A 128,233-nucleotide genomic window follows, 5' to 3' on the forward strand; every position below is an offset into this window, starting at 1 on the left:
AATCAATATCTGCATTAGTTTTGGAGATAGTAACTTGCATGTAAAACTTTAACCAAAATTTTCTAAGTCCAAAAGGGGGCATAATTTGCTCAAAATACATGTCAGAGTTATGGGACTTGACCCAGAGAGGTTGGTAATTGACCTAGAAAAAGAAAAATAAGTTTCAAAGCTATATGCCTTTAACTGATGGCTGTATGTACTTGCATGCAAAAACTTAACCAAGGTGTGACGCCGACGCCAGGGTGAGTAGAATAGCTAGACTATTCTTCGAATAGTCGAGCTAAAAAAGAACTATTTCTGGTATTTTACAGAACATTTATTTCACGCTAATTACACTTTCAACAAATCAATGTGTCTTCTAACGTATATTTTCAAGAAAGAAATGGATCATATATAATATATATTACAATGTTAAAACATGCACACATCGAAATTCCAGTCATAAAGTCCAGTCACAAGGTAGTGCACCCATAATAACATTCAGCAATATCCTTTTTATTATGTGCTCCCTGTATAGGATTTCGGCATTTTTTGTTCCAGTATGAAAACCCATGTACTTGTAACGTTTGAAGAATACCGACAAACCAGAACACATATATACATGGAAATTGTCAATCGCCATTAAAGTTACACTACCATAATTCTATTTATATGACTACTACACATTATTGCAGCAAAAATTCTAACAGATTACTTATAACCACTTTATAAATATTGAGGACTGGGTGACGATATGTTTAAGCGTTAACTTCTGACAACCATGTAACACCAGCCTTTATACCTTATCTTTTACCAATTCTGACAAGCAAAATTCATGGAAATTTTTTAAGATCTCACTAGCAGGTCAAGAATGTGTACGACCATAAAATATAGTTACACAACCTAAACAAACCGACTTGTTGTCTTCTACCTAAGTATTTTCTTCAAGATTATGGGTTTATATCACAAACTTCCTCCATGCAGCTGTAACAAAATAACACACTTCTAAAGAACTTTCCCTAACCCTTTATCTAAAAAGAATACCACTACCAATACAGAATGATAGTTATACTGTAACTTTCTATACTAGACAGGATAATTATCTATGCATGATAATGATGCTACAAGAAAGAACTACATTGTATTAACTTCAGAAGTCTAGCTGAGATTTTCCCCTTATTTGGATTGGCCCTGTAAAATTGTTTGTTTGTTTTAGGTTAATGCCATTTTTCAACAGTATTTCAGTCATGTAACGGCAGGCAGTTAACCTAACCAGTTTTCCTGGATTCTGTACCAGTACAAACCTTTTCTCCGCAAGTAACTGCCAACTTCCCCACATGAATCAGTGGAGGACTAATGATTTCAGACACAATGTCTTTTATCAAATAGTCATGAAGAACATATGCCCCGCCCGAGGATCGAACTCGCGACCCCGCGATCCGTAGACATAGCTCTTACCTACGGAGCTAAGTGGGCTGGACTTGGCCCTGTAAAAGGTCCTTTTCCAAATGCAAAAGTCCTAATCTGTATAAAGTTGAAATATACTGATCAAAAAGGCTAACACACCACTCTTAATATTTGCGTTTTTTTTGCTTATAAAATAAAAAAAGACATATTATTTTCCCTCAAAATTAAGATTTTTTTCATGAAACTTTGCATTTCCTTTCCGGCGAAAAACAAAACAAAACCTATGAATATTTTGCCCCAAAAAGTTCACAATTACTAGATGTAATTACATCATTTATGACATCACACAATTGTTCAAGTTATAACTAGAGTGTTTTGGCTCTTTTGATCAGTGTATTTAGAACATTTCGGTAAAAGACAAACCGAGCAAACTGCTTCAGACAAAACGTGTCACAGAACTTTTTTGACCATTAGGTTAATAGGATATTCCCTTGTGCTTAGGGTAGTTATGTAACAGAAGAAAATCTTCATACATACTAAATAGACATTGCAAATACTAAATAATAACTCGACCTGATAGAATAAATGCAGATACACTTACAAGTGACCAGAATTAAGACAGAAACGTTGACTTCAAACACACAGCGCTCTTAATATAGTATATACAATAAACGTAACCCTTTATAATGTATACATCATATTTACATAAATAAATTCATAATTAATGAAACACTGAGGGGTAGAACTCCTCAATTTGGTCAATAATAAATAGTTTGTTTCTTTCTTTCATGCATACATAAAAATAAGCAATATAACAATATAATAATATAAATAATGAGATAACAATGCCAGTATTCTGTTGAATCTACAGGAGGTCAAAAAAGGTTCCTAATACTCACCTAAGAAACTTTAAATAGAAAACAATTGTGGAGCTTTCTGTCAATTTTTCACAAATTGTGAGTGAAAAAACGTAAGAAAGTAAAAAGCCATTAAAGCATTTTTTGTTTGTTTTATAACAATTTTGCACAAAAATAGGTTAATGCTATTTAATATCAGACATCCTGCTGACATTTGAGAATATCAAATAATACCATTAAACTGATCAAGGTTTTCACAATGACAATATTTTATAACTCTGTTAAAATGTTCTTAGCGCACAGAGGTTTGTCAAAGTTTACAAGACTCACCTGTTAAGACTGAGAAAATTGTCAATATTTTTATCAAGTTTAACATACATTCAGAAACAAAGTAGTTCTTTTATTTTGCTTTGTTACAAGATAACAACTTCAACAGCTAAAAATCATTCTAACTCGAACCATATTTTCCACTAACATGCAAGTTATATACAATCTATTAAAAATGCCTAGTCACTATCAAAATTTTAATTTCAGAAAAGCAAAAATGCCAAAATCTCACAGTTCAATCAGCATCAAACCTATACTGGATCATGTTTCCAATACTGTCTTCACAGCATACGTATAATGAACCTAACTTTGTTTTGGGTTTAACACAATTTTTTAACAGTATTTCAGTTATGTTACGGCATGCAGTTAACCTAACCAGTCTTCCTGGATTCTGTACCAGTACAAACCTGTTCTCCACAAGTAACTACCAACTCCACCACATGAATTAGAGGTGGAAGACGAATGACTTCAGAGACAATGTCTTTTATCAAATCGTCACAAGGAACATAGGGCCCACCAGAGGATCTAACTCATGACCCGGCGATCCACGCTCTCCCTAAGCGGGAATCTAACTCTATCAGAAATTAAACTATCAAATACATTTTGTACTAAAATTTTGACAGACCAAAATACTTGATTGGCAACAGAAAACATCACAGAATAAAGTTATGAGTGATCGATTTGATGAAAAAAAAATCTAAATAAATCAAAACTGCAACAATACGCCAGGTAATTTTGCCACAAATCTGCCAGGATTGATGATTCTGTTCAATGAAAATTCAAGAAAAATGATACAATTAGTTTTCATGCCTTCTCTTCCTATATACAGTATGTGTTTCAACCTTCTAAACATGTATTGTCATGTTAATCTTTAACCTGCTGGCAGCAATGGTCTATGCAACCAGTCCAGACCAAGATCATCTATGTAGGCCAATTATGGTCTACACTGTTCGCTGTTCAGTCAGTAAATTTTCAGTGAACATCCCTTCCAGTAATTAATGTTATTGCCTAAACTGACTGATGGACAAGTCCATTTTAGAAATTTAGCAGGCTAAAGGTTAAAAGGAGCCATCCAGTCAAATGATATTTTTACAGCTAAGCAAGAATTAACTTAGTTTATATTCCCATTTGGATTTCCTCTTTCACTTTACTCAAATACGAACAAATTATATATTCTAAATATGTATACTAGTCAGAATTTTCTAAAAGCAAAAATGGGAATTTCCGGACAGCATGTCATTCTACCAGATGGTCAGTTCTCAACAATGCATAAGTTACCAGATTTTGTCAAGTTGTCTGTTTACCAAGTTATTTAATTGTTTCTCTCTATTAAGTGTACCTTTGTCTTCACAACAAATATAAGAAGCAGATTATAATAATTAGTCAAAAAAGCTATATAACTTCTTAAAGGGGCACCCCTCAACAATATAAACAAATATAAAAAAAAAAAGTTTTAAAACTTCTGCAAAGTCTGTCCAATACTGAAAACCATTAAGTCAACATAATTTAGGCTGAACTGTTACACTGCTAAATTCCTTCTATTTTTACATCAAATATCTAATGTTGGACTAAAACTGTATGACAAATGTCCCACATAACTTTATAAACAACTAGTCCTTTTTTTTTTTTTTTTTAAATAATGCCTGAAATACAATAAATAGATTTGTTTTTAGTATTCATAATTAATTACCAAAAAATAAAAAGGACTTCCTGCATTACAAAATATTCGTAGAAATCTTGCGACGTGCCCCCTTTAAAGCATATAACCAAATAAACACAACCGAGTGATAAAACAAAAGATGCTATATTCAGCATTAAAGATAATTTATCAACAAGTCACACTAAGAGACTAACACAAAGAATCTAAGAGTCTAGTTACACTTTAAAGACATTAACATTTTTTAAACATAAATCATGCATAATGAAGCCAATTTTATTACATTTCATATCATGGAACACCCCATACATGAAACACTGGTATACTAAACATCATGTTGCAAACTGGTTCCAGTATTTCACAGAACAGGCTGTATGCACTTTTACCTCTCAATACAAAATGTTTTTAACAAACAATGTTAAAATGCACTGTAGCTTATGTCATGTTCATGTTACAATAAACTGCTTTTAATAAAATCATGTTACAATGCAATGCTTGTGTTATATTACATGACAAGTTGCTTGCAACATTATCAAGTTGTGCACTCCTGGTAGTATATCATGTAGCAAATAGCATGCATTACATCATGTTAAACATTGATTGGAAGAACTCTTGTAATAAAAAGCTTTTATTATATCCTGTTATTACATGATGTCATGAACTGTAAATGGTACATCATGTTACAAACTGCTTGTAGTACATCAAATACCAAATAACTTTTACCACATCATGTTACAAACTGCTTGTAGTACCACAAAAATTAATACCAAATAACTGTGACCACATCATGTTACAAACTGCTTGTAGTACATCAAATACCAAATAACTTTTACCACATCATGTTACAAACTGCTTGTAGCACATCAAATACCAAATAACTTTTACCACATAATGTTACAAACTGCTTGTAGTACCACAAAAATTAATACCAAATAACTGTGACCACATCATGTTACAAAATGCTCAAGTACATCATGTAATAAACTAAAAATGGTACATTATGTTACAAACAGCTGATAGTACATCACATACTAAAGGGTTTACACATCTTATGATTACACCCAGCATGTCATACAATGATATACCCCATCAAACTGGAATGATCAAAGTATTAAATCAGACATTTTCCTATTACATGTATACATAATAGAGAGGAGTGTCAAACAGTCAATAAACTAGAAATCTTCAGGCATTAATTTGTTTAAAACTGTTACACCCAAATCTTTGGGTTACCTGGTATGTCTTCCCATACATGCCCCTTGACACTAAAACCTGGGTTTTGTGCATGAAACTTTTTGGGTTGCTGTGTTTAAAGGTCCATTACTAAGGGAAAGTGAGTTGGCAATTTTTTTCATAGCCAGTGCACAGACTTCTGCAAGACACTAAATAATGAAGATTGGCAGGTCAAAATTTACAGAATGTCTTTGGAACTCAAAGAAATGTACGTGTATTATGTTGAAATTTCAATGAATCGACAGAATGACCACCCAGGTCTTTTTAACTTTCTTAATACTTCATAGAAAAATAATTGTACATATACTGTGATTTATTTCGAATTTCTACATACCAACTTTCATTTTCCAATAAAATGAAATAGTTTATGTGCTTTTTAAAAGAAATTAAAATGTTCACTTTCCTTAGTATTGGACCTTTAAAGGTGAATTTTCATTTGAAAGTACCATTTCATTTCACAAATTCTGAAAATTACAAAGAACTGCCTTTTTTAAGAGAAAAAAACTTATTTTGCTCACTTCATTATTACTGATGGGTAATAAAATTTGTCTACGATTAACAAAATCACTTACAGATGCTAAAAACATGTTACAAGCATATGATTTATAAAGCGTCACATATTTGTACTTTTAATCTTTTTTGGCGACATTTTCTACATTTTATGGAATGTAAGCAGAACTCTGGAGAAATTTACAAAAAGGCTCAATATGCATAAAAATATCAACTTTAACAACAAATGAAGCAAGTAGCCACATATTATTTGGTCAAATCAGAAGATGTTACTAATTAACAGGTATAAATGCAAACAAAAGTAGACTATTGATCTATTCTCACTTACACTAAAATTTACGTTAAACAAAATATTTACTCAAATGAAGTGCTCACAATTCTCAACTTGCATGCTTACATGTTCATTCTAGAATTTCAAACATCTTAAAAATGTACATGGATTGAATGAGGAATGGTACGATTGAAAACATGAATTCGGTGAAACAGAACAACATGGGATGGTGGGGAGAGGGTGGAGGGAGGGAGGTCTACCATGTCTCCCTATTTTGGTACATCGTATATAATATGTAACTGGTTATACTCGTTCTATAACACACAACATAAACGATAAACTACAATGTTTATCGGCATATTTTTTCCCCTTTAACTGAAGTAAAATAGTTCCTTTCCACATACTTTTTTCATAATCTGAATAAAATTCTTAAATAACAATATCAAAAAGCACAGAAAAAATGGAAGTAACAAAAATAATTTTTTCAAATCAAAGAAAAGCTTTTAACTAACAATAAATAAGAGATAAACTTATTTTGATACTCCATTTTCAAGAAAGTCATAGATAAAAGGAACAAAATTTCTCAAAAAAATTGTTCGTATAACCAATATTATCACATTAAATAATATCCTAAAGCATTTCCAACTTTGAGATTCCATCAGAACAACATCGGCAATTGGCCGATTAAATCAATAAAATGCTCATCCAACTTTTTATCGGCATTTATCATCAACAAACCATACACGAAATGTGAAAATAGAGAAAAATTGAAAAACTGAAACACAGTTATTTACGATCCTATTTGGAATTCTGTACCAACGGTGAACGTGACCTATATTGCTAAAAATAAAATCAAGGAGTGACGCCGCTGCTGGGTAAAGGTTTAACTGTAGTTGCTGCAGGCTTCAAATTTTCACTCCCCCCACTCTGGCTTGTCGCTACCCAAACTGAAAATAAAATAAGAAAACTTGTAATTTTAATGTAAATGCAAGCATACTGCAGAAGAACCTGTATTACTGAAGTTAAATATGCTTGATAAGTGATCTAAAGTGTCTTACTTATGTAACTTATTCTTCAGCAATAATATTCTGTTACATTTAAAATTGGGGAAATATTAATCTTAAATACAGTCATATGTTTTCAAGAATTTTCAAAATACACTGACAAATCTTGCATCACATTCATTTGAATATAAGCATGAATTTCATCTTGAAAATACTGTTGCAATAGGCATGTCATTAACAAAAATGAAGAAATTTCAAGTATTTTATTTGATAAATATATAATTAACAAATTTCATTCAAAATGTCCAAAATATCTAAGCAATTGCAACAAAATTACAACTTCCTCATATAAAACATTGCTAGAAACTGCAATCAATTTTAACAAGAGCTGTCCGTAAGACAGCCAAGCTCGACTATTCGAAATATTGTCACAGAAGCAGGAAATTATTACCCAAAATGTTAAATATCAAAAGAGTTTTAAGTTCGAAAGGGGACATAATTTGACCAAAATACATATCAGAGTTATGGGACTTGATGTTATCAACTAGTTTTATAACCCCGAAGAAACATGTTAAGTTTCAATTCAATATCTGCATTAGTTTTGGGGATAGTAACTTGCATGTTAAACTTTAACCACAATTTTCTAAGTCCAAAAGGGGGCATAATTTGCTCAAAATACATGTTAAGAGTTATGGAACTTGACCCAGCGAGGTTGGTTATTGACCTTGAAAAAGAATAAATAAGTTTCAAAGCTATATGCCTTTTGGTAATAGCTGTATGTACTTGCACGCAAAACTTTAACCAGGATTTTCTAAGTCCAAAAGGGGGCATAATTTGGCCAAAATACATGTCAGAGTTATGGGACTTGGTGCTATCAACTAGTTTTATAACCCCGAAGACACATGTGAAGTTTCAATTTAATATCTGTAGTAGTTTTGGAGATAGTTACTTGCATGTAAAACTTTAACCAGAATTTTCTAAGTCCAAAAGGGGGTATAATTTGCCCAAAATACGTGTCAGAGTTATGGGACTTGACCCAGTGAGGTAGGTAATTGATCTAGAAAAAGAAAAAATAAGTTTCAAATCTATATGCCTTTTAGTAATAGCTGTATGTACTTGCACGCAAAACTTTAACCAGAATTTTCTAAGTCCAAAAGGGGGCATAATTTGGCCAAAATGAAGGTCAGAGTTATGGGACTTGGTGCTATCAACTAGTTTTATAACCCCGAAGACACATGTGAAGTTTCAATTCAATATCTGCATTAGTTTTGGAGATAGTAACTTGCATGTAAAACTTTAACCAGAATTTTCTAAGTCCAAAAGGGGGCATAATTTGCTCAAAATACATGTCAGAGTTATGGGACTTGACCCAGTGAGGTAGGTAATTGATCTAGAAAAAGAAAAAATAAGTTTCAAATCTATATGCCTTTTAGTAATAGCTGTATGTACTTGCACGCAAAACTTTAACCAGAATTTCCTAAGTCAAAAAGGGGGCATAATTTGACCAAAATGAAGGTCAGAGTTATGGGACTTGGTGCTATCAACTAGTTTTATAACCCCGAAGACACATGTGAAGTTTCAATTCAATATCTGCATTAGTTTTGGAGATAGTAACTTGCATGTAAAACTTTAACCAAAATTTTCTAAGTCCAAAAGGGGGCATAATTTGCTCAAAATACATGTCAGAGTTATGGGACTTGACCCAGAGAGGTTGGTAATTGACCTAGAAAAAGAATAAATAAGTTTCAAAGCTATATGCCTTTAAATGATAGCTGTATGTACTTGCATGCAAAAACTTAACCAAGGTGTGACGCCGACGCCGACGCCGACGCCGACGCCAGGGTGAGTAGAATAGCTAGACTATTCTTCGAATAGTCGAGCTAAAAATCATGGAAACGGTATAAAGCTTATTACCCAAAACCTCACCAAGGTGGTTGTCTGACGAAGTTAAGCTCCACATGCATTTGTTAACTAGGTTTTATGCAGTTTTTAAACACTATTTAAATTTATTTCTATTTTTCAGATGATATCTGCAAGTGATCAGTAGTTAGCAAACGATAACCTCTCCATGCAATAAAGAGGTGCACAGCGAAATAATTCTAGCCCAATTCTCTTGTTCATCTCTGCAAAAACTTAAATTTATGGATTTATTTACTCAACGTTTGATAACTGTGTATTGCCCCCCACCCCACAAAAAAATCACACACCAAAGAACTACAAAGAACTATGTTTTACACAACAGCCATGTATTACAGTCTTACTAACCCTTACCTTGCAAAATTTCTGTAATGAACGTGTCAATCTTTCAATTTGGACAGTACCATTAACTGTTGAAAGGGGTGATTACCAAAAATATACTGAATTTATAGCAAGCATGGATGTGCAGGCTGATCATGATCTACACTGGTCGCGAAGGCAGACTTAGTCGAGTACAGCATGATAAGGGTTAAAAACTTTTTAGCCACGCAAATATATACGACTTTGCAGTTATTCTGATCATTTCCACAGAACATGAAAAAGCATGAAATGAGGTCATGAAAACAGACTGACCTTATGACAAATGTAACTTAGCCATGCCCCCATATTGTATTCGCCCAACTTAAATCATCAAATCATCTAAATAAATTCTACATGGTGCTGCCTGTTGGACATAAATGAACTTTTACAAAGAAGGGTTATATCAATATTCCCAAGTTAGTAAATCGGCATAAAGTCAATTTCAAATGCTAAAAAACACTTTCTTAATAACACTGCTGATACCTAGTTGTATTACCTTATGGAAAGAAAAAAAACAACTTACAAACCCTTTCAGCTAAAGGTCAGAAGATATTTAGTCATCTATAAATTGCTAAAGAAATTTAAATGGCCAACTGGCAAGTATCAAATATCTTTATCAGTTCAGTTCAGTTCAGTTTATTTGGCAAATCTGCAAAAAATATTGCCTTTGGCCATCTAACAAAGTGTAAAGAGAATATGGCAATCGGCATTAAGTTTCACATGGTACAACTACTGGATAGTTTTAACACACATTTACAGAAAACTCATGCAGAAATATTTCTGAACAATATTTTTAACAAAATGATATTACAGAATGAAAGAAAGAAACTAAACCAAAATTCACAAAATAATTTCATCCACCGGAGGAATGCTGAAAAGAACTACCATTCTGCATCTTTTTTTAAAAACAGTCGAGACAGAAAAATCTATTAAAAAAAAAAAAAAAAAATCTGTACCGAAATTATTTCTGGTTAAGTGATAAGCAAATTCAACAGTCAATGTTTGCTATAAAATATTAAAAAAATTCTGAACAATGACCTTGCAAAATTATTTTTTTTTTTTTCTATTTAAGGCACCTCAGGTAATGTTAAATTGCTAGTTTGCTAGTTTATCAAAGAAAACAAAGACAATATCCAGCAGAAACCAGCAAACTCAATGAAATGGTATCCCTCGTCAAACAGTATATTTATGTTCAACATCTGGTTAACAATTTTCTATCATTACCCAGCAACCAGGTATACAGCATTTACTGCATATCCAAAGGAGGCAGTAAACAGTTTTCAGCTGTTATGTGTCGTATTGGCCAGGGTCAAATTTACAAATAAGAGGCAATTTACCAATTGAAGTGGATATTTGAAGTTTAAAATAATAATAATTGCTAGGATTGAAGTTTCAGCGGCTAGAAAGGATTGAAGTTTCAGCGGCTAGAATTTTCACTTATTTAAAGAAAATCAGTTGAGTAGCCTTGATCTTGATAGTATGATGTAATGACTTGCAGGTGCGTATACATGCTTCCTCTTAAAGTGGGGTTGTCATTTTAGCAGGGGTCTCAGGAAAACTGGAATAGGGAAAAAATGGTACGGATGGCACATATATTTGAGCTTATTTTCAGATTTTACAGTATTACCGGAGTATGGAACAGTGTAGCAGCTGGGGCTATCATTTGCAGGGACTTTTCTACAGCGATTTGAAAATTGGCAAATTTAGCTTTTTTCGTCATTAGTTTCCGCGACCAGGAGAGCACAAAATTCCAGTCTTGTAAACAGAAAACTAGATATTAGGGATGTATTGCAGATAGTTTGTAACGATAGACATACAATGATGTTAATGTTGCAATATCTTTATTTCAGGTGTGTGGTTACAGACTTTTGTGTGAGGTTTTGAAAGTTGGGTGGGCGACTCCAGGCCGAGAAGCTCAGAAAACTGTTTACTGCCTCAAAAGCAGAATATAATCTCTATCAAAATGGATGTTGGTTTGTTCCAAACATTTCACTCACAACTGACATTATTTAGCTAGCTAGACAGGGTTTAAAAGTACCTCTTTTGTAACTGAAGATAATAAGAGAAAACCATCTTATATTTCTAGAATGATTTTTTGGCTGTCCAACCTTGACCTAAATGCTAACAAAAATGGCCTCTGATGAGTTAACAAGTTGAAATATAGTTATTTTGGTAAATTCAGGGATGAGCAGCCTGCACCTTTATTTATCATCCCCGGACCATGCATATTTCAAATCTAAGTAAGGTGATGAAAAGAAAGTGTCTAATTTTCAAAAATGAAGTATGTAATTCCATGAACATCTGCTGAATGATCGATGTATTAAGTGTAAGACCACCTACCATTATAAAATGTCAGCATTGCCAAGGTATAATAGTTGATACCATGAGCATTTGATGAAGGATAGATTTATTACTTGCAAGTCAACTTGGCGTTATACAATCTCATCTCAGTACTGCCAAGGTAAGATCTATTAGGTGCAAGACAACCTTCCTGCCATTATAAAATCTCATCTCAGTATTGCCAAGGTATACACCATGAGAACTTGATGAATAATAGACATATTAGGTGCAAGACAAACTGGCATTATAAAATCTTATCTCAGTTATTGCCAAGGTAAGATCTATTATGCGCAAGACAACCTTCCTGCCATTATAAAATCTCATCTCAGTATTGCCAAGATATACACCATGAGAACTTGATGAATAAAAGACCTATTAGGTGCAAGACAACCTGGCATTATAAAATCTTATCTCAGTACTGCCAAGGTAAGATCTATTCGGTGCTAGACAACCTTCCTGCCATTATAAAATCTTAGCATTGCCAATGTATACACCATGGGCATTTGAGGAAGGATATATCTAATAGGTGCAAGACAACCTTCCTGCCATTAAAAAATCTCATCTCAGTATTGCCAAGGTATACACCATCAGAATTCGATGAAGGATAGATCTATTAGGTGCAAGACAACCTGGCGTTATAAAATCTTTTCTCAGTACTGCCAAGGTAAGATCTATTAGGTGCAAGACAACCTTCCTGCCATTATAAAATCTCAGCATTGCCAAGGTATACACCATGGGCATTTGACAAAGTATATATCTAATAGGTGCAAGAAAACCGATTATAAAATCTTTAGCATTGCCAAGTTATAATACCATGAGCATTTGATGAAGGAGAGATCTATTAGGTGCAAGAAAACCTATTGTAAAATCTCAGCATTGCCAAGGTATAATTCCATGAGACTTTGATGAAGGATAGATCTATTAGGTGCAAGAAAACCTATTATAAAATCTCAGCATTGCCAAGGTATAATTCCATGAGCATTTGATGAAAGATAGATCTATTAGGTGCAAGAAACCTATTATAAAATCTCAGCATTGCCAAGGTATAATTCCATGAGCATTTGATGAAAGATAGATCTATTAGGGGCAAGAAAACCTATTATAAAATCTCAGTATTGCCAAGGTATAATTCCATGAGCATTTGATGAAAGATAGATCTATTAGGTGCAAAAAAACCTATTATAAAATCTCAGCATTGCCAAGGTATAATTCCATGAGCATTTGATGAAGGATAGATCTATTAGGTGCAAGAAAACCTATTATAAAACCTACCAAGGTATAATACCATGAGCATTTGATGAAGGATAGATCTATTAGATGCAAGAAAACCCGACATTACAAAATCTCATCTCAGTATTGCCAAGGTACAATTCCATGAGCATTTGATGAAGGATAGATCTTCTATGAAGTGCAAAATCAACCTGACATTACAAAAGCTCATCTCAGTATTGCCAAGGTCCAAAGAAAATGACTACAAGACATTTTCTCAAACTGAAGATGGTCTGGTTATGCTGTTACTTTTATTTTTAAGACTGAAACAAAGTCAGTATTCTTCAGCAAATTATTTGGCAGTTGTCCTACATCTAGGTACACCTATAATATATCAATCCCCTCGCTGATAGCTTAACTTAGCAATACAACAGCCATTGAGCCAGCAAGGCAAATATTTCTATGTTGTCCAAGCAAAAACCTTCTGATCACTATCAATCGTCTTCCACCTGTTTAATCGCACGAAAACATTAATTTGCACCTATTGGATGTACCCACATACTGAGCCTATAATGTACTGACTAAAGGTTAGTGTTAGGTTTAATCGGTTTAATAGAGTACATTCAATGCGTGTGTACATTCGATGTGTGAGAATTAATGCTGACCTCTGTTTCATATGAGGAAGTAATCTTACAGCAGTGATTACCTCCCCTTCCACTGTATTAATCCCTCCCGTCACAAATACCACATGACCATTGAAAAGAAATTCAAATATCGTTATCTCATTTTGGGATTTTTTTATTTTATTACCCACATTAGCCTTAAAAATGTATCAAAACAATTTAATCAGATTCTAAAATTAAAAGATGAAAACAAAATCTTGATGAGTATGTTAGTGATGGCAGAGGTCTCTTTACTGTTAGGGAATACCACTGCATAGGAGGTCAGCGAACTCATTAATGTTCATGTTGACTATTTTTTGTGGATTTCGTGGTTTCGTCAATCTGCAAAATCAAACTCTCACGTACGAGCTAAGCGCCCATCCTTTTATTTCGGTAAGGATTTATATCCCTATAAAACAGCAATCTGGGGCAAAATCACAAAAATTTATACACAAGAAACAGTTCTGATTTCACAGTACTTGAGAAAAACAAATTTAAGCTGGACTAATATATTTGACAGTTGTGTTAAATGTACACATATCTCGTGGCGCATGCCATGTTTTCTAACATGTCTCTTTAAGCTGGCACTCCTTAATAGATATCTTCATCAAAATGTATAGCCAGTGCAAAATAAAGAATTTTCTTGTGTCTAAAAATATATCACATTGTTAACCTTAACCTTCTTAAAGCATAGTTTACCTTTCTAATACTTGTACAGTTAACCTTTCTAATGCACTGTTAACCTTCCTTCTAACGCACAGTTAACCTCTTAAACACACTGTTAGTGTTCTCTAATGCACTTTTAACCTTCTCTCTAAACTACTGTTAACCTTCTTTCTAATGCAGTAAACCTTTCTATTGCACTGTTTACTTCTCTAACACATAATTATGCACCATTAACTTTCCATCTAACAAACACCTTCCATCTAACACACACAGTCAATCTCTTTAACACACTATTAACCTTCTCTCTATCACACTTTTAAACTTCTCTCTAATACACTGTTAACCCTATTTTATCATTGCAATAACAAATACTTGTGCAAGTGCTGTTATTTATATAAAGAGCCGTATGTTTCACAAGATGGCCTTAACTCGCAAATATTCTATATTGCCAACTGATAGCTTCACAAAAATATATGATTTAGCAGTGATAGGCAGTTTGTATGAACAAACTGGATGGAATATGCCATAGCTTAAGGTGTAGAACCTAGTGCATATACAGCACAATCTAATATGGTTCCATTTGAATCCATACACCAAGTAGGCTTGAAGTTTTACAGGTTAAAGAAATTCTAAAACAAATTTTATCATGTACAGTAAGGACAGACAACTCTGACATTTTTACCATCAATTTCTAGAATAACAAAGTTATTTCAGACAAACAACTATGTACAAACATGCTTTACCGATGTCAATCATAACACAAGTAGATACAACCAACTAGTCACTGACAAGAAGATGAAATGAGCACAGCTATGCGTAATCAAAAATTAGGTCTTTGCGACCACCAAAGATCCAGATCAGAGCACATTCATACTGTTTGTTTAACCCCACATCAATACTTAAGCCTTTGTTTGCAACTGGTAACACTTCATAGATGTGCAGGCTGATCTGGATCCATACCAGGTTGGCAAACCTATATGACTTTAGGGTATTGTACACATGGGAAAACGTCCCGACTTAGGTAGCATTTTGTCTATATTTTCATAATTACTTGAATTTTCATAAGATAAAAGAGTTGAAAGCAGAAAAACGAGTCCTTTCCTCCACACAAAATTTCTACAATCAGTTCTTCGTACTTTTCTCTAACACTGCGCCCAAATGAAATTGCCTGGTATCTACATAGTTTATGCACGAAAAGCAGTTGGGCTGAGAAGTACTGAGAACTGATGACAGATGCTCTGTGCAAAGGAAAGCACTCATTTAGCTATTTCTGACCCACTTTATTTCATGAAATTTGTCAAGTACGAGAGATGATCCACAAGTAATGTCACTGGAGCCATAAAATTATGTATAATGAAAAGAAAAGAACAACAATATCTACCTTAATCTGTTTGCAATATTCCTTTTTTTAAATATAAAAAACTGCCGCTTACTTATTGAGATATCGACATGCACAGGAAGCATGGTAATGAAGGCAAGTCCATGACGTTATTGACGTCAGAAATTGATGTTTGTCGATAAGCAATAATAAAATTTTGTAGTAAGTAAAAAAAATTAATTTGTCAGGATGCCACTATAGTTTTCACAGCTGACTACTAAAAGCCGTTTCTAGACATCCTTATAATTTCATATAAATAGATGTGTTGTTTTGATGTCAAATGGTGATTGTCTTTGGTTGTTTTTTCCTAATAAAGAAAGAAATGCCATTTTTGTGTGCTAGAAATGTTGTCAGGGGTGAACTTTAAAATTCAAAGAGAAACAACCCTAGAGAATACTAACTCTTTATCCATGTAATCATAACTGAATTTGCCTACATTTTTATTTTATTTCTGTAATAATATAATGATGAATAAATGTGCAATGAACGAAGTGACATTACTTCTGGATCATAATAATGAAAATATAGACAAAACGTTACCTGAATCGAGACATTTTCTCAGCATGTATGGTCAAATGTCACGTGGGTTGGCCACCCTGATGCTGGTCTATAAGCCCAAACATTGCTGTTTACACAGCTGTGCTCAAACTGTCTTAAACAAATGTAGCAGAGAGCAAGAATTACATAAATTAAATGACTGACACTAAATAAAGTTTTTAACCTGAAGAATACAATTGAATTGCACAGAAAAAAATATTTGAAACCATAAAAAATTTCTACCACAACAAAAAAACCAACTGAAAACAAAGAATATTTTGTCATAAGTGCTCTTTCTAATTTTAAATATAAAATATTACCCTAGCTGTATTTAGACGCAACCCAGGCTGGATTGAGAGATAGATGGAAAAGAAAAATACAGATTATGTAACAAGCAATGTGAAAGCTGTTGGTGAAGCGTTAATTTGTAGTGTCATAATGCAGAGCCTTCATAACAATATAAATTATATGAATATTTGCTTCACTTCCGTACGTCTTTCAAACCTAGGTATGATACCGGAAACGAAGTTCATTACTTCATACTGCGAAAACACAGTTTAATCATTCAAAAAAATTCCCGCTTTTTTATCGTGTGACATAGATTCTTGACTGTGTGAACACCTCAAAAATATTGTAACAATTTAAACTAGTTCTTCACAAAGATATACATGTTAACAAAGACCAAATCTAGTAAAATGTAAGTTGCTAGGTAACACAACAGAAGCACAGGCATTATGTCTACAAAAGGTTTCCAGCAATTTATCATACACCAAAGTCTGTGACTTTTTCCTGACAGAACAGTTTCTCCCCAACAATTCTAGTGTGTCTTACATAAATAATTAATACCCTTTTCTTGCATAATACAAAATTAAAAGCCAGAGAAAATGACTTCAAGACATTTTCTTAAACAGAGGGTGGTCTGATTATGCTGAAACTTTAATCTTTTTTTAAGACTGTAAACCAAGTCAGTATTCTTCAACAAAAAATTTTGGCAGAGGTCCTACATCTATACTTTAGTCAGCTCTTTAGAAAACTTATCATTGGTGGCCAGATGAAATAGAATTCCCTGATATTTTCCATATTTCAATACCTTCAGACATTCCAAATTCCCCAATTTATATACATATTTTTTAAATTTTTGTATTTTCCTAACTTTTCCCTGAATTACAGTTTGATTATCATTCTTTGCATTTGAATGCTTATTGGGAAATTGACTACCAGGTGCCGGACTGACAAGTTTTAAAACATTCAATGAAACTTAAATTAATGGAATGTATTTTAACCTGACCTCTTTTCTAAATGAATGCCACACCTTTCAAAGCCATTACATTGTTCTGACATAGTATCTTCAGTAATATCTTACTGTTTTCTTTTGATGAAATCAATTTAACCCATCTTTTCAACAATACTTTGTAATTTAATGGCAGTCAGCTAATTTTAGTAGTGTTTTAGGAATGTGTGCCTATCCTGATCTCATCTATGCCCAGACCTGGGGTAAATAAAAATGTAATTGTAATTAATTACAATTAAATTACATTTCCTAAGTAATTGAGTGTAATTTGTAATTGGGTCATTTATCAATTACATGTAATTGTAATTTAATTAATTACAGAGCAGTTTTGGGATGTAATTGACAATTACATTTCAATTACTTTCCAATTACATGGCACATGCTAATCCAGTTTGTTGTGCAAATAGTATATATAAGTTTATTACCAGTGACACTCCACTTTAACATGCTAATTTGCATTTCATAGCTGCGAAAAATAATAACAGAATATTATGGTAGGTGTTAATCCCTTGGACATAGCTCCTTTGTTCTGATATAATTGTCTCATCAGAACCAACTGGTAATCTTTGATGATGTTTGTCACTATGTTTTTGGAGAAAATGATCAAATTATGATTTGAAATTGTTATTTGCATCATTATTATTTAGATTTTTATCAGAGCAAAAACTGAAATGCTTAGCATATCATTTTTTATCTGTGATAAAATTTGTTGTATTAAATGATACAAACAACATAGCATTTGACATCACAGTTCTAACAAGATAAAAAATATAATTATTATTGTAGACATTATGAGTAATCTACAGTTTTAATGACACAGTTATTCTAGGATTGCTTATGAATGTTTTACAACTTATTTTCAATGTGGTCTTTGGATAACATGTAGTGTCAAGAATAAAAAAATTAAATATATGTTTAAAATGTAAATGATTAAATACTGAAGTATACTAGTTAAATTAGAAACATATTGCAGAACCATGATATCATATAAACTTCAGAGAGATTCAGACCTCAGAGAAATACCTGACTTTACATGCATCATTCTTCTCTAACCGAATTCTGCTTGACAATGTATTAACTATTAATTTGGGCTGACTTTTAGCTCCTTTTGCAATAATATTAAAGACTGAGTGATGATTTCCCGCAAACACACATTTTACTTTGAGCTTAAATTCAATTTTGAAACAAGCAAATTCGATGAATTGGAATCCCCCGCCGAAATGGTCAGAGTTGAGGAACGGCAAAAAAATATATCCTGCAAAAAGTTAAGAATGTTACCAAGAAGCAAATAATTTCATTAGTCATATTCAAATCAAATTAAAAGTTGATTATAAATATTGGTAGAAAACGAAAAATGAAAAAAAAAAAAAAAAAAAAAAAAAATGGGGGGGGGGGGGGGGGGGGGGGGGGGGGGGGGGTGTGTGTGTGTGTGTGTGTGTGTGTGTGTGTCTGTGAGAGGGAGGGGGGTGACCAATGTAAGGTGGTGACCAGGTGTAGGTACACAACATCACATGTTTATAATAAATGTGCATGGAAAAGAATGGAAGAAGTTTAATGAAATTCTTCCAATTGGTTGGTTTGTTATGTACAGATCTGTGGATTTTTAAACAATTAAAGGGCAATAACTAAATGGAAAATTGACCAACCGAAAAAAAACTTGAAGGGCATTGTCGCAGTATCTTGGTTCATGTCTATTTCAAGTTTGATGAAATTCTACCTGCTAGTATCTGAGAAATGGCTGCAGACGGACATTTTTCATTAAATCAAGGACAATAACTCTGAGGGAAATTGACCTATCAAAAAAAAAAACTTGATGGGCATCAGCGCAGTATCTTGGTTCATGTCTATTTCAAATTTGATGAAATTCTACCTGTTAGTTACTGAGAAATGGCTGCAGACAGACATTTTTTATTAAATCAAGGGCAATAACTCTGAGGGAAATTGACCAATCAAAAAAAAAACTTGACGGGCATCATCGCAGTATGTTGGTTAATGTTTATTTCAAGTTTCATGAAATTCTACCAAGTAGTTACTGAGAAATGGCTGCGGACGGACGGACGGACGGACTGACTGACGGACGGACAACGCCATTTCAATTACCCCCTCCCGATTTCATCGGCGGGGGATAATAATTGAAACCAGTTTACAGGTGAATTATTATGTATATGTAGTACAAAGTAAAAGAACTTTGCTACAGTGTTCATGTAAGAAGTACCACATTTGGTATTGTAATTTAATGTAATTAATTACAATTTGCTATGTAATTGTAATTTAATTAATTACATTGTTAAATTTGATATAACGGTAATTGTAATTTAATTGGACATTTCTCAATGTAATTGTAATTTAATTAATTACATTTTAAAGTAATTGACCCCAGGTCTGTCTATGCCAGTTACATTAATGGGATTATATTCATCAACATCATTCTATAGTCTCAAACTTAGAGCTTTTAAATGGCATATGTTCAAGCTGCTATAACTTTATTTTTAGTACTTTTAAAGTTATAAAAAAAAAATCAACTCTGTGAGTAGCAAAATGCACATTCCTACATTTCATTATTTTTAAAGAATATAAAATGTATTTATTTGTGGTGGATGAATTTTGTTTGGGTATCTTCTGACAATTTTACCTGATTACTTAGTAAACGTTGCACTTCAGTATTTTTGAAGAGAACTTCATATGAGCCGCACCATGAGAAAACTAACAAGCAAATTCGATGAATTGGTATCCCCCGCCGAAAGGGCTTGTGGTGAGAAATGGCAAAAAGATATATCCGGCAAAAAGTGCAAGGATGTTAATAAGAAGCAAATAATTTCATTAGTCAAAATCAATTTAACAGAAAACAAATGTTTAATTAAAGAGTATATAATAAATGTATGATACTTTGACCCTGACTAAAGAATTTATTTTGAATGGGATATGCTTACTGTAATAAGCTTAGCTTTTAAAATTAAATGCAGTTAATTGAAATGTGAGCTTGAAGTTTAACTGGAACGAAATATTGTCTTCGAGTGGTTTGGCACCAGGTGTTGCTGTTTAACATGTACATTTGAACTTTAAAGGACAGTTGTCCTTAAGAGAACACAGGTAAGATATCTTGAACATGACTGAGGGCAAGGTTTGTGCAGTCACAACTTAACATGTTGAAGGTTTGAACATTTAAAAAAAAAAAAAAAAAAGGAATGGAAATATATATATGTATATATTTATTTTTTTAGGGGGTGGGGTGCAGGGGAATGGGAGAGGAAACAAAATTTCACATGCTGATTATGAATATTGATTGAAAATTAAACATCAAAAAAAAAAAAAAAGGGTAAAAGGGTGAAGTTGGTGGTGGGGGGAGGGGGCAGAGGATGTGAGGTGGGGGAATGGTACAACTTGGAAGGTTTGAAAAAAATCTAAAATAAGAAATCAAAAATTTTTTTTTTTTTTTTTTGTGTGTGTGTGTGGGGGGGGGGGGGGGGGGGGGGTGTGACCAAGGCAAGTGGGTGACAGGTGTGGGTGCGCAACTTCACATGTTTATAATAAATGTTCACATAAAAGAATGAAAGAAATTTAATGAAATTCTGCCAAATGGTAAGTTTGTTATGTACAAATATGTGGATTTTTAGACAATTAAAGGGCAATAACTCTGAAGTTACAAAAGAAATCCGTAAAAAATTGTCTGTGCACAACCACATTGTAGTGCTCTAAATTCTGTTAAAGTTTCATAGTTCTAGGTCAAATATATCAAAAGTTACGATGCAGAAATTGCCATATCTATAGATCTATAGTACCCTATATAGTTAACACTAGAAACTTCTAAAGGGCCATAACTCTTGTGTTACTTGGGCAATCTGTCTGAAACTTGATGGGCCCCATAACCTCATAGTGGTGAACATGTATATGAAGATTGTTTGAAAAAAATCTAAAATAAGGATTTTTTTTTTTTTTTTTTTTTTTTTGGGGGGGGGGGGGGGGGAGGTGTCGGGGGGAGGTGTGTGATCAAGGTAAGGGGGTGACCAGGTGTGGGTACATAACTTCACATGTTTACAATAAATGTTCATGGAAAAGAATGAAAGAAATTTAATGAAATTCTACCAAATGGTAAGTTTGTTATGAACAAATATGTGGATTTTTATACAATTAAAGGGCAATAACTCTTAATTTACAAAATAAATCCGAATGAAATTGTGTGTACACAACCATATTATGGTGATCTAAATTCTGTTTAAGTTTCATAGTTCTAAGTCAAATATATCAAAAGTTATGATGCAGAAATTGCCATATTTATAGTACCCTATATAGTTAATACTAAAAACTTCTAAGGGCCATAACTCTGGTATTACTTGGGCAATCTGACTGAAACTTGACGGGCCGCAAGAACTCATAGTGGTGAACATGTATATGAAGTTTTAAATAAATATTCCCAACCATTTCCTAGATATGGTTCCGGACGGACGGACGGAAAGACGGAAGGACGGACGGACGGACGGACGGACAACGCCAAAACTATATCCCTCCGACTTTCGTCGGGGGATAACAAAGTGCGTTTGCGACCAGCATGGATCAGCCTGCGAATCCGTGCAGTCTGGTAAGGGATCCATGCTGGTCGCTTTCAAAGCCTATTGCAATTATAGAAACTGTTAGCGTCTGGATCCATGCTGGTCGCAAAGCCACTATGTTGGTTTTCTCATGGCGCGGCTCATATATCTGGAGCTCAGCAAGGTGTTTATTTTCTTTTGCTATTTATTTGAGCTAACTGAACAATGACAGAGCCAACATGGAGCTAGGTTTTCAAACACAAAATCATGCCCTCCATTTTAAGATCAAAGATGTTGTTTTCTGAGGTTTTCAGTTTAAAGGAGAAGACCAAATGAAGGTCTAGGATCTATCTACCGGTAGGCAATACCTTTCTAATAAAAGAAGGCAGATCTTAACATTACACTTCTTTCATGTCTATGAAATCAGTCTAAATGTAACTATGAATGGTGGACATATGAAAGCATTTGTCCCCATTTATTCAATTTCAGTATTCATTTGGTATCAGAATTTTGTTTTTGATAGGCTTTGACTCACATCCACAGTTTTAGGTCCCATGGTGATTTTCTAGTTTTGATTATGAAGGAAAACCCCAGGTGCCCCATGAAATAAAATTCAGGCATGGAGTGCACCTTGGTCGAACCATCAACCATCAGTAAGACGGTTGAACGGCATCCTCACATGAAATAATTCTAAACCCGAAGTTAATTTCCAAAGCAACATGGGCGAAAGGCAACTGATTAGATGTTGGTGACATAAACAATTGGCCACAGAAGTCCCTTTGAAATGTTTTGACAGTATGTGGTTTGAAGGCAGCGATGGAGGACAAAACAACTCCCAAGGTAAAATACAGGAACCAAGAAGACATTTTCTATTATTACGTCTGTTAGTGACATTCCACGAAAATATACGAGGCCTTAGCAATAAATAGGGGTCAAGGCATTATGTGAGTGCCCACATTTATCATACTGACCCCATATGTTTACTGTTAGGGTCACTAACAAACCCAGTTATTGATTTTTTTATCAACACCACATATTTTTTTACCCAACACAGACATGAAAATCCACTGACCTTTCACAGAAATAGAGCGAGCCACAATGTGACCTACTTTTAACCAATAAAATTGCTTTAATTTTGCGGGAGATAAGACAACAATTATTAAACCAGAAGTTATACACAGGATCACTCAATCCCTTGTTAGGCAATTTTAGTACCCCTGTTTTAACTATGCCTATCACTGTTGAATTAATCAAATCACTTTTTAGTTAATCAAAGATACAAATTAAATTAATTTCAGCAGCTATATTAATACTTTATAAGCAGTCTACAAAATATGGTTAGTAACTGTCCTTATACCACAGCAAAATTTGTTAGTTCTAACAAAAGCAATGTATTTTTACAAGGTACTAGCAAGCATTTTTCTACTACTATATACAATAAGGTTTAATATGGGAACACAAGAGTTACTGCCCCTTTATACAATGAGGTTAAAAACAGGAATCAAAAGTTAATGCCCATGTATACTATTCTACGGGAAAAGAGTTACTGCCCCTGTATACTATACAGTTAATTAAGGAAATAAATTAAATCCCCTGTATGCAATCAGTTTAAATATTGGAAACAAGAGTTACTGCCCCTGCCTGTTTAACTTACCAATGATTATCACAATGATTACAACAACAATTCCTATAAGGATTAACCACATCTGAAAAACATAATATGGTGCACAATATAACATAATCAAAGATGTGACGTGAAAACAACAACAACAACAGAAATAAACTAAAAACTGAAGTGTTGTGTTACAACAACAGAGTAAACTGATATGGCACAGTTTCTGATTCTAGTAAAAACATACAGCAAAACTATGATCGCTCAAGGTCGAAGGGTGATGTGCAAAATTCTTGATTTATCCTGGGTTTCCAGCGATTCAAACAGAGACAATATTAGAAAATCAGACGAGGACCATATGATATGCTTGAGCAAGTATGGTTGCTCAAGCTGCAGAAAAATTCAGCTCATAAGGCAAGTCTCACCAATGAGAACAAAACATAATGGCCAAGTCAGTTTACACAAACTATACTTACCTGCCTCAAAAGAATTCATTGGTTTTAAGATGGTTTATTTACTTATTAAAGCCCTGTATGGCATCAATGTGAAAAGAAATCTTATGTCATTTTATGATTATGGTAAATCCGCCCTGGTATCTTTTTTCTTCCAGTATTACTCCAGCCAATAGTTTAATGATAACTGTGGCATGTAATTTCTACAGTGTGTTATAAAATGCCATCTACCATACAGAAATACAGAAATTCAAAACCAGTTATATGAAAGGAAGTTAGACTAAAGTTGTCATAATAGTATAAATGATCTTTTTTATCTAAAAGAATATGTGTAATACAAAACTGCAACTAAATAACTGATTTCGCAATGACTTTACTCTTGACAGACAAACAGATGGACAGACAGGATTTCTATGTACGACATTCCTCCTTACACAACATTACTCACTAATCATCTTAAAACCAATGAATTAACGTTATAATATAATGTATAACAGCTACAACACAATACAGTATTAAAATAAACTGTGCATGTCTAAATAACGAATCATCAACAACTGAAATATTGTAGTTCACGATACGGACTATGCCACCTTACCTATGATAATCACTACTATAACTCCAACAATACCTCCCATTATTAACATCATCTAAAATTTACAATTCCAAAATGTTATCACATCAATAAGAATAATTTATTATGATTGTTATTTTAACTAGTATTTACTGTGATTTATTCATTTTCGTGGGGGACAAACTTTCGTGGATTTTTTGTTGTTTTAACAATCCAACAAATAAAATCCCAACAAAAAATAAAATTCCTTTTCATTAATCATTTAATCTTCAAAAGTTGAAATCCATGAATTTATATCTGCAAAAATTCTGCAGGCATACAAATCCATTGATTTCAAATTTTTAACAAGATATAAACAGTAAATTTACTTTTTTGTTACAATTCAACACAAAATCCAGAAAATTTAATCCCCCATAATTTAACAGTACGAATTCAATAATGATGAGCCATTTAAGTCTAAGTTTTAGCAGTTTAATTACTTAAATAGCAATGTTTTAAACTTTGCTTTCAATATGATGCCTTCTCTGGCATCAGGAGTTTGATCATGAAAACAAACGTAAGTTCAGAGACTATGGGCAAAACCTATCACCAATATACTAAAAGAACAGTCCTAGTGTTACATCCCTTTGAGCAAAAGTAGATGATACTGGTTGCAAGAAGGAACATACCTTGCAATTTTTCCACCAAAATTTTCGTTTCAGTTTTCCAGCACTGGCCTCAAACTGTGAAGCACCGGCTTGTAATGCATCTGAAAAAACAAACAAATATCGCCAATAAATTTATCAGTCAAATATAATTGAGCTGCGCCATGAGAAAACCAACATAGTGGCTTTGCGCAGTCTGGTCAGGATCCATGCTGTTCGCTTTCAAAGCCTATTGCAATTAAAGAAACTGTTAGCGAACAGCATGTACGCGCAGGCTGGTCTGGATCCATGCTGGTCGCATACCCACTATGTTGATTTTCTCATGGCACGGCTCATATGTTAAGTTTCAACTACATTTAGACCTTTTCTATCTATAAACAACATTATACCTAACCAGGATCTAACATTTTAACCCATTATTTTTAAAGTCTTCTTAATGCCAATAGCATTTCTCACCTCTCAAGCAGCCCCAGCGGGGCCTACACAAACCATTTTTAAACTGACTTCACTTTTACTCCGAACTGTAAGCGATATACTTTCAGCGTAACAATGACCCTCAAAAATTCCCTTAAGCACCACTGTCATTAATTAAACAGATTCTTTAATCTCACCTGCTCTGTCATCGAGTTCTGATATTTTCTGATCTCTTTCTAGAACTTTGTCAACATTTACCCGCATGATATCCACAACCTACAAATATAGAAATAAGAAATTTATCCTGCGATTGCAAGGTAGAAGTTTTGAGTGTAATTTTTATTAGAGCAAATATCAACTGTTTGACTTGTCATCACAAGTTAAAGCTGTGGCTGGACAGACAGACACCACAAAACTATATCCCTTTGCTTCCAGCATCAGATAATGAAACAAGGACCATACAAATTTGACAAACCTGAAACTTGTCACTTGTTTCAGTGACAAGAATCCAGCATCACTTAATTAATTAATATTTGACTGTTTTAGGGAAGTCAGATGAGAAATTTTCTCTCTTTTCTCATGAAATTTGTTGATGGTCCTGACACAATAACAAAATTTTCTTAATATCTCAAATTAGCCACCTACAGACCAATTTTAATTTATTTGTTAGTCAAACCTAATTTCGGAGAGGATGAATTTTAAAAGGCATTAGGCAGGTTTGCTTTCAGGTCACATGGTAATAACTTCATAACAGCTGTTTTCTCATGCTGACAATGTTAATTATTGGGTTTGTTTGTAACTCTCCAAGGAAACACGTGGGGTGAGTATGATAATTGGAAGGCATTAGCCGAGTCTCCGTTTTTATAATACTGACCCAATATATTTCCGTGGATGGTCACTAACAAACCTTGTAACTGACCGACGGTTTTATCAACCACTTATTTATAGCCTATCTACTGACTCTCCACAATTAAACACGGGTTCCTGAAATGACCGCCTTTTTTTTTACCAATGAAAATTCTAGAATCTTGTAGGAGGTAAAAGAACGTAAGAACATTATGTTGTTACAAGAGTTACGCAAAAATCTTCCTTGCTGTTAACCCTTATCATGCTGGACACAACTGTTTCTGTCTATGCGACAAGTGCAGATCTTGATCAGCCTACACATCCATGCAGTCCGATCATGATCTGCACTGTTCGCCATTCAGTCAGTATCATTTTTGTATGCACTCCTTTTAACAGTTAATGGTACTGTCCAAATTGAGAGATGGACAAGTTCATTACAGAAATTTAACAGGGTAAGAGTTTAGTACAGAAACTGCTGACAGATTAAAAATGGTCTTTAGTATTTTGCCCTTGGGTAAACTTATAATGAGAAAGTTAGTGCACATTAATTAGTTATTAATTTGAGACATTTATTATGCATGAAAACATCTGTTACTCAACTAATTGTTAACCTACAAGACCTATGAGAAACAGTGGTACGGTATTTCACACAAACTGGCACAGCTTAATCTCTAATTTATCATGTAAAATTGTAATGCAAATTTGTTCCAGTCATTTAATGACTCTCACACACTTTTCACCAAAATATATAAACCAATCTGTCAAAATTTTGTATTTAGTATGAACCAGTTTGTCTACTGTCTCTGTGCCTCCTTCTGCAAAAACAGGCCTTAAATTCATTCAAAAACTGGGTAACAGGCAATAACAGTGTAAACATGTTTTACATAGTGATTTCATGGAGACAAATATTCTGACCAATTTTCATTAAGACTGGACCAAAAAACGTGGCCTCTTGAGTGTAAACAAGCTAATTCTTTGATTCGACCTGGTGACCCAGATAAAAATTCATCTAACATTTCATGCACTCAAACTTTCTGACCAAGCTTCATGCACACCAAATGAACAAGAATGTTAACAAGCTTTTCCTTTGATTTGACAGGGTGACCTAGTTTTTGACTCGAAATGACCCAGTTTGTGGCCTCTGGGTTGTTAACAAGCTTTTCCTTTGATTTGACCTGATGACCTAGTTTTTGACTCGAAATGACCCAGTTTCGATCCAGGCCTAGAAATCATCAAGATAATCAGTCTGTGCAAAATCAAAGCATAAATGAAACCTCTATATGGCTGAAAGGGCCAAACTAGAAAATTTTGCCCCTGAACTCCAGAACCCATGATCGAATATGGCCGGTTTTCGAAAGGAACTGAGATCTTACTGTGACTTAAGTTCTGTTTAAGTATAGTTAAAATCAAATACAAAATGTCACTTCTATCATGTTCACAAGGTACAAATTAACAAATTTTGACTCTTTCATGGGTCAATCAGGGGCTGTAACTTCGGAACATATGACTTGATCTGACAGATTTATCATGGAATCCAAGATTCATTGTTGTTGAAGACATTTTGCAAGTTTGTATCAAATCAAACCATATATGAAGTCTCTATATGGCTGCAAAAGCCAAAATAGCAAATTTTGGCCCTTAAAGGGCCATAACTCTTGAACCCATGATGGGATCTGGCTAGTTTTTGAAAAGAACTGTGATTTTATGCCACTACAAGTAGTGTGCAAGTTGGATTAAAGTTGATTGCAAAATGTGGTCTCTTTCGTGCCCACAAGCCAAAAATAGCAAATTTTGGCCTTTTTAGGGTCCATAACTCTGGAACCCATGATGAGGTCTGGTCAGTTTTCGAAAGGAACTGAGATAGTATGCCAATACAAGTTGTGTGCAAGTTGATTGCAAATGTGGCCTCTATCGTGTTCACAAGAAATTGTGAACCGAAGACACATGGATGAAGGACAAAATGCAATCACAAAAGCTCATCCTGTCACTATGTGACAGATGAACTAAAAACCTGAAAATCTACATTCTTAAGCCTGAAATGTTCTTTTTAATAGATTTATACAGCAATATTCTGGCAGTCAAAAGCCTGATTTCAGAACTACCCAAGCCTGACAAAATATCTCTCTTCAGAAAACGTAATAATTATAACTGATCTTTATAAATTTTAAATATTTAACCTTAAACCTGCTGGTGGCAAGTGATTCTGCCCTTGCGACCAGTGCAGACTAAGATTAAGTTTCAACACAATAGATTTGATGGTAACAGTTATCTGACTATCTAAAACTTTAACCAATGGTGATACCTACGCCATGGTGAGTGCAGTAGCTCTACTTTTTCTTTCAATGTGATTATTTTCATGTAATATTCAATATCTGCTCTTTTCTTTGACATCAGTCTGTGCCAAAACTACTTGCAGAACGGTTGGACTATTAAAGTTTGATTCAGATCAGTGAAAATAGCTGAACCACTAGTCATTTTATATTTCATGAACTGACTTAATATTTACTTATACAATTTCCTTGGCAAAGTGAGACACAAACCAAACTGTTCAAACACATGTACAATTTCACCATGTTTGAACCAAGTTTGCAAGTGGTATATTTTTATCATTTATGATTAATTCATGAATGGTAGGGCTATTATGGTAGTGACGCTTCATTTCTGAAATTCTGACTGGTTCCAAACTTTTTTTATATATTTACCTCATCAACTTGTGCCTGCGTCTGCTGCAAGCGCTTGCTGCCAACATCACGCTGTGCACCGGGACCACCCTCCGACCTGAAATATTCAAAAAATTCTTATTATACTTATTAACAGTAACATGTTATCAGCACTGTCAATTAAACGGAAACTTATAATTGATAATATATCAAATCTACTGATGGATATCAGTACTACATCAATAAGATCACCTGACCCTAAACCTGCAAAATTAAAGGGGTTATAAAAATTCAAAATTAGCCAGGCACTGTAAATCTAAGACGCTTTAAATATTAGCATTGAGATGCAGACATTAGACATATATACAAAGTATAACAATACACAATTAATACATAAATCAATGGAAAAAAAGGTATATAGTTGTTCTTTGTTTTTAACCAAACAAATGGTATTATCATATCAATTCGAAACTATAAAATGATGGATGCTGGCAGTCAATTGACTTTGTTAAGCATAAAATACACTTTGGGGGTAACATCAGTATCAACATCAATATAAATCAATCAATGGAAGTTGTTTAGATTCTTGCATTTCATACAATGGCACTGCCAGTCAAAGAAATCCTAATAGGACATGCCCTCAAACAAACATCAAAGTTTCAAATACTTTGAAATAAATAGCAACTGACTCTAAACAAATTGAAAATAATACACCAGTATTCAAGTGATAAAGTCCATTTTATATCAGACACAACATTTTGAAACATTTCTAGATATTATACTTTCTTCCTTGTTGTTTTAATGATGAAAATATCAAAAATGCACAAGATCTTCATTCCTTCTTTTACTTCAGTTACTCACAAAAATATCTCTAAAATTTTGGGGAAAAAATCTGGAAATACACCCCTTTAAAACAAAAGATCATCTGATCATATGTTAACAGTGCCTTATGCTATGACTAATAAAAAGAATTGAAAATAAGTATCATATCTGTAAACCAGAAGGATTTTTTCCTTGGCCTATGATACAAGAAACTACACTGTCCTTAAAATGCACACGAAAAGTAAATTGTTTCAAAAAGTACTTGATCAACTTAAATGTAACAAAAGTATTTTAAACTAATTCATCTCACTCAATTGCAATTTGCAAACAATGAACATAATTCACTGTCAAGGTAATAAGTGTAGAAAAAAAAGAAATATATATATATAATGAAGTAAAATAGTGTAAAGTTGCAGTATCATGAAAAAACTTCAATATAAAGGTGCATGAAATTGCAAGACTATAAAAGTTCATTTCTGAAAGCATTTCTGTAATTTAATCTTTAACTTGCTTTCTTTTAAAATGTAATTAAAACAAAAACTCGTAGAACATGAAATGCCCCCCGCCCCTCTAGATGCATTCAGTATTTGCACAAGAAACAACGATTATTTGCTCACTGTAAACAGAAGTTCTACTGTTCTGGTTCAATTGTGACCTTGACATTTGCCCTACTGCTAATCAACAGGGTCATTGCTGGCAACCATTACTTTGTGATCCTAGGCCCAAGCGTTCTCAAGTATTGTGTCAATGGATTATTTACCAGTTTTGGCCTATGCCTCAACTTAAACTATTAAATGGATTATTCGTCCTGGGCCATGAACCAATCTCCCTATCAAGTTTCATGATCGCTCAAGTGTTATTATCGTCTGGGAACAATTTAACTGTTCTGGGTCACTGTACCCTTGACCTTTGACCTGCAGACCACAAAATCCATAGAGGTCATCTGCTGGTCATGATTAATCTCTCTATCAACTTTCATGATCCTTGACCCAAGCGTTCTTGAGTTATTGTCTGGAAACTGTTCAACTGTTCCTGGCCAAAGTGAACCGGAACTTTGACCTAATGACCTCAAAATCAATATGGGTCATCTGCTCGTCATGACCAACCTCCCTATCAATTTTCCTGATCCTAGGCCCAAGTGTTTTTGAAATATCATCAGGAAACTTTTTACAGTTCCTTGTCACTGTGACCTTGACTTTCGACCTACTGATCTCAAAATCAACAAGGGTCATCTACTGGTGATGAACAACCTCCTTATCAACTTTTACGATCCTATGCCCAAGTATTCTAGATTTATCATCCGGAAACCATTTTACTGTTTCGGGTCACTGTGACCTTGATCCTTGACCTACTGACCTCAAAATCAATAGGGGTCATCTGCTGATCATGACCAACCTCCTATCATCTTTCATGATCCTAGGCCCAAGCATTATTGAGTTATTATCCAGAAACTGTTTAACTGTTCCGGGTCACTGTGACCTTGACCTTTGACATACTGATCTCAAATTCAATAGTGGTCATCTGCTGTTCATGACCAACCTCCCTATCATCTTTCATGATCCTAGGCCCAAGCATTATTGAGTTATTATCCGGAAACGAATTGGTCTACATACCGACCGACAGCTGCAAAACAATACACCCCTCCTTCTTTGAAGGGGGGCATAAATATATATAAAGTGAGTATGTGCTACAGTGATAACAATTCATGTACAAATCCTTTGCATTATAAGTATATGTGTGTTAAGGTCTATGTGTGTTGTTACCACTTCCACTCAATAAACTCAATTAAAGGGAGGTAATAAGCCCTTTAAATTTTATAAACTTAACTGACACAACCTCAGCTACCTGGTGAATTGCCAGCTTTAAATGGTGGGCAAAACCCTAAGAAGTCACTCTAGGCATTATTTTTAAGCCTTGGCTTGTACCTGGTAGAACCATCCAACTTTCTGCAAGTATTTTATGGCATCCTCACAATGACAAAAGCAGGACTTGAACCCATAAAAGTGACAGACAAGTGATTTCAAGTCAAAGGCCTTAACCACTTGACTACAAAGGCCCAACTACAAAGCCTTGATTAATTAATGAACAGGAAGCTGCGTATAAATTCAATGTATAAAAATTTATGAAAATAAACATACAATTGTGTGATAATAAAATTTTCAACCAACATCTATATACATGCAAAATGTTACTTACTCCATACCAGCTGCATTGTCCCCATTTTGTGCCCTAACAGATGCATTAATGTATAAAACATCAAGAAGTTTTACTAGAGCAAGGTAATAATTTCACAATTTCAATTACAGGTCTTTAACTGTGCTTGATGCTGCAGGTCCTTGTAAAAATGCATTTATTTTTATACGAGTTGGTTTCTCAATCAATGGCGCACTCCTTCAGAAAGAATTTTGTTATTCAATGTTTCGGAAACAGAGCAAGATAAAGAGGTCACTCCAGTATCAAATCTGCCCGCAAGGTGAAATGCAAACAAACACTGGACTTTATCTGAAAAGCTGAGACTTGCACTCACAGCCTCTGGTCTTGCAGTCCGGTATTTCACCAATAGATCATAGCTCTTCCAAGTATATAGCAGATTGGTGCATTTTGAAAGTAATGTAGCATAAAATGTATGCTGTTCTAACATGCATAATGCACAAATGAGCCACGCCATGAGAAAACCAACATAGTGGCTTTGCGACCAGCATAGATCCAAACTAGCCTGCGTATCTGCGCAGTCTGGTCAGAATCCATGCTGTTCACTAAAGGTTTCTTTAATTGCAATAGGCTTTAAAAGCAAACAGCATGGATCCTAGATAATGACTTCATGAAACTGACGGAGCCACACACAGAGAAGAAAAATGCAAGTAGCTGAAATTAACTGATGAGGCCTACATTAAACTGTTCTAGTTCAGAAGAAATTTAATATTTATTTCAATTTTTTCTGTTACAAATCTTTCTTATCTGTTGAGGGGAGGGTTGCATTATGGATACACCAGATATTAAAAGGCAGCATTATTCAAACATTGTGATAACTATGAAATACTTACATCTTTCTTTTATTTATTCCTTCAAACTATCACAGAATCTTATAAACTAATACTGCTATCACAGCTATTTTTTAACACTACTCGTCAATGACAGCTTTGTGACTAATAGCCAAGGTAAAATGAATCATGCTATATCACAGTTATACACTGAAAATCAATCCATTGAAAGATGTATACAAATATCTAACAGCCTTGCACAAAATATAATTTTCAGCTTAATTTTTTCTCAGGATAATGTTACACCATATTTATACATAAATAAATCAAATATTGAAATGAACAGTTTCTGAGGCATATTTAACCCCTGTTTGTCCTAAGTGGTGCAAACTGTTTCAGGAACCATCCAGTATCCTCCAAGATCCATAAAATGAATTGTTAAAATCGCCACACTGGCACCAGCAGACGTGCAAGCATGAAATGTGTGTCACCGCTAGCGTGGGAGGTCTCCCCGAGACAGCCAATTTTGTCACTTGGATTATCACAGCCTCATTATCATATTCACATTAATATCTCCACCAACGCACAGACAACGGCTAAGATCTTGTTGCTATAGCAACGTGGCTAAAAATAGACATTCAATGTCCTACATAGCTGAGAAAAGACTGGGTCTATTGATCAGGAATGGCAAGCTTACCAATACTGTACTGCATTCAGCCTAGCGAGGGATCAATAAACCAATACCACCACTTAACAGATTTCCTATATTTTCCTTACATAGCACAAATCTTTATCCATTTATTAAAGGAGATTGCAGCTACCTAATGATATCACTGCTATTGTCTAAATGAGCAATGGGCCAGGCTTGTACTGTTCAAAACTTTCGATAAGTAAGAAGAGAAGTTACACTGACACTAAGGAGCAGTGGAGAAATTATTCTCTGTCCAAAGAGAAGTGCTGAAATGTGGACCATTAAAATTTTACTGGGTGAAGAGACTGACCTGAGATCAAACAATCCCTACTTGACCTTTAATCTGAACATGCAACCTTGACCTTGTACCAACATGACTGAAAGTCACATCTTTCTGCATGTCACCTTGTCATGGAACCTATTCTAAGTTTCTGGCAAGTAGTCTGAAAATCCTAGCAAAACTGAAATGGTCATTTTCTGACTTTTGATCTTATCATGCAACCCCGGCATGACCAAAGGTACATTTTGCATACATGTCCTCTCAATATCACCAGCTGCAGCAATGTGTCAGAAAATCCTTCCAAGAAGGTATACAGACACTGAGGTGACATAAAATGTGACTTGACCTTAAACCAGTATAACCAAAACTTGAACTTTGCATGTTGTCTCCTTATGGCAACATTTGTGACAAAATGCTTCCTGACGATTTACTATCCAATCTATTATTTCACTGAGTAACCTTGACCTTGAACTGATATGACTGAAAGCTACATACTGCATGACACTGTCAACTCAGTTAAAATATGCAGCAATTTCTCTGAAAATCCTTATGGGAATTTGGAAGAGCTGACAGACAGGTGGAAAACCTGACCAAAAAAACCTGTCATAGGGGACAGCCTACTTGACTATTTTGATGCTGGTTTTTATTTTGAAAGATATTTCATTTCCAGGAATACACAAGTTATGTACTAAAGAACCATGCAATGGTTTGCTGGTTGCCTAGTTTTTACAAATCAAGTGGAAAATCTTTGCTGTGTATTTATATTAAATTTCATGAAGATCCATCAATAGATTACTACAGAATGTGGGAATTACTGAGTAATATAAATTACTGTAAAATCATTTAATTTCATGGTTTTGTTCCAAATGGCAATTTCGTGGGGATATAAATTCATGGATTTCAACTTTTAAATGTACAATGAATGGGATTTTTACTTGTTCAACTTGGGATTAAATTTTGTGGATTGTCTCAACCACGAAATCCATGAAAATTAGTCCCCCACGAATATCAATGATTTCACAGTAAATAGAAGATGCTTTTGTAGAGAAGTGCATGTCTCCCCCAATGCATAGTCGCATAAGCAAGAAGTCAACAGGGGACAGGAACCGAAGTCAAAGAGACACTGATGGTTGGCTACAATAAGGATCATCTACTTGGCATGTCCAATTCACTGGAAACTGTTTTCTATGTTCAGCCCCTGTGATCTTGACCTTTGATTGAGTGACCCCAAAATGAGTAGGGGTCATCTGCTCTGCATGTCCAGTCATCCTATTAAGTTTCAACCTTCTGGGTCAAGTGGTTCTCAAGTTACTGATTGGAAAGTGTTTTCGACTGTCAGCCCCATTTGACCTTGACCTTTCATGGAGTGACCCAAAAAATAATTGGGGTCATCTACTCTGTATGTCCTATCATCCTATGAAGTTTTACGCTTCTAGGTCAAATGGTTCTCAAGTCATTGACCGGAAATGGATTTCCACGTTCTGTCTGCTGCGACCTTGAACTTCTGTCTGCTGCGACCTTGACCTTCAATAATGTGATCTCAAAATCAATAGGGGTCATCTACTCTGCATGTCCAATCATCCTATGAAGTTTCAACTGAATCAACATCCTGGGTCAGGTTGTTCTCAAGTTACTGACCGCAAGTGGTTTTCCATGTTTGTGCCCCTGTGACCTTGACCTTTAATAGAGTGACCCCAAAATCAATAGGGGTCATAGATCTGCTATGCATGTACAATCAAACTATCAAGTTTCAACATTATGGGCCAAGTGGTTATCAAGTTATTGATCAGAAATGATTTTCCATGATCAGGCCCCTGTGACCTTGACCTTTAACAGAGCTATCCTAAAATCATAGGGGTCATCTACTCTGCATGGCCAATCATCATACGAAGTTTCAACATTCTGGGTCAGATGGGTTCTGGAAATGGTTTTCCATGTTTGGGCCCCTGTGACCTTGACCTTCCACCAAGTGACCCCAAAATAGATAGAGGTCATCTACTGTGCATGTCCAATCATCCTATGAAGTTTCAACATTGTGGGTCAAGTAGTACTCAAGTTATTGATTGGAAATAGTTTTTCATGTTCAGGCGCCTGTGACTTTGACCTTTAACAGAATGACCCCAAAATCAATAAAGGTCATCTATGCTGCATGACCAATCATCTGATGAAGTTTCTACATTCTGGGTCAGGTGGTTCTTAAGTTCTTGATTTGAAATGGTTTTCCATGATCAGGCCCCTGTGACCTTGACCTTTGATGGAGTGGACCAAAAAACAATAGGGTTTTCTACCCCATAAGACTTGCCACACTATGAAATTTGATAGTTCTAGGTCAAATGGTTCACAAGTCATTGATCGGAAATGAAGGGTGACGTACGGACGGACAGGGCAATAAACAATATGTCGTTTCTTTGAGGGGCATAATTAAAGGGTAACAAGAGTGCCAGAATGTCACAATATACGCCCGTCACAGCAAATTTCTTTACACTAGCACCTGTATTTGCAAATGGAATTTTAACTTTCTAGTTGTTTACGATGTTTGTTTTTTTTTTTTTAGAAATTACTGTAATTCTTTTATTTTTTTAAGTCCACAAAAAAAATCCTTACCAGGTAGAGATACCTTAAAATACACCCAAAATTTGAAAGTAACATCAATGTTGTACCACAGAAAAGTGGTCTTGGTTTTTCCCTACGGTCAATTATAAAAAAGTTACAATGTAAGTTATTTATAGTAATAACTAAGGGAAGTAAATCTTTAAAGAGAAAAAAAAAAAAAAAAATCCAAAAAAAAAAAAATTACAAGTCCATACAAAAATCCTTACCAGGAAGAGATAGCTCAAAATACACCTCAGAATTGGATGTAACATGCATGTTGTACTACAGAAAAGTGGTCTCGATTTTTCCCTACGACTTGTAATGAAAAAGTTACAATATAAGCTATTTACAGTAACAGCAAAGGGAAGTAATTCAAAAGAAGGGACCAGTGCATGACACTCCGTCTCATGATAGCATGATAGTGTACAATTGTGCCAAGTTACATCAAAATCCCTCCATGCATGAAGAAGACTCTGGACAAAGTCATTCTTGTATCTGACCTTTGGCCTCTAAGTGTGACCTTGACCTTAGACCCAGGGACCTGGTTCTTGCGCAAGACACTCCGTCTCATGCTTGTGAACATTTGTGCCAAGTTGTATCAAAATCCCTCAATGCATGAAGAAGAAATGCTCTGGACAAAGTTTTCATTCTTGTATCCTTGACCTCTAAGTGTGACCTTGACCTTACCCCTAGGGACCTGGTTCTTGCGCATGACACTCCATCTCATGATGGTAAACAATTGTGCCAAGCTACATCAAAGTCCTTTCATGCATAAAGAAGATATGCTCCGGACAAAGTTTTCAGTCTTGTATCCTTTGACCTCTAAGTGTGACCTTGACCTTAGACCTAGGGACCTGGTTCTTGCGCATGACACTCCTTCTCATTATGGTGAACAACAGTGCCAAGCTACATCAAAATCCTTCCATGCATGAAGAAGATATGCTCCGGACAAAGTCATTCTTGAATTTTTCATTCTTGTAGCCTTTTGCCTCTAAGTGTGACCTTGACCTTAGACCTAGGGACCTGGTTTTTGCACATGACACTCCGTCTCATGGTGATGAACAATTGTGCCAACTTTCATCAAAATCCCTCCATGCATGAAGAAGATATGCTCCGGACAAAGTCATTCTTGAATTTGACCTTTGACCTCTAAGTGTGACCTTGACCTTAGACCTGGTATTTGCGCAATACACTCCGTCTCATGATGGTGAACAACTGTGCCAAGTTTCATCAAAATCCCTCCATGCATGTAGAAGATATGCTCCAGAAAAGGTCTGTGGACGCTGCCTGCCCGCCCGCCCGCCAGGGGCGTTCCAAAAACGTGATGTAATGGACTGGTACTAAAACCCGATAATGCAGTATCGGTAATGCATGAAAATTATTCACCTTTGCAGTACACAGTCAACCACGTGATTTTGACGTCATATGTTTTGTCTGCAATGAAATGGCTGTGCAGAGAAAAAATTCTGACATGTTTATAACTGCGTGTGGTGGCGATGGGCAACATTCATCCAAACAGCCAGAACAGCATGAAACTGACAAACCCCTCCCCAGCCCTGTTCCCACTGCCCAAGGGTGTAAAGCATCCAAGAAACCACTGCTATATAGACCAGAATGGGCAACAGAATTTTCCTGGCTGCAAGAGCATGCCTGCTATCAAAATCTTAAGTTGTGAAATGACCTCTCTTTCATCAAAGTATGGTCAGTGATTTAAAACACTCATTACACAATGACAATGACATTATTTTAATAAAGAACAAATAATTAGAAATTTTTTTATTTTTCTTATTTGATCACTTTACTTTTGTCAGCCCCACTTTTCATGTTTCACCCCAATTTTTGTTTGGCTGGAGGTGAAAACACCCCTGGCCAAAAAATGTAGTGGGAACACTGGATATCTTATAGTTTTCATCCCTCTAAGCCTCAAGTTACCTGAATCTGTATTTTACTCAATTTACAGGGTTTTTTCTAGCTAATTTGAGATTGAGAACATAGCCTATACCCCATAATTGGGAATTTGATGCGTAAATGTTCTAAATTGGGAAATAGTTAGTCCCATAGGATATAGTAAGGATGTGTTGAAGCACTTTCTCATACACTTGTTTCACATTGTACAACCTCTTTAACATACTTCCATTACAAAATTGTCCATAATTTGGTCAATGTTTGTGCAATTTTGATGAAATTTCTTTCAGAATGCAGATTGGGAATTTTGGCACTAATTTTGGGAAAAATACATTTTTGGCATTGGGAATATATATAACGGAATAAGGGCTATAAAAATAGCCAAAAAAAACCCCCTGATTTACTATTAGGAAAACATAAATATTAAGAAGATATCTACCCCATAATACACAGCAGACGGCTGACAACACTAAATTGCAGAAACAAAACAGAAAATATGCATTCAAAAATGTCAGTATCAACATAAATCCATTATGAAATCTGAGACGTTATCATTACAAATACTTTGTACTTGTAGCAGAAAAAGTTCCCAAAGGAAGTCATTGGGGATTTCCTAACAGAAATATGTAGAATAAGTTTGTACACGACAGTCAAAAGTTATCACGCTGTCCTGAAACATCCTATTATTAGGACTACTGAATGGCTAGAACAGAGGATAGGGGCCAAGCAACTTGACACATTGCAACTGCTTCCTTTCTGATGAATCCCAAATCATTTATAGCCAAGTAATGTGTATAGGAGTGATCGCCCTGACGTCACGCATCAACACCTGTTTACCTGGTGGTGGGTAAAACAAAATATTTTTACATTGTTTGTGTATGGGATCGGAATTTTCAATTTTTAACAACTTCTTCGTTCATTTATGGATTTTAAAAATTCAAAAAGTTTTGCAATGCTTATGATTTTCATATTTTCTTATTCAAATATCTTTTGAAAATGAATAACCGTTTTAAATGACATATGATTTTAGGCAGTGGCTAGTGAACCGTCACCGGTGCAGCAGACCTGAGGTCTAGTGCACCGTCACCAGTGCAGCAGACCTGAGGTCTAGTGCACCGTCATTTTTGTTATATATAAAATATAGTCTTTATGTAAAGTTTAATCAAAAGATATTTTCACCAGTAAAATGCAAGAGCATTTTATAACTAAAAGAATGAAGTAAGATAAACCTCGACTTATCTGCATGTTAATTTACCGTTTTACCTTAAAGCGCTGATCTCCGTTCTTCGGCAACAGTGGTATCCATCATTTACTAATGACATAATGAATTTCATTGATCCTTTCTTTTAATCATTGTCTGCATTTGGATATATATATGTATGTATATCAAAACTGAAATTCGATCTTAATTTCAGATGTATTATGTCAGTGAAATTGACAATTAACTCTTTATAAAATATGAAATTCGGAAATGTTGACATCTTGCAAGCAAATATTTTATAATGTACATTTATGGTGAAAATTGTTATGATTTCAATAGTTGTTATTATTATTAATTAAAAAAGCTACATCTTACGAAATCTATGATAAAAACTGTGAAAAACAATAAAGATTAGGGTTGGATATCGTTAAGGACGAAGCGGTCCGATACCGATACCAACGAAACGATACGGTATTTTTAACGATACCTATACCGATACCGATACCAAGCTTTGAAGTACATCACATAAGTGATGATTTAGTTAGTATTAAATACACCCTTTTAAGTAGTTATGCAGGAAAATCTGCTTTGATATATAAAACATTTTAAGTCTGTTAATTTGATGTTGTACTAAAACTATGAGAGAGTAAAAAAAATAAACATATCTAACAACTAGTTTTCCAAAAAAAACAACAACAAAAAAACAGAGTAGATACGTCGCTCACTATGCAATTTAAATCTAGGACTCACTGGCTGTGGTAATGTTTGCTCAGCACTGACGAGAACTGTTAAATTCAACACTTACTAGCCTTCAAATTAACCCATTTAACAAGTCAGACTCATTGTCACTCATGATAAATCTTCAGCCAGATTAACTAGTAATGTATTTAAAGTGCAACTTTTTCTTCAACACAATTTTCATTGACAAATAACCCTCAAAACACTTTAAACAACCAACAATAACGTATTTCTATTAGTTCGCGAAAACCGATGACTTGTTTACGTAGGTTACAGCTTAGTTTCGTAACTTTTTATTCAAATCATTTTTGTTTTCATTTGTTTTGATAGAATATGACAAAGAGCAAAAAAATGTCGTATATTTTGCAATTAAGTATGATTTACATAGTTTAAAACAACGGGAAAAGATGTTTTTATAATAATATTTAGCATGCGAAATTATTCGCAAGGCCAGCTCTCCATGTTATTCGGAGCGGTGTCACAGTAAACAATGTCGATCGCGTTATTGCTGTATTTCAAATACTATTTGCTTATTTTCTGCTTTCTTTTGCCGCGGATTTGGTACTTATTTTGATTATTTACTTTTATGGAAATACCGAAATCGGAACCGGTTCTTTATGAAACGGTATATACCGGTACTTTTCGAAGTGATTATTTGGTATGGTACCGATACCGGGAACCGGTATCCAACCCTAAATTAAAGATTGAATTAAAACAATAAGGGGAGGTCTACAAATGTAGGCTTTGTTGGTAGCTTGTTAAAGTTATTTAATTATTAGCTTGGGCGTGTTTGTCTTTTGTATCGGCAGCTCTGATCATGAGTTAGTGAATCTAAAATTAAGTTCGGATTTCAATTTTGATGTATCCAGATACAGACAATAACTATTCTTAAATGGACATAAATATACTAGTATCTATTTATGAAAATTAAAAAATAATTATTTCTTTCAATAAAACTCATTCTGTCATTTATAACTGAACGTTCTACTTAAGAATCATTCCGCCATAATAAACTTTCTATTAACAGACCATATCGGACAGTGGCACAATGTTTTTAATCGGTATATCGGTAAATTAAAAGGTAAGTTAAGGTTTATTTAAATTAGAATCATCTTACTTAATTCTTCTAATAATGATCACACATATAACTGGTGACAATAAGTTATAATCATAATTCAAAGAAAAACTATATTTTATATATAACAAAAATGTCGAGGTTTATCTTACTTCATTCTTTTAGTTATGCTCGTGCATTTTACTGGTGAAAATATCTTTTGATTAAACTTTACATAAAGACTATATTTTATATATAACAAAAATGACGTTGCGCTAGACCGCAGGTCTGCTGCACCGGTGACGGTGCACTAGACCTCGGGTATATTTTAATAGCGGCGTAGCGATGCTCCAAACTTTTAGAAAAAACACTGTAAGTTAAGCGTTCATAATTAATCCATTTTATTTCGAAATAATGATTAAAAGTTATCATTAAATTGCTTGTTTTATATCCTTTCCATTGATCAAAAAATTATTGATATTATTTGTATTTTAAGAAAGTTTAAGTTGTTAGAAAAACATCACTGTTAACAAAAAAAACATGGACGCTCGGCGTCTGCCCAGTGTTCGAAATTCACGGTAGTCCGACAGCCCGTGGCTACCAAATTTCAGCTCGGGCTACCGATTTTCCACAGGTACAAGCCCGACTGGGCTACCGAATTTTCCTCATTTGTTTAAAAAAAACATGCTAATTAATCGAGTACTGCATCGTGATTTTCCAGACTGAGAAACGCTTATGGAATTATTGGTTTTTGCACTCTTACATGTTGACAATCAAACACAGTGTCAAAGACGTAACCGCAGCTCTAATTGGCTGAACACAATCACCTCTAGCGTAACGGATAATTTGATTAGCTTTCACACTTCTCGCGAAAATCTCACAAGTACCTGCAGTAGGTGGAGCTTAAATTATGCTATCAGCGTGTGTGTAATGTGTATTCAGCACTCCGTATTACATCTTCCAAATTGTCAACAGTCCGAGTTGCAGTAATTGGCGAGTGCGGATCCTAAAAAATCGGGCATAACAGTTTAGATTTCGTTTTGGCAAGGAGTGTCATGTCCGATGCTTTTGGATTCTGACGATGCTGATCTGGACTGGAGTATTTCGAGTTAAAATTTTTCAAAAACATGGCAAACATATACTGTATGTCTTTTTTATTACTTCAAACATGCATAGAGATGTCTGTAAAACAAAATGTTATATGGTGCAAAAATTATGTATTTTAAGGTGTTAAAGTTCGGGCTAGTGAAATTGGTGTTGGGCTTGGAAATTTTTTAATCTGGTAGCCCGAACGGGCTATTGGATTCAAATCTGAATTTCGTACACTGTCTGCCCACCCGATCTTTGTCTTATCAGTTCTAAAAATAGAATATACAACGGATTTGTGTACAAACACGATCTCTCCTATGGGAGTGGTAGATCTAAATCCAACAAGTAATTTCTAAAAATATACCAAACTTTTTATTTTGATACTATTTTCTTTTCAAATATTGTTTGCCCACTTGACTTACTAAAATCTATAATATTGTAGCAACAGTGTACTTTTGAGCAACTTCAGCAAGCCCAAGTAATTGTTTTCTTAGACCAGGTTTTGCCGTATCCGAAAATTATACAAGTTTAGAAAAAAATCAATAATATTTGCAATTATATTTAACAAAAATTAGGCTGTAGATAGCACACTATTTACCTTGACCTTGACTTTTAAACAAAGTACATTAGAACTGCAAGTACAACATAAAAAGAGACTTTCGTAGAGCGAAACAGCACGCATTTTTTAATCAACGGAACTGTGAAACTGACAATTAAAATTATGATGAATGTCATTCGGCGCACTTAAACAATACAGCCCTTTGGTTTAGTTTTCATTGAACAGATGTTTACTGTTATCAAAATCCCTCAATTTACTTACATGGTTCTGTCTTTCTTTCAAGGGATCTGCGAGAACCAAAGATCAATACTTTCAGGCTGCGATATTTCCGCAAAATGGCTGCCTATGCAAATGACATCATCATCCGGGAAACATAGACAACTGAGATAAATTCCAATATACGTCCCACAGGTGGATTTTCACAAAAAGGGATGTGCGTGATTGCAGTATACAATTTTTACAGAATAGCCAATCGTAATATACCCACGTTTTACTGACAATATCATTTTAAGCTAGAATATTTACATTTTGACCTACATTCTTTTTGTAACATAGCGATACGAATATAATTTAATTCTAAAGACGTTCCTAGTATTATAAACAAATTGATTTAATACCGGACGCCTAGAAAACCCGAAGAGGAAAAACTAGGCGTCCGGGTACTGGATTATTTTCAAATAGAAAAACTGAGGTTATGATCAAGGACTAAGAAACCCTGTAAGAATTCTGGACCGGAAGCCTGTCATGTGGTTTTGATACTGTGTATTTTAAATGTCATGTGATACTCTAATGGTTATGTTTTGTTCAATACCTTGTCCTTAAATTAATATTCCGAAGATCTCTTGGTAAAGGTAAAGGTAAGCTTTCTTTCACGTCGCATATAATCAACATACAACACGAACTACAAAGCGCTTGTCCGACAAACTAGGTATTAGGGCCCGTCCTGGCCAATCATTGGTGTAGCCAAATAGAGAAAACGCTTTTAATTAAATCATACAAAAATATGTCTAAAATTGCAAAATGGACCATCAAATTTGTAGCCAAATTGAAAAAATCGTAGCCAATTTGTTGGTTACAATGGCAAATGGCAGAGCGGGCCCTGAGGTATCCAAAACCAGATACTTACCTGTGTTTATCTTACCTCCTGGTACAACCCTTTCAATGCTGAGTGCCAAGCAAGCGAGCTACCAGTACCATTTTTCACGTCTTTGGTATGATGCGGCCGGGATCCAACGCCAGACCTCCCGCACTCAAAGCAGACACTTTACCACTAGGCTATTGAGGCGGTATGGACATTGCCACTTTGGAATTATCAGTGGTCAACAAACAATATCAGCAAGGCCTTTGACAAGACACGTCACCTAAAGTCACTCACCAGACTTCCCTCTCCCTAAAAAATGCAATCTGAGGACAGACACAGATTCGGCTAAATGTCTTTCGGAGTGTGATCCTGGATAATGACATATATCTGACTCAGGTTGGATTACATCTGGAGAACCCCCAATGGTCCGTCCTTGCTGGAGGCAGTATTTTTTACTGAATATGTCATGGCCTGGCGTCCTCAGTGATGAAGTCAGGCACGGCAAAACCGGGGTGGAACATTTACAGGGACCAGAGAAGTGCTACCGCGGACAGTTTTGATTTTTTAAAAAATATTTTTTAGACAAGCTCTGTCTCGGTGTTCACATAACTTTCATTAGCTTCACAATTTGTGCATTTTTAATGGAGTTTTCCAAAGCAAAATTCTACCATGACAATGTAAATATGTTGACAATATATAAACAAGAATAAAATATCTCTTGAATGCCTTTTTCACATATAGTATAGATACATTAACTCTAGTCAGATCAAAGATAAATGCAAGTTGCTGGATTGGTGGATTCAGATAGTTCTCGATTTTTATTCTGAAGAGTGTCGTATCATGCTGAAATGGCATGGCATGTCTATGGCCGACCTTTAAGCATCTTGAAAATCATTTAGCGTCTTAACGTATTACGGTAAACTGTAACCAAGAATGAACCATAAGACCCCATTTTGAGAAATGAGTCTATCAAATTGTTCTTATTTCAAACATGGTACCTACTTTTCCCTTTCAGTAAGTATATTCATTGTTTTCCAAAAGAAGGCAAGTTCAGAGCTTTAAAAATTGTCAGGGCTTTAAAAATTGTTCTGGGCATGAAGTCTTTTTTTCTTTTACATAGAAAAAAAAAAAAGAGAAAAATGATGTATCACAGTATGCATGCCTGAATCTGACTGAAACCGATTCTACTATGAGCACGGAAAATTCGTTCAATGTTTGAATATTGCAGACAGTGACTGAACGTTATATTTGGTTTTCATGATAAAAATAAGTACCTTCATTTTTTTTTTTTTTTATTTCACAACAACTATAACAACATCAACAACATGGCGATATGAACGTTGCAGCAAACAGCGTTTACATAAAACGAAGCCATGTAATACCGTTAGATAAGTATGACTGAATGCACATAGACCCTCCCTGAAATATTATCAACATATATACAAAGCTCTGTGTGATACTGTATTTAAAAACTGCCCTATTACTTGTCCGAGACCTATTATTATATATAAAAAGGCTGACAGCAAATAGCTAGCTATATGTGAAAACATGTCGTTTTTTTAAAGTGTTCCATCCTGACTGGACATCAGGTTCTGTAACAATCACAGACATTTTAAATGAGCACTGCTGCAGGAGATCAAAAGCTTGATTTGATCATTTGCTCTTTGACATGTTGTAATGTTGTTTTTTTTTCAACATATCACCAAAGTGCAAAAGTGTCGGGTGAAAAATCAAGACGACAAAGAAAATCAGAAAGGATAGGGAAAAAAAACGAGCACAAACATACTACTATGTTCACTGGCATTACTATATGACTTCTTATCATTTATAGAAAAACGCTTTATCATAAAAATGCTATGGCAAACTGTATATCTGTCACGAAATTTTAACCATTTATATATACTAGTATATATTGCCATTTACCAGGGTCTCCATACGTTTTCGGGTCTATTGTTAGCAAAAATATGCTGGTAGAAAATGTTCTTGTTTGATTCAGCCATATTTGCAATAATATTGCTTTCAGAATGTGTTTGCATTGTATGTTTCTGAGGCAGATAACCGTCCATAAATTGTTGCATTGTATTCATACGCGGTAGTTCGTTTTCGTTCTGTTGTAACACGTGGTAGTAATTCTCTTGAATAGCAAGTCCGGAGTTTTCCACCGGATGACTGTTACATTCGCTGGATCCCAAAATGTATTGACTATCACCATAAATCACATTGTTTAAATATGCACCTTCAGGTTGATTTGAATACATCATTTTGTAGTTATAATCATTTGGTACACATGGCGCTTGATTTTTGTCAGTACTTTCTGTTTTGTTATTAGTGAAAGTTAATACTTGATCTGAGTTGTCATTTTCCGTCTCATTGTTGCAAGTTTTATTTTCGTGTTCATAAACTGAAGCAGTTATCCTCTTCTTAATTGGCTTAGGAATCCCCTTAAAATCTTTTCCAGTTGACCCCTTCTTAGATTTCTTAGGTGATTTGATTTGTGGTTTAACACCACAAAAAAGTGCCGTTTTTGTAAGTCTTTTAGTGTTTTCAGTCCGATTGTTGTTAACTATATTTGTATGATTTCCGAGTACTTTCCTTTTCTTAGGAATATTTATAATCTTGGAATCATTTAATGCTAACAATGAATCATCCACTTTAATTTCATCTGTTCCCATTTCAGCTTGTTTGTCGTTCATATCTGGTTTTCCTGCAGCTTGAAACAGCACATATGCAGCGTGCTCATCTCTTTTAACGTCAGATGCTTCATACTGCAACATTGCATCAGCACCATTCACATCTCTTTCAACATTGAATGCAACAGTTTGCGACTTTGTATAATCTCTGTTAGAAAGTTCATTTTGCGACATTGTATAAGCGGTGTCAGACACTTCACTTTGCGACATTGAATATGCGACGTTAGATATTTCACTTTGCGGCATTGTATACGCGGTGTTAGACACTTTACTTTGCGACATTGAATATGCGACGTTAGAGAGTTCACTTTGCGACATTGTATATGCGGTGTCAGACACTTCACTTTGCGACATTGAATATGCGACGTTAGAGAGTTCACTTTGCGACATTGTATATGCGGTGTTAGACACTTCATTTTGCGGCATTGTATAGGCAGCATTATATACTTCATTGTGAGACATTGTGTTAGAGACTTCACTTTGCAACATTGTAAAGGCTGTATTTACATCTCTTTGAATGTTAGAGAGTTCATTTTGCAGCATTGTTTGTGCGGTATTTTCATCTGTTTGAGTGTTAGAGAGTTCACATTGCGACATTTCACATACGGAATTATAACCTTCATTTTGCACTTTTGTGCATGCAACATTTACACCTGTTTGAACGTTAGATAATTCACTTTGCAACGCTAGACCTATGTAAGGAACGTTTACATCTTTTTCAAAATTAAAGACTCCACTTTGCAACACTTGATATGTAGTGTTTATATCTCTTTGAGCGTTAGATACTTCACTTTCAGACACTGTATATCCAACATTTGAGACTTCATGCTGCAACATTGTGGTTGCGACATTTACACTTGTCTCGGCATTTGATATTTCACCTTGCAACACTGTGTACGGGACACTTACATCTCTTTCACGATTAGACACTTGACTTTCAATAGGGTCAACTTTTCTTTCACCTGCGTCTATAGTGTTTTGTTTTCCTTTGTTGCGGAAGTCTGCAGTTGATGCTACATTCGTAAGGTGTTCCAGCAGTCTTGTTCTGATATTGTCGTTGGAAATATCGTCGTCAGGTATAGTTCTGATACAATCAACTACGTGAGATGTGCACTCATTGAACCCTGTAGTATACTGGGAGCCATCCAAGACAATGGCGTTGGTTCCAGGAGTATACTGACGATCACTTGAGCCAAGGTCATGACCTTGCAGAAGCTGCATTTTGTGTATATATTCCACTGTCATTTCTAAAATGTCTGCTTTTTCTAACTTTGACATCAGTGTTGACTGCTAAATAAAATGTATAATTTTATTTCAGGTTGTAAAAACGACTTTTACATATTTAGTGCCACCATTAATTAACTTGTGCATGTAAATACGTACCAGCTCAAATATTTACAAACGTAAATATTAAAAAAATAAACCTTTATTTATATAAACGTTAACATCAACTACATGCAACTTTATATATAATAACTTAGAAAATATCGTCAAGTTATGTAATTATTTTATAAAAAAAAGATTAATCGCTGCTGTGACACATCTTTCGAGTGGTCGCATGTGTTACCAGAACAGTTGTTTGACGATTATTGCAAACAAGTGAACATTTTAAGCCTCTAAAATAGCACATTTTCAACGGACGGTTCAGCGCACACGGCGATAAAGCTATCTGTGCGGGGAAACCAGCTGTTGGGGTTACTTTAATTGATAATGAAAAAATTACAGTTGATTTTTTGAGGAATACGATATCACAAAAAAATGGAGACGGGGACAGTCAATTATACCGAAAAAATTACTAATGTGGAGATGAGATAACGGACACGGACAAAAAAGCATAGCATTCAACGAACTGTGTCCGTGACATATGTGGGCAATCCATGACAATGACATAGCAGTTCACGTACTGAAACAAGACTGTATCTTCTATTATTGCGTTTCCATTTCTTTGCTTACCTCGTTGCTAATACTTTGTAGAACTATTGATTTGAGTTGTAAAAGAGCATCATTAATTCGTGCACGTCTTCTTCGCTCTGCCAGAGGCTTGTTCACCTGTAACAAACACAAATTTTCCCATACAGTATTTCGCTTTGCCCTTTATTCCACTCTGTTAACCGGACCTATACATAATGTTCCATATAAGACTCATTTTCTTTTTGTTAGAGCCCCGAGTATACGTTTATCTCAAAGTTACCTCTTATAGGTTTGATTAAACTTTACCCTGCTAAATTTCTGTAATGAACTTGCCCATATTTCAATTTGGACAATACCATAAACTGTTAAAAAAGGTGCTTACCAAAAAGATACTGACTACTGAATGGCGATCAGTGCAGATCTTGATGAAACTGCACAGATGTGCAGGCTGGTCATGATCTACACTAGTGGCAAAGGCAGAATCAATCGGCGTGTCCAGCATGATAAGGGGTAATGACTTCACCAAATGTAATGTGGCACGTATTCGCTTGTTCGACACTCCTTTATTCAACATAGATATAGTTCATTTTAAATGGGAGAGAGATGATTAACGCCCTTAATTTTAATACCACGCACTCAGGCTGCACAACCCTGTGCTTTTGTAACATCGGCAAAGTTCAGTTTCATTTTATTGGGAGGGGGTGGGGAGTGGGGTTGAGACATCCTGGTGCCCCTCTTAGCATTTATTTAGTCACGAGAGGGCTGCAACCTTCCCCAATTTTAATCCGTGCAGTCTGATATGATCTGCACTGTTGATAACTGAAACAGGTCTCGAACCCAGAGGTGTGAGGGGCAAGTACCTCGAAGTCAGCAACCTTCATCACTTGGTATCTTTTCATTTTATGGCCATCAAACTAGGTATTGTGAACCTTTAACTTTATTTTTATCAAAATTCTTTCAATGGCCAATACATCCACAAATGTCCCTTTGTAATATATTTGCCAATAAAACTCTCCAAACGTATTTAAAAAAAAAAAAAAAAAAGAAAACAACAAAACATTTACACATTCTGTTTTCAGATTTATACACTGCCTTTATGTTAATAAATGTATTCAGTTTCATTAGGATCGCTCATCAGAGTATTTTAAATAAGATGCATTTTATGATAATTAGATAAAAGCCCAATATTCACGCGACTGTAGTAAATCAACATTATATAAAAGTTCTTGCTTTAATGAACAAAAAAAGTATCCACTCACCTTTGCTTTACCCTTTTTCTTCACGCGATCCATTTTTTTTTTTCACTTTTTGTTTAAAAATTATAATAAATAGCTGTAAGCATATCTTTTCTGCTCGGGCGCTCGTTTTAAAATACGCACATAAGTCAAGTGTATCTTAATATATACTTTTATCATTTTCTGTTTTTCACGGACCAGTAATTTAGTCGCGTGCCTTTAAGGGACACAAAGACGCTTTTGATGTTTCAAAATATTAAGTATACCTTTCTGGGTGTATCTAAGGTTATCATACATTTAAATAAAAGGTATTAAATTCAAAATTCACAGCGCTAAAATCATAAGCGGAAAGTGAAAATGTTTAATTGTCGGTGTTAATTCAGTCAGAAACGTGTGTCTTTTTGAAAATCGCGTAACAAATCAATTAGAGACGGAATGAATGAAAAATGAGCCGCACCATGAGAAAACCAACATAGTGCATTTGCGACCAGCATGGATCCGCGCAGTCTGGTCAGGATCCATGCTGTTCGCTAACGGTTTCTCTAATTGCAATTTAGGCTTTGAAAGCAAACAGCATAGACCCTGACCAGACTGCGCATGCGCAGGCTGGTCTTGATCCATGCTGTTCGCAAATGCACTATGTTGGTTTTCTCATTACATATTTAAGCAAAACGCCGAATCCTGTCTCTCAAAAAACAGCGGCAAAAATAAAATCTGATTAAAACAAACACGTGTTTCATTTTATATTTCAAGCCTCTAGATGATTAAGCTCTCCTTTCTTATGAAGAAAAACCTTTTTGGAGTAGCAATAAATATTGCAATGGAGAGAAACTGCATAATTGTGATTCCTTACGTTTTTTTTTTTTTTTTTTTTTTTTTTTAATATTTCATCTACAATAACACTTTCCTAGTCAATAAAATATGCACAAAACTCAAAAATCATTTGTATATAACGTTAGTGAAATATGATTAAAATATTCTTTTACATTATTCACATTAATATATACATTTTAACAAAATTGATTTATCATTTCCGATATATAATTTCATTTGCAATCTGTTCCAAAAAGTTGATAGTGATCTGTAGGCTTGTCCTTTAATTAAATGATACTTTACGGGTACCAACGACCATCTTGCTGGGCGACTAATGTTTAATTGATGAAAAACGCTAAAATGATGAAATTGGAAGCATTATATTTGACAAAATTGCTTAAACCTGAACAAAAAATGGTCGCTATCAAAATGGGATGTTGATCTAGAGACACGTCCTTTAAATAATAGTTTACACTACCACTGAACATCTGTTTGAAGTTAAATAATATCTTATATTGATCAGTAACAATACAATGGCAAAAAAAAAAGAAAAAAAAAACAACAACCAGAAAGCATTAAATTTGACGAAATTGCTTAAATCAGAAAAAATCGGTTCTATCACAATAAAATGTTTTTCTTGAGACTTTTTTCTTTAACTCTTATCATGCTGGACGCGATTGATTCTGCCTTTACGACCAGTGTAGATCATGATCAACCTGCACATTCGTCCAGTCTGATCATGATCTGCTCTGTTCGCCATTCAGTCAATATCTTTTTGGTATAGGAGCCTACACCTCTTTTTACAGTTAATGGTACTGTCCAAATTGAAAGATGGACAAGTTCATTATAGAAATTTAGCAGGGTAAGGGTTAAACAATATTTTACAGTAGTCGGACGATGAATGTTTTATTGATGAATAATGATAAAATGGTAATTTTTGACAGAAAGCATTATATTTGACGAAACTGCTTCAATCTGAACAAATTTTGGTACTGTCACAATAGGATGCTGATATAGAGACAGGTTCTTCAAACGCTATTTACGGTACCAACGATAGTCTGGTTGGGTGATGAGCAATTTTGACGAAATTTCTTAAATCTGAGCAAAATGTCACAGTAGGATGTTGCTCAAGATGCTTGTCCTTCGACCAGAGTTTGGAGTTCTTGTCAACTTGTCATATTGAATAAAACATGTACAAATGTGAATAGCTTGCTACGACCGAATAAACCGATTTTCAAATTTTGTAACTACGCTGAAGAAAACAAATCAAAACTTAAAATCAATACAATCTAGCCTAATGAAAACATAATATGCACTGGCTTCTATGATTCAGGTACCACCATAAAATCAAATGCATTTACTATTTTCATGTATGTATGTGCCAATCTTTGTACTGGACCTTGAGTCATACAAACACAGTTGATATTATTTAGTGGTGGAGGAAGTGTTTCTTGGGCCCGTAATGTTCACTTAATTCAAGTATGTTAATATTGCACCGAATGCGGTGTAAACGGTGAATGGATCAAACAATTTTCTTTTTTTATAAAAGCCGTTGTCAACCAATCTGATTAAAATCTCGATCTTCTCGTATGCGTAGCGTTATTGAGGAGATGGTTTTAATCAGATTGCGTTGTCAACTGTCTTATGGTTTAAACAGTAAATGTTTGTACAATTTCTGTTTGCAGCCGTCAATGTCATCCGTTATGTGTCTTAACGGCAAATTTCTATCCATTTTCTTTTTGCGAAATTCGTTGCCATCCATCCTATGACTAAAACGGCTTTTTTTTCTTTTTGCGTAAGTCACCGCCACACCGTCCTGTGGTTTTAAACGGTAAATATCTATACTTGTACATGTATTTTCCAATATTTTATTTAAAAAATCAATAAGCTGCTGTTCACATTGATAAGATTATTCGCTTGTTTAAATTTGAATATTTTGTGGTTTCTCTGTAGTATTAGATAGGTTAATAATAATTATAATGCCTGTGAGCAAAACCGGAAGGTATGGCTGAACGCTGTCAGCGATGTACAAGGTGACTTAAAAATTACCGTGAATAGTTGGCTTATAAAATCTGCTTCGTCATTGAGCCGGATGTAGAAAAACACATGACGGCGTCTTTCAATTAATCAGGGCTACATGCTATAATGTTTTAATCAGTAACATTAAATGGACAACCATTTTAAGTTCAAGGATTTGAATAAACATCTGATCAAAAATCTTTACCAGTGTCGGAGCGATTTCAAGGTTGGAGTGCGTTGGGACTGAGGTAATCAGCATGAGGAGACCAACTAGTCAACCCTACACTTATATCCCCTCCAATCATAAGATGATGCACACACCCCCACCCTCTCCCTCTCTCTCAAAATTGGAGTCCCCGCCCCCAATCCTGACTCCACCAGCTCCTACGTCTACAGTTCTAGAATACAAATGTTGTCATCAGTTGACGTTTCTCTGTTTGACCCGACCCAATTCGCTTGGCTTACTGACATGACCATGGTCTGTACGTTTTCTGTCCATTTCTCGACAACTTAAACTGCCAAGCACATGTTATCATCATGTCTCATAAAATACATAATAAAATATTATTTTATAAATTTGCTTGGCCCCGAATATATATATAACGATGCAACCACTAAGCCTTCACCGCCTTGAGTTCGAGCCCATCTGGGGATCCATTTTTAATGTATAAGTAGCCTTCCATATCCCAACGGGTTGCGAGTCTTTCTCCGATCGAAGCCGTAACACTATGACCTTAAGGTGACTAAGGTTAAGGTGTTACAGTCAAACTAAAATGCCAACTTTATTTTCAAGATATAATGTTGCTTCATTTGAACGACAAATTGCCGTCTTCAATTATATCAGTTTGGCTTCTTATCTATTTCTTCTTAGGTTATCCTAATAGCATAGAAATGAAATTATAAACATTCTTAATTTTAATACTTTCATTCACGAAATAATAAAATTGCGGTAAAGATCATTGAAATTTGAGAGAGTGTATCTTCATTTTAAATTAGAGTGTTTAACATCTGCCCTTTCACCAAATGTTACCTATTTAATATACATAACATATGTCATACGTATGCACATACCGTGTATGTAAAATATATAAAATGGTTTTGTAATTGCTTCTGCTGTCGCCAGCGCGTGGCAAGCACGCGCCGGAGTTGACAAAGAGATTGGCTGAAAACAATTTACGCATTTTAAACCTCAGCTGTATATTTTGGGGAATTTATATCTATTGACATATGAAAAAAGATGGGTCTGATAAAGTCACCCTCTATCACCCATTTATGGCAAAAAATTGTAAAACTACATCATATAAAAACCTTTTGTACCTAATTTAATATACTATCGCCGGAAGTACCTTCGGGTTAGGTCGGATTTTTACGTTTGACCAACCAGCTGTCTCATCTGCTTCAACGGAAATTTTGAAATCATTCAATCAGAAAACGCGGTACATTTAAATTCACATTTTGTTTCACCTTTGTTATACATAATACTTATACCATATGTCGCTGTCGCATTCCACAGGTTGCACTGGGGAGAGAAAGGACAAAAAACCTTTAGAAGTTTGAAAAAGACGTTGATGTATGGGCAATTTTTAAAAGTACAGAACGTTTCAGACATTGTTTTATATATACGGGATGTAAAATAAATTATAGCTCTTGATCAGGTTATCTGTTCATATTCTGTATAGGTTACATTCTACCAATTCAATTCCTTATTTATTTCATATTAACAACAAAACATTCAGACCTCATTTTCAGCACTTTAGAGCATTTCAATGATATGAAAACCATATATGGTCATTTAGTTTAACATGTCCTCTTATCAAAAATAGAAAAATATTGACATGTTATGTTGAATATAAGAAAAATAAACATGTAACACTGAGTAGTCACTTCCGGTTTGGTGTAATCCATCCTATAATGTTCATTGATGAAATGCAAATTTCGGAGAATTAATTATGCTACAATATCACGTACACCGAGAATTAGAAATGGCTAATATGGCTAAGTTGAAACGACCGTTCCTTCCCTCCCCTAACCCCTCCTCACCATCCCAGTGATTCAGGGCTTAGCTTGTAACATAGCTGCAAGCCTTGTTCGTCAAGCCTTTACCTCCACCTTAACCCCATCCCAAGCAACATCCCCGCCCACGAACATAACCTTTGGTCATATTCTGTTATGGTATTTATACTCAGTGTATGGCAACTCTTTCCAAACGGCCATTTGATATATAAATAATTTTGTGCATGTATATTTGTATAAAAATATTCCCCTTTTCCAAAAGAAGAATCAGTGTTACCTTGGCATGCCATACCTAAAATTATCTTTCCAGCACATTAAATATTTCTATAAAATTGTACACATTTTGTCCAACATTAAATCTTTGAATTTGTAAGTTGGAAGTCTTGTTTCAACTGTATAGCCGAGGATGATCACAAAGCCTATGACCAAACTATAACGATGATCATTTTGATAGTGGTTTAAAAAGGCAAATACATGTATCTGGTAACTCCAGACAAATTAACAACGCAGTTGTCGTCCCTGGTCCCTACTACAGTCCAACAAAAGCTCAGGTTAAAGAATGCAGACTTTCCGACCTTGTTCGCGATGTTTGCCCGTTTTGTCTCTCGGCGGAGATAAAAAAAAAAAGGCGGAACATCCCGAACAAGGTCGGAAAGAATATGATCCAACGTTTCTATAATCTGGAAGTTTAAAACTACTCATAAATTGGGGGTATACTTAAAACAAGTAATGTTTTACATAATATAAGTCTACCCTGAGTCTGTGAGCATTGTTTAAGTCTTCAAAGAGTTCGTGATAAATTCTTTAAATGTAAAACTATATTAAACTATGCCGAGCTACGTTCCTGATTCCGACACAATGCTGTGAATTATATTTATCACATGTTTGACGTCGCGGGAGTGTAATAAAGCCATTAAATAAAAATGATAATACACTAGTGTAATAAAGATTTGACGTTGACGTCATTTATAGTATAGGAGACGTTGGTCAAAATGACTTGTTTATATAGTAAAAGAAATGAGTTTTTTTGATGTTTCGACAGAAAAATTCTAAATGTGATAAAAAGTAAATTACATTCGTGACTTTCACAGTGAATTATTAACTCGTTGAATAAAATTGATCAAACTGCCCGGCGACCCCATGATTATTGTTTTTCAACTCGTTTAAAAATCCAATATGAAAAGACACTCTAACTAACCCATCGAAGAATGCCCGCCCATCATACTTTGTCATTTTGTTTGGTCATTTATTATATGTATGGCAGTCTTCAACGGCAATGCATGTAATAATTTTCATTTTTTGTGGATTTTAAAGACTTCTTTCAGGGAGGAGATTTGCAAAAAATGAAATACAAATAAAAATATCTTTGAACCCTTGAAGAGTTTTATTTTAGGTTAAATTGGCCATTCTATTCATAGCCTTCCAACCATATTATAGAATTTAAGTTCACTTTGCTAATAAAGGGATAACAAAGCTAGACAATACATAATGATCATTTTATTAGTGAGATCTTAATTCGGCAATACTGATAATCTTATACGTAAATATACAAACTTTATTGGTTGCGGTCTTATCACGTCCAAAAATAGCTTTAAGCAATGAGCATTGCTTTTTGTTCCAAATCATCCAATTTATTCTGGCTAATAAAAGTCCAATAAAAACATGCGGAATGGTTATACAATAGATCCATCGTTTCTTAATCTGAATTCAAACTTTCATTAATATGATCGGGTCAATGATTAGGACAAGCAATGTTATACAATAAAGTTACCCGGTTGTGCATTGTTAAGTCTGCAAAGATTTATTGATATGAGGCTCTTTAATGTTAAATTATTTTAAATATTATAGTTGGCATTTAAAGAAAATGATTGATAATTTTTATCTGCAACTTCATACATTCAAGTTGTATTATTGACGATTATATAATTTAACAAATTATTCATTGTTTTCAGACTTTTTTCAAAGGAGAATTAATTGCAAAATTGCGATGGACCGTGAATTATGGTTTTTGAGATTAAAACTCATTCTATAGCTAGCCTTCAACAATATATTGAATTCCGTCCTTAATTTTTAAACGGAATTCATTTGGATACATGAATGGAAGGCATTTTATTTAATTAGTGTCTCAAGTGAGATTAGGCTTGAGTTATAATCTCAATCCACCATACCGACGAAGGAAGTTTTTACATAAATTGAAGCAGCATGAAAGGAGTTTACTTAAAAAATTGTCAGATAAGATAAAAAGAAACTTGAATTCGAAAGGATGCCAGGGGCTTCCTTCGAATAAAATTACCGGTCAAGGTCCAGGCATAAAAATTTGGGTTAGAATACTGGTTAGTCATTGCAATTTAGCTAAATGCGAAGTTTAAATGTGGAACGGTTTTCGCATTGTTGAACTATCTAACATCTCGGCGTTATTCAAGAAAACTTCCGAAAACTAAAAGTCCAAATGCATTATTTACATTGGAGGACAATTCGATTATTTAAGTATGTCGAAAGTTGTTTATTTAAAGATGTTTAAAGAATAATAAATTAAACTGTCCTTTGTGATTTCACACTCGCAGCTATGCAAATCTAAACACAGTTAAAACTTTTAAAATGTTATTTCTTAAGGTTTTACTGTCGAATTGGGTGCTTTGCGTCTTTTTTACTTCATTTATATCTATATACACTGTTATAAAAAAAATAAACATCTTTTACATGTGTTCAATTTTTGGCAACAATTTTTGAACATTATTTTTGAAAGATACTAATATAACTATAGGGAAGAAGGGACCACTCCCTCTGGGCCATGTTTTTGACGATCGAATAAAATTTGAGAAATCTTGGTAGAAGGTTACACAAGGACCATTTGTTGCAAATTACTTCAAAATCGGCCGCAGTTTCATACAAGATTTCGTTCTAAGTTTCCATATTAGCGTTCAGGGAAAAGTGACACACCTGTGGCGGAAAGGTGTTTGCGAATCAGATAATTTGAACTTGAATAAGGTCACGCAAGGAACAATTTGTGTCGAATATTTTGAATTGGGTGCAGTTTCATAGAAGATTGTAAGTTTCTTATACTGCAAAGTAACCACGCCTCTGACGGCCAGTTTTTTGTTTGTTTTTTTGTTTGAGATCAGATATTGAAGTCTTGGAAGAAGGTTAATAAGAATTTGTGTCAATATTTAGTAAACCAGCGGTTTGAATGTTTGACGTTTGCATTTAGCGTGCAGGCGGCTCTGTGCAACAAGCGAACCGTTCATCATTTGAGAGACATCAAGGAATATCCAGGCCAAGTTCATCAAAACATAGTTCTCTGTTGGAAGTCGTTTAGATATGCGGATAGCGGACACGCGAGGAGACGAACAGAGCGGTTCGATAGTCTCCAGAGTTGTGTAGTGAATAAAAATTAAAAATGTCACAAAACTTTTCTCAAATATGATTGACCACTTTTAATTCTTAAGCGCAAAATACCAAATCAAGCTTAAATGTTTATGTAGATTCTCATTTGATTCCCTTAATTAAATCGTGAAAATATGTTACCCAAAACAAGAACTGTTTCGAACGATAATAACCTCCCCCACAAACTTGTAAAAAAGTTGATAAAGTACAAATATAAATTGCAAAGACTTAAAAAGAGTGTGTCTTAGTCTTGCACGTTTGGAGAAGAATGCTTGTTTATGTTTTAAGTCTTATGTTAAGCTATGGCTATTTCATTATTACGAAAATAATCGTTCTAAATCGTTATAACAAAAAAAAAAAAAAAAAAAAAAAAACTACACAAACTGAGTGCATGGGAGGCGAGTATGAGAGAGGTTAGCTTTCGTGAAAATATCGTCGTTATCTCCCTTTAGCACTACCTGTGCGACTTGTAACTTGTAAGCTGTACGGTCTCCGGTCCATACGCGCATCACTCAAACAACTCTTCATGCATGTACAAGATCAAAGAAAAAACAAAAAAACAACACATGAACAAGAAAAGAAGTCTAAAATAGTGAGCCTGTACATTTACAAGTGCTTAAGATACAGCAAAACACCTAGCTTTAGAATTAAGCATGCATGGAGTGCGAGGAAAACATATACAACATGTCAGAGAAAACAAATACAGGCACAAATCAAAAAATAAATAGCTCATGCATTCAGCTAAAAAGTTTACTTGTGCAGCATACATTTATAGTATGCAGCAACACAGTAAAAACTACAAATAAATTAATAGCACAAATAAAACGACGACGACGAAGACGACAAAAAAAAAAACAGAACAACAAAAGCCAGGTCAACTCACATATGGCACACATTTCCAGTAGTCTGTCTATGTGTTCAGACCCTGTGTTTTGTTCACAGGAGATAACTCCTGAGGATATTCACATTTTGTGTAATTATGTCCCATTTTCTCAAAACACTGGATAATCAGAGATAAGAAAGATTGGTCAGTATATATAAGTAAATAATTTGTCGTTTGTCTAAACATGTATATGTATATACTGTCTATATGGTTACTTATGTATAATTTTTTTTTTTTTGTAATTCTAATGTTGTAATATTAGAATGTACTATTTGTGCAGAAAATCGAATGTTAACAACCTTCTCCGTTTAAATAATTGTCTCGCCATTTTCATGCTTGTAAACCTCACAGACCAGTTGGCCTAAAGGAAAATTTAAAATAAACTTATCAAACTTATATAAGAGAAATGATTTAAAAAAAAAAGTTTATCTAGTCGGTAGCCAGACTACCTGTCCAGGTGTGGCACGGCTTGACAAAGTCATTTTACTTACATATAGCACGCATATCATTTGACAGTTTGTTCAACACAGTCTTAACACCCGTATTCCTTACTAGTAATCTCAAGTCTGAAATCAATAAACTTTACCATAGACTTTCCAGGTGATAAATTGTGCAAACATTAAATATTACTATGATGCGGATTGTGCAAAGTAGAAAAGATTATGTTTATTAAAAGCACTTCATATCATTAGAACAATCCTGATTTCACCGTTATTTGTGGTTTAACCTGATAAAAAATTCTAACCATAAGTCCCGTTCTTTCATTTACTATATGCAAAACCGTTAAGTGGTTTGTCAGCTTTTTGTAGATTTGGTAACCTGCGAATAAAAGGCCATGTACGCACGAACGTGACAGTAGGCCTAGTCGTACGTCATGCGCGCGAGAAAAGGGGTCGCATGCACACGTGATAATCTGTTAATCCTGAAGTGCGCAAGATTTATAATAAATCCTTTACCTCCCTTACCTACAAATTTTGATTTTCAGAGCACGTGCTGTTGTCAAAACCTGCCAGATGTGCATAACTGACATATAAAATAAATCAAGTGCTATTGGAATCTTGGTAAATCTAACCCAAGTTTGCACTGGAAATAACTTCGAATTCGCACTCTTTTCTCTTAAGGAAGAAAACAATGAACCAAGGTTATATACCGGTAATTTGCCAATTACCTTACTCGTAGAAATATATTAACCTATGTTTTGTTAACAATTTAATGTGTTTTTCGTTATATATGTATTTGTTTCCATTTCTTTAACGGTGTGTTATCCTGATTTTTTCTCGTTTTCTCAGAGTGTTGATATGTCATTGCCAGTTTTATAATATATGATTTTTTTCCCACAGTCTTTGGCTCACACTGCAATATCGCAACGTAGTTATCAAACTATTCGGAAAACTAGCCGCAATCATTCCATTTAATTCATTTTACGTGGCAATTTCGCTTTGAAGCGCCAGGGTGCCTCTTTATTTACAATGAAAACACAAGTAATCTTCGCACTCGTGTCCAGGGTCTTTACAACTGCTAAATAGGAGGGACTTTCCCACAGGTCGGCAGTTTTGAAAATGCAACAAGGTGAAATGAAATGTGTGCACGTGGCCATAAAACATAAAAGACCGCTCGTGATTATATTTAGATGGGAACACCATTAGAAAACGTTAACAATTACAATTTCTCATGAAGCGAACTGATAGTAAACATCTGTTTTTAAAACGGGACTATGGGAATATTTTCTACGCATGTGTGAAAAGTCTCACGTGACTAAAACATATATATTCCATTGGTTAAATTAGTTTATTGTTTTTGAATTCGCGCGCTAACCGCGTGCTCACCGTGAGAACGCTCTTTTTGGCAACATTTTTATCAAAAACGCGTGGCCAGCGAGAAACTGGAAAGATAATGTCAAAAGAAATTCTTATCAGATTTTGTAAAACAAGATTTCTGTTCCTGTTACAAACTGATTAATGTTCTCGGAACAGTTCTATTTGGCCTTTGTGAATGGATTTCCGGACTTCAACTTTTGACAATTTGTTGTTAACCTTCAGGACAACTTCTACGTCAAAATGACTACTTTCAAGGAATATCTCAATCAATATTTCAATTTTTATACAATTAACACGTATACAATATCAAAAATTAGAAGTCGATAGGCTGTCATCTACATAGTCGAACCCAGGCCTATAAGCCTTCAATTCTTCGGACCACGTAAATTAGCAAAGTTTTCAATACTGAACGGTAAGGCATAAATCTATATTAATTTTAGCGCCAATAGGCCTACTGAGCTGAAATGAGGGGGGGGGGGGGGGGGGGGGGCGGGTGTTTCACCCACATCTTCACCACAACCGTTGTCCGGAAATACCACGGACACGGCAAATAAAGAAATAATACAAAAATCACCAACATTTAAACGTCTAGGGAAGCAAGAAGACATTAAAATAATTTCAAAATAAAAACATATATAAAAAGTTTATTGTCTGTAGAATACTTCAATAGGATAATAAATATTCTCAAAATATGAATAAAGTGGCTACAGGGAAAAGAATAAGATACGTATCACAGGTTTTTGCTTATTTTATTCAGTAACTATATGCCGTAAACACAGACTGATAGTGATGTTTTTTAATCGCCGAGGGAAGCATTAATTTTTCATTTTAGATAAATAATTTTTGTATCTTTGTAAAGAGAAAAGAATGACGAACACTTCAATAGGATAATAAATATTGTGTGTTCATTCTAATTTAAACAATATTCGTTCAAACTTTTTTTCCTTCTTTGTTTCTATTGGAAAATATCAACCAGATAAAAATCGATATAGCACTGCCAGGTGATTTCAAGGGGGATAATTTTACCGATAAGACGACAAATTTTACCTAATTGTTGATCATGTGAAAGGTTCACAGCATCAATTAGTGAATTTTCTTGTTTACACTTACACTGTAGCCTCAATAGCTCAGTAGTGTCCACTTGAAATGCCGGAGGCCTGGGGTTCGATTTCTGATCGTGTCATGTGAAAGACTGTTAGCTCTAGATGTAGCTCTAGGTTTGGCACTTGGTATTTACATTCACAGGTTTTATGGACCATCTGAGATAGATCTGCGACAAGGATATAGACTGTAACTCTTCACTCTATCTGTGAAACAATAAATAAATAGATCTATCAGCACTTTATAAAATGCAGCATTAGTGTGTTTTGTAATCAAGTTAAATCTTGAAGTCATATGTGTTAAATTTGGTTTGTTGAAGTGTAGTAGCTTCCCTTTGACTATCAATGAAAATTAATACTACGCATCTTGATTGGTTAATTCTTTTTATAAAGAAACAATTTGATTGGCTGATTGCACTGCACGCGCTTCATTGCGAACTTATAGATTGTTTACGACTAAGTTAAATGTCTGCCGGAATAGCTCAGTTGGGAGAGCGTTAGACTGAAGATCTAAAGGTCCCTGGTTCGATCCCGGGTTCCGGCGCTGACGGAACAGTCGGCGGCAGACCACAATTTTTCGTTTTTTTTTCTAAATTTTGTTCACTCAATAGTAGTCATCGTATACTTGTAAAGTTTTTTTTGCGTTTTAGAATAGCACAATGGGGGGGGGGGGGGGGGGGGGGGGGGGGGGAGCAGTATATTAAGTTTATTGGGTGAGGCAACTTGGAGTTTCTATCTATATAGAAAAGATGATATTTTTAGGTCTCAGTTACTACTACGAGGAATATAGCACAGATGACAATGATACATACATCATACATCATCACACGTGGGTTTGAGAGAGTCGACGCACAACGTTAATAAATCAATTCGCGTGAGAACAGGTGATTCGTGGCAATGATCATTAGATTTATTCACCGCCTTTATTTAATTAAAACTTCAAATTTTCTCAATGTAACGGAATTCCTTTGGCATATTTATTACAAGTAACGTGTCCGTGTCATAACAAAACTGAAGAAAAATCGAAGACATAAAAACGTGGATGTCAACTAGACGAGTATCGTGTGCTCTACAGATACACCAGTTTCGCGGTGAACCCTCATTTAGCGTTTCTGCGGAAAAGTTTGGTTCATTCTTTTCCTCAAAATTGCATGCTGTAAAGTGTATTCTTGAAACTTTTTGTCTGATTTTTTTTACAGAGCTAATCCGGGTTAACCGTTTCAATACGATGCCTAATCATTATGTAAGGGCGTTGCAACGCCCCTTTTCTTTTCAAAACATAGAAAATCTGAGCAAAGAGGAATTTTGCTGATATTGTAAAATACGAGAAAGTGGAAATTTGGAAAAAGAACAATGTTAAAAAAGTTTAAAAAGATCATCTAATCAGCAGTCAGCCATGGCATCTAACTGCCTTTTTTGACAGTTTATTTCTTTTAAATATAAAAATTAGCATTCAGCATTATTCGTTTGAACAAGAAATGCTGAAAGCATATCCATGGGATATAGAGATATTTTGATCACATATTTTCAGAAAAGAAGGTATGAAAACAAACGAAGTTACAAAAAGTATTGTAACGTTAAAGTAAATAACGAAAACAAACGCAGTTCAAAAACAATGTATGGAATTGAAACTCGGACGTGCGAGAGTCGGAGATCTCAGCCCAGTATACTATATTAGAGATAACTGTTTTGAGCCTCCCCTGTGACAATTACTGATCTTTCCACGAAAACCAGTTTCTGTATATTTAAACATGGATGAAATCTAAAGATTTAAAAAAGTGAAAATCATTAAGACATAAAACACTTAAACTAAAACACCAAATAAAGCTTAAAACTTCATACAGGCTATATCCTTTCTTTATATTTATGCGCATCTACTGATCATTTATCATAATTTGAAATTATAAGTTTTCCCACAATTTAAAACTGCTGGCGTGTGTCAGCCAGCTGTGATTATTTGTGACTAACCGAGTCTTTACCGTGAGAAAATGGTATCAAAACTACCCGTATTATTTCAAATGATTTTGAATTACCCCGTCAAATGATCTAATCTCGCCGCAGTTATATAGCCGCAGCCGTAATGCAAACATATCCCGGTTAGGAAAGTATTGTTGTAAAATGGAAAAGGAAATGAGTCAATTCTTTTGCTATATAACCAAATGGTTAGACGGGTAGAAGAAGTCGTGGGAACCGATTACACTTTGATCTGCACGCGACATGTACATATTTTTTTTTTTTACAATTTTGATTTTTTTTTCTTTCTATAAACTCACAATTTTTTACTGGTTCAACAAATTTTACACCAATAATATTACATAAGGGATATTAATTAAATAATTCACAGTATTTTCCTGAAGACAATGGTATATGCCAGTTGGGACAACGTTTGTTTAGACACTGCCCGAGGTTTGTTTCAGACTGTTTATTCTTATATTCAGCTAGTATTGGTTGTTGTATACAAAATTTGAGCCACTCCATAAGAAAACCAACACAGTGGGTTTGCGACCAGCATGGATCCAGACCAGCCTGCGCATCCGCGTAGTCTGGTCAGGATCCATGATGTCAGCTAGCAGTTTCTCCAATTGCATTAGGCTTTGAAAGCGAACAGCATGGATCCTGACCAGACTGCGCGGATACGCAGGCTAGTCTGGATCCATGCTGGTCGCAAACCCACTATATTGGTTTTCCCATGGCCCGGCTCAAAAGTATTTCACTCAGTAAATCTAAGCAGCCCTCTCGGATCCTGTTTCATTGGCAAGTACTTGACAACTTCCCCGCATGAATAAAAAAATACCGGAGGTGTAACGGCTTCGTCCGGGGATTGAATTCGATACCCCTCTATAGTCATTGTCTCTAGGTACATGGGTGCATGTGGTGAGAGGTTCGATAAAAATGGAATGCGACTGAAAGAATATCACTCCCCTGCTCATCTATAAATTACATTTGAAATTTCAACCATCGATGTATTTATCCGCAACGCTTTCTCATAAACCACTTAAAAAAAATAAGACTGAATATTAAGTGAAGCGAGTTATTTACATACGAAATTAAATCTGTATTAGGCACAGAAGGTGTCTTAATCGATAATGACTAGACATTCAATTAAGGAGATATTTCCGAGGTGGTTCTTTAATAATATTAGAAATAAATAAACAGTCAAACCTGTCCACAAAGGTCACCCTTGGGAAATGAAACAAGTGATCTTTGTTGACAGGTGGCCTGTCAGTACCGGTAAATTTACACTATAAACGGTTAAGTAGAGGTCTTTGTAAGCAGGACATAAAGTTGTGGCCTTTATTTGAGGTTAGTCTTTAGCACATGTTTAGTTGTTATTAACTTATTTTTTTATGTTCCCGCAAAGGTAAACTGCGCATGCGCTAACGGTCCATTGTATTTTTTTATAGGAAAAGAAATATGCTGAAGCGGTACATAGTATATAAAATCTATTTTATTATTCTTGTTAATTTCCTCTTTTCCCACCTCCCTTATCGTAAATTAGACATTTAGATTGAGATTACATGCAACTGCAAAAATAAAACGCTCAGTTTTAAAATAAGGACTTTACCGGTATGCGGAAACAAACTTCTGTTAAGTTGCCGATAGACGAACACATGCACAAACGGACACCTCTACTAGAAACACTTATAGTCCCCACCCAAGTTGCATGCAGAGATTGGGAGGGGAGAGTAAATACCTTCGTAGTACGACACAAAGTGTCACCGCATGATCTTTGACAACATATCAGGTGGCGAACTACATTAGTCCGGCTCTTGATCGGTAAATTCTTCGAGTGTTTGTTGAGGACTGTAAAAGAGATTTTGGTGGATTTAAATTGTTTAATCTCCACGTTTCTCACACACGTTCAAAATAACCACGCATGGGAAAAGTAAACAAATCGTAAGGCAAATTGGTCACATGACTTTTATGTAAATAAGATAAACCGCCACGTGACTTTATGTACACAAACAATATTACCCACGTGCAGTATCAAATATAAAAGCTTCATATCAAATTTGTTAAAAACGTATCATACCGTTGATACGAAAATATTACATACAGTACATCCTGATTCAACATTTTAAGGTCGAACATAAATTATCGTCGTAAACTTGCATAAAGTATAACTAGGCTTTAATTACATTTTATGTATTACTGTATAGTGTAACCGCATTATAATTTTTTTTTATCTTAAAATCATTTTTTATCAAGCCAATATTTTAGATCGGTGGACAGAGTTTTACGTTAAATACGAAGGAATTTAGATTTTCAGACTATTAAACGCGCTTCCGTAGAAACTATTCCAGGTACAAGCACGATTTTTTCATCGACTCCTCGGGGACTTCTATAGCAACGCACATTGAAAATTTGAACTCAGCTGAGGCTGAGTTACAAGCGGTTTAAGGAATCCGATCTACAAATGCAAGCAGGAAAATTTTTACGCCTGGTGCCCCTGTTTTTTTTTTTTTTTTTTTTTTATTTTTTGTATCATTTGCAAGAGTTGTGTCTGTTGAACAAGAATTAGTAGTAAATAAGATTACCATAAATAATATGCAAGAATTATTTCAGTCATGTTTTTGACTGCGAATTGATCAATCTTACGCTGCATATAACTGGACTGGATTCACTGAAAACTATAAAGTAAAAAAAAAATAATTCTATAACATATTTTTGTTTGGTGTAATTTATATTTTCTTTTTCAGTAGACAATACACTTTCAAATGATACCAAAGTTATATGAGCTTACCAGCATTTCTGTTAAGGATGAATTTTGAGGGACTGGCGTAAGTTATTTGCTTAAATAAAGCTTTTTTTCTATATTGTATAATGTCCAGTTTGTCTCTAATAGTGTTTATGCTACGGTGTGGCGAATTCCTATCAATCAGGATCTATGTGTCACGAATCATTTTCAAAATTTTAAGGTGTCTTCTTGTAGTTGCAAGAAATCTGAAGAAAATTACCATAGATAAACTTATATGTAAAATACAAACGGTATTTACGGTATCTAGAAATAGACCGTACCAGATTTTAGGACAAGAAACAATTAAATGCATAAATATATCACTAATATATATTCTCTAAAATGAAATAAAAACCTCCAGGACCATGTCCCTTCCCCCACCCCTCTAATCCCCTCCCACATATCCCGGTTGTTACAGAATCGCAAGTACTTTAGAATTTGTTGGAAGAAAAGTAACCTTTAAAAGTTTTGCCGGCACCGCTTGAAAGTTTGAAGTTTTTAGTGCAGTATAATCTAACTTTACAGAATCTAAATCACGCTTCGCACTAAAAACGTGATTCGTAACAAAAAAGATTTTTTCTGGTACCAAATAGTTTTGGCGTCAAAGCTATACCGATTTGATAAGATCTTTATCGCAAGAAGCAACAAGACTGACTCAGAATTATGAAATTTGAGTATGCATTATACATTGTAATACACGATCCGCTTATTATTCAAATGTTCGGCATGATCTTTGAAGTACATAAGCCTGTATACTGTAGACCAGTTACGCAAAAAAAAAAAAAAAAAAAAATCACTTTCATGTAGAAACGGTATCTTTGGGTTTATATTGCAATTACTGATTCTCAGCTTGCCAGTGCAGTTGCAATTTTTCGCACAGAAAGCAGGGTAAAAATCCATGGGATTCCAATGCTTCAGTCTTTTCCGCCGTTTTTAAACAAAAATAATATTATCCTATCGTAATGACGGCCAGAATAATTGCACTTCTGGCAGAAACAGATATTTCTAGGTGACACTTTCCTTAGGTATTAACCTAGCAACGGCCAAATCAATGTTATAACTGCATGATCAATAGAAATTTTATATCATATCATATTTACCAAAGCCATCAACTCCTTTGAATAAAAATGCAACAAATAGTTTACTGCACGGATCGCGCGTGCTTCTGCATACTCACAGCGAGATTAAAAGGGTTGGGAATGTCGGGTCCTATTTGTGCGTTTGCATGTTTAGGAGCTTGATCTCGGCAAAGGTCAGTAGAAAGGGTCCTGGGGCCTCTAGGATCACATTAGTTAGGGGTTATATGTCACCTTGGCCGGTTGTTGTGGCCAAAGGTCATTTACATCAATGTAAAACAACGTCGATAAAATTCCGTGGATAAATAGGTACAAAGGGTCGATTTTGATACGTAGATCGAACGTTATCAATATGATATAGGAATTTAATGACTACCCCCTCTCTGATTTATTGAAGGAAATGTTTCTAGAATATAACAGGAACTCCTATAAATGTCAAATTATATCAATTATAAAGAAAACAAGAAAATGTACGCCTCTTTCATTGAAAGATATAATTTGAAACATTATTCAGTCGGAGAAAAAGAAAATCCTCTTAAATTTTTCTTTCAATTGTTGCTGAATCACAGAAAAAAAATGATGCACACAATAGAAACTGGAGTTCAAGCTCTTTAAATCGTCAAAATAAAAAGTTTATGTATAAAAATTACTGTCATTAAAGGGCAATATGCCCCAATATCAAAATTTAGAGGAAAAAAAACATTATAGCATTTTCAAAAATCCTTAAATAGATCTTATTGAAGTTGATATTTAATTATTTATATAAAAATATAATGTACAATTTTTACTTTTCTTCTCTTTTGCGTAAACTATTTACTGCGTGACTAGTGCAATAGATATATGTCCCGTCTATCTTGCAGGATATTTTAAAAAAAAAATCTGCCCCAAACCATCAAATCACTTTGTTTTTAGCCTTTAACCTTTTGTTACAACAACTATTTAAATGAAAGGATTTTCTAAATTTTGAAAATTGTAATATGAATAATTATGTTATGGGCATTGTAAAAATGTTTCAAATTGCTATAATTTTTGTTTTTATATTCCCGATTTGATTCTCTGAGGTTTAGTTTATATATAGGTCTCGGATTTGAAGTTCGTCTATTTCTTTTAAATAGAAAATATTCATCAGTTTTTTAAACCGCGTCAAAACATGATATAGGAGGCCTCTGTCGAATTTCGATCCAGGTACCAGGGTTATAAAACTGACCTTGGATACTGTAGAATCTGACTGGTTGCCGGTTTCGGCTTCACAGTTGGCATAATTTGCATACATGGGCTGGTCTCCAGCCTTGAACCCAGGCTCCTTGTATGTGGTCTCAAACCTTTACTGTCTTATTAGGATTTCTGAGCACACTTTAACAGAAATTTAAGAAATAAACGTAGTCTATTTTTTTTCCAGGGGTGGTAGGGTGTGGTGGTAGAGTTTAAACATGATACCCACGCGATGGAAATTTTGCGCATACAAATTACTTGAAACCATTTGTAGTGATGTCAGATCATTAGTTTTCTTCAGGTCAGTTTATGACTTAGGAGGCTGCAGTGGCACTGGTGTAAAAATAAATATCCCTTTATCCCCCTCTCTTAATACGAGTCTGTAAGACAGCGTGGTCTTTTTGACATAGAAAATGCTCAGTGAATCTAGTGTCGAGGAGTCCTACAGAACAAGTTACTATGGCTTCACAACCACGCCAAACAAAAGTCCAGACTTTAGAAAACACACAAAACTACACTAATGGCGCTGTTAGCTTTAATGCAAACATTTTGACATATGCTAAATTAGCACATGTTGACAGTGGTCCGTTTTTATGGAAACCTCAAAAATACGAGCGAAGTACTTGAAATAAGTCAATTTGATTTTTGAATTAAAATTTCATGTCTGTTTGGGGGTCTATTAAAGGTTGTCAGTTCATATGGCCATATTTCGAATGGATACATTTTCCCTTAGCAAATAGACTGTCTCGTTTCAATTTGAACAAGGGACAAAAGGGGCTGGCAGGGGCCCCGGTAAACAAACTACCGGTTTAGGTAAAGCTGTTCATTAATAGGATTAAAATTTCCTATTTCAAATACAATTAAATGAGTTTAATCAATGTTGTATGAAAAACATTGACTTCCTATTATAGAAAGGAAGTCATTTTTGGCGGTTGTGATCGTTTACAGAACGGCTTGTAACATTTTTCTGCAAGCCAATACGGATTTGCCCAGATCGAACAGCTTGTGACATTTACGATATTGCGGGCCACTTATGACCTCAGTGCTGACTTCACACAAAACACAAGTTGACTTTTTCCAGCTTTAATATAAAAACAATTTTTGGTCCGTTTAGTTCAATGCTAATATTCTACATTTACAATTACAAAGTAACAAATATATTTAGATGTTTCAACACGTAGAGACATTGAAATATTAGACTGCGATTTTAAAAGCCGGATTTTTTCACCTTACATCAGTGCACTCCCTAGGAGTTTCCTATTTGCACGAGTATGCATGACCAAGCCAAATACATACCATATCCATCAACACCTCTAAACCCTTGTATTCGCCCTTTTTTGTATTCTTCTTCGTTTTAGCAATAACTATTGACGATCTGTGTACATTTTTCTTCTGATGTGAGTATTTTTCTAGTGCCGTTGTAACTTGAATCACATAATATGTCACCAAGTTATATGTCCTCGAAGGAAAAGAATTCTTTAAGACTTGTCTTCCATTCTTAATCTTTCCTTAGTTACTATGTACAATTTCTGATTAAGTATTAATGTATAGGTCTACAATGCGGAACCTGAGCCCAAATGGGATCTAAGAGGTAAAACTAACTCCCTGCAGGAAAATCTATGATCATACACAAAACACAATAGGATCTGAAAGGGACAGGAGTGACAACCACGAACGTTTCCGGGGTTAAAGGGTGTATTAAAATTTAATTATGGAATACTAGCATATGTGAGGCTAGGGTCACCTGAATAATGATATCAACAGTTCAACGGAGGTAGGAATTAATGAAAACAGTATTTAACAATGCTCCATAATGGGAAATAATCGTAGTTATATCTCAAACAGCGGTCTACAAAGCCCCACCATCAAAATTATTCGACCTCTGACATGAGGCTGTATGACCTCCGACCTGCAACTCGCGTGCTAGGGTCAAGACAGGTCCCCGCGAGTATCCAATGTCAAAGGTTTGCTCTGTGCACTTTTATCGCGCATTATTAGGAAAATGCATCCTCAATGAAAAGAACATTGAAGAATCCTTCGGGCTTTCGCGGGGCTTAAGAACGGAATAAATGAATCGTTTACAGATGCTAATCTACCCTCACGCCGTGATGTCCTTTCAGGCTAATATTCCAATTAATGTCCGAAAAAAGATGGTGTCCTGTTGGAAAGAAAGGGGATAATGGGACTTGAATCTTGATCGTAGGTAGAAATGCTGTATGAAAATCAGATAAAACTGAAAGTGTTTCAAATTAATTAAAAACGTTTGGCTTGACGTAGGCTATTTTACTCAGTTGTGAAGAAAGTGTGAAGCCGAATAACTATAGAGGTGTTAAATGCGCGTCCTTGAGACGATCAGTACCTGTGTCTTGTGTGAAAGTGTGGTCGTTTTTCAACGGAAGTTCGTACTCACGACCTTTCGGAAAGAGTATTCTCAATAGATCACGTCGTCCGCTGTCATTTATACTAATCATTATAATCATTAGTGAATAAATTTATTCATATTGAAGTTCAAGTCAAGATTCAAAATACATTCTATTTTCTCAAAAAAAAACCTGCTGGATCTAAAAATGTGTTTTTTTTTTCTCAATGAATAGACCAAACCGTTTTATTAGTTTTAGTTCATTATTTAAATATCTATGTTTTCATTTTCTCGCGTTTAACAAAAAAAAAAATGAAATAGAAATCAAAGTCACTAGCGTAGTAACTTTGCAAGTTTTTTATTAGATATTTCGCTTGTAGACATTTCTAGCACGTGCAGTCGAGGTCTCCGTTAAGGACAAAGATAAAATAAGAACATTGCCGTTTAAAGAAAATCTTTGATCGTGAGATCATGAAACAAAAAATAATATTATATTCTTTTAGAAAAAATGAAAGTCAGACAGAAAAACAACAAAATATAATGGCAAAATTAATTCTTTCCAATATCTAATAGAAAGCATGTCTGTTATTTGTTAAACACCACTTACAATACAATGTTCAGATTCATTCACTATCTAATTTTCCGCTATAAAATACATAAATTATCAAAAAATGCAACTGCACCAGTAGTTGTGATTCATCAAAATGCATTCCACCCATGGAATTTGATCGTTCAATCATTTTCAGTAGATGCAAAATCTTTCATCTTCATGATTTTCTTGTTTATTATATAATTTTCATATTCACTAAGTTATCGCTGTATTTAAGCCGACGAAATTGCATAATTTGCCGTTGTTCATTTAAGTGGCTCTAAATCGTTACATTTATATTATCCGATTATGAAATAAAAAGTGAACTTTGCACTAGATTATAAAATTACGCAATTTTGATGATCCGTTGTGCGGTTTTACAACTTAACGCATGATAAAACAGTTAGTGATAATAACACAGGGGCTATCTCAAATCACCGCCCCTGTAAATTTCTCTTTTTATCTAAAACTACAGTCAACCGTCAGCTAGTCTCGATTAACCTTGTGCTGCCCGGTCTGAAAGCCACATCATGATAATGAGTGGTTTTGAGAGAATACACGACGTCTGGGTTACACCGAAAATTATTTCTTATTGTCATAACCAAAGTGTTATTACAGTTATTATTATAATTATGATACTTAATTAAATGCTGTCAACTTAAGGCACTTGTTTCAATTATCTTTGGCATTTAAGACGAAATTATGAAGAGAGAAATAAACGCGTCTCTTATTTTTTTATTGGCAGGAGAAAAAAACTCCTCATCGTAAAGTTTAACAGTACTGTAACGTCAATTGTTACCCTACGGCTATATGGCTGGTCGGCATGTTACATATTTCTTTGTAAATTAGCACAATATGGTATCTTGTCAAGGTACTATTTATACTTTGGTCAAAGTAAATTTCAGAGCACAAGTACAACAGGTTTTGTAACTTTTGCTACCGGTTAAACAAAGTTCATATCACTTTTGTAGTTTTTAAAATCTTGATTGTAACATTTATGGTAAGCTTGCTTACATGTGGCAGTTGCGACAAAAAAGTGAATCTTTTACCAGTAGCTGATACAGACAGCGTTACCACGTGTAAATATTAGGTCCCGAGTTCGAGCTCCACTTGGATCACTGCAGCATTTTAAAAGACAAGACGCCAGTGCTAGCCGTTCCAAGGGAACTGACACGGGAATATTCAGCTTTGTTCACAGCCGAGTTAAAACGAAATAGAATAATGAAATCAAAATATGTGGCCTGAAAAGATGTGCAAAATTAGATTTAATTCTACTGACCTGCAGTTCATTTTATCTAAGTTATTTCAGTTATTTTTCTTTGTTGGCGGAATGAGGCAAATGGGCTTTTCTGGGTTCTCAGATGTCATAATGTTAGCTTTTGTTGCACTGGACATGTGCAAAAATAATGACCACTCTTTTTTGGGAAAAGCTTAAATTTCAAACGCAGAAGAAATATTTTTAAATTAAACTGTGATTAATCGATGTTAACAGTGTCAAATTCATGCGCATTCACCGGTCATTCTTCTGCCCGCATATCACCTGTTACAGGTACAATAACGGCCATAGTTGGGCCATTGTTATGTCCGAAAGATATGCAAAACAGAAAAATAAACACTGCACTCCACTGACAAATAAAACAGTCCAATTTGAAATCACTAAAAAGATAAAGTTCATAGAATTAAGATTAAAGGGCTGATACTGTCACAGTATTTTCTCGATGAAATCTTGATAAGTTCACCGAGCCCTGCTCCCAAAGTGTTTTCAAAACATTTTAAGCTAAATGGTCAATTTTTGGTGTTGATCAGTTGCTATCATGAAATCATTTATTTTAGTTATCACGTACAAGCATACTGCTATAGCACTATCCTTTTCAAATCAGCATATTGATATAAAACTATCCCTTTCAAATCAGTTTGCCTGACTCTAGTCATGGACAACATGAAGTAGCCCCAGCAATCCGAACCGTCTCATCTCTAATGCAGTTTGACCATTTCTCCGTAATCGTCTCCGAAGTTTCCGTATAATTACGTATTATTAGTTTGTAGCTTCGGCAATGATCGGCCATTGCGGAGAAACCAGGAGATGTCAAAAACGCAATCGTTTCGTACGGGTCCACTACCTTATGGATTTGACGACAGTTTAGAAACCAAGGAAGCAATGACTTCAGCAAAATGTTGATTAATTTGATGATCTTTCTGTTTATAAACTCCAAGAACTAAAGGATGTCCCTAAAAGTTCCCCTTTTATGAAGACGCCAGGGTAGAAATACTAAAAAAAACGACTTTTGTGGAAATGGTTTCTTATGAGAGATGATCGACTAAGATTCAATTAAATAAAATAAAATGTTCTGTGTATGGATATTTTATCTCTAAAATTTCCAGCGTTCTTTGAAAGTTTCTATAACTCTATCTTTCAAGCGACGACGGGTTAGAAAGCAAATGTAACGTCTTGGATGAAAGCGATCCAATTTTTTCAAAAATAAAAAATGGGAAGAAAACAAACGTAAACATCTGTACATAGCCTTGCTTAGCCCTTACTCAACTAGGCTTTGTTGTCTAGTTTATAAAAGAAGACGAAACTGACTTAATTGATTTTAATTAATACTTTCAAGAAATATAACACCTAGTAATTATAAATCTGTGATATCAGAGATTCAATTAAACATAGCCTGCTCGTAAGGGTACACCAGCTCTCGTATTACCATTTGGATATGTTTGGCTAGCCAAAGAAGAGGTACTGTTGGGTCAGGCTGACAGACCAGTTCTTGTTTTGTGTGCTGACGCTATCTTTTCATCAAAGCTTTTTTATGTTTCCCGCAAATAATCCCGACCTACCAGGCCCTTGTGAATCTTAAGTTACTTTATCTACATTACCGTACTTTATTGTGCCAAACCGCACCTTTGAACACATGAAACATTGAACACCTTCTATGCCCCCAACACACCCAAAAAGTACTATAAATAATTTAGGTTGAAAATATTTTTTGACGCACATTTAATAATGAACAACCGATCGCCTGTCCTAATAAAAAATCATATTTAAGTATAGTTCACACTGGGCTCAGTTCATACTGAATTTAGTTCATACCCGATTCAATTCATTTTGGTTCACATAATCTAGTTCATACTGAGTAAGGTTCATAGATATGTTACTCCTTATGGATGTTTGTTCGACTGCGATGAAAGTTTTAATATTTGCTTAGTCATTCTCGATTTCAATGACTCTGGCATCACATTGGAAAGTATCTTTAATTAGAGATTCATTCCGGCTTATTGTCGTTTTAAGTACCAGATCAATGTACTGGGCAGTATTTCCTTGTTTTTAGTGTCTATTTAAAGGGAATGACAAGGCGTGGGTGACAATAAGTGTATGAAAATGATATCAAGGAACACTAAAATTGTCACAATATATCATTAATATTTATTTTCTCTCATAAAACATGTCTTCGGAGTAACGTCAGTGTTACAAATTACCTTGACCTTGGCAATTTGATTCGTCATTACATGATTCCAGTCCTTAAACCAGGGACATAAATAATATACATTATTCCTGCCTTAAACACATTATTTTTTAATGAACTTTAAAAGATACAAACCAAGTTAACCTGTGTAATCATACATTTGTTGATTGGTTCGAAAGGTGCCGACCATTTGAAAATTAATGGGAGTGGGTGGGGGAGGTGTGTGTGCACGTGTGGGTGGGGGAGAGTAAAAATTTGAATTCTTTTACATGTAAAAGTAGGCATTTGTGGAACTATAGAGTAAATATAGCAAAATGCAAGTAAATATTCAAACATTGCTCTGTAATGTTATGTTAATGTTATAATATTGTGAACTGTTGGCGCACACTTTTAGTTTAGAAATCCGAAGCGATTATTGGAAGTAATTTTCATGGCCTTCAGACAATAATGAGATCTTTTTTACTACATGCTCCTTGAATTATAGACAGATTATATGTACATAATTATAATATTGAAAATAATGTGGTATAAATGAGCCGCGCCATGAGAAAACCAACATAGTGGGTGTGCGACCAGCATGGATCCAGACCAGCCTGCGCATCCGCGCAGTCTGGTCAGGCTCCATGCTGTTCGCTTTTAAAGCCTATTGGAATTGGAGAAACTGTTAGGATGCGCAGGCTGGTCTGGATCCATGCTGGTCGCAAAGCCACTATGTTGGTTTTCTCATGGCACGGCTCAAATTATCATGGTTTATGGTTCCTTATCAGCTGATTCTGATCATTTTTTCTTTTCATAAAGTATGTGCATTAAAGTGCTTTAACTGATATACAGACACCTTAAAGATGTCAACAAAAATGTCCTTCACATCAAAAAAATGCATAGGCATGCACTAAAATAAACCGAGTGTCGCCTGTATGAACCCTGAAACGCAATTTCTTTCAATAAAAACACCGACGCTTTTCTTTCATAATAATATTTATTGACTAATATATTTTTCTCTCATTGCTTGAAATAACATTTTTATTTTCTTATTTTGACGACTGTAATTACCCTGCGCCAAAATCTACATAAACATGGCTCTCGCCTTACACTGTCGAGCCAGCCGAACCGCTATTCGTGTGCGCAAGTCATATAAAGTTATGTTTTATTAAGCGTTTAACCCATTATCATGTCCGCGATATTTTCACATAAGTTATTAAACGGACATGTTTGTACGGTCTGAGGCAGCAATGACGCGGCAAGTTTTTTTTTCTATCATGATTTGCAACAGTTACAAAAGTCCAAACACTATATACGAGGGCTGATCCAAAAGTAATATCACTGCGTCCATGGCGCAATTATTCTACATTGTGTTTTTGCGAAAATTATACGAAAATGTACACTTGGTCAGTCCAGACATTAGTAAATATTATTTCTTTAAATATGTAGAGATATACCCCAGTCACACATACGGCACGGATAGCTACGTCTAGCCACGGATAGAAACGTAGTAATCCGTATCGATCCGTATTGATCCGTACCTTAAAGTAGTAACCCGTATCAATCCGTACGGCTCAAGTACGGATCGATACGGAGAACTACGTTTCTATCCGTAGCTAAACGTAGCTATCCGCGCCGTATGTGTGACTGTGATAATATGGAGTGAATACCCTACGCTATTATGCCGCATACGAAAACAATCTTTGTTTCGGGAAACAGAAACAATCATTAATAACACTAAAATACTATTCTTACACGACCTGATTCATTTTTCTATCAAACAAAGAAGGCTGAAAGTAAACAAAATATTTTTTTCTGACGTAACAATTACATTTGTATTAAGTCATACCGTCAAATGGAAAAGCAGCGCGCTTGAAAAGAAAGCAAATAATATTTGATGGATGTCGTCAAGGATGTACTTGTTACATACATTTGTATAAAATAAAAAAAAATAGCAGCACAACTTTACTACAAGTTCTATGATATTTCCTTAGCATTGCATTATTGTCTTCACAAATACGACGGTAAATGAATTTAAAAAAATAGCAACAACAACAATTTTTTTTTTTTTTTTTTGTAAAATGTTATGACTGTCCGAAAAGATGGAAACGTTTGTCACCTCTACAATGTTCAAATTAACTAGAGTAAGAACTGCGTAGGCCAGATGGTAGGACCTACGTCTGACAATGCATATAACATCTATACATGCACGTGTTACAAAATATATCAGAACTAACGTAGCTTAATCATTGTGACCCACGTAATTTAACCTTGCAGGACGTTCATTTCGTTAACGGTCTCGCGTAGTCTGTATTCAGACCCTATGTTTTGTTCATAGGAGATAACTCATGAGGCTCTTTATATAATTATACTATTTTTTCTCAGTTTCGTTCATTGGAGATAACTCCTCGTGCTGTGCTAATCAAAGTTTATATAATTCTAGAAACATACGGACTAGGGAATCACAGCTGAGAGATTTTTTTTCTGAGATATAATAAAAAAGGGAGAAGGTTGAAATCTAGAGAGAAAAAAAATGTTTAAAAAATAAAAAGATTGTTTTGTCGGTAGCCACGCAACAAAAATAGTTTAACAAGAGGGCTTTGAACATGCTTCAAAGTATTTATATTTCAGTCACATTCTTCGGTACATTTAACTTTTATTTACTCATCATGTTCAATTGAATTCTTACATTTACAAAGCACTTTTAAACAGAAATGCACACTTTAAAATTAAAATAATAACATCCGTTGTAAAAAAATCTTTATTTGGTTCATTTAACATGAAAAATGCAGTTTAACACTGTTTTAATCGAAAGTATATCAAAATTAATTAAACAATTTGTGACCTAAAGTATCTCGATTAAGTGAAAGTAAAGTATGATTTGATGACATTTATAGAAGTTTAAAGAGCAAAACAAAAGTAAAGACCTAAATTGATCGTCCGTTGAACTAATTTCTATCTAAAATGATCGTTACTTCAAAATTTATGGGTTTTTTTTCTTCTTTTTTTTTTGCATTTGTTTCGATAGTTAGCGTGTGCGTTTGATATACATGTAAATCAAAAGTTATAGAAGGAAGTGCACGTTGCTGAAACGGGCACGCTTCCATTCAATGCCACAACTAGAGTTCACAAAAGGCGATGGTATAAACAGGTAAATAGTTTTAGCAACTTAGGATTAAACCCACGAGAAACCTGCGCAGCTCACACACGATGATACGACCTACGTCTGGTGATGCACAGTACACCTACGTGGTACAAACCCCCTATTAAATTATAAACAAATGAAGAACTTCAACAAGTACCAATAAAGGTTGTCTAATTGCCGTGCCACCCAAAAGGAGACCTTTAATATAACTTTGCATGACAATATACAAGGGATACAAAAAGGTCTCGCGTAACAAAACTATTTGAACCACTTAAGCAATGGAAGAGCACCAAAGATGGCACCCTACCGCTTCAATAATTGTCAACTTCCGTGTTTGTAGAAAGATCACACGAATTGTTTGAACTCTCCACAAAAGGAGTCTTCATATAAATGTCAGAACGAGGCTAAAAGAAGGCGTAGAAGCTATGCTATAATCATTCGTCCCCGCGCGAGAATGTAACCACAGTAAATATTCACACCCGCTACGACAAAAGGGCCGCATCAGTCACTAACAATGAACGCGCAAATGAAGAGTAAAATAAACTAATTGAAAGAGCATTTTGATAGAATAAATTACCGGTTTTGGCCGAAGTGAGGACTATGGAATTTACACAAGGGAGTGGTTACTTGAATTTTGATTAGAAAAGATACTTTGTGCTAATTCCTCAAATGAATTAAGGTAATAAAATCACCCACGTGGTAAAAATGGTTGAAGTACATTTAACTATCACTTCTTTAGTTAAAAAAAACGTTACCGTATCAATTATTAAGCTTAAGTGATTTCTTTAAAGTGAAATTATTTAACCATCAGTAAAATCGAAAATTTAAGTATTGGGACCATTATGCAAATACAAAATCTGTTTTTGTAACTAACCGAATTGATCACAAGGCAGTGCATTCTCCGGACCGGAACCTTACCGTGACTCAAGTGTTTTCATTTCCGTTTCTGACGTCATTGAATTTCGTTTTGGATTTTTACCCGACGTAACTCCTAAGAAAAAAAAATATTAAGTACATTTTTCAAAAAAGTATCTGCAAGAATTTGTGTTTGTTTTTTTTTTTAATCAATAAAATTATTCTTTTAACTACATCATACTATGAGCGCTCTTAACATTCCGAAAGTATCCTAAGTACCTTCTGAATGCATTTATATTTTTAACATACCCTTCTCACATGCATTGTTCAGTACATTATCTTATTTTTGCACATAATATGCAATTGAATTCTCAGTTTTACAAGGCACTTTAAAACAATAAATGAATGACTGAAATGGAGAAATGTCCCCACTAAGTATCTTTTGAAATTTCATTTTAAACTGATAATTGCCCAGATAAGAGACACATGTCTCTATTAAGTTCATTAAACAAGAAAAATGCAAATTTAAAACTATTTGATCGCATACCAGAGGCATATATTATCCCGATTAAGTGAAAGTAAAGTACGATTCGATGATATATATAGAGGTTTAAAGAGTCGTACAAAAGTAAGCCGTTTCAACTGTTTTAATTTATTATCCATACTTCTTTGAAAATAAAACCCACTTCGTATGATTTTTGGCCGTCTTTGTTTCGACATTTTATATTTATTAGTGTGTGCACATGTGCATCAAAGCTATTTTAAGTAGCACAAACTATTTTTAATTGAAAAAAAAAATCGGAACCAAGAAAATAATTCGTATTGGAGGGTTTTCTGATTTGTAAGGGTGCCATAGTTAAAGGGATTTTTTTGAAGCGTTTTGAACGACAAGCTTTCAAATATATGTCGTTGCTTTTTTTTCGAAATGCAGACAGAAATTTCGATTTTTTCGCAGGATTTTAGAGTAATTAGCAAAACGTAATTAATATTGCACTTTATCTGATATTTTTAACTCAACCATTTCATTTTAACAATATGTAATAAATTTCAGTTCATCAAAACTTGTAGGCTGTTCGGGTATTTCCGTCAAACTCAAACTAAAATATTTGTCAGCGGATATTTTGAACTAAAAATATTTGTCTTATTCAAAAAATGATATTTTTTATAAGAAACAAGCAAATTCGACGAATTGGTATCCCCCGCCGAAAGGGTTTGTGGTGAGGAATGGCAAAAAATATATCCAGCAAAAAGTTAAGGATGTTAATAAGAAGCAAATAATTTCATTAGTCAAAATCAATTTAACAGAAAACGAATGTTTAATTAAAGAATGCATAATAAAAGTATGATACTTTGATCCTGACTAAAGAATTTATTTTGAATGGGATATGCTTACTGTATTAGGCTTAGCTTTTAAAATTAAATGCAGTTAATTCAAATGTGAGGTGGGGGAATGGTACAACTTGCATGTTAATAAATATTCATGGAAGGTTTGAAAAAATTCAAAAATATGGCATGAAAAAAAAAATATAAAAAAAATTTAGCCGGGGGGGGTGAGGGGTGAGGGGGAGGGAGTGTGACCAAGGCAAGTGGGTGACCAGGTGTGGGTGAACAGCTTCACATGTTAATAATAAATGTTCAGAGAAAAGAAATGAAAGAAATTTAATGAAATTCTGCCAAATGGTAAGTTTGTTATGTACAAATATGTGGATTTTTAGACAATTAAAGGGCAATAACTCTGAAGTTACAAAGGAAATCCGTACGAAATTGTGTTTGCAAAGCCACATTATAGTGCTCTAAATTCTATTTAAGTTTCATAGTTCTAGGTCAAATATATCAGAAGTTATGATGCAGAAATTGCCATATTTATAGTACCCTATATAGTTAACACTAGAAACTTCTAAGGGCGATAACTCTGGTGTTACTTGGGCAATCTGACTGAAACTTGATGGGCCCCATAATCTCATAGCGGTGAACATGTATATGACGTTTGTTTGAAAAAATAAATTTTTTAGGGGGTGGGGGGGGGGGGGGTCGGGGGGGGGAGGGGGTGTGATCAAGGTAAGGGGGTGACCAGGTGTTAGTACACACGTTCACAATAAATAAATGTTCATGGAAAAGAATGAAAGAAATTTAATGAATTTCTACCAAATGGTAAGTTTGTTATGTACAGATATGTGGATTTTTATACAATTAAAGGACAATAACTCTTAATTTACGAAATAAATCTGAACGAAATTGTGTGTACACAACCACATTATAGTGATCTAAAGTCTGTTTAAGTTTCATAGTTCTAGGTCAAATATATCAACAGTTATGATGCAGAAATTGCCATATTTATTGTACCCTATATAGTTAACACTAGAAACTTCTAAGGACCATAACTCTGGTGTTACTAGGGCAATCTGACTGAAACTTGGCGGGCCGCAAAAAATCATTGTGATGAACATGTATATGAAGTTTTATATAAATATTCCCAACCATTTCCTAGATATGGCTCCGGACGGACGGACAACGCCAAAACTATATCCCTCCGACTTTCGTCGGGGGATAATAAATTTTTTATAAAAGTATATAACATGTATAGATTGACATAAAAATTCAATCAATATGGCTTTTTTTAATACGAATTCTGAAATAAGTCCAGTAATTCGGTAGTCGAAAGAAGACCAACGTAAAAAGATCCTTTTCTTTTTTACTTTTTTTGCGCATTTTCGAGTTGAACGGGTACTTGAATCACATGTTTTCACTGCAATAAAGAATACATTCTGCATGAAGTAAGACGTTTCTCATGTATAGGCCTATATTCCACCAATGGATCGAAACTACGAAGTGCGGACAAGAGCCAATACTAGTGTGCCATTGCGTCTTTTGGAATTTTACTAGGAACTATTCAAACCCTTTTTTCCTCGATGTCATAAATTTGATATAGGACTTGCACGAAAAGTATGTTTAGGAAAAAATGGATTTTTTTTCTAAAGATACGTAAACCAGATGAGTAGCCATACTTTATATTAAACAAAGAAGAATTTGAATTAGTGACCTTTAACCATTTGAAAAGAAAAAAAAAGACTTTATGCAAGAATTCAATGACGTAGAACTAATTTGTCAGTAGTATAACATTGCAATGGTTTATTACGTTTAGCAATGATTTAATGTGTTTTCAAATTTGAACATCTCTCTCTCTATACATATATATCACGAAATCATAAAAACATTATCATTTTCGAGATAATTTCATTTTGTTCATCAGCCGTGAAAACATAAATACCAGCAAAATCTGACAGTCGCTTTGAAGTTGCAAGTTTTTCTCACGGTGAATTCACCTGCCTTTAAAAGTCATAAAATATAAAACAGAAGTCCTTTTAAAATTTAAAAAGAAATTGACCCTTGATTACTCAATAAATATAGATTAAGGAACGCAAATTATTACATCTTCTGCTGTTCCATGGAAACCACTAAGAGAAAATTTCACTTTTAAAGAACTGATAATTTACGTCTGATCGTTATTTAGTATCCACAGACAAATCGTCTGCTTGACATCTTTTTATACTGACCATGTTAAGCCTTTCTAAAACATTTTTCGGCGCCGAGCTGTAAGCTGGAAAAAATGTTATCAGTACCCTTAAAAGATTTTATAAAGTGGACTTCAGTTATTTTACAAGGCTAACTATAAGTCTTTATATTTTTTTCCTTTGAAAGTTCGTATTTTTAATGTTTTATGACTTGGCTTATTTTGTTTATGGAATCGGGGCCTCCGTGTCCGTCTGATTAAGGTCGCCGACTTACTTGCCCCTTTTCAGTGTGGGTCTCGGGGCCATAGGGCGTTGGATTCTTCATGTGAGGAAGCCATGCATCCAGCTGACTTACGGAAGGTCGGTTGTTCTATCCATGTGTCCGTCCGTGATTAAATAATGCACGGAATGGCACCTGGAGTAGGGGTGGTTGGGGGGCGTGGGTGTCTTCGTCGTGCATCAAAAGCTAGAAAGTTGCCATATATGACCTATAAATTGTGTCGTTGTGACGTTAAACCCGACTAAATATTATTTGAAATATATGTGATGACAAGGACATATTCAAGATGAAATGATAAGCATTAAGCAAATGTCTGTGAGAGACCATCGTTTTACCGGTATGATAAAAATAAATAATATAAATTAAAAATTGATTTTGATAATTATAAAGACAATGATCCGAATCTGTGCTGTCTGAGCACAACCTTCTCCGAATGAAACAAAACAATGGCTGGTGGAAAACTCCAAATAAAAATCAATTCTTGTAAATAAATTTTCACACACAAAAAAGCCGTCGGTAAATGACCAAATTTCTGTATTTCAGGCGGTGACTGCTGCACAGAGGTTCGTCTGTCCTGGAAGCTGCGGAAGGTCGATCCATGAGTTATTCTAAGAAAATTCTATGACCAAGATTTTAGTTGCTCACAGAATTTGACCGCCGTAGATAAACTATAAATACTGTAAAACATTTTTAGGTTAAAACTCGGTTTTGCGTTGGTATTCGACACGAGAAGGCGCCCTTGACTCACGCGGCTGGGGGTCATGGGTCATGCAATATCAAATCACATGACTGTCTGCACGCGCCAACAGGCCGTGGGAATGAATAATGTTTCGACTTTATCAAATGTATAAATCATTCAAAAACACGAATGTCAAAATTAAACTTTGTGTATTTTTGTGTGAGAAAGTAACGTTTTCGTGATAAAGAACGATAATGTTTACGCCCACAAAAACAATGATGCCAAAAGTTTAAAGTCAAAGCAAATGTCTACGAATGTAAAGTATTACATAGCTGCAGGGGTCAATTTTTCCCCCAAGGACGAAGTAGTGAAACTCCATACCCCCGTGCGTGACTTGCTTCTAGAATTCTCATTAGTACTCACAACGCAGTAAAGGTTTGTAGCCGTATAGACTGGACATAACTACGAACATAATTGTGTCGCTGCGACATTAAAAAACTGACGACAGTATAACAACAAAAACGTACTACGAAGTGAGTCAAAGGTGTATTTTTAAATGCGAAAAACGTAGCAAAATTCCGCCCATGAGCAGGTTCGATGTCATAACCATATTAAGTATCTAGCGTGTCTTTTTAGTATTTTGTCCAGTACCAAGGGCGTATTTCATACAGTTACTTAGGGTTTGGGCCAGCTACGACCCTGCCCTGGTCTAAAAGTTGGCCAAATGCAACAAAGAAGTAGAAGAAAAGCGATTAGTGGGTATTTTTATGATTTTAAAAAGTGGACTGATTTTTGATTAAATTCTTGTTTTGGGAGCTGTTATGAAGTTGTTCGATGGTCTGTGTTGCATTTGACCAAATCTTAGACCAGGGCAAGGTTCTTTTCATACAGAGTATTAGTATTTGCCCGAAGGTTAATCAGCAGCCTCTTTGCAATTAAAATACCATTTTACTGTGGAAATTATAGGCATGGTGCTTAATTTCTATAATGAACTAATCCATCTTTAAATTTGGATAGTGCTATTAACAATTAAAAGGGGTGGTTGACTGAATGGCCAACAGTGCAGATCATGGTCTGCACCATGTTCGCAAAGGCAGACTCAGTCGTGTCCAGCACGATAAGGGTCAAGTCAAACTGAGCAAGGTAAACTCAAAGTTTAGGTATTACAGAGTTTCGCAGGGAATATTAATCCTCTTCAATCATGTCTTGAACTACTGGATCTCCGGAGATGTCTTTTTTTTTTCAAACCGCCGCCTATCATCCCAGTTATTATTATAATTCTTTATTGTATATTCATGCAGTTTCGAGTAGATTGGATGCAAATGTGAAATGTGGGTTCAATAATTGTACTGCGCTCTGTTTACTGTGTTGCGGTGGGGAAATGGCTTAGCACTGAAGCTGATCTCAAGTCTAGCTAGATCAAGACAAGCCGTTCATATTAATTCTGATTTTGGCACAGATGAAACAAAGCCAGTTTTATGGTTGTCACCTATGCTCAGTACGTGCTATAATGCTAAATACATTAGCCAACAGTTACCAGGGGCGGAAGTGGGATCCTGACTCCCTAGTGTCGGAGTAATTTACAAGCTTTTAGAAAACATGGTATAAAACTTCCAATTCATTCTTCGCGTATTTCCTTTTCAGACAGAAATGCTTAACAACTCCTTTTATTCATCGGGGAACTTAAAAGGAGTATTGTTGAAATAATCAGGCGTTTGGCACGTTTGTTCGGTCAATAATAATGCTATATTACGTATCATATATTCATCAATTAGACAGTCCAGGGCCCAAAAATAAGACCAGTACCAATTTATTATATATTGATCGATCAATCAACCAATCAATCAATATATAGTAAATGGGTGCTTGATTTAAATGTGCCGAATGCCTATGCTTTAAACAATAATATAATCGGCCATACTGGGAACTGTTTTACGCCATAGAGTTAGAAATTTTTGTTTTCGTCCGAAACCATGTAAACGGACGTGTTTGTACATAAAATACCATAATAAATAAATAAATAAATAAACACATTGTAAGGGTTTTCATATTTTCTATTTCGCAACAATTATAAAAAACATTTTCAATGTAACAATTTTAACAAATAATGCACTTTTATTTTTTATCATAGTCACTACGTAACACTGTCTCCAGGACGTGTTTCAAAGCACTAAAGTGTTAGTAAAATAGTGTAACGTATTTGTAACGTAACGTGACGTTACACAGTTATGTATAAAGAAGATCTAGCGCACGTCTGATCATCATATTCTTGGATTTTTGTATCATATTAAGAATTAGTCAACATTAGTTGTGTGAAAAAAAAGTACAAGTTCACAAAGTCGCTGAGAAGTTATCGTATTACCGTTTTTTAACAAAGTTAAGGCTCACCAGGGCCGCCATACATCTTCAACTTTTAATGGACTCGGTGTTCTACCATATTTAACAAGTCCTTGTAAATTTAAGTCCATTTGCGAGGCTGTATATGACGACATTTCCTGTGATGACGGCGAACAAGATGGCGACGATGAGTTTGAAATGTCTGAATTTGAAACTTGTGAAAACGCGGAAGAGTCATAAGCTTTCAGACTGGCTTTTGTTCTTGGTGGCGTTCTTGTGGTGTATAATGGTACTGCTTGGTTGCATGCTGGAGCTGGCGAGGTGTGAACATTTTGTTGCATTGGTTGTGATTGTCCAAGATATACAGCAACCGCGGACGGCGAATTTGTATTAGGCACTATTTGAAACGAGCCGCACATCTGCGCAGTATTTCCGTGATTGCGCTGTTGGTGCGGTTGTGAATTATGTCCCTGATTGTACATGTTTGAAACGTTTACATTTTGCACTTGTTGTAGCACTAATGGTGACGTATGAACGGCTGGCATGAGGAGGCAGCCGTTTTGAACACTGTGTAGTCCTTGCTGGTTTGATTGCGGAGGTATTTGAACGTTTAGAGGCTGTTGGCACTGTTCTGAAGTTTGATTATTTAACTGAGAGACGATGTTTCCCAAATGATTTACCAGTCTGTTTCTGGTTTCTCCCTCAACGCCCTGTACCGAGCCGAGGTACCTCATAACCTCATTTGCACATTCGTTAAATCCGGCCTTGTATTTCGTCACGACGGTAGGGTCACACGTCATTGCCTGGGAAACCTGTTGACGTTGAAGCTGACGTAAGTGTTTTACCGTCATTTCTAAGATGTCTGCTTTCTCTAGTTTAGAATACTGGTTGGTCTGAAAATACAAAAATAAATTTCATGATTATACTGTAGATTTACTAAGATAGTGCATTGAAGTGTATGTAATAATAGATATGTTTTCACTGTTCGTCATATCTGTATGTATGCTTGTTATGCCATGATGGGCTAATGGCCTTATGGAATAAATAAAATAAAACTGAAAACATGTTCGTAACAAATTGTGTAATTATATTTGTTTTGATGACTTTAACCTTAAATTTTCAAGTACAGTTTTATAAAATTCTGATTTTTTTTCTAATTTATCAACACGTGAAATGTCACAAAATAAAAAAACCCCGTATGATTATATTTTGTCATATTTCAATGTTCGGTTATACAATATAAATAGATCTTATCGCAGCACGAGCCAATTATCTACTTTTCAACCGTCATTAATCAAAGAGAACGTCTCGTGGGAAAATCTTGCTAAAATCTCGGAAGAAGACACCGTGACGTGACCTATGGCATATTATCTCATTTTTATCTCAGATAAGTAAAAACCATTCACATCTTGTATGAAACTTGCCGTCATGGTTTCACAGTTAATTTGTACCATTTAATTTGCTATTAGAAGTCATAGAAAGTCTGCAACTACTTATAATCTTTGCATAATTACTTTAAACTTTTCAACAAGTATAATCCATGTATGTCCTTGGTATTGCAAGGTAATTTACCTTTGTACATAGTCTGATTTTAAGAATATTTCATAAATACTTACATCTTTTCTCATGGCTTGGAGCACCAGGGTCTTCAACTGTGTCAGGCAGTTGTTAATTCTTGCCCGTCTCTTCTTTTCCATGAATGGTTTGTTGCTCTGAAAGAAAAAAGATAGCCATATAAATCAAATTCGTTTTTGCAATATCTTTTTTTTTTTTTTTGATACTTAATTAGATTAGAGAGAAATTTTAACCAGTACAACTTACTATTAAAGAAGTCTCACGAGGTTTGTAATGTATTAATATCTACAAGTCCAAATATAATACCACAGGAAAATTAAGATTTTTTTTTAAAATTATTAATAACTAATTATATTTACTTACTCTTTTGTAAGCAGAATCTTTTTTCTCCATTTTGTTTGGTGAATTCATAATCCTATTTTCGACAACTGCGTCCGACATAGCACTTTCAAAATAAACTGTTCAATTGTCAGTGTGTGAACTGTTAGAAAACTAAAGTAAATCTAAATCTACAAGTGGTTTTGGATTGTATTTATAACCTCGGGCAGACGACATAAGTCCGCCATGTGAAGGAATTTGATCTGTCTTTCCCACGCTTACGATCCATCACTGTTAGCCAATCAGAATCAACCGATTGCTGCTGCGCGTTGCTGGTCTCGTGCCTGATCTCATACGATTGGTTAAAACGCGAGATCGACCGATAACTCGCCATTTTTGCTGTCAGTCAGCAGGTAATGAAAGAGTACTCACGTGCCCATGTTATTGTGCACTAGTCCGCTATCAGTATGGGAAAACCACGCCCCCAATACGTTTTTGTTGGTCATGATCCCATTCCGTTCCACTTGGGCTAGTCACTAAATAATCTTACCGATACAACTGTGGTTTAACAAAAGACGTGATTACCGCCCGCGACTAGCTTATCGCAAGATGTCTATCGGTATGTGAACGCTATTGTATAGCGGCGTGGGAAAATCGTCCAAAACTGTTCAAAATGCCTGAAGTGTCTTCATTTAGCGGTGAAGAGTCAAACCGATTGTCATCAAATACGGTCACGTGATCCAGGCAACCTGTTGGAATACAAACAGCACATTGTGACGTTTAATCCCGGAAACGCATCTTCGGTGCTTATACTTTCTGCGGTACGGTTAATTAAACAGAGTGGCACTTCATTGATTAGGTTTCTCAAAACATTTCGAAAATTGTTTCAAATTGCGGAATGAAGAGTCGGCCACAACGGAATGAAACTTTCCATTGCATTGTTATAACTAAAGAAGCCGCTTTAATGCGCTTGTACATGTGAGCCTGGGACAAGTGTCGCCCACGACTACCAACGTTTAAATTCATACTTAACGCTTGCCTATAACTAATCTGAGAAGTAATTTTATATTATTTGCATAGTCTATGAGCTAATTAAATCTTTGGCGGATTGGAATGTTAAAAAAACCATGGCAAACTTCACCCGCTGACCCGAACCAACAACTTCAGTTTAAGCATCCGCTATAAACGCATATTCTGTTAGAACCGTCTCACATTCAATTAAAAATAACAATTAAAGCAAAACACAATAAATCACCCTATCACGTACTTGCCCTTTGATCAGACTTTCTCACAATTAGAAAGGCGCATGCGTCATATCCTGATTTGCATCCTGTCAATGTGGTTATTTTATTCAATGTTTTCTTGCATAATTGACAGTCATCGATATAAACATGTCAGTAGGCGGCTTTTAATTGATCAATGGCTAAAATCAATATTTATTCGGCGTACTTCAAAATCGATTCTTGATATCTTAACCCCAGGAGGTTAACGCTGAAGTAACGGAATCTTCTTATCACGGAAAATCTCGTCTGGGATTGATTATCCCGTAAATAGGTCACATGATAGTGTCAATGGCGCGTGCTTGAAGCACGGCAATGCTTTTCATATGGTTGGCACTTATGATGTGACAAAATTCGTACCTAGATAGAAAATGATAATTTGTTGTAGGCGCATGCGGCTGTGGAATCGGTGGAATTAATAAAATGATAAGGATATTTACAAACCAGGATTCAGTTATGCAACTTGCAGCATAGACCCTAGTCTGGTTGCCGACGAAACATTTTTTAACCATTTCTCACATTATCTGACTTAATCTTTCTTGACTTTGAAAAGGGACTAATTATATACAATTTTAATGGCACTTGGAGTTATCCTGTAAGAAATCTACCACCCCTCGGGTTGATAAATGCAAAATGCATACGACTGCACCCCCCCCCCCCCCCCCCACACACACACACCCCACCCCACACACACACACTACTACACGCCTACACGCACAGAGAGGGCAAATAACAACAGCAACATAAAAAAAACACAATAAAGCAATAGTTGTTTGATGCTAGGTCCTATGTTTTTTATTTGCTTTACGTAATTACCACTTTCGGTAAGAAATATGAGAACTAAACCGACTTTGCTTCATTCTGAAAGTGCTGCTATGCAGGCTCCGTCATCAGCATGCGCTATTACCGCCTTAGAGCATACTTAAGGTCATAAATGGTAAATTATATTTTATACCTAGTTTATTAGTTTTTCATTTCAACATTATTTGAATAGATAAGATCTGACGGGTGAAAGCCCATGAAGCGTAGCCCTGAGAAAATCTTCCTTGCCGAAAACTTCAAACAGGTGCCCGTTTATCTGTTCAATGATTATGAGATTTTTTTTCCAAATTGTTATCTCATAATCATCGGAAAACACACACACACACAGAAAAGAAAAAGAAAAATTGAAATGAAAAATGCGCAATCAGTCCCATGTTTTAAAGCATTAATTATATATTGATGGAAAAATATTGAAAGATGAACTACAAATAGAAAAAAAAAAGTTTTTAACTTTTAAAGCAGTCAATGTGTTTCCTGTAATAAGCCACGTCGAGTGGTAATCGCCGGAGTGGCCGGCAGTCAGACCTAAAAATACTTAAGACGAAGATCTTTGAGGCTGAAAAGGGGAGAGGTGTTTGGACGCCTTACGGTGAATGGGACCCCTTGTTTGAATAGAGACAACTTTTAACGGAATGGTGTCTGAATTCATTTTCAAAATATGCGCAGTTTAAAATTTGCTTTAACTTTAGACTGATGTCAATTTTGTGGAGTTAAATATGATTTTATTAGCTAATAATTCAACCGGCTAATGTGCGGTTTGCTATTGTGAAGTAAACAAAAAATCGAATTTATTTTTGGAAACTGACTTCAGTTATCCATGAAATCCATTAAAATTAATGATTGGTGTTTTATCTCATAATATTATATTAAATTTTATATTGAGTTTTATAACATTCGTACTATACTGTGTGTCGTCACGACATGAAAGATCATGACTTTGTTATGGAAGAACGTACTTTTTATATGTATGTAATAGTAATATTTTATTTTAATGTGTTTTATGCTTCTTTATTTCAGTTGAGATTTAAGATAATATCCACACACAATTGAGCCGTGCCATGAGAAAACCAACATAGTGGCTTTGCGACCAGCATGGATCCGCGCAGTCTGGTCAGGATCCATGCTGTTCGCTTTCAAAGTCTATTGGAATTAGAGAAACTGTTAGCGAACAGCATGCGCAGGCTGGTCTGGATCCATGCTGGTCGCAAAGCCATTATGTTGGTTTTCTCATGGCACGGCCCAATTATATCAAGGTACATATAATTAAAAAGATTGTATACATTGCGATTTTGCCAAACAAAAATTGAAATTAAAGAATGTTCCAACGTGGCGTATTACAGTTATGACGTTAATGCGTAATAATGAATGCATGTCATAAACATTAAACTTGATTCTATCGTATTTTTATCTTTCGTATTTTATTTCAGTGTATATTTATTAATCCAGTTTCAAACATTTCAGATTAATGCATTAACTATTATGTAGTCATAAATACACTTAACAGTTCATTATAGACTTGTAGATAGTAAAAAGGAAATCAATTTTGAAAACAACAAGAAAAAAATGCAGAAAGGTCAAAAAATGCCAGACATCCGGTATTTGACACCAAGACCCACTGCATTTAATCATACCCCACCACGTGCAAATATAAACCAAAGTTCATATCAAACGCTCAAGTGTTGTTAACATTCTTCGTAACACGTGCACATGCGGGACCAGGGACCGGGGCGTACGTTCAAGTATACTCGAAATACTTCATAATCATGTCAACAGATAAACAAGTTGTTACCATGACTTGTTTAAAGGGGACATGCCAATGGATTTGTGTAAAAATCGAATTATAGATATTAAATTTCTATAAAAAAAATAAACTGAATAAAAGAACTTCAGGTTATAGTATGTAAGAATATGTCTTAGAAGAAGTTTTTTTTTATTATAAAAGCATTTATTGTTTCTATTCCGTGTAAGTCACTGTTGAATATGATGTGAAATGAAAGGCTTTGACCTGATACTATCAACTTGAATGCACTTTATTCACATTTGTTCTATAATTCATAATATAAAATAATTTTGTTCAGAAAACAAGATTTTAGCGTCCATTTTGTGTTATAATTCTTCTGTAACGCATGGGCTTGTTTTCAATGCTCTACAATAGATTTAAACCAAGCATTTCCTTTTTTTTGAACAAAAGGGAAGTAATTCACCTCTCTACAATGAAGGGATAATACATGAACAGGGTGGGTCAACAGCATTTTCAACATAAAATTTCCCTTTTAAAGTTAAATTATTTCGAACACGTGCACACGTGCAAATAATACCACCAACGAGAAGACACTAATAGTTACTTTCAATTTTTTCACTCTGATGAATCTACCATGGCGATAATTTTGCAATGCTACACACAGTCGGATAATCCTGGCCATACTATTGTTCTTTTATAAAAGAGGACAGCCCCTTTGCACTTGGAATATCCTGAATGGACCTCACATGGCTATGTTAGCGTTAATTTTGGCAAACTCTCCGCGGAAATTAATGATCTAACATGTAAAATGTCATCTTGAACCTTATGGTCAACCGATCGGACGGTATTTGTATTGCAGTAAAAATGCAATTTAACTCCTAATTGTGAAAATAAATTTGCAATGAATTTCGCATTATAAGACAGCAATACAAAATACAGACCCAGTGCCCGAGCGGGCACAATGTGTCCAAGTGTTCATAAATTTTCACCACGAGATTTTTTCCTTTTGAGAATATAAGCAAATAAGTTTGTCGCATGATTCATAAAAGAAACAAGTATGGTATAAATATATAAATGTCTTGAAATATTTAGGAGAACTGTGGTATTAGTATTAGTGTGCTACTTTCATTTTACAGAAATAATAAAAATACTGTTCTGTTCTATTCTAGTCATTGGAAGAATTTTAAGACGGGCAAGTGTGGGTAGAGGGGTGGGGGTGGGGTGATTTAAAAGTGTTTAAGTCATTATGTTATTGCCTACTGGTAGAGGTGGATGAAATATAAAATTGCGTAACTTCCAATTACTTCTGTGTGTTCGAGCCCCGCTCTGACCACCGTCTGCGGAAGCCAGTGAGTCTCGCGTACATGGTTACAACAAAAAATTTACGAACATCAATAGTTTGCAAACGTAAAAAGGCATCAACATCTTTTTTTAATTTTACCACACTTTTTAAATAGTACAGAATCATACTAGTACATGTATATTGCGATTTGCTGCTCAAATGCCGCTAAAAGTATGACTTGCCAATCGTCATAATCTTGAAAATTACGTGAGGCTAAAAAACTATTAATTTTTGAGCCGCGCCACGGGAAAACCAACATAGTGGCTTTGCGATCAGCATGGATCCAGACCAGCCTGCGCATCCGCCCAATTTGGCCAGGATCCATGCTGTTCGCTTTCAAAGCCTAAATTGCAATAAGAGAAACCGTTAGCGAACAGCATGGATCCTGACCAGACTTCGCGGATGCGCAGGCTGATCTGGATCCATGCTGGTCGCAAAGCCACTATGTTGGTTTTCTCATGGAGCGGCTCTTTTCTATTTACCTTGCTGTTATTAGGTAAGTGCACTAGAGACTTGGAGAGAAGTTGTAAGAGCTGAAAAACGGTCTGTCAAATTTCAGATTACATGCATCATAGTGTTATATTTGGAACTTTCAGATTCTCATTGAACTTAGACTAAACCCAGTATATTACATTGTTAGACCAGCTACCAGTCTGATAATAAGTTTATTTTTACTATATTTTCATTTTTCTGTCAATGATCTTTCGTTCTGTAAAAATCTGTTGAATACCCGGCTGTATTATCAGGACGAGGCCTTGACTGGTAAATGTAAGGACTGTGACCAGTCTATTACAATACATAAATGGTCAAGACGACACTGACCAGACTTTATATTACGCCAATAAAATGTAGCACGAAGATTACATAAACATAAAATTCTTCGACCACCTAACGGGCACGTCTTATAACCAGATTTTAACATGTTATTTATGTCTTTAAAATGACCACAGCTAAAATTCGCCCTGTAATCAAAAGTCTGAATTCCTCGTTGTTAATAGTAAGTCCAGCAAATGATCGGTGTTCGGTGACTTTGATCCAAAACTTTTATTATCAGGTTTTATTATTTTTATTTCATTTTTATGAGGTGATCACACTTTCACATCTTTGCTCGTTATCGGTCAGTGATTATTTGGTCTGTACAAAGGCGGTGAGAAGTTTGATAATGTACAACAAGGCCGAAGGAGGAATGTCGCCCGACATTCAAGACATTCCGAGGAAGGATGGTGGAATCGTAATCACTCTTTCATCATCGTAAAACCATAACGTAAAGGAATTATTGTGCTTCTAATTTAAATAAGGAACTGATGGAGTTGTATTTATAAAAACTATACAGAAATGGTTAGTTGCCATATTTGGAGGAGGTCGCTTATGCAAAGGTCATTAAACTACATCAAGGTCATTACGGACTCTTGCCTCCGCGGAGAATGATCATTACGAACCCAGGACTTGCGTACATAGGCATCACAGAATAAGACATTTACGGACCAAGTCCTTTTCGAACTTAGAAAACGGACAAAGAAATTTAAGGACCAAGTCCGTTGCAAACCAATGCCTTTACAGATTAAGTCCGGACAAAGAAATTTAAGGACCAAGTCCGTTGCAAACCAATGCCTTTACAGATTAAGTCCATTACGGACCAAGTCCTTTTCGAACTTAGGCCTTTACGAGCCAAAGTCTTGAAGGGGTGGGCTGTTTCTATATATACGGACAAAGAAATTTAAGGACCAAGTCCGTTGCAGACCAGTGCCTTTACAGATTAAGTCCATTATGGACCAAGTCCTTTTCGAACTTAGACCTTTACGAGCCAAAGTCTTGAAGGGGTGGGCTGTTTCTATATATACGGACAAAGAAATTTAAGGACCAAGTCCGTTGCAGACCAATGCCTTTACAGATTAAGTCCATTATGAACCAAGTCCTTTTCGAACTTAGACCTTTACAAGCCAAAGTCTTGAAGGGGTGGGCTGTTTCTATATATACGGGCAAAGAAATTTAAGGACCAAGTCCGTTGCAGACCAATGCCTTTACGGATTAAGTCCATTATGGACCAAGTCCTTTTCAGACCAAGAGCATAACGGCCAAAGGCCACTCACGACAAGTGCCAGTCAATTAAAAGATCAATGTCTCCACAAACCAGCTCCATTACAAATAAAGACCCGTATATGGACGAAGCTCGGTATTGACGAATGAAGTCGAATACGGACCAAACTACTTGTAATAAAGGGCCAAGGATTTTCTAGGACCAATTTTTTTACAGATCAAGGCCATTATGAACCAATATCATTACGGACCAGTGCCAAAACGGATGAATACTGGATGTCATTCCTATGTCCTGCCACAAAGTATACTTTATATATCATATAACATATCATTCGCAGGCGCCGAACTGTCAGACCCTCCCGACTGCACCATAATGCACTTTCTAAGCACGTAAAATACTAGTATATGAGAGAGACAGGCATACGACGTATGTTTACATACTACTAGTATTCAATCGTTGTTTTTTTTCATCATCGTTTTAATATGATATACAAAAGACAAGATTATATCATAGTGTATCAGTCATTATGTACTTTATATCACTAAGATCATACAGTATTACTATAAACTTTATTAAATTTTTATTATACATGTTAACGTGACATCAGCCGGTGGTCTTGTGCATATCGAAGAAGGCATTATTTGAGCCGCACCATGAGAAAACCAACATAGTGCGTTTGCGACCAGCATGGATGCAGACCAGCCTGCGCATCCGCGCAGTCTGTCAGGATCCATGCTGTTCGCTAACAGTTTCTCTAATACTATTCCAATAGGCTTTGAAAGCGAACAGCATGGATCCTGACCAGACTGCGCAGATGCGCAGGCTGGTCTGGATCCATGCTGGTCGCAAAGCCACTATGTTGGTTTTCTCATGGCGCGGCTCATTTTATTAGTTTATAAAATCAAATCACTGAGCAATATTAACTACCTAAACGGTCGTTGAATATAGCGAATTTATAACCTTTTGGTGTAAAATATATCCGTTTTTTTTATACGAAAATGATTTCAATATGAAATAAAGTCACTGTAAATTATAATTAATTAAAACTTGTTGATAGTGAAAAAAAATCAGCTGCTCGTAAACCTAGAATTAAAAAAAATATAGCCATATAATAATACCACAATAATATTCATGCGGTATAGCTTTGAGTACATGTATATCATATATTCCCCAAATCTGAGATTTTGGCTGAATCGCAAAATATATATTTCATGGAAAATGTAAGTTAGTTTAAGGAACTACATGTATAACTTCCATTAGGTTTTAGTCAGAAGTGTCTAAGAAACTTTTAGCATGAAATTGTTGACATCTGGGCATGTGGGTATAAAGCTGAATTTGGGGATCAGTCTCAACATTCGAGCATGTGATTGGTTGATTCTGAGCACCATTTCAAAAGTTGACCAATGGCAGACTTGCATTCTGGTCTCTGTACTCGTTACAAAGGCATATATTTTCTTTACATGTAGACAAGTTTCTTCTAATGAGCCTATCGAAAAAAAAAAATAATTAAAAAAAAAACAAATAACAAAAACAAAAAAAGAACTTCTGTACAACAAACAAATTACAATTTTCTTGCATGCCGTTTGCAAAAAACTGTGCTGCAGAAAAAAATTGGCGCGTGAATTGTTTCTTCTGCATAAAGGAATGGTCCTGAAGATGGCTCTTCGTCGTAAATGGCAACTGTATATTTAACGATCAGCAAAGCCGACTTAAAAGGAATGTCATGACACAATTATAAATTGTCTTTTGCAGTTACGTGACTACTTTCTAGAATCAAATGCGTTTTAAAAAACAACACTTCAACTTACTCAGCTGCTTCATGCTCATCGCCAACGCTTTTAACCCAGTTTTCGTCAAAAATAACAATTCTTTTGTTCCCGCTTTAACCAATTCACACCCACTTCGTTGAGCAACCCCTTTTTATCTGAAATCAGTAGCATGAATGAAATAGTTTCGGTATCATTATCCCCGTAAATTGAAATATTTTATAAATTACGCATCCCTAATTTCTTCACTATCCCTGCGGCAGCTGTCCCGCTGAAACAAGCAATCAGCTGGGACCGAGCCCAAAATATTACATCCTGTTGATATAATCAATATTATTTTGAGTCTAGTTAATTAGTAGAAAGTATCAAAATCTCCCTCCTCTATAAAAAATAGTCAACAAAAAAAGAATGTAAATATGTTTTTGTTGTTGTGTTTGTAGTTAATGACAGTGCCCAGCACAGATTTGCAATCAGTTCTTTGTGTATTAATTACTTAAAAACGTCATATTTGTAAATGGGTTGTTTACAAAGATATTGAAATATTGTGCAATATGTTACATTGATGTAGTGAAAAGTAGACAAGAATATAGGTATACCAAAAACTATTGTCGCAATATCACACATGGTCGTTCTCTGATCAGAGACGTCCGTGATAAGATCCCAAGACCTCAAAATAAAATATAATTTAAATATGCAAATTGTCTCATAATTATGTAAATCAGACTAACAGTCCTTATCATATCATGTCATGCGGAATAAAACAGTAGGTCCTGACCGGGTTGCCCGTTTTAGGATGTGCTACGTCAAATACTAGTAGTCAACAAACTGCCAACAAGGGACGTATGGCAAAATATTTTATACGTAAACCTTCCGTTCATAACCATTTCCATCTATCAGAAGTTCGTCATTATCCTTGGACCAACCAGGGAACACATGTAGGCCGCTGGAGTTGGGTTGGTACGCAAGAGTGTTCAGAACTTGAAACCACTGTGTTGAGAATCTATAGAAAGCATTCAAAATAAAAGAGTTATATATTTTTGACAGTGCTTATACGTCTTGTCATAATAACTTTCTAAGTCAATTTATGGTGGATTTCGGAAGTTTAAAGTCACAAAAACTGTTCCTTTGCATTTTAATTGAATTTGGTCTTTTCATTTGCGCAATATTGCGCGCGCAACATTGCGCAATGGTACCAATAAAATGCTTTTGTACCGTGCGTTAATGAGTAGTGGTGCTCTTAAGATGTTACATCAGATTGTACAGTACGTGTAAGTGGTTTCAAAGTCTAATCAAAATGCGTATAATGGGATAAACAGAATGATGGACATAAAGCTAACGATTACACATCATTATCATCACCTTAAGTGTTAAACTTGTCCACTACTGAAGATGCGGCGGCTTTGTTGCTTTGATCTCGAATTGCCCCGAAACAAAAATCGACAAACATGTCCATCATGGCGTAAAGACAGAGAACGGCATTACATAAGATGTCAATTGCAATTTTCTTCAAGCGAGTCATTGCGAAAATCGGGAGATCACCTAACTAAACAAGTAAAGTCCTAAGTTTTTGGCGGGTATTTTTTTACTGACTAAACAAAGCTCTACATATACACACCCACAAATACATTTTCTTCCAAAGGTATCTTAAAATTTACTTTGGACTTACAAAGTCTGTTGAGATCAAGTAATTTGTCATGAAGTTTGTTTCTTTCTTCATTTCTAAGGAAACCCTTTTCTCTCTAGGCTCATCTCAACAGTTAAAGTATTGTAAAGTGCTTTCAGAAAGTGTTATTTGAGAGGATTTTTTATGGCAAAGATATTTATTTTGAAGGACTCTAACGACTGATGCCAGTCTAAACTGACAAAATATGCAAGAGAAAACATAAATTAATATCTAATGTCTGTGGAATGTCCACCTAAAACAGAACTGCATCTTGTTTTCATTAGGCCTAAAATAAGAATATGATGAAATGTTCACTTCAGAGCAGAAATGCTGTTTTAGCAAGGTCGGGCATTATCTGCAGCGACCGATCTGCCGCGATTGTTCTCACAAAATCAAATCGAGCTCGAGCGAATGTTTTAATAATATCAATTCAAGCTCGATGACCACATAGACTTGGGGGTTTGGACCAGCTACGACCCTGCTCTGGTCTACAATTTGGCAAATGTAACAAGGACCATTGAACAGCATCATATCAACCCCCAATATAACAATTTAACGGTAGACCAGGGCAAGATCGTAGCTGGTCTAAACCCCAAATATCTGTGTCGATGACAGCTTTCATGTCATTGCTGCTGAACATTGCCGAAACCGCCGCCAAAGGATGTGAACGAACACATACAGTGCCGACGTTCAACCCGTACACAGCATTATTGCGACTTTCTTCGCGACTTTCTTCGTGAGAGAGTGACGCTTTGGCTTTTGAATTCGACAAAGAATGCCATGTAACGGCCCAGATTGTAGACGTACGAAGTCTGTTGAGATCAAACAATCTGTTAATTTCTTTTTCTTCATACTGACACTGATAGAGACAGAGGCAAGAGATTTTTTTTTTTCAGAAATGCTATCAGAGAGGATTGATTTTATGGCCAAGTGCTTTACATTTAATGACGTTTACGACTGATGCCAGTCTACCCAGAATGATGCACAGGTTGCGAAAGCTATACAGTTTATTCTTACGTTTGTTAAGTCGTTTGCAAGTACGCTTAAATTTCTTGTCCGAATATCTGCCGGAACGTCTTCTTGAGAAACCAAGTATTAAAGTTATAATATATAGGTCTAATGATGGAACCCGTGACCTGTGAGCAGAGCAACCGCATAAAGTTTAAACTGCTCATTGTTAAGGCCCGCCCTAAAATCCACATAGGAAGAAGACAGTACTTTTCCTATGGTCGGAGGTTTGGATCCAAGTAATGGCGAATGTTCTAAGAGATGACTGACTGTACAGACATAAAGTGTAAGGTAGTAAGTCCTCCGTTGACATATGTGGAGAAGTTGTCGATTTTACTTGCGTAGAAATTGGCAATACTAAAATATTGATTTAGTAAACTGACCGTAGTGTGTTACAGAAATACCCTTGGAAAAAATGAGAAAACAAATCTGTTTTAAGATTATATTGACGGTATTAGTCTATTTTAACATATCAATTAATAAGAAAAAATATAATCAAGCGGAACACTTTTATTAGTGCTACAGTGCCGAACAAATTTAACTTCCGTTACAGCTTTTTTTTACTGTCATCATCAAAGAAAAAAACATAAAAGAGGTCTAAATGGTGGGATTGTCCCAAAAGGGTCCCTTTCAATTTTTACGCGTGGCGCGATTCTTTTATTACGAAAACGATTAATGTATTATCCTTGATTTCATTGGAAAATATAAACGTATCAATTTCTTGACCACAATAAAATTTCCTTGAGATAATACAAGAGTTTAAAGACTCCATACAATTCCAAATTGGAAATAAATTTGAGAATGAGTTTATCGAAAGTGATAAAGGGCCAATATTGATACATGGTAGCTTTCAAACAATGATAACAAAGGGAGATAATAGTTGTTGATTGAAGGTTGATTAATGACGCGTTTCATCATAGTGGTCACTTCAAAGGGGACCGCTGATTAGTTAACAGGTGTTCCGGAAAAGTTAAAGAAAATAGAAATTCTTCGCAAGAAAGGTCATTAACTATCTTCGACAGCAGCCCGACTATATGTAGCCACTGCATTCCTGAACTCAACTGTTCTTAGGTAAATTGTCAATATTTGTGACAACAACAAAATACTTGTCGTTTGTCATGTCTACAGTATTTTCTTAATTATTAATAATTTACATTTTGATGTAATAAAGGCTACGGTAAGTATGTATGCATTGCAAATTTACTGCACGACATTTTGATTATGAATGGAGCTCTATATGCACAATTAATTTCTATATTTAGTAAAATTAAATACATATGATGAGGATTTTCACATCTGAAGTAAATATTTTAAGCTAAGCTATTTTATTGAAAGACTGGATTTGACGCCTTTTATGAAACATTATATGCATTTTGTTGTAGATACTGAAACCAAACTTTCGACTGATTTTATCTATATAATAGTTCTATATATGAACTGGAAAGGTATAATGGTTGTAAAATAGTTTGCACCACAAAACAGAAGCAGATTTTGTTTTAAAAAATCTAAAACTTTAGTATTTGCCCTCTGCCAATTGAAAATACCTTGGTACGAAGATATTTGTGCTGATAGCACAAGTCGTAGCACCCTAGAAGATGCGAACCGACAATATCATCAGCGAGGTAAAGAAATCAGATACATGTGTATGATGTCCCTGAGGGGCCAGCAAGGTGGTTACATACATTCCTTGTAATCAATTACATCGACACTGTGATGGTTCAATATTATTTCAACGATACCATCCTGTACAACACATTGCCCCCAGTGCTCTGGAGAGAGCTAAACTTCACTTAAGTAAACATTAAAAAAATCACAAGAAAACGATAGAGCAAAAAAATAAATAAATAAAACATACTGTCCCCTAGGGGTCAGTAAAGCGGCGGCCATTTAAATTCCTTGATATTATGTATAGGGATGAGTAAGCGACGCTATAATGCTATTTTTGCTTTTACAAGTTTACGTAAATAAGTAAATATTGTGACATGTGTGAAACGTTTCACAAAACATGTTAATGATAACCGATTTAACACAACACTCAGACGAACGGACCTATAAGTCACCTAGTAAACAAATATATGTAGAAATAGTATATTATGAAAAATTAAAATTATATTGTATACACATTTACATCTACCCATGATCGCACATTAATTACAAATTAAAGTAATCAGACAATATACATATAATAACATGTTTGAAATATTAACCACATTGTCAATGAGCATTCTTATCGAAGAAACATTCGCGCGATATTTAGCTTCTTTTCTCAGAGAGTTAGTGACAATATGAGCCAAGCCATGATAAAACCAACATATAGTGGCTTTGCGAACAGCATGGGTCCAGACCAGCCTGCGCATCCGCACAGTCTTGTCAGGATCCATGCTGTTCGCTAACGGTTTCTCTAATTACAACAGGCTTTGAAAGCGAACAACATGGATCCTGAAGAGACTGTGCGGATGCGCAGGCTGGTCTGGATCCATGCTGGTCGCAAAAGCCACTATGTTGGTTTTCTCATGGCACGGCTCAAATAACTTGTAGCACAACGTTTTTGCTTGTATTGTAATATATTGAATTGTGTTCTATGTAAAAAGCAATAAAATGTGATTAAATAACTTGTCATTTATGAATATATAATATATACATGTATGAATAAAAATATTCCGGTACGAAATTGGATATTTTGATAAAAAAGAAAAGAAACAAATGTAACAATTTTTACACTTTCAAATATGGAAAAAGTAACTTTGAGTAAGTGATTTATCCGGGAAACATAAAAAAACAGGTATATGAAAAACTGCTATTAAGGTAGAAAACTATACGACATGAGGAGACATATGAGCGCACGGTTTGACGACCAAAGCTATATATGAGTAGCGTACAAGATGAAATTACTCTGTTGGAACCTTACGGCAGTCTTATTACGTAATAGTTCAAACGCATTGTTACAGGGTGTCCAGCTCCCATCCAGCGAGCCAAACACAAGACATAAAGTAAGAGGGTATGCCCCTCTGTGTCAGCCTGTCATTGATACAAATCTTCAAGGCATATAATTTAAGATATTTTGATTTTGAAAGAATACTCTGTTTCACAGGCAATCGTTTTCTGATGTTTTTTCTTCTTCAAACAATACATATAAAGCTAAACATGGGACTTCAGAAAAGCTTTTAAGTAAATAAATAGGTACTTTATAGATCATGAGCTTCTCAAAACTCAACAAAGTGTTATTATTAAATATTATACTTGTTGATCAAATTCATTTCAAATACTTTTAAATGCTAACACAGGTGCACGAATCTTTGAAATATTTCACATTATAAAGGCCATTAAAATGTTTAATTTTCATCGTAGCCTGTAATTGAAGGTAATGATTAAATAAAATTCAATATTTAAGTACCAGATACATACTTAAAAGTGGTTAAAAGGTTCTTATTAATGTGTTATAAAATTTGTCTTTTTTGTCCGAAGTCACCCAAATGCTCTCCAACTCTCGTGCGACTCACGTTTATAACGTTATGTTAAGCACGAGCGAAATTGTTTAAGTATAAAAATCTGATATTTTTTAACGATAACGCTTTAAAAGGTGCTCTGATATGTGTGGTAAAGTTATAAAAGAGTAATGAAAACGTAATTTTATATTGCTAATAACGAAGTCTTTGAACTAAAACGGTAATGAAAACGGTGTGTTTTCTAATTCGTTTCAAATAATTAACCAAAATATGAAATGGTAGATTAGCGCAGCAAAACTGTAAAGTTCGATTTTCCGCCAAATATATAACAGGCCGCTGACCAAAGTGGAAAATCTGAAACCTTACACTTTCCCTGTTCTGTATGGTGATTTGGCAATAAGACAAAGGGTCTGATTTCTGTCTAAAAATATGCATGTGAAGAAAAATTGACAGATAATGCTTCAGTTCAGTACAAACGGTCTTTTTCTTTCTACTTTTTAATAATTCTTTATATATTTTTTTCTAATTTCTGCAAATTTAATTTCCATGAATTTCAAGTGCAAAATACATGAACATGATTGCACGTGCGACTTCCGATCGAGTTAACGTATATTATGGCCAGAGACAACCAATTCTACTAGAACAGTGTAAGATTTATATATTTAATGCATCGTATGGAGAAGTTCATTATGATTGAATGAATTCAATTGTGTTGACATGCTAAAACTACGATGTACGATTTCGAGTTTTGGGTGTTTCGTGATTTTTCAAAATCAACTCATTGATAGTTCGATAGAACAAAAAAGTATGAATACATATATTTTTACAGCTCTTTGTATAGAATTAAACAAAACTTTTGGTATTGGGTTTAACATCGCACCGGCACAATTATAGGTCGTATGGCGACTTTCCAGCTTTGATGGTGGAGGAAGACCCCAGGTGCCCCTTCGTACATTATTTCATCACAAGCGGGCACCTGGGTAGAACCACCGACCTTCCGTAAGCCAGCTTGATGGCTTCCTCACATTAAGAATTCAACGCCCGAGTAAAGCTCTAAACTGAGTGAGGCTCGAACCCACATCTGTGAGGGGCAAGTGATTCAAAGTTTGCGACCTCAACCACTTGGCCATGTAGGCCCCCTAACTAAATATAGGAAAATAAGGACAACGATATATTTTAGGGCTGCAGTTCACATATCGAGGGTTGAGACAGAAACAGGTGTAACACAAACATAGAATAAATAAATATACGTGTATCAATAAACACTGAGTAGATTGATCTCTTCACCTGTTGTTGGATATGATTTGGTAACTTGGGATAAAAGTAAAACTATTGTACATGATTCGGTTGTGCCCGATGACCGAAATATCACGTACTGAATGAATCTGAAAACTGGTTCACAATATTTTAATAATTTACTTTTTCATATCAGAAAATAAGTAATCATAAATGAAATATTTTTAGTGGCAAGCCGTACTCCAACTTTCTTTGAAATTAAGCCCAACAGCAAAGACCTAATTAATCAAAGTCCTCGGCCATTAACCATGCGGACGAGACGGTTATCCTTACACAATTAGTTGAACAAGACCTTGCTCGATGTACCATATTTGTAACAAGAGTATTTAAACCAAATAAAGCAACCCCATTATCTAAAACATAACTTTCCCACACTTTCAACAGGAAATTGTACAGTTCGGATGACAAGTACTGCTTTAGATCCTTTTTCCGCTACTTTGGTGTAAGTGGGAGCGTGATTCAAAGTCATTAAAATGGTGAACAGATTGTTATCAAACCCTTTTGTATAAGTCGTGTGACACTACTATATCCATAAAATCTGAAATACCAAAATGTGCACACCTGCGTTCAAGAATAAAACGCTTTTATCCAATCAATTTAAAGTTCGCCGACGGAGGACAGCCATTTTATTTTTTGCGACATTTAAGATTGGTCAATGGTAAGTCGTAATAGATTATCGTATGTCAATCTTACTGAACATGACTGGGAGCACGTGGCTATATAGGTTTAAAATTCTCTGGGAAAACTCCGCCTCTTTTGCGCATTTTAAAGGTAGGATAAAATGCCTAGATTACATTGTAAACATTTACAAAGATAAAATAGAGCATTGACAATAGTTAAGTGTTGTGTATGGTCCACAGGTTATCAACGCATCACCGTCGCTATGTCAAATATATTGTAGTGTCGCGTGGGAAAATTCCTCAAGTGGGAAGAGAAATGATTTGCAATTTATCTTCTTTACACCTGTGTATGATACAAATTATAAACAGCTAAAAGGATTTGAAAAAATATGTAGCTATCTCCAACGTTTTAAAATTTACAGGTGGCACTTTTAATTATGCACATGGGAAATCCTTGGAATGTTCTACTGTGGACTGGAGAGGGGGTGGGGAAGTGTGTGTGTAGTGCGGGTGGGGGGGGGGGTGCAGAGAAGTGGGGGGGGGGGAAGGGGAGAGGTAGCAGGTTATAGGGGACAATGACTTGATGGGACGGCTTGATAATTTGTCTTAATTTTGGTACAAAGATGACGTAAGCAATTAATTGAATGATGTGACCTTTAACCCGAATTTGAATCGTTTGTTTATCAGAATTAGTTGTTTAGATATCAAAACTTACTAGAAAATGGTAAACTTATTTTTACTAATTATTTGATAGACCTACTTTATAGCAACAAACGATCACTTAGTATTGATTGGACAATGTTAAGTAATATTTTTACATTACATTAATTGTTGCGTATGACCATTTTACTTACCCCCAAATAATTCCTTTCATAAAATAAGCTATAGAAATAACTCAAATCAATGACATAATCGATCCGTGTCAGTTCAGATAAATAGTTGATTGAAACATTTTAACAAATATCGAAGCGTATTAACCTTTTCATGCTGGGAACGATTGATTCTGCCTTTGCGACCAGTGTAGATCATGATCAGCTTGCACATCCGTGCAGTCTGATCATGATCTGCACTGTTCGCCATTCAGTCATTATCTTTTGGTAAGCATCCCTTTTAACGGGTACTACCCAAACTTAATTATAGATTGACAAGTTCATTTATATAGAAATTTACCAGGGTAAGGGTTAAGTGAGTTGTTACGAAATTTTAAACAGCTGAGCGGAGTGATTCGAATAATCAGCTGGATGGTGGAGCTGTCTATAGATATCAGAAAAGGGACCACCGCTCAATCTGACATCCCTTTGATATTTTAATAGAAATCTATATCCTAATTTTTAATTTATTCGGTTCAAAATCATTAGGTTCCCTATTATGATTGCCTTGAAATGTTATATAACATTTTTTAAGCGTGGGAGTAGGGCATAGTTCGCCTAAGTCAAATAGGACAGTTTGTTTTTGTTTGTAGGGAATATGGTGGGAGATTTTGTCTTATGGTATCTGGAAGTGCATTTTATTTCGGGGAATTTGTCCGTTTGTTAGCTCCTGTTTATGCAGGGAAACAATCAAGTCAAACATATAGATCTAGCCGGATTAAATCGAGTTTCCTCCAATATCTTTAAAATGTACATTCACGGATCATATGAAACATTTTTTATCATATTTAAGGTGACTCATAAGCCCCCACGTGGCTTAATGTCATATGATTTTAAACAATGTAATGTTTTGTCGGCGAAACTGTTATATGTCTTTGTTTTGACATGTGTCACTGAAATACCTACAGTATATCACAGCTCTATACATGTATTTGCAAACCAGGATGTAAAATCTGTTTTTATTCGAAATCAAATCACGTCACTGAACATGCTTCACTTCCCAATATCTGGAAGATCTTTTTTTGCCATGCCGTTCGCAAAGTCCAGACAGCAATGTTGATATATCAATGAATTGTTGGATAAATGCATTGCCATGTTTCATTCTGCATGGTGAGGAGGAAAAACTTTTATTAAGTTTAAACAACGTGTTTAAAGAAGCGATATATTTAGTATGATCATCCACGCTTCAAGTTCACCTTAATAAACTTGCTAGATCTATCTATATTCGACATAAGCTGGGAAGAATACGACCGTGTATTTTAGCGTAACCGCAATAAATACGCGTTCCCGCGTAAAAACACTATATATATTTAGAATCACGTGATGAAGTATTGGTTCTCGTTTCTGCGGGAACTAATAGCGTTACGAAACGCAGGGTAAAAATCGATAGAGTTATTTAACTTGACTTTATATAGCTTTACTAAGCCGTTTACATTCATGAAATCCGGTGTGGTCTAGTGGTTAGGATTCCTGGTTTTCACCCAGGCGGCCCGGGTTCGATTCCCGGCACCGGAACATTTTTTTTTTGTTTTTTTTCCCCCTACTAGTAAATCCTTTAGCTCGCAAAACTATCTTGTGTATATAATGCACCGAACACATTACTGTTTTTGACCTCTATTGAAAAAAAAGTAATAAGAAAAAGATGAATGAATATATATATTTCAACCTGATGTGAATAAAATTACACATATACCAGTGGAAATATTAAACATCAGATGACTGAATTGTGTCAAGATTTTTTTTAAATAATTTTGTTTCTATATACATGTATTTCTTGATGTAGACACAGCACCGCACATTCTCATCCATCAGAGGTTCGTCGAAATTCCGAGACTAAGGGAACCGAGAATGATTTTCACAGTGTCAGACGTTGCTGGTAAAAGAACGTCAGTCAGTCAGCGTTTATGTTTAATAAGAGTCCATCCGCCCTTTCAGGCTATTACCTCCGGCATGTCGTTAATTTTTTTTTTTTTGAAGCCAAGGTGGTGAAGAAAGTTTACCCCTACGAAATTTCCGTAGAGTATAAGCCAAAAAGTCCAAATAATTTTGAAGCCAAAAATGGGTCACTGTCACGGCCAATGAGACCATAAACGAGAGAGACCCGAGACGTGGTTGCAGACAATACTGAAGGTAAGGTGGCAAGCTCGCCCTTTTAAGGGAATATGAAAAACGTGCAGTCAAGTATAAAAGAGTAATTATAACTGACCAGTAAGAAACTACGTAAGATGACCACCTGGTGGGTGAATGTATCACGGCCTCAGTTCATCTTAAAGACATCATGCTTGTCTGAAATAAATAGATTACTGAAATAGCCTTTCAAATCCGGAAGGGTTTAGCCCGTATTACGGCATATTTTCCCGTCAAGTGCAGGTGTCAGCGTTTCCCTTTAAGTAATCCATATTTGTTCAGTTGAAAACTTGAACAGAAATTACATAAGCCCGTCAACTTGAGCTGTCTATGTGTGGGGTACATTACAGCTACCCCTGCTAACGCCGCGGTCACGTACTTGTCAACTGTAGAGAGCATGGTCCCGGTCCAATCCTCTTTTTAAAGCTGAGAAGTTAATTCATAAGGGAACTGCATGAGCACCTTTGGAAAAAGGTAACATGTAAAATCGTGGTTCGAGGAACTAGGAACTAGGATTTTATGTGCATGCTCAAGTCCCCCACCCCATAAGGGGCTTGTATTAAATATAGGAAATATGCGACGAATTCCTAAAATAGATATCTCAGCTTTAATAACACTTTCTGAAAAAAAAAACCCAAAAAAAAAACCCCCAAAAAACACACATTTCTTAATCTCAGCAGACATTGTAAGTGTAAGGAAAACTTGCTGGTCAGGAAACGGTTGGGAGATGCAGGTCCTGCTGTTCATGCAGGCAGTCGTCATTCCTAAGGTTCAAGCATTATGAACACACACTCAAATATATCGTCACGGAAAGGACTCCCTTTTATATAAATATTATTTTCTAATATATTTTTCAAAAAAGTTGAAGGTTTGTATCTAACAAAATCAATGGGAGCGGAAGGGTGGGGGAATGGGTCGAGGGGGTTTGAGTGGGCATGATCAAATTAAGAAGGGGGTTGGGTTTTGGTCCGAATGAGATTGGTGTTATCCCCTACATTAGATTCAAAATTACTACTAATACGAATGAGATTGTCTTGAAATTATAGCCATCTGTGTGAAATCAAACTGGGAAAACACAAAAAGCCTAGACGGATACACGATATTATGTAACTAAAAACTTTCTCTCATCGTTAAATAAGTCTGTAAAATAGATAGGTTGATCTTTTATCCTCGGCTTATGTAACGAAACTGTTATCTTGAATTCCTTTCTTTTATTATTGTTGCCCAAATAAGAACTTAATTTGTGGTTTTCGCTTTCCATTAAACACCTGCGGACAATTAGGACTTTATCTAATGTGAAAATTTGTTTCTATACTATAGTATGTATTACTTTCTCGGCACGCACGAACGTCAGTTTTATATTACGGATCGTTTTCCGTATTTTGAAACGGTGACCCTGAAACAATATTCACTTCAACTAAGAAATGCTAAATTTTCTTTTTGCTTTGCCTTTCATTTATCATCACACCCTGTATTGAAATTTTGCATGAATGCGCATTTTGCAGCTACGGGCAACAGACATTATTTTTTCGCAATACTTCTGCTATAAACAATCTTTTAGTAGCTTGATTTGCTTGATTTGTTGTTAAAGACCTCAAACTTTGACGAAAATGAAACGATTCGTTGATAATTCATGCTTTGTCAAAATAAAGTATACCTATATATCTATGCATTAACCTGCAATTGATTCTGCCTTTGCGACCAGTGCAGACCAAGATGTGCAGGTTGATCATGGTCTGCACTGTTCGCTATTCAGTCAGTAAATTTTCAGTGAAAACCCCTTCGAATAATAAATGATATTGCCCAAACTGAATGATGGACTAGTCCATGTTAGAAATATCTATGTATCGAAGACTCTGCTAAATTTGACATTAAAAGAGATTCTGATTTTGTCAATTTGCACAAAGAAAAAGGTGAGAAATTGTCAAACTGGATTTCCAGGCTATGTAGAACCATGAACGAGCAGGGAGCGCACTTCAATATTCCAATACGGTGTCTCTGAAACCGCATTTGTGGTTTAGTACAGGAAATTCTTTTTCATCAAAATTTATTCGGAACGAATTAAATGGACTGCGAAAATATGTAATCTCTTTGGTCGTTACGTAATTTGCGCCATATGGTGTTATATAGCATCCGATTGATACATCTATTAATTACTGGGATGGGGTAAGTTACATAGCCAGTTTATGATGTAACAACATGTGTTGGTCCAGGGCTCATGCAGACATTGAAAAAAGTAGCATGCTATTTAACTGAACCGACACGGTTTTTTTTTATAAATCTATATATTCATACATAAAATAAATGTAATAGTTCTGAAAGAGACACTTTTACGTGACGGAGCACATTTGGAAAATACTCAGAATGGATAAATGTTTGTCTTTCTTGTCCTGTTTTGCACTCCTAGATCACATCCTTTTCTCTGGCCACTTGTTATAATATGTACACTGATATGCATATACATATATATATGATACATATGACATGATACTGATTTGAGACTATTTTTTAATTTTATTTTTTTTGTAAAATTAAGGCATTTTGTAAAAAGCGATTTGTGCATGCTTCATTGCTGAATAAACTATTGGTGTGTGTGTGTGTGTGGGGGGGGGGGGGGGGGGGGGGGGGGGAATAATGGTAATCCCAGCTTTCGGACAACCTGACCCAACCTAGCAATTACTCAGTGGCCTTGGACTGTAAAAAATGTTTCTTTTAAAACTTAGCCACAGTGATCGCTTTATCATTAATAAAACATTATGTAACCGTTGTCTTAAGCATTAATGGGTTGACTTTATTAAATAATAAAACACACTGCCAACCCTACCGACAGTTGCCCTTAATACAGATCGAGATGTTTTGTTAAATGATTAAGTTTTTTTCTTGTTTTATTATGTAAAATGATAGGAGGTTTTTGACCGATTATGCAAACATATTTCTCATGTATTAAGAGACAGAGTTTCTGGTTTCCTCATAGCTATGTCTCAGTTATCATTTTATGACAATAAAATGATGGATACTAATTACTCATTATTGTGCATTCTTTTTTTACATGACGTAGGCGGCTTTTAAATAGTCATTAATGTTTCACCCTTTGGGCATTTAAATTGATTTTACACTTGTGCGCTGAAACCTGATAAACACCGGAATAAAATAATTGTAACAGGAAATTAATTATGTAACCATGACGTCTGGAACGTGGTTCCCTAAAGGGTTTTATTGTTGCCCCCGCTCCCTTTTTATAGGGGTTGTAAATATATTTTTAGCAGAAGGAATGGCTAATTGATAAGAAATCGCCGATCAATATTGGATAAGACGGCGTTTGCGTCATTTTGATTGAACAATGTGCCCTGCATAGGTGCCGTAAAGATGAAACCCCTCCGGATGGGCTTTGACTATATGAATTACAACACCAGGTAATGGCCGGAGAGCTATCAATTGATCTAGAAGCAAAGATAAATTCTACATATACTTCATAACGCATTTTTCAAAACGGTAGCTTGTGATTTGTTGACAATTATGCAAAAGATTCATATCGGGTGAAATACAATTTTCTATAAATGCTTATATGGATGATTTCCCCGAGGCAACCATTTTGAAGATCTACAATGTAACAATTTGGTAACTTTCTGTAGCTTCAAGTTTTAGTCAAAAAGAATTTAGGCTCGAAGTACGATGAAGTATTGTTACTTTCGTTCTAGCGTACTGGCGAGTTTAAAGAACGCCGACACCACGGAACGTCAAACTAGCGTGCAGATAAGACAATACATGTAGACTGGCATCAGTCGTTAGAGTCATGAAATGTAAAGCACTTGGCCATAAAATCCTCTCTGATACCACTTTCTGAAAAATGTTTACAATATCTCTAGCCTCTGTCTTTGTATCTATGTTGAGATAAGCCACAGTAAAAGGGAGCCACAGAAAAGTTGAAATATTTTTTAAAAAGAATAAAATGGGGAATGTTTAATCTCAACAGACTGTGTAAGTCTAAATCGACAAATAAATACCTCGCTCTAGAGTGTTGGCGTTCTTCAAACGCGCAAGCGGGCCTAAACGAAATGGCAGAAACCAGCCACCATAGTAAAACGATTATAGTTTAGAAGCAAAAGCAAAATCCAGTTTTCTTTTAAATTTTTTAATACTTTTATCAGATGTGAAGTTTATCACAAATAACACGCATTTTACCATTTTGCCAATACATTTCTTCTCGCTATAAGTTTTATAGACAATCGTCAAGGCTTATACATGTTTAAAAATAACTGTGAAGTTTACCAATACCAACACACCCCTCAGAATACTATGGAATCCACTTAGTGCCATCGTCCCCACATGTATTAAATATTCAAAAATGCGAAAACAACTTTCGCATGACGGCACTTTCAGGATTCCATACATTGCATTATTAATTAGTAATAACAGTTAAAAACTTCTTTCTTCATTTATTCATATTTTTTCTTGAAAAATTGTTTAAAAAATTCTTAAGCAATCGTGTGTATAAATTTTGAGATGAACTAGCCGCATCTATGCCTTGGTAAACTTTTATAGTGCTTTTGGAAATGTTAAAAGTTCTGCATAGAATTTTGTAAATGAATATATGTTTGATATACACATAGAATGTCAATGGAAATATTCCAATTCTTTCTGTGTCTGGACAGCTATCACAGGAAAAAAGCTTCTTGTATGAAAGTAGCACTTCTGTTGTCTTTAATTATTCTTTAATGATGGCACGTGCTTTAATGTAATATTACTTTATTGTTCTACATTTTTATCACGAAACAGAGCACTATGAGCAAGTTAAAGTCAGTAATTAACAACAAACAAACAAAAAACAATCAAATGTAACAATCATCAGATAATCACATCACCAAGGACGCCACATTGGATCATTCTCGCGGGCGTCACGTGCAGAGCTGACTGTCTCGTTTTCCAATGTCACGTTTTCATTTGGTCGGAGGCGCTTTGGTAAACTCTCATTGCACGAGTTATTTTTTCGTTTAGGTGGGCTATGTCTACTTTGTTCGGATTTGTGACCGTGTAATCCAATTTTGCTATCACTATGTCTATATTCCATGTCAACTTTATGTCTGGCTTCATTTTCATTTTTGAGATCTTGATTAATGTTGTAGTGTGAATAATTTCCATTTTCGTCATGTGAGAAAGAGCTATCACTTAAGGAGGTAGGTTACCTTGTTACAAGGGTAAATTCAGATTAGTTGAACCGCAGCATTCTTTTGTATTTCGTGTAATATGAAGTTTTAACTGCTACAATCTCAATTTCGTTTGTCTCTGCCCCTTCAAGTTCATTTTTTATCCAGGTTTGAAGAGCATGACCCTCCAAAGGTATTTCATATTGAAAGAAGAAGGAAAATACGGATATTTAACACTTTTCAGTGTATTTTAATTTCATTGATATCCGTAGAAGTCTGCATAATTGATAATTTTACTAATATGCACGTTAGCTTTCTAATATAAGCTTAAAATGTATATGTCGCGGGGCTCGTGTTTCCATGGTAACGCATTTTCTCTCATTTTTAAACAACTATGTATAAAAATAGGGGTTTTCGACGGCTTCAGAGACATTCTGTTAATGACCAACATGGAATATTTGGGTAATATTATTAGCACAATACCAAGCACTTTACATGGTACCCTGTTTTTCTTGAAGTTTAAAGTAACCATGGCAACAAAGATGTTTAAAATAGCTTATATCTTGCTTTTTGTCGTAATTTCTTATAAAAAGTATTGAATAAGATTATCTTTCTAGTTGATGTAGCTTTAAAGCATACTATTTCTAACGTAAGTTATATTTTCGTGTTATTTGCATTTATTCAAACAAATTTCCGGGCTTAGAATACTTACAGCAGTACCCCTCGTCTGGAATTTTTCATGGAAAAATCGTTCAGCATTCTGCTATTATTCTAATGGATATTGTTGAAATGGAAATAAAAAGCCGAAGCTGTGTTTCTTAAATAGACCAGTGTCAACGCTTTTAAATTTTACATTTAGATACATAGGTCACGGGCTTCGTTTCCATGGTAACATCAGTTCAATTCAAGAAACCACAATTTTCTACTGAAATTTGAACAATTTTAGATCTTAGTTTTAGTACATAAGTAACAAATTATCAACGGAACCTGAAAAATAGGTATTACAAATCAAATTGCTAGATTTTCTATTTGAAAATGGCCGTAACAAGTAACCTTTCACCCAGCTATATTCCAAATAACATTGCTTATCATCATCCATTTTCTTACATTCCGCATAACATTTCAATATAACTACATAAAAGAAGCAAAATATTGATTATTATTCAGAGCAAAAGACTCATAAAAAATATTTCAGCAAATAATGGTTATTTAAAAATAGTTAAAATAAAGAAAATGCACAGAATTACGTACTTTCAAGATAAAAGCTATCAATTTTGCGCGGTAACTGACACGTAACGTCATGACGGCAATGACGTCATTTTAAGGCAACATTGTTTTGAAGCGTTTCTGCGGCAATTTATACATTATTTCTGCATTATTAAACCATAAAGCATCAGATCGAAGACAGGTTCATGATTTGTTTTCAGTAGAATGAATATACAAACACATTTAGTTTGTCGTAAACGTCGTCGTAAATCGTCACGTTAGCTTCCGGTTGGACATGCGCACATACAAATATAAAGGTAACCTACCTCCTTAATCCGCTGTCTGAATCACAAGGTGACGGAATACGTCGTATCGGTGACGTTGTATGTGACGTCATATGTGAAGCAATGTCTACATTGACGTTAACCGGCGACGGTTCAAGTTTGACTGCACTGTCATTGCCGTGTGAGTATGCAAGAAATTCACGACTGTGTTTGTTTAGATGTGATTGAGGATGCTGGTGTGGAGAACTGAAAGCGTTGTTCCCGTGTGAGTACGATGGCATACCAAAGCCGGCATGTGACGTCGCTGGTGACGTCATTTGTATATGATACGGCGGAACGACGCCTTGGTAGACTGGAATGACTGGAAACTGCATCATACTGTTTCCCAAATAGTTCATTACACGTGCCTTTAGTTCTGGGTTACCACCGTTGACCGTATCTAGGTAACGTGCTATTTCAGATGCGCACTCGTTAAATCCAGCCCGGTACTTGCTGATCACATTTGGGTCGGTAGCCATAGCAGCTGAAAAACAAAAAAAATATTGGATATAATAATCATACAGACAATAGTTAACTATCCATCCTTTCGCTATAACGATTTTAAAGGTTTTCATTCTTTTTTTTTTAGATTCATAACCTTTAATATAGAAGCGCAATGGTTACGTTAATTCTGGGTTTTCTTTAGTGCGAAAATGCTTTACAGTTAAATAAGGAAATATGGGTTGCAAGTGCAACTGTTCTGTACGCGATGATGTTGCAACAAATGTAAAAATAAGTTGAAGTGTTTCAATAATCCAAGTAACAGTTTAAGGTACGGTACATACCAGTCATTTGCTGCCGCTGCACTATCTTCAAATGTTTGACAGTCATTTCCAAGATGTCGGCCTTTTCCAGCTTAGAATACTGTGTCGTCTACAAAATCAATAAAAATTTGTTATTATAACATTTGCCTAATAAGAGCGTTGGTGATCTAGCGAGTTTTAGGTAGTCTCCTAGGTTTCGAGATCGGTAAGAGGCAAGTAACGTTAATCCCAGGGAAAGGATTCGACAAAAACTTAGTACCTATCTTTTTGTTTAAAATCCTTCAGACTTGCTTAAATAGAGTTAAATAAATTGAAAACTATAAAACTATAGGAAATCAAAATCTTTCTAATCTAAAATAAGTAACTTAAATGGTGTAAGGGAGGTAACTCACGTCTTTATTCATGGCTTGTAGCACGAGACTTTTCAGTTGCACGAGGCAGTCATTTATTCTTGCGCGACGTCGCTTTTCCATCAGTGGCTTATTTGTCTGCAAAAGAAAAAATGTTTTATGTGAAATGGCATGCTAAAAAGGGCCATTCGGTCACTTCAGATTTGAAAACATATTAATCATCCGGTTTGATTCAAGAAACGAAAGTATTTTGCAAATAAATTGTAATTAATGTCATACAGATAACAGTATTATGGGTTAAATAACTTTGTTTCTCAACACAACTTCATGATTTGGAACCGACAACTTTTAAATCAACGATGCAAGGTATTTAATTAAGGGGAACATGTATGGAGCGGTCCGAAGGATGCCGAAAATTCAATGTTTGGAGAATTATCGATATTATACAGTGAAATTAATATTAAACTGTTGGAAAATTAAGTGAAAAGATTATTTATGAGTTACTCACCCTTCGAGTTGGTGTCACTTTTTCTTTTTTGTCACTCATTTCATCCATTTTGGATTATAAAGATGTAAGATAACAAACGGACGATGCTGTTGTGCTGTTAATCCACCAAAGTATTCCCAGAATATATTTTGCAACCTGTTGCTTTTAGAAATTGTTGCACTTTTGAATTTTCACTCATAAACTGAACAATTTATTGAAGCAATGAGAATTTTCTCAATTACTTTTTCCCACGATCGTCTGTCTTATCACAAACCAATCGAACGGTTTCATTTTCAATTAACAAGTGGTCGGCTGGTTTTCATTGGACGAAATAGTGTTAGCCCCTCCTTTTTACCTGTCAGTTATAATTAATAACAAATGAACTAAAGTGACCGCACGCGCCGGTATTTGATATGACGTGTCGGATACATTCCGTTGCATGGGAAAGCAACGCCTTAATTTGAAGTATTTTGCTAAACCTTCAAAATAGCAATTTTCCTGACCAAAAGAAAAACCGTGCTAATACCTACTTATGCTAACAATAATGTTTATCTTGCCGTGGCTCTATAATTATACGGAGCGTATTGTGAAAGGCCCGCGCCAGTAACATGAGTATAGTCAAGTATTCATTCAGGACCGTGGGAAAAACGGTTTTAACTATAAACGTTTTGTCGAAAAGGACATACTAGTATAATACCACATTTACTTAAATTACAAACACATATGGTTTAAATTTTGTAAGCAAATAATACTGGTACAATACTGAACTATTCAGAGGCTATGTTATTATTTTTCAATAAAAGAACAGCGATTTGAAGCCTGTATTTTACTAAAGAAATTTACCGTCTATTTAGATAACGGATTTAGGTTCTTTTGAAGTTTTCCGTGCCTTGTATTTAATCTGATAAAACGTATGCTTCCACGTTCCTGGGAAACTCTGAGAAATACTGATATTTCTAAAACACATGACAACCTCCTTTGTTAAATCATTATTCACAAACTGATTTATTTAAATAGAATACAATATGCAAACAGATACTGAAACTAAAACAGGAAAATGCGATGATTTACAGCTACCAATATAACAAAAAATGGCGAAAACACAATCCGTATCCTCGCATACATAACTGAAGACCAGTTTTTATTTTTAACGAATACACATGGTATCCTTGGTAAGATTGTAATCAGAATTTTCGTCCGACGGTCTGTATTTTCTTGCTGAAACACTTTTTTTTCCATGAAATAAAGAAAACTAATGCAAAATCTTAATTCAAAAGCGTAAACTATTTGTTTTAATAAGTACTAAACAGGGATATTTTGAACAGAAACAAAATATAATAAAAGTAGGTAAAGTGACACTAGTGAAGAGCGTATGACTTCTGATCCGGAGGTCGCGGGTTTCAAACCTGACGAAAGTGGAATTTGACAGCGCTCTCAGTACCCATACACCTCTTACACAGCCGCTAGAAAACAGTTACGTATTTTTCTACAGGCATGAATTAATTTAGATAAAAAAACAAAAACAATTTTATAATTGATATATAAATATCTTTTTTATCAAACATAATATCTGAACATAGAGATTTGAAGCACTTAAGAGAGGAAAAGGACCAGCACACCCATGACTGGAGCCAAACTTGTTGCGTGTGTGCCAAGTGGGGTCAATATGAAGTGGGAAACACAAAAACGTGTTGACAATATCAGTTATACAAATCAAAGTACTTCAGACCTATATAATTGGCCCTGATAAGTAGTTCTTACTGTAAAAAGTGCAGATCGTGTCATAAGATGTAGTGCCGCCGATTTTTTTCTTCACATTTTTTTCTTATCTTAATTCGTAGATAGTAATTTGGACTATTTTTGGTTATCTTGTACAATGGCCTGTTTCTTGTAGAAAAATACTCAGGTTGAAAAATGTAGATTCATTCATAAAATTTATCGTTGAATCATGCAGAATGAGGAAAAAAATAAATAGGGCCTACGTGCAGTTTGCTGCCAAAGTGTCAAGTTCGCAAAATGAAAAAAAAATATATATATATATAACGCGGTAAACTTCCAAAAAAAAAAAAAAAAAAAAAAAAAAAAAAAAAAAACAACAACTCTAAGCTAGCCAAGTTATATATTCTTAAATATTCGCATTTTTATTTTTTATGTAACTTCCGCTATCGATTGCTGGTCAGTTGGTCGGTCTTGCCTTCCTGCGCAATTCCATAATTCCATTTCAAAGATAAAATCATTTACGCTTTTCATATCGATTTAAATTAGTTAATTGAATTAGAATCACCTGCCCCTCATCGATATGGGTTCGAGCCTCACTCGGGGCGATGAAGGAAGTCATCTAGTTGGCTTGCGGAAGGTCAGTGGTTCTACCCAGGTGTCCGCCCGTGATGAAATAATGCACGGAGGGGTACTCCACCATCAAAGACTGGAAAGCCGCCATATTACTTATAATCGGTGCGACGTTTAAACCCAACAAACATCAAATGAAAAGCAGACGGAATGTTGGATTTTTTCCCACCGTTATAAAGGTTATTAGTATGTTTTTATAACACTAGATATAAATGTGTTCTGACCTTTTATGTTGTGGAGAATGGATTTTTACAGAGGAAGGGAACTAATCATAATATACGTTACTGTTATTCAGGACAATTAGTCTCCCTTGTCAAAACGGAGAGAAATAAAGAGCGGGTTTATGCAATAGAAATTACTAATCTAGTTTTATTTTCTCTCTCTTTGATTGATGTAAGAAATGCAATGATGCATACTGAAGTTATAGATCCCTGGAGTGTGAAAGTGTCTGTTTGAATTGCACTGACAACGTCCGAAAAAATTCACGTACAGCGGATAGAGCGTCCAAGTTTGGGTTTGATATCCTTTCCGCAGCCTTAACTTAATAAAACATATAAGCGTCTGATGGCCCTTTCATGCTTCCATAGAAACAACATTTATTACACGAAATTTATTTTGAAAATATTTCTGAAATATCTAGATCTGCAGCTCACAAATACGGTTATATCTTATATCCGAGGCATATACTGATACTCTCAAACAACATCAAAAGCGACCTTTTGAGCAATTTGATGAAGTTTCAAAATTATCAATGTACTCTTGGTCCGTTACGGACCCCTGTGGGATTTGTGTTTATCCCGAGCTCAAATATCTTTTCGTAGATGAAAAGCTGACATGCCGTACTAAAGCCCAGGTAATTTCAATTCGTTAGAAAGTGCTGGAAATTGACTCCCCAATAACAATTAAAAAAAAAAAAAAAGAAAAGAAAAGAAAAAAAAAAAAAGAAGTCCACGCGCTTACATTTAGACGGGGTGACCCCTGTGCGTGACCCCTGCCTATCTACGAATCAAAATACGGTTTTCGTTTTCGAGTTTATCATTTCTACTTTCATTTTCTTTACTTCCGGAAATAGCTGAAGGTCGAGTTACGTCATTTTCTGTGTTGTCAAGAACATATATATGCCTGGCGAGATTGCATAAATATGTGCTGGCCGTCCTAAGGATATAGTCTTATTTGCATGTTGCAGAACCAGGAGATGCTTGATTCACGTATTTTGTCAGAAGACTACGAAACTCCATATCGCTTGCGCTAAGCATTGTTGCGGGCGGGGGTCTAACATTCCACCTGTAAGAGGCCTATCTTGCAGTGTTCATTTAAAGTCCCAGTATGTCTTTTTTAAGAAATATATCTATGCCCACGTTTAGGTGTTCTATTTATCAGACATGGTTCATCGCATTGCAGACACTGCGCTATGCCATGCAGAAAAAACGAACAATTTTCGGTACGAACCTCTTCGTTCGTAAGAATATGGGACATTTCTGCTGAGGCTGACTCAACATTAAAGCCAGTAATTGAGTATGGGGAAATATGACCGAGACTGGAACTGTTTACAGACAGCGGCACCACATCGATCCTATGTCCCCAGTCAGCAAAATCGAATTCTGAAGAAGGCTGTATTCGAATATCAAAAATAAGTACAGTTTACAGAAGACTGAATATTTCAAAAGTATAGAGAATGTTGCATGAGTGTCTGTTCATACTGAATTTATAAATCGAGTCGAATAAATTAATAAACGCGAGTCTCTGCCAAGCATGCAAAGGGTCTAATAAATTTACTGCAGAAAGGCAGAGATATAATATTGTCAAATAATGTGATAAACGTATGCACAGCGCCGTTGATCGCAGCCTTTCTCGCGTTGCTGCTAGTCGTACAAAGGTTAAGGTTACACTGTTCAAGGCTTTCGACCAATGTTTGCATACAACCGTTTCCGAAGTGTGTGGTTGAGATTCAAGGGTTCGAGTTTGTTTCGCAACGAACAGGGAATCAACGATATATCACTGGCATGCGACTGTCATGACGTTGAGACTTTCGTGACCTCCGAGTTGTTTTACCAGCAAAAAGAAACTGGTACTATGCGATACTTTCACCCCAAACAATTAAAAAGGGGGAAAAATGATTTACATGTAGGACCTACAGCATGTGGCAAAGTCACCAATTGTGGAACTTCTTAAAGTCATAATTAAGGCATTAGGAACGTTCAAAACGTTAAAAAATTTGACAGCAATTACAGTTTTTACTGGGCCTATCTTTTATTCTAACGAGAACACTTCTTTAGAGGGGCAACTTGTTATATTTGTGATTGGCTGTGACTAAATACAGAGTTGGTGCACCTGTGATATATTACAGACTCCGGTATATACCGGATTAACTAAATTTGAAAGAAAATATCTTAAATGTACATATTTTGTAACCATGGTGATACTAACCCTAACCTCTAGTCAGTATATTATGCATTTGATAGTCTAAATGCGTGCGGACATGCAAAAAAATGAGTAATTTTGCCGTGCGCTCCAATGGATAATAATTCCGCGCAGGCGCAAAACGGTTGCACCAACTCTGCAATGAGAAACATTCTTTGTTGACTAGACAAATATGACGCAGAATACGAAAGCGAAGTTTAATTCAATAGCAAACCTAATTTACATAAATACATGTATACTAAATGGCAGTATTTTTTTTTTACCACAGAACAGTTTACAACATGTCATTTCAAATATATTCACACAAATAGTATGTTAACAACAAAACAGTTTTATTCTTTTTTATAAAATCTACAAGCAAAAATTAAAACAGGAGAGTCATGATGACCCTATATCGCTCACCCGAGTTTCATAGCTCAAACGTGTATTCGGCTAGAAAGCGAACAACGTTTTTACATTATTTGACCTAGTGACCGAGTTTCTTAGCCAATTCATTAAGTTTCATACTTGGTAGACTTCAAAAAAGACGAAAGTTTTGAATTTGTCATGTAGACAATGTAAAAAAATGTGGCCTCTAGAGTGTTATCAAGATTTCCCACTGATTTGCCCTAGTGGTCTAATGTTTGACCTTATAATGCCCGAGTTTCAAATTTTGCATACATACATTTTATAAGGAAAACATTATTTCAATATTTCATAAAGATTAGGTAGAAAAAGTGATATTTAGAGTGATAACAATGTGAATCAAGGCAATTAAGACATATTCAAGGGCCATAACTCTAATTTTTCTTCAGCAATCGTGCACATTAAAGTTGACCGAGATCTTATGTCTTTCAGCATAATTTTTGTGTAAGTTTCATCAAGAATTAAATAAATGTGACTTCTAATATGCTATCCAATTAACAAATTCAAAGGCCATTTCTCAAGTGCAGCAGGGACAATCTTGTCTGTTATCAAATCTTTCTAAGATCATGTAGCAATATACATTCCTTGTAAGTTTAATAAGAACAGCTGAAGAAACATGACTTCTAATGTGTTAGCATTGTGGAGTATGACAATACTGCCTTATTCAAGGGTCTTGTGTTGCTGGAGTAATCTTGCCCACTTATCAGATTTGAGTAACGTATATGTTGTATAAATTTCATGACGATTTTCAAGAAATAAAACCTCTGACGGACGACGGAAGGTGGTCACAATAGCTCACACTTGCACACTTTGTATTTAGGTAAGCAAAAAAAAAAAAAAAAAAAAAAAAAAAAAAAAAAAAAAAAACACCGATACAATAAAAGCAAAGTTCTTTAAAATAAATTAAAGACATTGCTTTCTCATTCTAAATGCAATAAATTTTTATGGTAACATTCATTTCCTAAATCTGAGCACAATAATCGTGTTGTCTTCGTACGCCGAAACCAACAACTTGTCCCCGTTATATGACATCGCTATATCTTCGTAGTAGTCTATATCGTCTCTTCGCCGGTAGATCTGAATCAACTCGCCCGTCGGTGAAATCCGGAATAGATTCCTACTCGCCATGCCAGAAATATACACGACGCCCTCTCGATCAACAGTCACACCCTTTGGTCCTTCAAGGTCACGATGCGTAAATACAAAAACTGGCTTGTTATCAATCTTGTTTGGTAACAGCCTTAGACCTGTGACGGAATGACGTTTGTAATCCGAGATGTACAAATTGGTTCCCGTTTTGTCTGCGGCAATGTATTCTGGGTTTGTAAACAATCTTTGACCAGTATTATCTCTGTCGATGGCTGCAATTTCCTGACCGGAAATGTTTATCAAGTGGACACAGCCTTCCCAACACGTGGCAGCGATCAGGTTTCTTGCGAAGCAAACCGCCAAACACTTATGGCGTGTGTTCAGTAACTTTCCCAGTTTCAATTCGCTTTTGGAAACATTGACCAACTGCAGCTGCTTCCGGTCAGAGAATGTGACAACGGCCAGAGAGTCATTATACACTCCCACGGACCAAGGATTGCCGTAGACGGAACAGTCTGAGATAAGGTTTCCAAAAGAGTCCATCATTTTCAACCGGGTGTCATAAAGTTGGAGCAGCAATATGTCACCGTTTGATAAAAGGGCCATTGAAATTACCCAGTCATTTTCGGCAACTGATTCTACTTCTAATCTACCTTTTCGCACTTCCATCTTCTTCTCAGGAATCTTGCTCTTCGTAGCCGCTTGTTTGTTCGCAATCGCTTGTTTGTTGTCTTTGACCTTTATTTCTGGTTTGATTTCAAATGTCGTAGTTTTCTCTTTTTTAGAATCTTTAGCATCTTTGGAGTTGTCTCCCCAGGCATAGAATGTCTTGTCTTTACTTTTAATCTCTTTAGGTTTATATGAGGTTTTCTTGTTTGATTCTGTTTTCTGCTTTGTTCCACAGTTACTGTGATCCGTGATCGCACAAACTGCGCAGCATGACGTCTGGCAATATTTACAAAAAAGACTTAAAGGCTCTTTGTAATGCTTATCACATTTTATATCTAAGCTATACTGTGACTTCTGTTCGGATATGACATCTTTCACGGATATCAGCTTGTGCGATTTCGACATCTTCATGCCGCGGTGACATTTCGAACAATCATCGCATAGTTGCTCGCTGCAAACCTCACAAATGTTTTTTGCAAACTTGGTCTTCTTCCTGTACTTGCACGGTTCACAATAAAGTCGAATACCATTCCTGGGGCAAGGCTGCCTGTCGTCATGTTGTATCCTTGCGGAGGAAGGTCGTTTGGACTCGTAGATTTTAGTACTGACGTGGTCATACCGCTCTTTGTCTCGGATAGTTTTCACCACGTGGTTCTTGGACATTTTCATGGAACCGTGATATTTTGCGCATGTTGGACACATATATTCGGAACAATTCTGACACCAGAACGCTGCAACTTCATAATGAGCACCGACAGAGCATGACTGGCATCTCTCCGCTTTCCGGTCCCCAAGAACCCGTGCCGTTTTCATATCAAAAGAAAGTTTTTGTGGCCCAGATTTGCCTTTTCGCTTCTCATTTTTGCCTCTTTGCAAAAAACTGACTGATGTAAGGAAGAAATCTCTACAATATGGACACACGATTGATACTTTTTCCTGCGCACCTAGTAGCATAGAAAGTCGCGAAATCTGATTATTTATACAACCCGAGCAGAATTTGTGGTCACATGGTAGTTGTTTTGGATTTTTCACGGATTCCTCACATATTGAACATTTTGTAGGTTTCGATGAAGTCTCTTTAATTGCGTAGATCGACATCATGCTCTGAAAATTTATAGGGTATAATGAAGCAAATCTTTACTTTTGTACAAAAATGAATGAACATTTAGTTATCGCTTATATAGCCATCAGTTATAATGTGTTATTTAAGAGACTTAATATTTACTTTAAAATATTTCCAGTATTTAAAAAAATAACCCTGCTGCCATAGAGCCAAGTTATACTTATTTTTTGCTGTCACATAGCATCTACTGAAGATGATTCAAAGGAATTTTTAATCCTAACTGATGCCACTGTGTGTATTTTAATCCTAACTGATGCCACTGTGTGTATTTTAATCCTAACTGATACCACTGTATTGCATTATTAATTATAGGCGAACTGAGCCCGCCCGCTTAGCTCAGTAGTTGGTCTACGGATCTCGAGTTCGATCCTCGGGCGGGGCGTATGTTCTCCGTGACTATTTGATAAACGACATTGTGTCTGAAATCATTAGTCCTCCACCTCTGATTCATGTGGGGAAGTTGGCAGTTACTTGCGGAGAACAGGTTTGTACTGGTACAGAATCCAGGAATACTGGTTAGGTTAACTGCCCGCTGTTACATGACTGAAATACTGTTGAAAAACGGCGTTAAACCCAAAACAAACAAACAAACAAACAAATAGGCGAACTGATACCCATTTGGCACATTTCTGAAAGTAGCTGCTGTATCACGCGATGCATAAAATCATCCTGCAAGCCATGCGGGTACATCCATTGATTGTTGAATTAAGAGTCGGTTCAGTTTTATATTTTAGCCATGTAGTCTAATATTACAGCAATGCTGATTAAGATTAATTTTACAAAGTTTAAAAGTGGGATGGTGCTAAAATTAATACCTCAAAGCATCTCATCCAGTTCTAACAGTATTATTTGCTAAAGATGAGAAAAATGAATCCAAATACTAGCTTATATTCAATATTTTAAATGACTATATAAAATATGTTTATTAAATTTATTTTACTTACTTTATTTCAGATCACTCCTTCTTATTCATCGGAATATTTCTGACTTCTTCCATAGAAACAAAGGTATTTCATTACAGTTGATTGGCGAAGCATTTGTTTTATGCCGATTTTAAAGTTGATAGTCACAGGGGTATAGATATACATTTTAATAATGAATGGGAAAAGGCAATTACTTATTATAATAATCAATATTTAACATTGGTATTGGACAGAAATCATACTTTTTTTAGTCTTTTCTGCAGGTATTCTCCGATAAAGCCATTGTCAAAAACAAATAGTAGTTTTCCGGTGGGTAAATTTTCATAGAAAGAGGTGTATTGTTTTTATATTGTATTTATATCAATTGCAAGTTAATGAGAGAAAAAAGGAGGTAGGTTAACTTGTTACCAGGGTAAATTCAAATTAGTTGAACCGCAGTGACTTTTTTATTTCGTGTAATTTAATGTTTTAACTGCTACAATCTCAGTTCCGTTGATCTCTGTCCCTTCAAGTACAATTTTTATCCAGGTTTGAAGTACATGACCCTCTTAGAGTATTTTATATAGAAAGAAGAAGGAAAATACGGATATTTAACACTTTTCAGTGTATTTTGGTTTCATTGTTATCCGTAGAAGTCTGCATAATTAATAGTTTTACTAGTATGCGCATTAGCTTTCTAATAAAAGCTTAAAATGTATATGTCGCGGGGCTCGTGTTTCCATGGTAACGCATTTTCTCTCATTTTTCAACAATTATGTATGAAAACGGGTTTTTCGACGGCTGCAGTGCCATTCTGTTATTGACCAACATGGAATATTTGGGTAATATGATTAGCAAAATACCAAGAACTTTATATAGTACTATGTTTTTCTTAAAGTTTAGAGTAACCACGGCAACAGAGATGTTTAAAATAGCTTATATGTTGCTTTTTATCGTAATTTCTTATAAAAAAATATTATATAAAATTATCTTTCTTCTTAATGTAGCTTTAAAACATTTTATTTCTAACGTTAGTAATATTTTCGTATGAAATGCAGTTAATTAAACAAAATTCACAGCTTAAAATACTTACAGCAGTGCCCGTCGTCTGACTTTTTTTTTGAAAAACCGTTCTGCATGCTGCTATTATTCTCATGGATATTGTTGAAATGAAAATAAAAAGCCGAAGCTGTGTTCCTTAAATAGACCAGTGTCAACGCTTTTGAATTTTACAATTAGACAGATAGGTCACGGGCCTCGTTTCCATGGTAACATCAATTTAATTCAAGACACCACAATTTTTTACTGAAATTTGAACAATTTTAGAGCTGAGTTTTAGTACTTAAGTAATAAATTATCAACGGAAACTGGGAAATAGGTATAACAAATCAAACTGCCCAATTTTTATTTGTAAATGATCGTAATAAGTTACCTTTCAGCCAACTATATTCCCAATCACATCAGTTACCATCATCATTTTCTTACATTCCGCATAATATTTCAATATAATTACATAAAAGAAGCAAAATATTGATCATTTTTCAGAGCAAAAGACTAATAAAAAGTATTTCAGCAAATAATGGCTGTTTAAAAATAGTTCAAATAAAGAAAAAGCACAGAATTACGTACTTTCAAAATAAAAGTTATTAATTTTGCGCGGTAACTGACACGTAACGTCATGACGTCAATGACGTCATTTTAATGCAACAATGTTTTGAAGCGTTTCTGCGGCAATTCATTCATTATTTCTGCATTATTAAACCATTAAACATAAGATCGGAGGCAGGTTGAAGTTTTATTTTTCAGAAGAATGGATATACAAACACATTTAGTTTGTCGTAAACGTCGTCGTAAATCGTCACGTTAGCTTCCGGTTGGACATGCGCACTTACAAATATCAAGGTAACCTACCTCCTTAACCTTACTTTTCTTAAATTAGTATTAATGGTAGGGAGAAATGTGAAATCGTTATTGTAAGTTAGGAAGAAACGTTACGTGTCCCTATATATTGTTATTTTAGGGCACGGCTTGAGACACATAGAATTGTTATTGCGGAGAAATAAACGAAACCGTTTACGTGTAATGTTAATGCTGTACATAGAAATTTGAACGTGACGTTACCGTAACATTAGCATCCCAAAGAAATTGGCCTATGTCGTTAACGTTGTTTTTGAAAAGTTAGCCCTGACGTTCCGTCACTAGTTTTATAAAGTTTTAATAGGTAATGTATAAAATAATGATAACACCCGCCAAACGGCAAACCTTTAAAAACTATAGTCTGGAAAGTTGAACAAGGGCTAGGGGGTCTATGGACACAACACCCTATAAGCGATACCGTCAGTCTATACTAATCGCTGCATTTGTAAGCTGTTTAAAGCTAACTGTTTTAGTTTATAGATACCCTTGTTACGCTTTGATTAATAAGGTTTAAATATGATACATTCATTATATTGAAAATATATCTGTCGCATTTATCAAATAGCCTTAAAAGACATATCGATATTTTTTACGGATTAAGAATAAATATCCCTAATCTATTGACTCGTATTATACCCGAATCAACAAAAGCCATTTAAATAAAGGTTAAAATTTGTTTGTTTAAAGATAGGCTGGGATGAATGAGTTTATTCATAGGAAAAGACGGGGTTGCCATCGCGTGTCAACTGCAATACATTAT

General features: G+C 35.2%; 5 protein-coding genes and 2 non-coding genes across 11 annotated transcripts; 2 read left to right on the forward strand and 5 right to left on the reverse strand.

Moving 5' to 3' along the window:
- Window positions 1-294: 294 nt before the first annotated feature.
- On the reverse strand, window positions 295-43,638 carry LOC123527568 (synaptobrevin-like). 4 transcript variants are annotated; one of them, XM_045307125.2, is made up of 6 exons: window positions 43,507-43,638; window positions 29,376-29,451; window positions 26,025-26,103; window positions 25,438-25,517; window positions 24,794-24,845; window positions 295-7,188 (listed from the first exon to the last, which is right to left on the reverse strand). In XM_045307125.2, coding segments are annotated over exons 1-6 (384 nt in total). In that variant the 5' UTR covers window positions 43,509-43,638; the 3' UTR covers window positions 295-7,093. The 4 variants fall into 4 exon arrangements, with proteins under 4 accessions (XP_045163060.2, XP_045163058.2, XP_045163059.2 ...); XM_045307123.2 differs by lacking the exon at window positions 24,794-24,845 and adding an exon at window positions 23,786-23,837 and having other exon boundaries at window positions 43,507-43,636; XM_045307124.2 differs by lacking the exons at window positions 24,794-24,845; window positions 43,507-43,638 and adding exons at window positions 23,786-23,837; window positions 33,200-33,700.
- A 1,988-nt stretch (window positions 43,639-45,626) lies between these two features.
- LOC123528254 (uro-adherence factor A-like) lies at window positions 45,627-50,280 on the reverse strand. The gene is made up of 3 exons (XM_045307988.2): window positions 50,187-50,280; window positions 48,970-49,065; window positions 45,627-48,306 (listed from the first exon to the last, which is right to left on the reverse strand). The coding sequence occupies exons 1-3, from the start codon at window positions 50,217-50,219 to the stop codon at window positions 46,246-46,248; spliced, it is 2,190 nt and encodes a 729-aa protein (XP_045163923.2). The 5' UTR covers window positions 50,220-50,280; the 3' UTR covers window positions 45,627-46,245.
- A 12,382-nt stretch (window positions 50,281-62,662) lies between these two features.
- On the forward strand, window positions 62,663-62,735 carry Trnaf-gaa (transfer RNA phenylalanine (anticodon GAA)). The gene has a single exon. It is a non-coding gene; the product is annotated as a tRNA-Phe (tRNA).
- A 23,374-nt stretch (window positions 62,736-86,109) lies between these two features.
- LOC123527567 (transcription factor HES-4-B-like) lies at window positions 86,110-88,531 on the reverse strand. Its single transcript, XM_045307122.2, has 3 exons — window positions 88,352-88,531; window positions 88,030-88,125; window positions 86,110-87,306 (listed from the first exon to the last, which is right to left on the reverse strand). The coding sequence occupies exons 1-3, from the start codon at window positions 88,427-88,429 to the stop codon at window positions 86,461-86,463; spliced, it is 1,020 nt and encodes a 339-aa protein (XP_045163057.1). The 5' UTR covers window positions 88,430-88,531; the 3' UTR covers window positions 86,110-86,460.
- Window positions 88,532-107,640: 19,109 nt separating this feature from the next.
- Trnae-uuc (transfer RNA glutamic acid (anticodon UUC)) lies at window positions 107,641-107,712 on the forward strand. The gene has a single exon. It is a non-coding gene; the product is annotated as a tRNA-Glu (tRNA).
- Window positions 107,713-113,182: 5,470 nt separating this feature from the next.
- On the reverse strand, window positions 113,183-116,870 carry LOC123527566 (enhancer of split mgamma protein-like). The gene is made up of 5 exons (XM_053522634.1): window positions 116,620-116,870; window positions 116,154-116,249; window positions 115,783-115,870; window positions 115,001-115,481; window positions 113,183-113,489 (listed from the first exon to the last, which is right to left on the reverse strand). The coding sequence occupies exons 1-5, from the start codon at window positions 116,665-116,667 to the stop codon at window positions 113,183-113,185; spliced, it is 1,020 nt and encodes a 339-aa protein (XP_053378609.1). The 5' UTR covers window positions 116,668-116,870.
- A 4,681-nt stretch (window positions 116,871-121,551) lies between these two features.
- On the reverse strand, window positions 121,552-125,710 carry LOC123527565 (uncharacterized). 2 transcript variants are annotated; one of them, XM_045307119.2, is made up of 2 exons: window positions 125,599-125,710; window positions 121,552-124,635 (listed from the first exon to the last, which is right to left on the reverse strand). In XM_045307119.2, the coding sequence occupies exon 2, from the start codon at window positions 124,630-124,632 to the stop codon at window positions 122,728-122,730; it is 1,905 nt and encodes a 634-aa protein (XP_045163054.2). In that variant the 5' UTR covers window positions 124,633-124,635; window positions 125,599-125,710; the 3' UTR covers window positions 121,552-122,727. The 2 variants fall into 2 exon arrangements, with proteins under 2 accessions (XP_045163054.2, XP_053379494.1); XM_053523519.1 differs by lacking the exon at window positions 125,599-125,710 and adding an exon at window positions 125,470-125,595.
- Between the last annotated feature and the right edge of the window lie 2,523 nt (window positions 125,711-128,233).

Source organism: Mercenaria mercenaria, chromosome 14 (genome assembly GCF_021730395.1).
Source record: "Mercenaria mercenaria strain notata chromosome 14, MADL_Memer_1, whole genome shotgun sequence".
Classification (NCBI taxonomy): domain Eukaryota; kingdom Metazoa; phylum Mollusca; class Bivalvia; order Venerida; family Veneridae; genus Mercenaria; species Mercenaria mercenaria.

What these genes read in the sequence shown, in the direction of transcription:
- LOC123527567 (XM_045307122.2), bottom strand. Translation starts at nt 88,429, where the DNA reads ATGTCGGACGCAGTTGTCGAAAATAGGATTATGAATTCACCAAACAAA. An exon ending in AAGATTCTGCTTACAAAAGA is followed by an intron (nt 88,126 to 88,351) that starts GTAAGTAAATAT and finishes TTTTTCTTTCAG; the next exon opens with AGCAACAAACCATTCATGGA. An exon ending in TCCAAGCCATGAGAAAAGAT is followed by an intron (nt 87,307 to 88,029) that starts GTAAGTATTTAT and finishes TTGTATTTTCAG; the next exon opens with ACCAACCAGTATTCTAAACT.
- LOC123527566 (XM_053522634.1), bottom strand. Translation starts at nt 116,667, where the DNA reads ATGGATGAAATGAGTGACAAAAAAGAAAAAGTGACACCAACTCGAAGG. An exon ending in AAGTGACACCAACTCGAAGG is followed by an intron (nt 116,250 to 116,619) that starts GTGAGTAACTCA and finishes TTTCTTTTGCAG; the next exon opens with ACAAATAAGCCACTGATGGA. An exon ending in TACAAGCCATGAATAAAGAC is followed by an intron (nt 115,871 to 116,153) that starts GTGAGTTACCTC and finishes TTGATTTTGTAG; the next exon opens with ACGACACAGTATTCTAAGCT.
- LOC123528254 (XM_045307988.2), bottom strand. Translation starts at nt 50,219, where the DNA reads ATGGATCGCGTGAAGAAAAAGGGTAAAGCAAAG. An exon ending in AGAAAAAGGGTAAAGCAAAG is followed by an intron (nt 49,066 to 50,186) that starts GTGAGTGGATAC and finishes TGTTTGTTACAG; the next exon opens with GTGAACAAGCCTCTGGCAGA. An exon ending in TACAAAGTATTAGCAACGAG is followed by an intron (nt 48,307 to 48,969) that starts GTAAGCAAAGAA and finishes CATTTTATTTAG; the next exon opens with CAGTCAACACTGATGTCAAA.
- LOC123527568 (XM_045307125.2), bottom strand. An exon ending in CGCAGGCACAAGTTGATGAG is followed by an intron (nt 26,104 to 29,375) that starts GTAAATATATAA and finishes CTATATTTGTAG; the next exon opens with GTTGTGGATATCATGCGGGT. An exon ending in AGAACTCGATGACAGAGCAG is followed by an intron (nt 25,518 to 26,024) that starts GTGAGATTAAAG and finishes TTGTTTTTTCAG; the next exon opens with ATGCATTACAAGCCGGTGCT.